General features: G+C 42.1%; 2 protein-coding genes and 1 long non-coding RNA gene across 3 annotated transcripts; 1 reads left to right on the top strand and 2 right to left on the bottom strand.

The window, feature by feature from the left end:
- Nucleotides 1–40,068: 40,068 nt before the first annotated feature.
- On the bottom strand, nucleotides 40,069–101,107 carry TGFB2 (transforming growth factor beta 2). The gene is made up of 7 exons (XM_032103012.1): nucleotides 100,184–101,107; nucleotides 63,168–63,331; nucleotides 48,313–48,445; nucleotides 48,084–48,194; nucleotides 46,165–46,339; nucleotides 45,452–45,605; nucleotides 40,069–43,617 (listed from the first exon to the last, which is right to left on the bottom strand). The coding sequence occupies exons 1-7, from the start codon at nucleotides 100,524–100,526 to the stop codon at nucleotides 43,459–43,461; spliced, it is 1,239 nt and encodes a 412-aa protein (XP_031958903.1). The 5' UTR covers nucleotides 100,527–101,107; the 3' UTR covers nucleotides 40,069–43,458.
- A 1,915-nt stretch (nucleotides 101,108–103,022) lies between these two features.
- LOC116441287 lies at nucleotides 103,023–110,411 on the top strand. Its single transcript, XR_004239005.1, has 2 exons — nucleotides 103,023–103,137; nucleotides 110,278–110,411. It is a non-coding gene; the product is annotated as an uncharacterized LOC116441287 (long non-coding RNA).
- Nucleotides 110,412–113,132: 2,721 nt separating this feature from the next.
- On the bottom strand, nucleotides 113,133–136,184 carry RRP15 (ribosomal RNA processing 15 homolog). The gene is made up of 5 exons (XM_032103011.1): nucleotides 136,079–136,184; nucleotides 132,526–132,800; nucleotides 130,598–130,695; nucleotides 129,552–129,753; nucleotides 113,133–114,325 (listed from the first exon to the last, which is right to left on the bottom strand). The coding sequence occupies exons 1-5, from the start codon at nucleotides 136,143–136,145 to the stop codon at nucleotides 114,173–114,175; spliced, it is 795 nt and encodes a 264-aa protein (XP_031958902.1). The 5' UTR covers nucleotides 136,146–136,184; the 3' UTR covers nucleotides 113,133–114,172.
- Between the last annotated feature and the right edge of the window lie 7,995 nt (nucleotides 136,185–144,179).

The following is a 144,179-nucleotide window of genomic DNA, read 5'->3' as shown; positions in this document are numbered from 1 at the left end:
TATACTAGGCATAATGATGAGAAAACCCAACATTCCAGCTTTTGTTTTGGAGACACACAAGGTCTAAACAAGAGGAGGAGGCTGAGCAGAGACCTCATTGCAGTCTTCAACATGCTCATGAGAGGAAGCGGAGGGGCAAGTACGGATCTCTTCACTCTCGTGACCAGTGACAGGACCCAAGAGAATGGCCTGGAGCTCAGTCAGGGGAGGTTTATGCTGGATATCAGGAAAAGGCTTTTCACCCAAAGGGTAGGCTGGGCACTGGAACAGGCTCCCAGGGCAGTGGTCACAACGCCAGGCAGCCTGACAGAGTTCAAGAAGCATTTGGACAACACTCTCAGGCACATGGTGTGACTCTTGCGTACTGTGCAGAGCTGGGAGCTAAACTCGATGATCCTTGTGGGCCCTTCTAACTCAGCTTATTCTATGATTCTACGATAAGTTATGTTCCATGAACCTAAAAAAAACCCTAATTTCTTTTGTTGTGTGGCCTTTCCAAATTCTACCCAAGAGTAAGCACAAGCCAGCATGGAGCTATTTCCAAATTACTTAATTGAGTAATTGCACAGTGCTTTCCTTTTTGAGTACTTATTTCTTAATTACTGGATCCGGAACAGCCTGGGAAAAAAGCCACCAATACATGGAGTAACATGGAATTGTGCTTACTTCTCTTGGGTCTGAGTTTAGCTCTCACACAGCAACAATAAGGAGTTCAAAATTTTGCTTATATGTTACCAAAAGATAACACATCAATGAATAGTAAAATACACTATCCCATCAATATGGGCACGTGAAAATAAGTAGAGAATGAGGAAGGCAATATTTTATGAGTACAGCAAATTCCAGAATTGTAAATACATATTGTATGAGCACCAGAAAAGCTGAGACCTAAACATTTTCCTTGTTGTTACTAAGAGATGGGAATTAGGCTGTGCACAGCCAAATAAATAAATAAATAAATATCTTTTCACTGTGGTTCCTGACAAAATTAATGGCTCCTCCTATGTGCTCTGACAATCTGGTGCAGTGCCTCTAATGAGTCACTGGTATTAGCCCCACATTTGGAGAGTATCCCCGCTGTCTGCACCAAGGGACCTGCTCTGCACATCTGGGAAGCGTAGCGTGCCTCCCATTAGCATGGTTTTAATTGGCAATTGAAAGCACACAGCTCCTCGCAGAACCAGACCCGAACAAGTGTTCATAATATAAAACATGGGAAAGCAATTTGCCTCCAAAGCACTAGTATGAATTGCTAAGTAATCTATTACAGCAAAAAACACAGAACATTAGCACATGTTGGGAGGAGCAAGCCAAGCACACCGTACCTTTTAAATCAAAGCGATAGGTTCCCGAGGAATGGTGTGCACATGCAACAAGGCTCATCACTTAGACCTGTCATCTCCCCAGACACATGGCTGTCCATGGAATGCATGGTTCAGGCTGTAACTTGTTATATAGTAGTATTTTTTGTGACTGCCTTTTTTTTTTTTCCAGGTTACTGGACATGTTAAGCCACTGGGGTGAAGCTGTAATGCAATAAGGGGTTAAAAGTTTGAGGGAAAATATGGTGTTCATAAACTGCTGACAGGCACTACAGATAGACCAGTCCATTTTTTGTGGTTGTTGTTATTGCTGCTTCTAACCATCAGCAAGGAAACAAAGTAGTGTTGGTCTAACACTGGCATGTGTTTGATGGGCTGGTGGCATTACTCCATCCCTGCTCCAGTCATGACCCTGAAGAAGAAAGGCTCAAATGTAAGGCTGGTCCTGGTCAAATTGTTAATGAGCAGTTCATACTTTCACTAGCTCCTCTTTCTCTCTTTTCTGGTCTGTATTTGAAAGCTTGGTACTGTATTCAGTGTATTGGATTTGTTTTTGTACAAGCCCCCAGGGGAGAAAATGTCAGGGTACATAATGAAAGAATATATACTGTCTGCTTTAAAAAACCTGAAAATTATGAGTCAAGCCCAAAAAAATCATGAGATCAGTGTGGAAATTACAAGGGCTTTTGTCAGTATGTCAATAATATGTTTGGGCTCATTGCTTGTGATACCTTATTTTTGACATTTTAAAATTACTTTTTCAGACAATTTCTCTCCCCATGCCTCCAACAAATGCTCAGCTCAACATGTTTTTCTGTCTCATTACATTCATGAAGCAGAGCTCCAAATGACAAGTATGTTGGTGAGGGGAAAAGGCTATTCTTGCAGTAAATCTTAACTGAAGGAGGCTGCTCCAGCATGCACTCCAGCACAGCAGCCTCTGCTTCCCACCCACGGATCCTGCAGCACTATTGCTGGAGATCAGACACCCATTGCACACAATTCTCCCCGGCAGGTACTGAGTTTGCTAGAATGCTGGGAAGTGGGATTTCAAAGCATGGATGAAAAGACAGATTCCTGTCTGCTTCAGCAGCTGGACAAGTGTTTAGAAGAGCTCCCAAAGAAGATGAGAGAAACTGAGGCTTATTCTACAAATGTTTATGTTGCAAGAGATGCTTCTAAAAGCCTGCCCTTGAGATACTTCATGTTTGTGATCCACACCCTCATTCAATGGCACAGTTCCTGGTACAGGCTATTCAAATGAATATGGCAAAGTGCTTGAAATGAAAGCAAAGGTCCTCACAATTCCTCCGTGATTCCAGAACCTGGAATGAGAGTCAGTATCATGAGACTCCAAAAAAACAAACCTGAGAGTAGGACACAAAGCAATACAGGTGGGGATTGATCTTCATCAATATTCAGACGGGGACAGAACAAGTCCTTTAGCACTACATCGTGACAGCTAAGACTGCAGCAATTGTGTTCTGCAGTCCCTAGGGATGAATGCAAAGGGTTTCTCTGAGGTGCCACAGGCATGTGCTCTTCTTTTCCTTCCCTCTAAGGGTGACCCTTTAAAATCAACACATACTGGTAGTTCTTGACCTTTCTAGGATTGGCCATGATGGCCAGACGCTGGGAGGGGGCCAAGCCTACACCCATACCCTGAACCTTGCACATCTGCTGTAAGGAGACGTCCTCTCCCAGCAATCAGTGTCCAAGGACTGTTTAGCACACACAGTGTAATAAGGACATTTCCTGATTTTTCTTACTCCTGCAGTCTTTCAATCCAAGTCACAATCGAGTCCCAAGAGTTATGTTATTAGAAACCTGAACTTATTACTGGCATTCCTTTCATTTTAAAAGTTTAATTCATATAGTCTCCTCTACAAAAGGTAGGTTTTCTCCCTTCAGTGTAAAAATGATATGATGTGCTGCAGAACAAATTTCACTAAATTAAACATAAGCAAAGACTCAACCATGTGACTTTTGCATAATCCTGTACATCAGCATCTCCTGATAAACTAAGCTGTGATCTCAGGTTTTAAACCCATTCATTTTAAAGACTAAGCATTTTATTCCTTCTCACTGAGCTCTGTGAAGAGATAACTGACATCAGTTTTCTTTGCATCTTTGCAGTTGCTGCAACCTCATTATTCTTTGAATTATCTTGGCATTTAGTCATTTTTTAGGTTTAGTTGGTGCCATCTCGTCTGTGGAGTACTACTGTGGGAAGTACAACACAAAGAAAAGTCACAGCATAAAAGCAAGTCAGTCTCCTTTTTCTAGCATTTGTAGGACTCCTTTTATTTCATAATTATTCATTTTCAACTACTTGCTTTTGTTCCTTGGCAGTTGCATGATTTCATCCTGCCCATGCAGCTCATGTGAATGTCCTGTGAATGCTAGAAAAGTCCCCTTTCTTCCTTCATGCTGCCTGTTTTTACCATTTCTGCTGGAGTTCTGTAATTGGGGTGAGGTAACCCACCCTCATGACTTAAAACAGCTAATCTCCAAAAGCACAATAACCAAGAAGCCTAGCATACATTGCCTTGTCTCTAGAAGCTGATATTCAGCAATGAACTATGAGAGGATTTAAGTAAAAGATTTTGCCCTCCTCCCCCCACCCTGTCTTCCTTTAGAAAATAAATGTCTGATTCATGCAAAAATAATGTATGAACCATTTGCACTGCATTAAAAAAAATCTGCTTGTTATTCTGAGACAATTCTGCCTTCTTCTGCCTGGAATCACACTGCTCTGCTTCAGATAACTCAGGGGTGAGCCAAAAATACATGGTGGTATTTGCCAAAATGTAGAAGCTAAAATTACACGAATGTCAGGATAAAAATGGGAAAACACAGTTTCTAACAGGCTTTAGAGCAACTGCAAGAGCAGGAGCAACATTCCTGCAACAACTGCTTCCCAGTGGCCAGTAGCACCTCTATACATGCACTAATTGTCATTAAACGCTACGCCAGCACTTGCCAGCAGCGTCTGCCGAGCGGTATCAGCGTGACCGCAGCATTCCACTGCACTTAAAATAGAAATCAGCAGCGGTGGGTTCATTCTTATGGCCTGAGGGTGGGTAGCAATTGCTGGCCATTGCAAGGTCATTGGATGTGAGATGGCTCCTTCGTTCCGTGTCCGCTGGAGCCGGAAAGAGGCGGCTGCACTTGGGCTCTTCTCGGAGATTTGCACCCCACTTGTCCTGTCCAAGCTCTGAGTCCTGTCGGATGGAAACTGCATTGGTTGGCCACCAATATTTGTGAAAAGCCTTTTTCTCATGAGATACAAGGATCTCCAGAAATATAAAGCATTAATAATGCAAACTACTGAGCGGACATGCTTGACCTCCTCTTGTTTTCTGTGTTTAATTTCCAGTTGAATTCAGTGGGTTTCCAACACGTGCTTAAAGTTCAACAGGCTTAAAGGCCATTTCTGAATTGTGATGCATTCTAAATTAGGAGCCCCATTAACTGCTCATCTTGTAGAATGAAATTTAATTTATTTGGCATATTCTAAATCACTTTCCAGGAACAAGTTAAATTCTGATTACATGCATTCCCAACTTCTATAAAACTCTTTTAGCACAGATTGCTTTCTTCTTTGCAAACCCATACTGGATTAATGAGCTCTTATTTCATTTCACTTCTCTTCATATATTTTTAAGCCTAAGTTCACTTCTGAAGTCAAATGGGTGAAATGCTGTTGACTTTCTGGCAATTCTGAAAGTGACAATTTTCTCTATCACATAAATTACCATATTTCCTGTTATTTATTTTATGATACTGGTATTTCACTCACATAATTTTTTCTGTACCCATAAAATTTTGCAGCTGGGATATAATTTTCTAATCCTTCTGTAAGCCCATGTATTTTGTTTCACCTCTTAAAGAAATTTAATATCGTCAATCTGCTGTATTCTCTCTTGGAGACAGATGATCTAAAGTTTTCTTCTTGGTAAAGAAATCATTGGCTTACAAGCCATTTGCACACATAACACCTGAGAATGAGGAAGGTGCTATGGTTTAAGTTATTTTCATATGAAATCATCATGTGTGAACTTCTTGTGGTTGAAAATAGAGTCTTCTTTTCCATGCAAGAAAGGAAAGTGTGGGTATCTCCAGGGCTCTTCTGCAGGGCTAGGAACAGAAGCCAGTCATGGTCTCACTGAGTGAAAAAAAAAAAAAAAAAGTCAAGAATTTTATTTTCTAATAGCTGAGAAAGTACAAAGTGCTTTTCCTCCCCATTTTTTCCCAGGGGAGCAGTGAAGTATATATAGTCAGAGGCCATGCAAGAACAAAACCAGAGGCATCATGTGGATAAGGTTACATGCTGATAGTAATTCATGTGATGCTATTTTACTATTGGCAGATCAAAATGAGAATCATTTCTCTTTGCTAGGTCAGTATTTCTCATGGCTTTATGATATAGGCCTTATTTGTTCATGAAACAACTTTGCAGTTCAATTTGTTCTGCATGGGGTAGGAGTTTATCTGAAATATTAATACTTTTTTCCACTAAGAAGAAATTCCTTAAATTCCTAAATTAATTTATCTTTATTTTTGCCTCAGAAAATACTAGCTATTTTGTCACTCATCCTCAAGGCTTTTATATAATCCTGAGAAAAGCTGGTTTGGAAAAGTCTCTTAGTTGTGGCAAACTTATTAGCCTGATACTATAAAATTATTTGAGAGCATTCAGCTAACAATGATCCAAACATGTTCTTGGTCAAGGCTACAACTCACTCAAATTGCTGAGGCAATGGAGAGGGAAGGCAGGGAGAGTCAGGATTACAGATGCTCTATTTTCTTGAAAGGGCTGCCTACCTCTGCTGCCTCCTGGCATATTATAATAGGGAGCTGTGACCGAAGCGCCAAGTGCTCCAGCAGGGATATATTTGCATTTCACCAAATAATATTAGATACATATGGTGCCCTTCCCTTTGAGACTTTACCCAAATGTTTCAGAAACCTTGGGACAGGTTTTTTTTTTCTCCCTCAGAGAAGACACTTCACACTAGTTTTACTGTATTAATTCAGGGGAAGAATCTCCAATTGTTCCAGGAGTAAGAGAAGAGGATTAGGTCTCAGCTTGCTCCTCAAATAATTTTGCTTGATGGATTATAGAGATACTCAAGGCTGCTTTAAATGAATTATTTCAGGTACCAGAAGCAATCTAGCCAGAACAACATGCAGTACAATACAGGCTAATTTACATTTGCAAGAAGCAAAAGTTATTCATTTTTCTTTAGCATTTTGTATCTAGCACTGTAGAACATTTTGCAATTCCAATTAAATGTAGCAGTTTAAGATTATAATAAACATTTTGTTCACTTAGAACCTTGAAAATGTGTTCCAGCTTTCAGCAGCTTATCTCAAGGCAGCAGTGTGCAAAACATAAAGGTAATAAAATATTCCGTTTCAGGGGATTGAAAATTCCCTTCAAGTTCATGTCCCTGTTGGTAAAAAATTTTAACAAAATAAACTGGGAGTGGAATTTTAAAGAAACAAAAACCACTTAATTCTGGATTGTTTTCTACTGATTATTTATTTATTTGTTTATCTATTTACGATTCATGTATCTGATCATTGACTGGGCCGCTGAATTTCAAGCTACATAAAGTATTTCCAATGGACTGAAAAGGCATTTCTTTGTCTTATTTTTGTGTGCGATTCACACATCATCAAAATACATCATCAGTAACACCGAGCTGCTATCGCGGAGCCGCCCAGCTCAATCCAAAGCCTCTCTCACCTCCAGCAGCTCCTCGAAGCCAAAAAAAGACTCAGAGGGATTTTACGGGAGCGTGGGAGGGAAGCTTGTGGGACAGCACAGGGTAGAGGTTTTGGAAGAGGAAGGTCAGGAAAAGCAGGACAGGGAGGGTGTTTCACCAGATGGAAATGGGGACCATCCTGCTGCTCTCACTAATTCCTTAACAGAAGTGCTACGTACACAGTACTGAACATAACAAATGAATAACCACAGACACTGCTCTCTTCAACGCCTCAGAAGAGTCACTGGGTCAGTGCCATGGCTTAGCATAGTTTGGGTTTTTAGTTAAAGAGGGCTCCATCAGCCACGGAAGTGGTTCTTTTGCAAAGGGGTGCTTACAGCTTCCTCGAGACCTGACAGAACCAATCAACTGGCTAGTTTGAATATTGGCAACTTTTTTAAGCCACTTAAGAATCTTGACACGCCTCTGTGATCCACATTTAAGAGTGAACAAACCCCAGGAAAGCTCTCTTGTTTCTGGCTTTTGGACATGTACCTGGGGGCTGCAGCGTGGCCCAGCGTGGCCGGGCCAGGCCCTGCTCGGTGCAGCCCGGCCAGGTTGGCCATGGTGCGGCTTGGCTGAGATCTCAGCCGCTTCTGCTGGCTGGACACCTGGCCCAGCCCCTCAGTGCAGCCTGGGCTGGCCAGGAGACAGCCATGCCAGAGCCATGTAGCCCTGTTCCATCCATGGCCCTGCTCCGTGTGGGCAGCCCCACGGCTCGGCCAGCCCCTCCCAGTGCGGCTGCTGAAATAAAATGCTACACTGAAACGAGCTCCGGCCGCCACCCAGCAGAAATTAGGGGACCAACAGCAAAAGGCGAATTCCAACTGCAAGGCCTGGGTGAGATTAACTCTCTTAGTGTTGTAAGTTTCCTCCAGAACAGATGAAGCCTGCAGACATCAATCCTCTCCCGAGTCAGAGGAAGAGGAAAGGTGAAGGCGCGTGAAGAAAACACCATGAAGACACCAAAGTCAGCGAAGAAGGGAGAGCTGAAACCCCAAGAGAGGAGAAAGAGGAGATGCTTCAAACCTAGAAGCTGAAATTCTGTTGTAAAGCTATGGTGATAGACTATGATACATCAGAGTACCCGCTGTAATTTCATGAAAGCATGGGGGGTGGAGTGTTCAAATTGTAGTTATGAGCAAAAGTACCTGTGCTGAAATGAGCAAATGTTGAAGTAGCTGTGATCTGGTGAGAAGCTCGAACAGAGAGAGACAAAAGTGATTAAGACCCTTTGCTCCCAGGGAAGAAGACCTGTGTTCCTAGAGATGAAGATGCTCCCAGAGATAGGTGAAGAGAACCTTTGTTTCTGAACAGCTCATCCTTAAAATGGTACCCCATTAGGTCAAGATTGAACCCTTGAAAGCAGTTGTGGGAGAAGCTGTAAGTCAAGGACGGAACTTTCACATGTGAGCAGAGAACCAACCCAGCTGGCTGTCTTGCCATGAAGCCATGGCAAGACATTCAAGCCATTGAAGCCATGAGAGAACTGTTTCTTGTCTCCATAGAGGGACATATGGAGATGTCTCCATAGCTTGAGCAAGAGAGACTCCTCTCCCTAAGTGAACTGAAAAAGAGATTATTATAGAGGTGGTAAACTGGTTGAAAATCTCAAGGGTTGTCTTTTATGTTGTCAGTGGGAGAAGGGAGAAAGGTGGGGGGAAGAGAAGTGTTCTGAAGGTTTAGTCTGATTTTTTTTTCTTTCTTTTAGGTCTGTTAATAAACTTCTTTATATTCTTTTAAGTTTTGTGCCTGCTTTGCTTTTTCCTAATTCTTATCTCACAGAAGGAAAATAAGTAAGTAATGAATATTTTGAACCAAGCCACTACAGTCCGTTCAGCTGAGAAATGAAAAAAGCCTTCTGAACCTGCAGCAAAGAAGCTAAATTCAGGAAATCTTCCCAAAATCTGTCCTTTATGGCATGACTGTAGAAATATACATTTTCTCCTCTGAGGCATTAAATTGTCCTCTGAAGAATACTGTTCACAGAAGGAAATCATCTGTTAAATGCCTTGTAACAAAGCAGTATTTGGCTTGTGCAGTATTCTCAAAGACATGTAGACTTTTTATTGTAGTCAGAATATTAATATATGAAATTGTAATAATGATTTATTAATTAACTCAGACTGTCATCACAATTTTCTGTGGCTAATTTAAATAGCAACCACACTGGAGTCTGTTTTGTCTCATGTTATCCCTTTCAGTAAAATCAAGCAGAGACACTTTGTTGGCCATCTGAGATACTTTTATCTTTGCCTTCAAGGGCCCTGGGGGAATGGAAGCAGGGAAAGAATATGGAAAGAGGATTTGTACCTCATGACTTTGAGACTTTCCTTCAAGCCCTGCATTTTTTCCCCCTCCCTTTTCCTGTTCAATAAGACATCAAGAGAGAAAGTGAGCAAGAGGGTGGAAGGGAGAGAGAGAGAGGAAGGAGCATTGATTTAGACATTTTCCAGTACCCAAAGACTCAAAATAATTATCTTCTAAGATTTTCTGAGCCAGGATTAGAGATGGATTTTTCAAACTATAAAATTAAGAAAGTGACTCAGGTTTTCATGCATTTATATCAATCATCTCCAATCAGTAATTAAAGTAAAACAGGGGAAGAAAGAAACTTCAGTACACAGGGAAGCAGTGTCCTTAAAAACATCCAACTGTATAGCAAAAAGTATTTGCAGAAACAGATGCTAAGTCAATTAATTCAATTTCCTTCAAAATACTTATCGTGCTTGCCAAGGCAGAAAACAAGGAGAGAACTTACAATGTCACAGTTCATACCTAAAATATATTCTTAAAATTTTCGAAGTTTTCCTTGGAGACCCAATAGTGACTCTTGCTCTTTAAAAGTTACTGAAGATATATAGAGGCAATGAATGCTGAATTATCAAATAGGATCTGCTGGTCTTTATAGTCTTCATTTAAGTCCAAGTTCTTCTTTACTTTAACTCTGACAAGGTTTAGCAGAGACCTGGAGAATGAAGCAGGTAGATGAGAGTAGATGAGTGGGCTGAGCAGGGAAAACACACATACACTCATGAGTTGCACCCATAGGCTCCTGCCAGCAAAGAAAGCAGCAGCTGGGCTACTGGAGCTTGTTTTCAGTGCTTCATCTAACCAAGGAGCAGAAAAGTCAAATATTCATTTTGGAAGAAGGTACCCAGTGTATTTTTCCCCACAGCATTCAAAGATATGTTTACTTAGGATTAAAACGAGAAACTCCACACAGTAAATGAGCTAACTAAAAGCATTCTTAAATATGTGTATAGTTACTTTGCATTAATGAAATATCCTGAAGTGTCAGGGAATTAATGGCACTGCACCATTCCATCTTTCCCCTTTAGGAGCTATGGTGCTCAAGATTGTCTCTTTTCTATTACATGGTCTAACAAACAAAATCATAGATGGTTAAAGCATCCCATAGATTTGTACTTTGTCCATAACCTCTTCCCACATTGTAACAATTTGTTACTCGAGTGTAAATCTGATACTTTTGGCTTGAAAACAAAGTGTTAGGCAATCTGCAAACATGAGCTCATTGCTTTGGGCAAGGTGAAAAGGGTCTCTGATGTGGTATACTCATTGTTGGCCCCCAGATATTAGTCAAAACTCTGAGAGGAAACCAGTGTTTAACATGGTTTCTATTTTCCTTTTTGTTAGCCTTTTTTCTATCTCTGACTCTTTCATACTTTGGTATGTGCCACTTTTTTTTTTTTTTTTTTTTTTTTGTGTGTGTGTGTGTGTCTTATGATTCAGACTTCTAGCAAATTTGAGTGAGAAGGGGTTTTATTTCACCATTTCCCATACTCTACCCTTGCCTTCCCCCATCTTGAGTAGTCTCCTCTAGGAGCAAACATTTACAGACACAATTCAAAAACCCCAAACCAACCAATAGGTAGAAGTGGGAAGAAGGTGGGCTGTACTGAATATCCTACACCTGTATGGAGGCAGGCTGAGAGCGCAGGGCACTCCTAGTCCTTGTGGCTGTCAAGTGCAGCTCTGGAGACGATAGGAAGACAACCCACAGTCCTTTTGTTTTTCAGGCTTTCCCTTTGGCAGGCACAAAATCTTAGCTCTTCATTATCCGTGTAGTCTGTGCAGCTCCTGCTCTCCGTATGGCTCCCATCAGTTAGCACAGAGCTCGCTGCCACTGGCAGGAGGGAGGGAGCTGCTATTTCAGTGCTTTGCTTTTGCTCTGCACGTTTTAACTCTGAAACAGTGGTGTTACTCACCAACAAACTTTTTCCTGAAAAAGGATGAAAAACTCACCAAAGCTAAAATTCATACCAGCTGCGAGAAAAATAACATTTCCTGAACACAAAAGTATTGGTGAAGCCTGTTCAAATTCTCCTCAGGTCACCTACTAGCACTCAAGGGGTTTTTTACATATCAGACAATGCAAAGCACAATATATTTTGAGGCACAGGCAGAGGTTGCCCAGAGAATTTGTGGATACCCCATCCCTGGCAGTGTTCAAGGCCAGTCTGGATGGGGCATTGAGAAACCTGGTCTAGTGGAAGGTGTCCCTGCCCATGGCACGGGGTTGGAACCAGATGATCTTGAAAGTGTCTTTCAATACAAAGCATTCTATGATTCATTCTATGATTCTATATTCCACCTCCAAATATAAATAGCACAAACTTTCTTAAATCCTCCCAAGGATACACACAGAGACACAAAATTCATGCATCCAGATTTAGCTTGAGGATATTGATCAAACTCCTGAAGCAAAGAAGTCTCTTCTTTATTCATGGTTTCACTTGGCTCTCAGTTCTGGTTTGGAGGTTTTTTGTTTGTGTTGTTGTTGTTTTAAGAAACAAGCGTGCAAACTAATGAAACCTTGACATGAACGTTGAGTTTATTTTTTTTAAGTTTAACTCATCTATTTAATTTTTCCCCTCTCTTGCAACTTTTTGCAACCAAGTCTAAAAACTAAGACACCTGAGGATATTCTTTTTTCCTCACAATATAAATGGGAGAACAAAGTCTAAACTCATTACTGGAATCCTGCTAAGCAGGACTACTGCCTCTGCAGACTTGTTACACACAGGTTCTTTCTCACGGGGTCCCAGGGTTATCAGATAGTGAGGACAGCTGGCCAGCCTTAGGTAAGCCAGTTAGCAAGACATCTTTTTGACTGACCTCCAAGTTCTTCAAGCTCAGAATGAAGTCATCATTCTGGCAAACTGGGAGAGAGAGGACCCCAGTGTCAAAATCGCTCAACTCTTACTATGATTGGAAAAGTCTGAGATGAACTGAAAGTCAGCAAAGCCTCAGATGTCTTCCATGGAGACCTCTCAGTGAGGGAGATTTCTGAGACAGAACTACTGCATGAGACATGACTTTTCCTAACTGGTTAACTGAGAGTCAGTGAACTTGGATCAGATGCTGGCAGTAGACACCCTCATACATTAATCATTTTCCAGCACCTTGAAGTACAAAAGCATGTCACTAATAGCACACATGTCCAATGTTTAGAATATTAAAAATAGGAAACACCTGTGGTAACTCTGTGGGACTTGGCTCCTGGATGTGGACTGCTGCAACCAAGAGCGTTGCAAGAGTATAGGGGCTCCTTTTGAAGCCTGTGGGTTCCAGAGGCCTGCCATCTCTCCTCTGACTATCTCCTGCTTAAAAGTGTATAGTCCTGGCGAGGATGGAAGGGTAAGATAAAAGAGGTAGGAGGACAGGAGCTTGAACTCTACAGCCCCCTATTAGAGGAATATTAAATAAATGGCCTTTGCTCTGGTAAAGGAGTGTCTGAGATACAGTGCAGACTATGACGAGTGGGAGTATTTCAAATCCAAGAACAGCTTCAAGAAGAGTGTGGAGACTCTGTGGCTATGCAGGTAGGAAATGGCCCAAGAGTTCAGGCTAGAAAGAGATTTGGAGAGAGGTCATTTCTGTCAGTCTCGGGTTCCAGATTGGGAATAGTTTGGACTCCTAAATACTGGGGAAACAAAGAGAAAAACAGAGTTTAAATGAAGGTCTAGACACAGGGAAAATACGGCAAATTATAGAAAGGAATAATCAAAGAAAGGGTATTTTTTTTTCTCCCAGTGAGACCTTTATGAAAGCACATTGTTTTACAGCTGCTGAATCTGCAGAGGAGCTGAGGGATGGTCGCAGTGCAGCACCACACCACAAGATGGCAAGAATCAGAAGCTGACCTCAAAACGGAATTCAGATAGAAAAATGCAATTACATTTAAACTTGAGGATCCAAGCTACCAAAAATGTAATGTTAATGAAACTTGGGGTTGCTACAGAAGTTGACTGTTTCAGGTTTTTCTTTGCTCTTTGGCCTGTGGTTCTTCAGATGAAATCTCACCCTTATGACACCTCATACACAGAAGTGACAAATACCTCCTGCAGTACAATTCCCTCTGTCCTCCTAATCATCTCTTCTTGTTTGAAGAAACATGAGGAAAATCGTTTTTCTGTCACTACTTGCCATCTTAGTTTCTTTCACTTACGATTTTCCTCTTTCTTTGTTTGTTTGTTTTCTTGTCATACCTTTTCTAGCACTCACCAGAAATATAAATTTAATAAATTCTCATCTTTTTTAACAGCCTTCTCAAGTCCCTGAACTTATTTACTTGCTCTGTCCCAACACCTTCCTTTTTCTCTCCAAACCCAAGTGAAAGACTCCTCCTTTGGTCTTTAGGGGGATGCTGAGTCCAAGCTAAGAGCAATCACTTGTCAGATTGATACCTGAGCTATGAAAGTTCCAGGGGATTTTATAAACATCCACAGCACATGGTTTCAGTTTAGGTCTTTGGGGACAAATGCCTACACTGCAAACACAGCAAGCCCACACAGCATTGAGATTCTTCGTCCTGCCTCCATACAGCAGTTGCATTAGATCATCTCTTGCAGTCTTCTTCCAGTGGTACAGTCGGTCCTCTGGTGATTAGCAACTGTGCTGACAGAGTCCACACAGAGCCCAGACACCACAGGGGAGCTGCTCTCCTCCCCAAGGGTTGGACTGGGGCTGAAATGAATTGACAGGTCCGTGTTAAACAGTTTGCACAGTTGTATGCGTTCTACAGTAAACAAAGACAGGAGATACTATGCAGCCAGCAGGTTTTGCCAGCCCCACATTTACATGCAAAATACTTTTCTTAATGAGGTTGGACTATATGGCCTCCCCAGGTGTTTTCCAGCCCCATTTATTCTATAAGTCTATGACAATTACATTAAAATTACATTAATAAAAACAAGGATTCCATAGACAGTTTTCATTTCATCCACACTACTTGATTTCTTCTTAATTACCTCACTGGGGAATTTCTGAAAACATTGGGAGCGAAACTTTCCCCACCTCTGCTTCCACAGGTGTCAACAACCCTCGAGTAGGACCAGGCTCCAGCAGTCCCTGAGCCTGACTTTGCAACCCTGAGCTCACGCTGGGCAGCGCAGGCTCCGCGGAGGCGTCCCGTGGGATGCAGCGCCAGTCCAAGGAACACTGCCCACGCTGCGGGTCGGGGCTGCGCGCTGTGTGTAAGGGCTGAGGAATCCGGCGCTCGGCGCACTCCGGCCGCCCCACGGCCGGTCCCCAGCCCAAAACAAATACAATTGGTGCACTTCAAACACCTCGCCCCTTTGTCAGCATCGAGCGACTGCAGGCTTTATTTGTGTGCCAGTCTTTTCACATCGCCTGAAAGTTTCAAACAACTTCACAGCCGTGGGAGTGCTAATTAAAACATTCAGCAGTTTTACTGTCTGAGCAGTGTAAATATGATGTAAAAAGAAAATTAAAGAGCATTTACACAGATGCATACTTGTTCATTGTAGCTATAAAATCTAGCTGCAGGGACCTGGCAAGAGCAGGAGTTTCTTATTCTTCAAAACAAGTTATTCAGCAAAAAATTAGACACCAGGCTTTAGCTTGGAAGAGTTATTCTTTGTTAGCTTCATTTTTTATTCATTCCACCAAAGCCACACTTCCCTACTTTTTTCTTGGTTTATAATACTGGTCACCCAATTTGCTGCTGAAATGGGTTAAGGAATGATTGGAAACAAAATATTTGTTTCACACTCCTGAGGTCACAATCCACACACAAAACTTTTTTCCCTTCTACTCATGCAACAGCCACTTTTAGACAGTGAATCCCAGTCAAAGGGAATAAAATCCCCTGAAACATCAGCCACAGGTTATGCGTAGGATAGGGAAGGCATTCTGGGGAATCTTATTTTCCAGCTTTTGTTGATGTTTCAGTCTGGGATTTCAAAAACACCAACTACAGTTGTTTACACTGCAAAGAAAGGAGCTTTTTGATCAGGGGAAGCTGAGTCACAACTCCCTGTTAGTTTTATCATTTTGCAGAGAGCGAGAGCTGATGCCTGATCTTTCTCTGACCTTTTATTCAAACTTTCTTTTCTACATTCCCAGGCTGTTATATTCTGTTTAATCATGTCTCTTTGATTTTCAGAAGAATCAGATACTTTTTCGTTTGGTGTTACATGATGTCATAGACAAAAGCAGCATTAATCCCATGAGGTTACCCTCCGGTCAGAAGGGTTCACTGAGAGGATGAAACTCAGTCCTAGAGCTTTTTTCTGGGTCCTGAGCTATTTTCAGGACTGGGGAGAGGGAAGGAGGGAGCAACTGGTTTTTGTTTTGTTTTGTTTTGTTTTCCCACAGACATCATAAGACAAACAGACCATGGGTCAGGTAATGTAAGCAACAGACTGCAAAACCATTGCCAAAAATTGTAACCACCCAATCATCTCTGAAGGAAAAAAATTCATTTAAGTGACACATGTTAATAGTATTGCATTCAAAACACTTGCTCTGACATCCAGATGTTGTAAAGTGCCATATCCTGATTAACAAAAATATTTTCTGGTCTTTCAGATCTTCCTTCCTTATTTTGATCACAAATCAAGTTTTGGAGAAAATTTTTCCCACTACTGTCCACTGATCACATCACTGAAGTATTTCAAAATTTTAGCTTGCTTCCTATAAGGAAAAAATGGGAAGCTTAACCACAAATATTTATGTTAGTGTCAGTGCTTATTATTGGAAGCCTAGTCCAGTCTTCTGCAGTGCCACTGTGAGAACATACCATCAGATATGGCATCCAGCTCCGCCAGGCGCTTCAGAACAACATCAGCACACACAATCTTTATAACCTGGAAAAGGCAGAGTATCCCAAAAGGGAAGGTGTGGGCGACATGCAGAAATGTCCCCACTTGCAATTGCTTCTGATGTGAAAGCTTTGGAAAGGCATGGCAGTATTAGCAACAGGCATGAGCTGGCTCTGGAGCACCTTGCTCATGGAAAAAACGAGAGCCCCAGATTTTGGTGTTAATTCCTTTGGAGCAGGCACTGCCACCACTGATGCTGTGCAGCATCTAGGTGTTTGCTTAACTGTCTGCTGTCTGATACTGTACCAGGACCCAGAATTTTCCTGTAAGATGGTGGGGAGGGAGAGGGCAATTTCAGGGAGAAGGGATTTAGGCCACCATACCATAAAGCCTGTTTGGCTTCCACTACTTTCTAAGGATAGAAGGGGCAGGTGGTGAAATTACCAAGTTTATAAAATTTTATTAACTGATAAGATGAGGGCTCTCTTTTTGGGGGGAAGGAGTCCACAGTGATCATGATACCAGTGCAGAGTTCCCTTTCCATTGCAGGCAACCTGTGTTTCCCTAGCTGAGTTCTGTGTGCTCTTCTTGTGGTTGTCCTTCCCTGTGGGGCTCACATTTCTCATAATAGTGATAAGAAATGAAAGGGTGCAACACTACTAAGTTCTACTAATAGATAGTAGATAATAATAATAGTTAGTACTAATGGGAAATGAAATTATCTAAGAGAAATAGGTTTGGGATAGAAGGCTCAGTAATGTTTCCACTAGCCTGCCCACTTTTTTCCTTTAAATATGTCAGCCTAGATCCTGATGCTATTTCTGTGACAAAAGATTCTCATTATAACTTTACTGCTGTCATTGTAGTCCCACTGCTAACTGTATTTAATAAATAAAGCCTTACAACAATAGCGAGGGTTTATTCACTGTCACAGGCTGCTTTATAACAAAGACACCCAGTATACAGGAAAGCCTCCCATTTCTCCTGCCCAGGTGGATAACCTCTTCTCAGCAGGGAAAATAAAAGCCCTTCTATTGTAAAAGTTTTTGAATTTAACAACAAAGGGAGCTAACTACCACAAAATTATTGAACTATACGGGCAATAACAACAACAAAGACAGACAGCATCACAGCCTAATCAAAAAGCCAAGTAAGTCTGAGGTGTGGTCAAGAAGAGGATTCAAGCCCTCCCCATTCCCAGATGAGAGCTGTAACCACAACTATATTCAAATTCCTTGTTTATTGTATTTTGCTACATTTTCACCTATCAATGAAGCAGCTTCATTTTCTGGAATTTTAAGGTTTATGACGCATTTCAGTTTCTTCCTTTATGGGAAAGACACATTGCAAACATTGGGCAACGTCTTGCAAAGTCTTGTCCTAACCTAACACGACTGAGCAGTGTGGGAGGAGGAAGTAATGACTTCCCCCTGACCTGAGTAGCTGACATGAAGTCTGCCAAGAATCACAGCCTCTTTGCTCCAGGGAACACAGGAGCAACTCTTCAGAGAGGAGGCAGGGAAGGGGGGGGACAAAAAGGGGGCTCAGAATTATATCTCTGCCCCCTCCTGTGCTCCATGTGGCAGAAGAGAGTGGCTACAACACTTAAAAAGAAGTAATAAATTCCTCCCCACCTTTTTCCCCCACCAGGAGTTTGCTTGAGAAGAGTTGGGCAGTGCAGCCTTCTTGGGTTAGTACCTTTTTGCAGTGCCCACAATGTGGGGTAGCATATAAAATGCAGAGTCCAGCCCATTTGGAAAAGAAAATGGGTTTCCTGTGTGGACAGAAAGACAGAGCTGTAAGGATGGAATTTCACAACAGAACAAAAATAAAGCATAGCACTGTTCCAGAATTTCTCGATTCTTATTCTAAACAGCAATAAACCCACCTCCCAAACCCCAGTCCGGACAAAATATTAGCATTCCCTCCACTCTGGTTACAGCTCACATCCCTCTTAATACCTCTTGCTCTGCCATGAACTATTTGTATAAGAAAGGCTTATGTTTGAACTGGAATTGGCACAAATAATTACCCATTGGATATTCCTTTTCTGCAGAAATCTGATCTCTTTCAGTGCTTCACAAATCACAGAATCCACCGAGGACAGAAGCCTGTGTTTTCTTCTTCTCCAAAGAGAATAAAAAATCGGCAGCAACCCTGACAGCTTCCTGTAGTGTGGCTCTCACAGCTTATTCCAGATGAGTTGAACATTAAACTTGCCATAAAAATGTTATGATGGGAGGATGTGTCTCCCACAGCACTCAGAAATTATGTAGTGAGTTTTACCATCATCACCCCCAGGTTGTAACCATTTCCCAGCTCTTCTGAAATGTGAAAACACTAAGAACAAACTTAAAAAACCCAGACCATAACGACGACAAGTAATAGCAATAATTATCATAGGCAGCCTAAATGACCTAAGCAGAGGCCAGAAACGGGCACTGCTTCTGTGTGCTTGGTGAACAACTTGACCTCAGGCACTGGGGCGCGGGGCAGCCGCGGCCAGCGGGTTGCAGGCGCTCCGCGGAGCCCGTGCGCCGGCCGGCAGGACGGAGCGGCGGCGGGGAGGCTGGCCCTGGGCTGCCCGCAGGAGGGAGGATGTGTGAGTGTTATCCCTGCCTGCACCACACGCTGCCTGTGCTGTGGGATCCCGGTGAGTCAGCTGGCCCCGAGCTCCTCTCCGCGTAAGGGGAGGTGCGCTCCCTCTGCCCGCTCCCGGTTCGCTTTGCAGCGGCGGGGACACAATGCCCAGCAGAAAAACCAGCCTTCACAGCCTTTATTGATCGCTGGGAACACTCAGCTGCCGACATCTGTCAGGCTGCCTCTAATTTCGCCAGCCATTGCCAGCAGAGGATCTGCCCCCTACGGTTTTCTTCTCACTGAGCAGCTGCTGCTCCTTTATAGTCGATTTGGTTATGTCATCATTAGTTTTTTAAATACGGGTAAGGAACCTTAAAAATGCTTTATGCTCTCAAGAGATCTGGAATTTCTCAAAAAAAGAAAAAAAAGATCTGATGTTTCTCAAGCCTCCCTCCCTTTCCCCTTCTGAAAAGGCTTAAAAATGTGGAATGTTGTGGGAAATTACTCAGAATGTAATAAAAAATGTACATGTAAAAAAAAAAAAAATCTAACTCACAGCTTCCTTGGCTGGAATGATGTCCCAGGGCTGGATCCAGCTCAGCAATGCTCTTTGGCCTTTCCCTAGTTTTCTCTTTCCAGGACCACATCCCTCATTTAGTTTCTGCTTCCAGGACCCTCTCTCTCACCCACACACACCACATAAATACACAGACACATACAGCTCTGACACACATTTCTTCCTATGGCACAGGATACCCCCAAAGCTTCTTTTCCCTTTTACAAAGTTCAAGCAGTCCCTGTGCAGAGCACCTCCCTTCTCTGCTCTTTGGTCTCCAGCGAGATACAAACTGTCCAAAACAGGGTTTATTTACTGGGTCTGCTTTTTTAGCCATTTGGACACTGCAACACTAATTTTTCCTCCAAGCATATCTTACAAAAAGTAACAAAAACACTTCTGGAAAGTACCTGCTGTTCAGGTTGTTTTGTATTTTACAATGTTATTTTATTACTGCTCATTTTGAGTACACATGCTTATAGCTCACCACAATTTTTCTGACAGACAACAATTGAAAATAACTTTACAAAAGGTCTTGCTGAGGATTTAAAACCATTAAAATATATAAAAGGGAGTTACTTCAAAGGTTTTCAATATAACACCGGCCCTGAATTTTATTGTTTTGGTAACAATTTTAACTTTCCTATCCAGAAGTCACTTTAAAAATTATGGTGCTCAGAGCTATACATACATGAGTCATTCCCTCCATCTCTTTTATACCCCTAAATATTTCTGCTGTTAATATTCACCAAATTGCATGCTGTTTACACCTTTCCATTAAAAAAGCAGAATATTTTTATAATTGAAAGGTCTATAGAAGATGATAATCACTATTCATATGAATATTACAGACTTAAGCTTGCTGACTTGAGGCTCGGGCTGTATTGAATGACTCACATGCGATTCAGCGGTGCAGAGATGGGCTTTTCAAAGCCAGTTAAAAGCATGAATTGAGGAATGCATTTGATTACGAGACTCAATGCTGGCCATGTAATAGGAAGTTGATTAGAGTGCTTGCATGCTTAAATACAGGCTTTAGTACCTTGCTTGATCATGCCATAAATGAGTATAGCTTAGATACATAAACAGTTTAGAAAACACTCTGTGCTTAAAATAACGTTTTACCCTTTAAGCGTTCTTGTCCATTTTCAAGTTTTCCATCTCAGATGGTATTGCCATTGAAGGACACAGAGCTGAGAACATTCTGTCCCTGGGCTGCCCAGCTGGGTCACTTCAGCTCCCGCAGTAACTCACCTCAAACCGGCCACCGTGCCCCTTCCCACCATGGCACATGGCCTGGGTTCGCTCTTGATGAGCCAGACTTTCACGCTGCTAAATTTCCACTCATCTGTGCTCTGGGTGATTTCAGGGCTGGTGAAGAGGGACTTCTGCAAAGATGGTTTGACCCACCATGTGCTTCTATTCTGCCATGGCTGCTGCAAAGGCCATCTTACTGTCCCACATGGCCTGAAGCCTGGGAAAGGGGCCACAGCCGAACACAGCAGGAAAGGCAGAAGTCTTGTAACTCTTATTTTTGCATCATTTATCCAAATTTTGAAGGTACTTCTTTAGATAACACACACACTTCTGGATGCCCCCATAAGGCTTCACAAGACTCCCATGCTGATAGGAATCCTGAAAAAGGATTGCAGTTTCTCTGTACTGAACTGTCTTTTCTGCGTCAATATCCTGGCACCATCCTGTTTTCCAGCATAGATGTTCAGATAAACATCTCCCCAGCAATGCTATGAAAAGAGTGGCAAGGAGAAAAAGCTACAGTATATCTCTGCTGTTCTATCTCTTTTTGCAATGGTATCTTTACAAAAGTATGGTGCTAGACACAAGCCCAAACTGCTATAGACATGCTACCAGCTTGGAATGAATTATCTGCACACAAAAGGGAGCCAGCACCTCCATGGCATGGTTTTGGCAGAAACCCTCTCCTTGACACATGGGAGCTGTGTGCAGTCCAGAGCCAGGGACAGCTTGGGGATGAGGTGATCCAGGGTGTCACGCTGTCAGTTCTGACTACAGAAGTACATGCCAGAGTTTGAAAGAGAGGGATGAAAATGGTATTTTCCAGTCCCCACTTCTTGAACCACTCTTCACAAACCTTGATCTGGGTAACTGCTGCAGCAGTAAAGGTCACCAAGGTAATTAGAAACCCTCTATTTTTGCACTTTCTTTCAAAAAATTCCTCCAGGAGAGGTGATCTTCCCAGAACCAGAGCCATATAGGCTATAGTAGAGGTAGAAAAAGCAAGAGAAAATCACAAAACCAGGTGTCCCAATATCAGAGGAGTCATTTCAGATCTACCCATACATCTGATAACAGAGTTTCACCCATGGCTTCCTGACTAAAAATACTTCCATCATCTCCTGGAAAGCTGCAGTTCCCTTAAAAGTTCCAGCCACAAAAGTCCTTTGCTCATTCTTGCTGCCAGAGCATTTGCAAAGCAGGTTTTAGGCACCCAGCTCCTACTGGCCTCTAGGGACCCTTGGAAGCCAAACTCCCTGAGATATTTCTTCTCTAAGACACCGAAGAGTTTCGATATTGAGTAGGAGTGGATCAAACTCTGACATCTCTGCTTGTTGTTGCAAGAGCCCCCTCCTGAGTGCTGATGGGCACTCTGACTTCTGGAGTACCAAACTACCAGTGCCATCTTCTAGGAAGGTGTCTTTTCTAAGAACTCTCTCTGAAGCTCCTTGCAGGCTGAGAATATTCACTAGAGCCGCATCTGCACCAGATGCAGTTGGCTGGTTATGCATATTAAAAACATAGGCTATTTCTGCCCCAAAACAGTTATGGTCTGAGTTGCTTACGAAACCTGTTTGCACTGATCAGCTTTTGTGTTTGTGCAGCAAAATGATTCTCCAGGAAATTGTGTCAGGTTTGACTGCACCTGATGATTTAAATTTAATTTAAATAATATTTGCAGATGAGAACACATGAAAGTATGCAAAGAGGTACCAACAGTCTGCTACAGAGAGTTCTCAGAGCAGTGGCCCAAACCTATCTTGGTTTGCTGGCAACACCAAGCACAGTTTTGTACTGCAAGTCTAAAAAGGATATTGATGGGCATTATTCATCTGCCACAGCTTGTCACAACCATGATACACTTAAATCAAAACAACAGCTCTGTATTAACATCCAAAAATCTCAGTGCTTTCTACAAATACCAGCTACATCTCAGCTATATAAAATCCTCAAGGTCTCCCTGAGAAGAGCCAGGAGTGGAGGACAGCTGTGCTTGCCTTTTTCAACATTCCAAGTTTGGGTTTTGGAGTTCATCTGAAGGAATGACAGTAAGCAATCAAAGAAAAAGATGGGTAATTCTATAGCTGATTGTACTGGAATGTCTTGGAAAAAGAAACTCGTGGAATCCCTGAAATGTCATTTTAGCGCCAGTGCGAAAATTACATCCAGATTACTCCGCTTCAACATTAATGACACTGGAGAGACAGGCAACATTAATTGCAGTTTGTGCTGTAACCTAAGAAATTAGTGATTGCACCTGCCTTTCATAAATGGCAGCACTCTGCCTGCTATGAAATTGCCTCTAAAACAAACACAGACAAAACTTACTGAGGCTGCTTGCATGTCAGAGAAAGCTGCTCCACATGGAGCAGGGAATTGAGCAGCACAGGGTGGCTAAATACTGCAGCATTTGAACTTTATAGTGGATGGCAGACAATCTAATGGGTAATTAAGCAAAGGGCTGTTCTACTACTCAGCTTTAACGAGAACCGTATTTCCAAAGTATGGAAAAGTATTTAGATACGATTTGCTGAAAGAATTACAAGGAATCTCAGTGCACACATGAGGACTGTGCTGAGATGGAAGAATAGCTGACCATTCCGTCTGAGTAAACTATTACATAACAGCTAAGCTATAATAAAACCCCAATTCCAAATCAAATAAGTCTCCCAGACTGCTTAAAATGAGTCACCAACAGCTTTATAAACATACAAAATACTTGACAAGGAAGTCTCTGATAATTTTTTAGTAATTATGTCTGTGAATTGTTCTCTGTTGACATCACTATTAGAAATGGTTTCCCATAAGCTTGCACTGCCTGTTAACATCTGCTCATTAATCACTGAAGCTTTGAATATTTCTTTCATTACAATTTTATTAGAGGGTTTACACCATTTGTTCAAAGAGATGTTTAATTAGCACACAAACAATAGCTGAAGACAATACAGTTTTGTTTTGTATGGAATTTCATGGTTTCAAAAGACTCTTAACAAGACATGATTTCACAAGATGATCACAGATGAAGAAATACCTGTGCATCTCAGAAATTTGCAAGGAATAGAAAATCATTTTTCAAGGGCCAAAAGGACACTTTCAAACCCTGTCTGTCATCTGAAGAAAACACTGAAGTATGATTTGGAAGCAAATGCAGAGCCAAGCAATATTTAAGACAGTACTGCAGGGCTGATACAGTGAACAGACAAAATTGGCCCAAAAATGACCATGAAAAAGGAAGGATATAATCAGGCCCCAAGGAAAGAAAATCATCCCCAGGAATATGATTTTTGATGAGAGAGGAGAGTCTGACAGTTACAATACAGTGTTTTGGAGGCAGGAAGGTCCTAAGTTCAGTGGCAGCTAAAGTATCACCACAGGCAGTTCTCTTGACCTCTGTGGTACCTCAGTCAGCTAAGCTGTAAGACTGGCTTCCATGGAAATCCAGATGTTGCCTCTGAATTAAACTGTCCTGAGTAAATAAGTTACCAGAAGAACTGCATATCTGAAAAATGCCTCAGCCAGAGGTTACTAAAGGGTATTACTAATGACAGACAAATGAGGAACATCAGAGAATGCCATATTTGTAGATACTTTAGCCAGGGGTGTTTTCTATGTAACACTTTGAGGAAAATAAATAATGAGTTTTTTACACTTTTAAGAATGAAAAAAAAAGTCACAGTACAAACACAGATGCTACTGTTTAATGAAAGCTAAAATGCTTTCAGGAGGAGCAAACCTACAGCAACAACTCTCAGTCATTTTAATAGGTTACTAAAGTACAAATGAAATCCCATGCAGTCTATCCTGCAAGACACAAACCTAGGGACACTCACGGGCAATGCTTATGGAAAAAAAAAAATTTCAGATGGCCAGTAAAATCTTGTTCTGCCCGGGGTGGGTGCCAGACTGCTCTCACACAGACAGAGAAAAGGAATCAGTGGAAGAGCCTGTGAGGGGCAGACTGGATATGGTGGTGGCTGTCCAAGGCCCTGACCCCAGCCTAGTGCAGCCAGGACAGGCTGTGTGCAGATCACCCCACTCAGTTTGCCTTTCATAGCCCACCTAGCATTTCAGCCTAGAAATTATTGGATGGCAGCAGCTATCTTTTGTCCAGTCCTGCAGAAAAACACATAGAAGGTTTCAAGCAAGCAGGAAATGGATGCTCTGTTTTCCTTCCTTACCTGTAACCTGCTGGGCGGAACCAAACATAGATTATGGCACAGGGGATGCACTGCTCTCCTCATTAGCACAAATAAATACCAAGCTGAAATAGATTCCTAAATAAACATAAGAAACACAAGCTGCAGGACAGCAATGAGGGCTGTCAGCAGGAAATGTTCCTAGTGGTGAGTTCTTTGTCCTGATGTGGACAAACTTGTTTGTGGCTCTGGTAATGGAATGGGGAAGGGGGCTACCTGCTGATTTGCTTCCTCTGAAGAACAGTTTTGGGGGAAAGAGTGGCAGTAGAGGGGAAGAGGTGATGCAAGGAATAACTGCTATGACAGTCACATTTATCCACAGCTGAGCACTCTATGTAATGTCATAGCACGGCCATATATGAGACCTGCATCCTGGACCAAACCACAGAAGGAAGAAACACAGTTCATGGTGATCATAATCTTTGGTTTCAAAGATCACTATGTTTTTCAAGTTCTCCTTCTTGCACAATTTTTATTCTCATTTTTACATTTTTTTTTTTCTTGTATCTCCTTCCTTCAAAAAGCAGAGCGGCAAGAGCTTCACCTAGGATGGGTTGCTATACTGAAGTGGGATGGACTTTGGTCTTTACACTTTTCTTTGATACAAGCAGCTTTGGTTTGAAAATAGTGTCTAGAAATGAACAGGGATTTTGCCATTTTTTTATTATGTGCAAAATGCTTGGAATGTTTAAAAGTAACAGTAACCAAAGTAACAGGGAATAGGAAATAGGAGAGACATTTATCCCCTTAGAAACAGCTTTATTCCCCTTGCATTTCTACAGGAGCATAGACGTTTTCTGTCTGCTTTGGCACCAAAAGCAACTTTTTCAAACATCAGGAATTTTTCTGTCTTTTACAAGGGCTGCATATACTGGATGTGAGAGTAAGAAAATGGACTTCAATTTTAAAACTCTTTATCACTGCTACCAGCAGGACAGTGTAACAAATACAACGTTCTCCTGAACAAGACAGGCTGTTGAAGAAACCTATGATTTCACAGCAGTCCAAAGTGATTTTTAAATTTTGTTTTGCAACTAGTTCCTGCTTGGTCAATCCACTCATAAAAGCAGCCGAAAAATGTGGAGTAAGTTAAGATGAATATATGTGTCACTTGTACTCCCCTGGCTGGAAGATAAGTACAGTTCAGCATGAGAAAAGAGGCCTTTTTATTGCAACAGCGATCCAGCAAAATCAGTCACAAAGGACCTGATCTAAAGTCCATTAACATCCAGTTTTTCCACTGATTTAATAGGCTTTTAATCCGACCTACTGCCTCTTCTACAATATCCATCTCCTCTGATCTTAGAGAAGATTAGTACAAAGCAAAAGATACGCACGCTGCCATGAAGGTCATGCGCACTGATCAGCTAAAGCATATGCCATAGGCAGGATTTCATGTACCTCGAGCTGACATCAGGAGCAATTTAGAGTTAGAGAAGAGTATTGAATAACAGCCTTTTAAATACAGTAATTATAAGGTCTTTGAAACAAATACTGGCGTTGTGATTTGGGGAGCCTGAGGAATTTAATCAGCCATTCTTGATCTAATTGCCAGTGTGATTTTCACTCTATCAGATGTGAGTTGTAATTGGTTTTGAAAAGTTTGACATATGATAGGCTTCTGTGTTCTCCTTACTTAAATGCTTTATTTATTTTATCAAACAACTTTCTAAGCAGAATATGTACCCTGGTCTGAAACTCTCACCCTTTTTTCTAGGACACAGAGAAGTAGATGCTGAAATGCCTGGAAGAATAGCTCTGGAAAGCTATCACAGCTAGTAAGGTCTGAGGTTTTGATGTTTAAAAAGAGCCAGAAACCACTTTCTGCTAGCATCCAGTATTTTAATTTTAATGGAAAGAAAAATGAATCTTTGTCTTAAATCCCACAGTAGAAGGACAACTTCAGGAAAATGAAAGGAAATGCTTCTTCCCAGAGTGGAATTCATTGCTGCAGGAAACAGTGGAGTCAAATACTATGTCTGGATTTCTGCAGAACTGCAGTGGCACTACTAATAACAACTGTAATTTCACTTTATGAGCTCAATCCTGCACCAGTCGAGTCCTTGCAGGATCTGGGCTTAGGTCTGCAGATTTGCTGAAGCAGGAACCTGTGTTCAGAATTATGTGCAGACAGTGAAAAGAGAAAAGGAAGGCTGAGCTGCCACAGGTGTTGTGGGAGGCTCCAGCAAAAGTTGGTGCCCTCCATTGAAATATCAATGGGTTTTGATACCTGTCTCATGTAAAAGTACTCCTTTTTGAGGTTCAGAAATTGCAAACAAAATTTTGATTCAGGGGTAATGCATCTTATGGTCTTCTCTTCCTCCTAAATTCAGCATGCTGCAGGGACTCTGGAAAGAGCAGCAAGCTGGTCCCATTATTTAGGTCTTATTATGGGGCTGAGCCTCTTCCTATATGGCAGAAAAAGGGCAAGTGCTTTCTGTCAACAGAGGAGTGCAGAGAGGGGAACGTAAGGAGGCTGTAAAGAAATGTGATGCAACACGACCTGGGCCTGATCCAGAGCTCAGCAGAGCCAATGGAAAGACTCGTAATGAGTCCTGGATCCCGCTCCAGAGGGATTGTAACAGTGCTCTGCCGAGAGCCCAGGACCCACCTTCACCGGCTGCACAGCAGGCCCTTGTCTTCACGCCAGGCAGAGCCGAACCCTGTCGAAAGGTTGTTTGTTATTGTTATTGTTATTGTTGTTGTTATTATTGAAAGAAGTATTTTCACAGCAGTGAAGGTCAGCTACAAATGATGACTCACTTGCACCGCAGATCTACACAAATAGCATGTGCTAAGATTACCATCTGGTATAACAATCTACATCACAAGACACCACATTTCCTGTTACCCAGGGTAAGTAAATTTCAAGCATGAGGGAAAATTTTAGCAAGTTTCCCCAAGTACCTTTGCAGAAAGAATAATGTGGCTTATACAGAGGGGGGAAGAGAAAAGGAAATTATGAGGTAAATGCTATTCCCCTCCCTCCTGCCCCCTCATCTCCCAAGAAGAAAAACATATTAAGTTTGCAGTTCTCATTTCTATCGTATTTAAAAAGTCAAATCTATGTAATGAATACCTGTCTGGAGGGAGTCCAGCGGGATGCTGACAGCCAGGCTTTCTGGACACTGTGTGAAATGGAGGGTATACGTTTCACTCTCTCTCGCTCCCTGTCTCTCTTTTTTTACTATTTATTTAATGTCAGGACAGTGCTGTGTGTGCAGCCGCAATGAAGGGCGTTGGGTCTCGGCGGTTCTGACAATGCCCTTCCCCTCACCCTGAGGCTCTGAGCCTGTGATGGGAGCACAGCCGGGCCTGAGCCGCCCCAGAAAGGGAGGAAGGGTCAGCTCCTTCCCCAGTGCAGTCTGACTGCCGGGCGTGTGCCAGCCATCAGCCCCTTTCCTTGGAGATGCCAGTTGGGCCCTTCCCAAGCAAGGCACAGGTGAAAATACAAAGATGAACCAAACTGGTGTGTTTCCATGGGTGACAGTGGTCTGGCTGTGACAGCAGCTGAGAGGCTTGTCCCAGCCAGAATGGTGCCCGCTGGCAAGGGCGAAAGCGGCTTTCTGTGGCAGTGCTAAGCCTACACAGCCCAGGTGCTAAGGGCCATATTCATAGCTTGGCAAACTTTGCCGGTGCCACTGAGCATCGCTTTTCCTCCTCTCTCCACCCTATTTGCCTTTCCCTGTGTGAGAGGGGGCTGTGTCCCTATTGGAAGCCCAGCCCAGGGCTAAAGCCAATCCCAGGGTGGTACTTCAGCCCCACAGCCTTTGCAGGTTGCCAAACACCACATCTCCTACCTGACACCTCTCCCTCCTGTTGTGGCACCACATCCCTCTCCTCGCAGGTCCTGGTCACCTCCCAGGAGCTGGCTGCTGGCCAGCCTAATAAGGGACGAGGGATGGCGCCTCCTCCAAAGAGGCTTGCAAAACACGTGGCCCTTGGATTTGGCAGGAGCTGAAAGAAAGACCTGAGCCACAGGAAGAGAAACAGATTAGTCTTTTCCAGACAAAACAGAAGTGAATAAAACAAATAAATAAATAAATCTGGGCAAGCCACTGGATGCCAGAGGCGCTGCACATGAGTGAGGTGGCTGGGAATCCCCTTTGTGATGCTGGCAAGTGTTTCTTTGGCTTCAGGGAGTTCAGGATGTCTTTTGCTGTGACTCAGTGCTGTTCAAAATCAGCTGCAGAGACAGGCCTCAGCAAGGATGAGGGAGATTTCATCTCCTGCATCTCCTGCTCACATTTCAGACAAAATCCAGGCACTTGGGCGGAGGCATCTTTCTTTCTGACTGTTTGTTTGCATGCTAAGGGCTGCAGCCTGTGCTGTGGTGGAAATACCAGGAGACAGGCAGACAACAGAGAAAAAAACCACAGAGATAAAGTGTCCATAAGTGCCCTTTTCTCCCAGCCATGGGCACCCTTCCTGCCTGCCCTGCCCTTCCCTTCCCTGCCCTACCCCAGCACATCCTTTCCAAATTTCCCATCCAAAACTCTTCTTTCTGTGACTCACACGTGTTTTAAGCCATCTCTGGGGTAGAGCTGATGCTTAGCCATGAGCACACCTCCAGACAGCAGAAACTGGTGCTGCTCTGTCAAAGAAGCCTGAGACCATAGTCATTTGGGAAGAAAATCCTTTAGAGTGATAAGATTTGTCTTGGTTTTCTCCACAGCTTTAGCTATCTATCCTCCAGTGAAAGGGCAAAGGTCAGGTCTTCCTCTTGCTCCGTGTAGGTCTAGGCCTGCTATCAATGCTGGCAATACAACTGCTGCTGTCTGAAATAAAAAAGCGGTAAGTAATGCAAAGATCGTAAGCTGAGACCTGCACATCCAACTAGCTCACCATTTTAATCATCAGCATAACTCTGACAAAATTGGGATCTATATATATGATGTAAACTGGCAGACCTTTGTGTAGTATACCACCTTCCGAATCTCCATGAAAACTGCTGCCCAGTGGTTCCAAAAGGAGAGATCTTCCATTCTGCACTGGCCACGTCATCTAAACAGCCTGAAAATGGAGGGACTGCATCTCAAACCATGTAAGAAATCAGCCAGCAAACCTGAGAAAAGATTCAACTGTTATAGCTGGATTAGAACAGGCCATGTTTTTTCCACCCTGTGATCTAAGGAACTTTTAGAGAAATTTCAGAGACCAAAATACTCTCATGAGCTGATAGAATACATAAAGCACAGTAGTGTTCCCTGTGATATGCAGCATCTATTGAATACACAATGAAATACTCTGGTGCCCCAAACCTACAACCAGCCAAAGTCAGGCCAACCGCACTTTTGCTTCTCTTTCTGTTTTATCAAGGCATGTGCTGACATAAATCAGACCTCCCTTGAAATCACTGGACTGAACTAATGCAGCAAATGGAGACCCAGCATGAAAGCTCAGTGTGCATCAGGACAGCTTGAGATGTGACACAGTTGTGTGCAATTTCACATCTTAGTGAAACAAAAGCTCTACAACCCCAATTAGTTTTGTAATGTCTCTTTAAAGGATGTTGCACTGGACACCACAAATGGGGAAAATTTTAAATCAGGACAACTGCAGGGACGTTACATTTGCCGTGAGGCCAAAAACTGGGGGTGGGGGCTGCATTTTTAAAGGTATTTTCTTAGTTTGTAAAAACTTTGCTTGAACCCATCTCTAATACCTCAGCACCAAGAGTACAGATTCCATTAGTAACCCTGCAAGGATAAAACTGTGACTTCAGCATTTCTGAGTTATCCTTAACATATGAGCCATTTTCTGGAGAATCCAAACCTTTGATCAACTTTATGAGAAATACCTGTGACAGAAAGAAAACATTTAATGAGCCAGAGATGTCAATTATAAGCTTTCAAGCAATTTTATACCCTATATAATGCATATAAACCAATACAGTTTAAAGTGTATTTTATCATTCTATAAATGTCCTAAACTATCCCTTTTAATGTTTCAACTTTTTTTTTTCATTTATTTGTTTCAAAGCATGAAAGATAAACCCTTTTCACATGTTCACAGTCTTTCATGGGATAAAGCAAAACAAATTGGGAACAAACCGGCAGAACAGCACAGAGATTGTAAATTTCAAACAAATGAAACACTTCTGCATTTTTTGTTTTAATCAAAATTTGTTCAGATGGATAAGTGGCTGATGTTGATTTTCTGGTTTTTATGATTTGCTTCTTTTTTAATACTCTCCTTTACTGACCATTATGTTCCAGGACCTGACCCTGAATCACCAATATTAAGGAGGAACTTACCTCTGACTTTAGAAAAAACATGTTTCTTTGCCAACATCTTTGAGAGATTTTAGACATCTTTATTGATTGTTGCTATCTGTTTTTAGGTGTCTTACAGTGCCTTGGTTTTTTTAAAGAATGCTGAATTTCAGTCTCCTGAACTGCACAACCATTATGTGACTCGAAGACAGACCTTCCAAATATCTGTTTGCTTTGGTAAATCTTGATCCTTAGACCTTGAGTTTTGCAAAACTGTTCCATCAGAATGCTAAGAATCTCTGATTATCAGTATAATAAGGAGTGGTAAAATAATGCTACTTTAGCCATTCAAAGCTCATGTAGACCAAATTCTACTTTTTATCATTATCAGTACACTTTGACTGAGAAAGAACAGGATGTTTCCCTTATGCAACTAGACAAATGTCCTGGACAGACAAAATGTTACAACTTCCAATTTAACTTAGGTACTCAAGCAGCAGACAGGCTAAATCCAGCTGCTTTAAAAGGGCTTTCATTCCTTTGCAGTCTCTGGGCCTATCTGTAATACCTTATGCTTCCATTTTGTGAGGTTTCTTGCAAAACATATTAGCCTCAGTAAGAAGTCTTCAATTCCCACGGAGAATTACATTTCAAAATGATGCTCCGTGCTAGTAAGTAATATTTTTCCTGGGCTTCCACATATGGCAATATTTATCTTCAAAGTTTTCCTCTTTGGCTCGTAGGCTGGTTTGCAAACCAGATGGTCTTGTGTGGCCTAATTGTAAGATGATTTGTTGTGTGATTCAGTAGCATTGTTTATTTGTACAGTGGTTTGATGGAATTTGTAAACTGCATAATATTGTTTTACTGTGTTTTCTTTTATGACAGAGCCACATCTTGCTCTGGCATTTGTGGCAGTGATTATAATTAAATGTAGTTCTCAATATACTTTGATCTCTGCTTGCTTGCTGCATTAAACCAGTAACATAAAAACACAGTATTTCTCATTTAAGCAGTTAAATAATGCTGGATTTGAAGGCTGAGTGAATGCACCAAATTTCATCTTGAGCCCCCCAAAAATACACTAATCTAACAAATAAAATGTTAATTGAATGCTGGAAATCCAGAGGCTATTCAGCAGTGTCAGCTTCATGATTTACTGGGAGCTAATCATAGAATCACAAAATGGCTTGGCTTGGCAGGAACCTTAAAGATTGTTGAACTCCAACCTCCCCACCATGGGCAGGGATGCCACCCACTAGATCAAGTTGCCTTGGGCCCATCCAGCCTGGCCTTGAACACCTCTAGGGACATCCCCATTTTAACCAGCCCTTTTCACTATGGGTTCTGCAGAGAAGTCTCCTTTGCTTTTTTGAGACAAGAAGAATTTGGCTGTACTTGATCATTGCATATGGTTAGTTGTACTCATGTAACTATTCCTTATTTAGGAATATATTTAGAATTCCAAGCCTACAAACAGATTTAAAGAGCTTTCTGGCCTTCCTGTTCTGTTTCGATCATGAAAGGTACCTTCAGTGGTCTGTTTAGTTTCTGGAAGCAGACTTGCAGAGGGATGACTGTGATCCCAAAAAACACTTCGGAGTACTGGCTCCAAGATTAGAAATTTGGGAGGTTTCTTTCACTTTTCACTTCAAGCCAACCCATTTTACTCAGTCCCATGTGTGTCTCCTAGCTATCAATGGTCTGTGTGGCAAACTGATGGACAAACTTCAATATCATACACTTTTTCAAGAGATGTCAACATCAGATACAAGAAAATCAACACCATGAGCTCATGGCATAGATACAGAGAAACTTCAGGACTCAGGCTGCAGAATGAAGAGACAGAAGAAACAGATTTGTCCTTTAGCCTCTGGAAGCAGTTCCCTTAAAGCAAATTGAAAATTTTTGGTATGGATTAAGAATTATTTTAGTACAAAGATGCTCAGCATGTAATCTCTAATTTACAACAGATTTGGAATAAATCAAAAGAAGCACAGTGTTCTAAACAAATCTCCTAATTATTCCAGCAGGAAGTATGGGTGTAATGATGATTCACATAAAGAGTGTCTGATTGACCTTTATTTTTCATGTGAATATTTGCTACTTTCATCCCTTTATACAAACACATTCTGTGGCAGATTATCCTTGAAAGGATTTCAAAGGAATAAATCAAGATTCAGAGACAGACACATACCACCAAACAACCCAAGTGCATGAGGAAGCTGAAACTAGACTGTGATGAAGCTACTCCCACGCAGTGCCTGGCCAGCCTAGGGATGTGTCATCATTTTTTGCAGTGCCTTGAGAGAAAGAGTCACTGCTCTCCCACTTTCCTAAGCAGGTCTTTGGTATAAAACCTTCTCCTTCTGCCTGTTTGTCTCCGGAGATGCAGCGTGTGATTCTGGTTCTTTGTGGTCATTTTTTGCTAAATGAGATTCCTTCACGCTTACATTTTCTCTTAGGTCAGACAGTGGTTGAACATCAAGACGTGTCTGAACACAGTTTGTCTTCTCTGCATCTACCTTATTTCAAAGGGCCATCACAGCTTTATTCTCTTGTCAATTGCCACTACTCAGCAGTGAATCAAGGCCCAACTGCAAGAGAGAAGTGCAACTAAAAGCAGTTTTAAGAGGGATCTGTCATCCCTTTCCATTAGCTGGTGGAGAGTATTGGCACTGAGGTGTTTGCCCTCTTCATACAGATAGGAATGGGCAGGGCTCTTTCTGGAGAGGCTTCTCATTAGGACACTTACACAGGTGGACCAATTCATGCTGCAAATTCTTTTATTTTTTTTTCTGGAAAGGATATTGTCAAGGCTGAAAACAGTTTAGATGATTAGCTATTTCTTTTGCCTCATTTTTTTTTCTCAACAAGAACCTGAAAGACATTTTCATTCTTGAATTCCAAAGAAAAAAGATGACAACTGTTTCACTTGTGAGATGTTGTTCCTGTATGCCAGAGGCATGGGGGAAAGAGCATTCCTCTGAAAAGAGCATATTCTCCATTGAAAAGCTACAAAGAGCAAAACTTCACTCCATGGTCTGCTTTGGTTATTCTGCAGACTCAAGTAGATGTTGCTGTCTTAATTCAACACAGCTCGTGGTTTCATGTATTTCTTTACAGTCAGGAACACTGGAAACCTGCTTTCATGTTTGAAATGAAGGCTGATATACTAATCTGACTGTGACCCCAACAAACTACAGTTCAAATGGCTGAATTCTGCTCTCAAGCCGAGCTGTGTGTGCATAGCCTTTCTGATCGAAAAGAGTAAGGCAAATATACTTACCTGTTCTCTGAGAAGTCAAAGATATCTCAGCAAAGTCTGATAAAACTGTGTAGACAAATTTATCTCTGGGCTGGATTCCAATATCAAAAGGTCAGCCTGAAAACTATTTGAGAGCACTATAAGCCACTGAAAAGGATAGTTTTCCCCAGGCTATAGTTATATATTACACCCATGCAATAAATACAGCCCAAGAATTGATTCCAGCATTAGAGAATGTTATTTTCAATACTGTTGGATGAGATAAAAACCTTGCAACACCTTGCAAAATATACCAATTAAAATGATAATAAGATCAATTTCCTTCTCTAGGATAGTGCCACGTTCATCATCTTTCTAGATTTCAAATATAAGCTCAAATGTGCAATAGAAATGACTTCTTGCAGGCTACTGTGGCAATCGTTGTTCAAACACTTCACAAACACACGTGTTTTGTGGGAAGGCTCTAGTAAAGTAGCAAACTGAGCTTGACATTCTTAGAAAAATTATTTTAAGCCTGTTTTGTCCCCTGTTGAAATAGTTGTGCTGTAGTAAAGTTGGAGTAAGAGACCTGGGAATAAGACCAGTCAGTTCAACTCTGTTGCCTCCAAAAGTAATTTCCTGAATCCAGCAATGCAAGTTACAAACCCAAACTGCTATCATGGAGTAACCCAGAAGCGAATCAGTCTCTGAAATTTCCTTTTTTTCCTCCCTGGGGCCATACAGTAAGACTGCTAAGAATACATGTAGTGAAACTGTCCAGAAAGTGCAAAGTTACTTAGCAAATAGAGGGAGAGGCTTATGAATACAGGAAAAAAAAATATAAACATTGCAACCCAATGTAAATTTTAAAGAGGCCTTTAAATTTATATTCACCACTTTAAACTATGTATCCACAGAAATGGATCAAGCATGACTTGATTCTTTCCTTTTTCTCTGTGTACATTCTTGCTAGCAAGTGTGTGGATGGGTGTTGTGGGTGTAAACCCAGCTGGAGATGAGGGACGACACGACTGCTCGCTCAACCCCCCTCGCCCTGGTGGAATGGGGAGGAGAATCCAAGTGACACTTGTATGTTGAGATGAGAACAGTTTAATGATTGAAAATAGAGTAAAATACAGTAATAATGGCAAATAATAATGCTGGCAATAAAAAGGGGAAAAAAGTGATGCATGATGCAATTGCTCATGACCTGCTGACCGATGCCAGAACCCCTTCCCAAACCCAGACTGGCAACTCCTCACAGTTTATATACTGGGAATTATGTTCTGTGGTGTGGAATATCCCTTTGGTCAGTTCAGGTTACCCGTCGCAGCTGTGCTCCCTCCTAGTTTCTTTCCTCACCTCCTCACTGGCAGAGCATGAGACAAGGGGGGAAAAGTCCTTGCCCTAGGATAAACACGACTTGTCAAAAAGCCCAAAGCATCAGTGAGTTATTAACACCATTCTCATTCTGAATCCAAAACACAGCACTGTAACAGCTACTGAGAAGAAATTTACTGTAGCTAAAACCCACGACAAGGGGGTTTTCCTCTCTGAAATCCATGACACATATTTTTGCATACACATATTAATCATCTCCTGAGGATAAATTTCCCCTGGCATGGGTGAGACTCACCAATTCCTCCTACACTGCTTACAGGGGGGGAGGAGGTCTGATCAGTGAGAGAGCAGTTTGAATGAGTCTGTGTGTATCTTGTGGAGATCAAAACAGAGTATTTTTGCATTTACATGGATAGCCTAGTGTTGAGAGAGCATTTGAGGTCCTGCTTTATGCACAGCCTGCAGATCATCTGGTGTGCTACAGCACTGCTTCAAGGGACCAGGAGCTAGAGAAACCCAGGAGTTTAATGCTTGAGATCTCCTCCTCACTCCTTGGGATACTTGCTGAGATTTCAACTATTTGATAGACACCATCTGTTACCACAAAGCTATGGAGGAACTTTAACACTAAAATAAGAGATAGGGGCCAGGAGAACAGCTAGGGGTGCTTAGCTACAGGAAAAGTTAACTAGGTCTTGTTAACAGTTCATTTAAATTATGTCTCCTGACTGATAATGATCTCAAAATTTATCTTTCTGTTATTCCTAGGTAAATTCCTACCTCCCTAAAGATGCCCCTTTTCTTAAAGCATGAGAAATGGGAATGGCCTGTTGTGCTGTGGAAGCAGTCCAAAGCAAAAAGTACAACAAAAACTAGTCCAGTTTTCCTGTGGAGTTATGTAGGGCCTATACTTATGCTGACAAAAACCTTCTGTTGCGTTCATCTTTCCTGCTCCTCTTTCTGTGACCCAACTTTGTGTACATCAGTTGGCTGTATCTGACACTCGAGATCTGCAGTGATTCACCTTCTGTGTTATACATCATAGCTGGGTAGCACAGTGAAAATGTCAGTTCATTTGCTTATTTGCAGTCTTCTGGCTTTTTTTTGCTTCTTTTTTTTTTTTCTTTGTAATTGAGGGTTTCGTAGAAGAAGAAGAGGAAACAATATATTTCAGAGTATCTCCAAATGCAGCTTTCCTTCCCAAATGTTCACAAATTGATCCAGACCACCTCTTTGAGAACAGGTTACACACTGCAGAGGAATGCATAACTTGCCCATGAACTGCTGCATATTTTGTCTTGTATTTACATTTTTCCAAAGGGGGGAAAAAAAAAAAAAGACCTTTTTTTCCAGATAAAGATATTTTCTGCTTTTGATGGATGAAATTAGTCTGCATATCCTTGGAGACTGCCAACAAGTTTACATTAGGAACTGGAATGAAGCCATCAATTCATTTCATGTGGGTTCCATCAGATGGCAAAAAACCATCACACAGTCCCATCATGTTGGTCCTTAAATCCCTGAAGAATGAGGTGACCCATAACACTCTGGGCTCTCTGGGAAGCACCTTGATGCACAGGGACATTCTGACTGTTTCCAACTGTCATTCTTACGAGTGGCAATTATATTTATGTGCCTTTGTGCTCGGGAGAAAAAACAGAAGACTTGGCTGTGAGAATTGCATCTGGCACGCTCAGAGCAGCTCAGGTGCAAGAACTTTGGACATATTAAACGCAAAGCCTTACAAGCCCCAGCAACAGCTTGGGTGATTAAGGTTTGGTTACAAACCAGTTGCAGAGATTGAACCTAACTGAATTTCATAAATTGGTTCAGGTTTGAACACTACTTCAGAGTCCCAACCACTTGATTTTTGACTTTAGTAAAATGTGTACTCTCATGTTAACATTTTGGTTGCATCCATCTCTAATTAGCTGGATCAAATGGTATGTGAGAGCTCATGGTGCACTTCACTGAACACAAAGAGACTCTGGTCCCCATTTGCCATTTTTGTCTTCCTTGTTCCCTTTCTTGTAGCAAATATTTCTGGAATGAGTTTGTGAATCATTAAATCAGGACCTGCCTATAGTATGCAAATATATGTGCAAATATATAGTATGCCTATAGTATGTGCAAACAAGTGCTGAGACCCAAAGATCCATGATCACTGACCCTTCCTCCTGCCATCATCTTGGTTTGGCACTAAAACACACCATTTATAGGAAATACTTGTTTCTTGGACCACCATATGGTTGGAGAAAGGTTTATACCCCAGGGGTTGTGTATTAGATTCCAGCAAGTTACTTCATTAAATGAGCATATCAAATTTGATTGGAAGTTCTCATCAGCTTTCTGTTCCATTTAATTTTATTTTTATACAGATGAAGAAATTACTGTTACACCCATACCCACTGACAAGCCAACTACATTACTTCACATCTACTTTATAACCACATATAATTACATAACCTCTTGGTTTATTTTCTTCCAGAACTCATGGCTCCTCATAGAATCTGTTCTGTCTGAACTAAGAGGCAGATTTTGGCCTAAAAAATGGTTTTCAAGACATTTACATGGTTTGGGTTTTTTCCTATATTGAATATTCCACATTTATTAATCACAGTTTGATTCAAGCAGAGCAAGGGCTTCACTGATACAGTCTGGAGAGGCTGTGTTAACAAAAGGAAGACAAGACCAGCATCAAAATACTCTGCATAAATCTCATTATCATGGGAGATCTTCCATCTTTTCAGCCCCATGCTATAAAGTGTCTTTTAGCACACTGTGTTCCCTCCACTTTGTTCCTCTTTAGTTACAGACACCATGACCACTTTCTCATCTAGAATGTCCAATCAGCATTCCCCCTCAAACCCTCCTGTTCTTCAGTGATTTCATGAATACAGCAGACAGGGCTGCAAAGTATTCTCACCTCAAGGCAGTGTGAGGGCTTCTTTGGGTAAGAAGGAGGCTGGCAGATTACATTCATGTCAAAGAACATAGCTGGGTAGCTAAAAATAGATAGAATAAAAATTGGCATCTGGAAAATTTTGAAGGGCCATAGTTTTTAAGCCTGTATAAACTCACTGAAATCAATTAAGGCTGGAGCATAACTGTGGTGAAATCGCCCCTCTTTTTAATGCTCATCCCAACTTACATTCTTAAACATATTGACAGACCACAGAGTCCATTTGTTATTATTTATCACAATAACCCTAAACAATCTGGCATAAACATGCTCTTTCATTCATGCCAAGAAATGCTATGCACTCCTTAGATGCCAGAGAAGGCACCAGGAAGAGCAGTCCCCAGTCTCCTCATCAGTCCCTGGTCTGGAAGCATTTTCATATATAATTTTATCAACTTTAAAAGGAATGATTCAATCCTGTAGTCCTTTCTCCCATCAGTTTTATTTATTTAAGAGCCTGATAAAGAAAAGCTGCAATTCCAAGCTCCTTAATTCTTATTTGCTTAGATAATGCAATTGCATATTGCAGAGTGCATAGAAATAGACAACAAACTAGGGAATCCTATTTTCTGTCGAAAAAACCGTTTCCATGTGCCACATGGCTGCTCCTGGTAAACTGATACAACTGAGGCAGTTGAGCACCAGTGCTTCTTGAGCTCCTTCAGCCCATGACAAAAACAGTGGTTGTGTTGGACCACAACTGTTTGTAGATACATGGGGGTGGGCAGGGGTCTATGAGGTCTCCAGCCCAACCTCCTGCTCAGAGCAGGCACAGTCGGAGGAGCAGGCTGCAACCTTGCCCAGTTTCAAGCATCTCCAAGGATAGAGATGTCATGGCCTCTCTGGACAACCCATTCCATGGCTTGGCCACCTCTACTGCAAAAATATTTTCCTTTTATGAAGCCAGAATTTGTCATGTTCCAACTTGTGTTCATTGCCTCTCACCCATCTCATCTCATTGTGGGCTGCTCTGTACAACACACAGACCCAACAGTCTCACTGTGCTCTCCTGGGATGCGGTGGTGTGGGATCACAGTGTACAGGCATCAGAAAACACATCACACAGAACACCTTCTCACCTCCCACAGCACTACAGAAATGAGGAAGAAACTAATTTGAGATCCTCGACCAGAGAGGACAGCCCCAAAAACTGGTGCCAGCAGTAACCAGCCTGACAGGATGGTTCTAGTGAAGGACAGAGCTCCTGCCCGGGGCAGTCCCTGTCCTGCACACACAGGGGACAGCGCTGCTGCCCAGAGCAGGTAACCAGAAGCTCCTTCTTGTCTACAGACCAAGACATCCACTACAGTGGCTGAGGAGAGAGCAATTCCCACAGCAGATGTGATCCACCCTCACCCTGGATGGATGTTCTTCACCTCAGCCTGTGCTGGACCACATCAAGGTCACACATGCCAAAATCCCACACCAAATCAGGCTTCACAGGAATTAAACTGCAAAGACTTTAACATTCCAGAGCTGAGGAATTGCCTGTGCCAGAACAACGCTGTCATATGAAAGCAACACCAGCATATAATTGAAATAATTTATTTACCACTAGAGCACCACAAAAACAGACATACAATGTGTTAAAATACAGAGTAATCAATCACCAAAGTACAACACAGCTGTCCTTTAAGTTCTTTTTTTTTTCTCCTTTAAACCATGCCAACCATACAGTTGTATTAATGCTAAACACATAAGAAGTGCTGTCCTACCCCACCCAGCTAAGTGCTGTGATTCCCCCTCAGCCCCAGTCAGCCCCTTGGGTCTGATCTTTCAAGATGCTGAACATTTCCCGTCAGTTCTCAGGTACTTTGCTCAGACAGTGGCAATCACCTCGCCAAAGTAAGGCCCTGTAGCACAAAGCACTTGACCTGTTGCAGACCCATCTAAAGATCATTTGAGGGGTTCTTACATCAGACCTGAGCGGTGCTTAGGACTCACTTTACCCCACTCTGTAGAGGGGAATTTCACCCATGAGTTCTGCATATTGTAGGATCTGGCCTAACACCCTTGGTAGTTGAAGGGAAATACATGCCTAATGAACAAGAAAAAAAAAAATTGTAGGAGCGTTATAATAGAGAATTTAAAATATTATCAGTGCATTTTGAGGAACACTAGAAGTTTACAAAAAAAAATCAATCTTGGGGCATGACTTACAGAAGTAGTGTTTTATGCTTAGAGAAAAACTCCAAATCCAAGTCCAAATTTTCAGCTGCATCCGGGGCACAGTGAGTATAGTTGGACAACTATGCTATCTCCTATTCCACTTTTTCAAAACTGGTTTTGAGCTGCATTCCTATATCAGAGAACTGCAAAAACATTTTTAAGTTTTGTAAAATGTGCTCACCCTTGTCTTCTCTCCCATCCAACAAAAATACAGCTCTCATACTGAGCCTGATAAAACTAATTTCGCTGTCATTATACAGCAAAATCCAGAGTATGTATTACCCTGAGGAGTTTCGCTGAGTTCAGTGCATCTTCTCACTGGAGTTAAGTCTGGCTCAAGCAAGTGTTAGCAGGACAGATTTTTCACCTGGTCCCCTCAGCTCACTAAATACATCAGAAGTCTAACATACCTCCTCCTCTGAGCTGAGCCAGTGGGTGGGATTAGATCATCTCTAGGGCTATGCTCCCATCTAGGCAGTAAGCACAGGCTCCACAGAAGCCCTGAGAAGCTGCAGGTGCGAGCCACCACGGCACCTCAGTTTTGCGTCAGCATTCTGCTGAAGCCAAAGAAACTGCACTTCTTAAAACTGGAGCTGACAACACCAAGCTCAGGAGTGTTCTCCCAACACCGCTCAGGACAATGGCAGAAAATGTCCTTCTCATCCAAGCAGAATGCTTGTATTGCAGGTTTCCAGCTTTGCTCTGCAGAAGCATCCATCATGTGAAAAGAAATGATTGTTGCTTCTTCATGATTTTTTTTTTTTTTTAATTTAGGTTGGGGCTTTTTTTTAAATGAAGTATGTGATGTGATTTTTTTCTTTTTACTCCCTCTATAATATGAAAACGTATAACAACAGCAACAAAACTTTAGGACCCCCATGCTCCTTGTTTTTTTAAAAGAAGCTTTAACACGAACTCAATTGAGAAAAGAATTGGTAAACTTGCAAAAACTCAAGGGTCTGATCCTGCCAATCCTTACACACACCCCAACAGCCTAAAGGGGCCTGCTGAGCCACTGCAGAAGTCAAAGGCAAACCTCTGTGAGCTGCAGCAGGAGCAGGAGCAGCCCCACAGAGGAGCTGCAGGACCGGGTTCCCGCGTGCCAGGCCGACACATCCGAGTGCGCTCCGATCCCGCTCCTGCCCCGTGCGGGGCATGGCGCGGCAGACGCTCCCTACAGCCTCCTGCACAGTGGTGAATGTCATTCTCTTCAAGGGTTTGCCTTGCCTCAGCCAGGCTGGGACATCTCTTCACTCAACACCTTGCTCCCTGCCCATCTGTTTGAATGTCTACAGCCGAAAAGAAAATCGGAAGGCCCAGAAATCCGAACCGCATCGCGATCCAAGTGTTATAAATGGGGACAACTGGAGAAGGAGGGGATGGGGGGGGGGGGGGGGAGAGATTGCTTTAATCCATCCCTTTTTATAAAACAGAAAAACAAATGGAGTCAGGTAGCTTATGTCATAATGATGAACAATATACAAAGCACATGTATAGCAATTATTATAAAACATGTATTTGTAGTGCAAGTCAAAATATAGGGACTCTACTCATACTGGCCAGCTAGAGGGAAACACATGATTCTGAGTGATCAAAAAGAGCCCCAAATTCAAATTCAAAGTCATGAGAGCTGACAGTATTACAGAGTACAAAAATATGGTGAAAATTTACACATTACGCATAAAGTACGTAATTTTTTAATAGTTTACAAATAGAGATCTACAGATATGTTTCCAATTAAGCTGGCTTCTACTACCCACCTATTGTAATGCTCTAGGTATGGTTACATATACCAAAAGAACAAAAAAATCCCATAGCATAGCTATACAGCAACATATTAAGGTCTGAAGATTAGACCAGTACATGTTAAATATTTCACTGGTTTACTAAACTGAAATTTTAAATCATTTACAGTAAAAAAAAAAAAAATCTTATAGACTTGTCTTTGAGACTGAAACAGAGTGTCCTTTATTAGTAAATTATTCAGTATTTAAAACAAGGATTTGAGACCTTACAAGAAGTCTCTCTAGGCAGCTGGCATGAAAAATAAGGTATTTTAAAGGCAGAGTTTGTCAATAATGTAATAACTGATTTCTATTTTAATCGAACTAAACTAACCATTACTTTTCTGATTCTTTTGAGCTTGTGTTCCTTTAGGCTTTATATGTATTTCTGGCAGCTTATTTGGTCTCCACTTTGTCCACATTGGCTTTCGTTTTCGTTTTTCCAATGGCGATACAGAAATGTTCATTTGATAGTTTTTACACACAAATAAATAACGCACTGTTAACTCTACAGCTAAGAGGAATGGGTAGGATGCTTATTGCGTAACAATACAGAGAGATCAAGTAAGGCATGGGACACATACAGCAACTCCACTTCATGGGATTTTCCTGTTTTTTTCCTTTCACATAGTAACACTAACAAATTTCTTCCAGTGTTTATTTTTTAAAAGGTTTCTTTTTTCTTTAACTTTGCTTCTTGTCTATCTCACACTATGTGTAGGTGAAATGTAGGAAAAAGCCTTCAATGTTTTGCTTCAGATGCCAGTTTAAAAAGAAAAAACAAAACAAACTTTCAAACAGTTCAGACTAGTACCGCTTTTTTTTTCTTCTTTTTTTTTTCTTTTAACACTGATGAACCTGGGTTTTTATTTTTCTTTCTTTCCTTCCCGCTCTCTCTTTCTTTTTTTCCTTGGTTATTTTTGTTTTTTTTAATAAACACACGTCATGCTGTTTCAGGGATATCCTCTAGCTGCACTTGCAAGACTTTACAATCATGTTGGACAGCTGTTCGATTTTGGGTGTTTTTCCAATGTAATAGAGGATGGTGAGGGGTTCCAAATCCTGGGACACACAGCATGGAGAGGCAGAAGCTTCTGGATTTATGGTGTTATACAAGCTGAGTACCTAGGAGGAGAAACAAAAATAGACAGATTAAAGCAGCTACCTCTAACAAACAAACTGCTTTCTGCATCACTTCCTCCCACAGCACCTGAGAGAATGCCCATTGAAAGCAGTATGAAGATTCCTGGATTTTAGGGGTTTTTTATGCTTTTCCTCTTCAGTCTGGCATTCACAATATGCCTGAATTTCCTAAGGTTTTGTCTATACAGTCTTAAACCTCAAAGCTGGTACATACCTGGAATCTGCCTCTAAACTGTTGCCATTTGAATCAACAGGCACATTTTATTTATGAATACAGAGCAAATGGAAAGCTTTTTATCTGTTTCTTCAGGTTGTCATTTCCTGTTTACAGGATTTTGGATTTACAAGGGACCAAAGAGAAAAGGGACCTCTTCAGAATAGGCACTCCCCTTCTTTTACCCTCTGGCTATGTTAATTAAGTCCATTAATGCCACCCTGCAAGCACCAGGACTCAAGGTGCAGGTACTCCTGGTGAGAACCAGCTGCAGAGAAGTTATCACCAATGCCACCTTGGATTCCTATGCATGGTTCTCTGCAAGGGAAGTATGTAGGGTTAGCCACTGATGATGCATAGGTGCTCCTGCAGATGCCATTAATGCCTTAGCCAAACACCAAGTGACCTTTTCCTAGAACTTCCACACAACATTTGCAGCTTAGAGAGACAGAAGATCTGTTCAGGACAGCAACACTAACTACTTTATTAGGCAACTTCTGGCTCCTTGGGCATTTATCCAAACCACATATTTGTGACCATGACAGTTACTCTTCCTCTTTCCTTTAAAAACAAGTGCTGTTCCAAAACGCGTACACTGTTACTCCACACCAGCACAGAAACATACTCACCTTATTTATACCTCTGCCTGCTGACATTGCTAACAGTACAATGCCACAGCCAGTGACAGCTACAAAGGGGTCTGTAAGCTCAGGAAGAACATGGTATCGTGGTTTCACCAACCAAAAGGAACTCAAGCTGTCCCTTGGACACAGAAGAGTTTTCCCTGCTGGCTGACATTGATCTGGTATTTTAAGGGAGGCTTGAAAAAGGGGAGACATCATTCTTAATATGGACCTGAGGGTGAAATTCTTACTTTATGACAACTATGATGCAAATGTCTGTCTCTTGCATTTACTGTCTAGACATCCTTATTGATAGTTGAGAGGAAATTAGCACTTCACAGCAGAATACTACTCATCCTAAGGCAGTTGGCTAAAATATCACATCTAATCCCTAAAATAAGAAGTCCCATCTCAGACAACTATGACTTGGTTCTTCAACGCCCCAGACACAAAGTCCCTCCTTCACATATAAATTTTCAAAGTGTAAGAAAGAATATATCTTTTGAAGTAAAAAAAGGACATTTATCAGTATATTTCCATGAAGTTCAGCATTGCAGGTGCTAACCTTGAAATGGCAGGTCATAAAAGTAGGTGATGACCAGGTGGTACCACACAGCCCTTTTGTTACTCTGAAAGTGCCTCCCTCAGTGCCTTTGCTGACCAAACTCATTGTGCCATCTTCCACTCATGCTCTACAATGAAAGCCTTTTCCAGGCCACTTCCAAAAGCTACATGCTCACAAAAAGAATTCAATCCAACCATGTGTTCATATCAATGAACACACAAAAAAAAGGGAAATCTCTGGGGTCAGTACATTTCTCCTGCCTCAATACTAGCCTGAGGCCATGTGTGACTTCCTCTATAGGCCCACATTTCATCCTTAAGAGTTTGAGACTGACTTTGGGCATTGGTGCTGATATCAGTCCCAGAAACATAGCTCAACCTGCAGTTGCTGAAAATGAGTGAATCCATTACTTACTCTGCTGTGCTGAGTATCTGAGCTCCATAAATAGGGGCAGGCTCCTGCACAGAAATTAGCATGGTATCCTTTAGGTTCATGAATCCATTTCCAGCCAAGATCCCTCTTGAAGTCAATATAAAGTGGACGCAGACAGCAATTATCCTGCACATTCCTGGGAAACAAAATACAAACACATCGGTCATAACAAAGACAACATAGGGAATAAAGATAATCCAGTTGCTTGCTCCCTGAATGATCCTTTACAGGCAGGCAAGTCTGAGTCACAAAAGTTCTCAACTAAATCCAATAAATTGTAGCTTGTGCTGTAACTGAAACTGGATGCTTAGACATGGCAGGACTTGCTCATACAAAGCTAACGGCTTCCCTGGAGGATTAGTCAAGTGTTTTTCTCCAGGTCCTACAGAGGAGACTCTGAGTAGGTGAGCAAAGTGAAGGTGTTAATTTGGCTCTAACTATGGGGCTAATGCATCTGGGAATCATCCCAGATGGAACTGAGCTTCTGCTGTCGAAGGTCACAGCAATCTGTCCCTGTCTCTGTGGGATTGGAGACCGCCAGGCAGAGACCTGCTGCACACAGACCCCCTGGGTCTGAGAATGAGGGTCTGTGTTCTGTATAAATGCCAACTGTAAAGAAACATGATAAACAACTGCATGACACCTCTCAGGCTGGCAGGACTGTGTAAGAGTATTGGATGTGGAGGCATAGTTACCTAAAACAATAGGCAGCATCTAGAGCACGCTTCTTCCGCCGACTGGGCTGTTGCGACTCAAGTCTGTAGGAGGGTAACAACATTAGCAGAAGATGTGGGGTCTTCCCACTGTATTTTTTCCTATTGGACTTTAAAGCTTTCACATCACCACTGGAATATGTGTAGTCATCAATACCTTCAAAAAATACATTTTGGTGATAAACATTGTGTTGCTTTTTCTTCACAAATTAAATAAACCATCTCTTAAAAAAAATCTCTCAGAAACTGGGCCATGATGGTGTCAGCTGGGCATGTTTACTGGGGAAGTGGGGGCAAATTTCAACCCAACATGCCTAAGACATTCACAGTTCTCATGTTATCTATTCTATCAGCCCTCCCACATTCACAGCTGTTTAATGGCATTTCAGCACATTCACTAGAAAGGTTTAAATTAGTAACAGAAAGGTAATTTCAGTCACTGCATCTGCACTGCTTAGTTTCCAATGCCCTAAGCAGTGATTCTTTTGCTGCTTCAGTTAGAGCAGTTTTCCCAACTTTTAACAGCTACCTACCGTTTAAAACCTCTTAACACACTTAAAGCTGCTCTGGATACTTCATCTTCATCTCCCACTCTTATTTCTATCCCATTAGTTTTCTCCATCACAGTCACTCTTTTCTAACACTTGTAAATTCTCTTTCATTGCCAGTTTATTTAAATCTCCTAATTTTCCCCAGAAAATCAGCTATTCTAGCCTCTTCCTTTAGATGGGCATGGCAAAGACACTGATCAAAGTATTTCTTCTTGAAATGTCAATCCATGGCCTCACATTTTGTATTCTCTTTGAACACTAACTGCCTTACTAGCTTCTTATCTTGGCAATAGCACAGGCAAGAGACTCAAGACACTGGCCTTTTATAGGAGTTGTGTTATGCCTTTTGTTAGGACCCTTTAGAAAATCACCCTCCCCAACCTGATACAACTATCTAAACAGTAAAATATACACTATTCTTTTTTTAACATATGCAATTACAGTGATCAAACATCATACTAACAGTTTTTTTTAAATGCACACAATGGCTTTAATCATATGTACAGTACATGTATTTACTTACAGGAAAAAATTCCAAAGCAGTGAAACAATGGTTAGAAAAACTTAATGCTTGACAAGGAATATAGCCAAATACTCGAACCACAAGTGAACCAAATCATGATACACTTCAATAAATGAGAACTTCATTAACAGAATTTAGGTTAAAATTGTATATAATACATATAATAATATAGTTATAGATTCATATGTACTGGTGGATGGTAACTATAGTACAGTCAATTAAATATAATTTCCCTTTGTAAAACTGGAAGTTTAATGACTTAAAAACACAAGAGAACTTATATGTCCTTGATATATTTACTCCATATCACCTTGCCTGATGTCCATAAAGAACACATATATCCATAACCCTCACTACACAGTTTTTTATTTTTTAATGCCCACTCATTCCAATCTTTCCTAATAAGTCTGACTCATTACAGTACTATGATGGAGAACAAAGGGTTTATTTTGAAACTACTGAGCTATTGTCTCACTACTATCCAGTAGTGGACGGCAAACTGTGCAACAGTCTTCACTAAATCCAAAATTGTGTGTATATCCTGTGTGCATGCTGCAAACTGTAACAGAGACTCTTAAAGAATCGAAGCTGCATGCGTGGAATGAGACAGCTTATTTATGACATCTGATTATAGAATTGTTCAGGTGATATAGTTCTACCCTTTGTGTCTCTAGTACCATTTCCTACCAGCTGAGAATCATGATTCTCAAATGAGCAAGTTTTCATCAGCTGAACGCCTTTTAGGAGGCAGAAACAGATTTTGTTTCCTTCCTCAATTAGTGGGTGCCACAACGTTTTTAAAAGTTGGGAGTTTTTTCTATCATTACCTGCAAATCTTGCTTCAAGCTCCTCACTTTTATTTGGGATGATATAATTATTGGAAGGCACGAAGGTACAGCACGGACAATGTAAGCTTATCTTAAATCCAAGATTCCTGTCTGCAAAACATAAAAGTGAGTGGAGTTGGTTTTTACGTGTGGAATGACTCCGAAATACTCCTGAGTTAATGGAGGAGCAGGTGGGGCAGGAGGGAAGGCAAAGAGCACTTTTTGTCACCTCTGTGATGGAGCCACTCGTGTACAGCCTCAGTGACATCAAAAGACAACCATTCTCCTTCAGCTCTTGTTTTAACTACTTTGCTGTCAATATAGCGCTGTCCTGGTGATGATAATTCTTTAGATTTTAAAACCTGCAAGAAACAACAAATAAGATTGCCTACAGGTTAATATTTACCTGGTTGCTTTTAAAATGGACCACTAACATTACAAAATAGCACAAAAAACTATTACAGCTGAAACCTCTGTGCAGCAGATGAACATTCATGCACATTTTCAGAAAGAATCTTCTTAAGGTGTGTAAGGAGAAGAACCATATACAAACACCCTAATGAAATCAGCTTGTGCTCCGAGTCAAAACACACCGTCACATATAGAAATATTTCTCATGAGAGAAACCACACAAAAAGAACTGCCCTGAAAACTTATCCTGTAATACAAGGGGTCAAGACATCACAGTAATCATCAGAAGCAGCTATTTGACCTTCTTCAGTAATACTTACACTGGCTAAAGCATAAGATGCCAAAGTCCAGGCTGTACAGTGTAGTCTGTACACCAAAGATACCACACTGCTCCCCTATAACTAACCTGTATGGTATTGCCTTATTCCCGCTTCCAGCCTTCCCTCTCACTACAGGTACTAATCACACATTAAACTGATGGCCACACAGAGATTTGTACAACAGGTGAGGCTGCTTCCATCCAGACTTTGATGCCAGCTGTATTTGTATTTGTGTTGAACGCTTCAGCAAAGCTTCTACTGACCAAGCAATAAAAAATACCTGTAGAAAGAAACCCAGGCCCTGCATGACTAGAATTTCAAGTGCCCACAGTCTTCCTCCCAGGCAAACAATTCAGTGAGTGCCTTCCCACATACAAGCATAGCCTGCTATTATTTAGCCTAACTCTAGGACAAAAAAAAATTGGGACTTTTGGCTGTTAACAGGTGTCTGGTTTTCTGGTTATTACTCTGCTGATAGTTTTGTGATGCAAGGATCTGGAATGCCATGCAACATTAAGTCAACTCCAATCAAGATACCACACAATAACATCACTTTGTAACTTTTGGCATGCCAGCTGTGCAACTTCATATATTGTTTTGGGTTTTTCCTTTCTTTAAGCATCCAAGTCCATCTCCAAATGAGTAACTGACAACACCTCATTGTTTCCTCCTATTTTCTCAGCCCAGAACAACCTGACATCTAGCAAGCACTGCTGTAATAAAATCATGAAAACGCATAATACATGTAAAGAAAAATATTTCAAAAGAGGTGTGAAACTATGTCATCATGATAAAATCAGGCTTTTTGTAATTAAACAGGCTTGGAAAGCTCAGATTCTGTCCAGCATGTGGAGTCAGCATGTAGATTCTCCCTATTTATTGCAAGGCAATTCTGGATCTCTCAAAGGCCAACACCGTGTCTCCTACAGTAACATTTGTCATATGAAAAGAACAGCAACACGACAAGCTCCTTGTCTTCTTTCTGATCAACACATTTAGCAAAAAGCTGTGAGAAGATGTTGGTTCAAGTCCAGAAGATTACTAAGGGCCCCTAGTAGGCGATGCTGAGTTCCCCAGTAGAAACTAAGGGCACTCAAACAGTGAACATTGGGACTCCTTTTTATGAGGTAACCTTCAAACAAAGTGTCTGAACAACTGTTTACAGAGAGTCTGGCAGCAGCAAGGGGACTACCATTGCTCAGAAGTGCCAGAGGGATGAGAGAATCAGTAATCGATGCTGGGAAAGTCCCAGAGAAGTACAAATATAACTTTGCCTTCCCTTTGGTCTTTATCAGGTCAAGTGTTTCTGAGGATGTAATGCAGCTGTCATTCTGCAAAGATGTGTTGGGGCTGGGGGGGGGGATGTGTGAGGCAAATGGGACACAAGAACTTGGCTCATTTGTCTTCCTTTCTGCACAGTCATATCTTTCCAAAGACTCCAGAAACTGCATACCTCAGTTTTGGCAGTGATGTAAGGACTAAAAGTAAGTGATGTGCCAAAAGCAATCTCCTGATGTTAACTATAATTGGTCTTAGACATATTCTGAATTCACAGCAGCGCCTTGGTATCAAAAATAACATGTATTTATCCCAGTCTTTACCTCATTTGCTACCAAAAGACACAGTCAAGGGCTGGCAGCGTGTACCTGGAATGAAAGGCATTTGTAAAAGTACCAGAAATCATCACTGCACATATCCAATGGTACAAGGAAAATCCATCCTCACTGTTGAGCTGAACGACAAGGAAAGTGTTGGCAGGTTTCAGAACTGTATGGCACTATGGGACAGGATGGATGCTGTGGATTGAAAGAGCTGGATATCATCCATCCTGTGGTACCTACAATATCTGAAAGTAAAGTTTCTCTCCATGTTGTTTATGCAGCATGTTCAGGAAGAAAATTATGAATAATGAGGTAAAAAGTCACAAACTAAGTATGAGATAATTTCCACAATTGACATCATGGGTTAAACAGGCACTGGCAGTTCTTAAGCAAAAGGCTGTTAAGTGAGATGAGCGTCACATTTAGTGAAATTAACTTCAATCTCCTTCTCTTGGGTTAAGTATCTTTATAGTGTGAGGGTGATGAATGATCTCAACAACCTGAGTACTTGTAAGGAAGAATGATCTTCTAGCCTCACCATTTCCATCTTCCCTGCTTTTTCTCTTACATTGTTGCAAGTGTGGAAAGCTAATGGAAGAGAAAATCTTAGGCTGGATCCTCAGAGTCCATTTTCTTCCACAAAATAATCTGATTTTTTTTCCTACACTGCATTCTATTTCCATCCACACTGAAGCAATTGCACTCTATACAGTGGTAAACAAAGCGGCCTTTTTGTAGGAATCTCTCAGAAATTTTTGCAGCTACAATATATTCTTAAAATGAGTCTTCCAGAAATTACTACATGAAATAAGCATTTTAGGTTCTCTCTGCCATTTCCCCCCTTTGGTTCACTTCTTTTTACTTTGCCCTGCATTTCTGGTTTTAACCTTTCCCATCAGCAACAAACCTTTTACTTCCAATACACCCTCAAGCCTGTATCCTCAATGCAAAGCTTCTCTTTCAGTGTTTCCAATCCTTTCTTCCTACTAGATCAACTAATTTAGTTTCAAAAAAGAATAAAAGCCTTTTCTGTGCCTTGCAGCTTTTGTGCTTGAGCTTGTCTACTTCTTCCAACCACACTGATTGGTCTTAGAAGAGATACTACCTTCACCTATAAACATTGCCTTGCCTTACCTATAAACACCACCTCACCTTCATGCTTGGCCCATCACAACCACATCAAACGCTGCTATCAGAACTGCTGCTGCACAGCTTGTACCTGCAGGAGCTAAACGAAAGCCTTTGTGCACAAGTTTTCAGTGCACTAAAAATATTAACAGAAGGCAAGGGGGGGAAAAGAAAATCCACAGAAGAGAAAGTCAACTGAGTTAAACTTCCCCTTTAATCCTTTCTTATTTCCTTCTGGCAGCTTACCCAAACACTCCCTCATAAAGAGGTAGAAGGAGTTTGGTCTGACTACAGGCCATGACGTGGAAGGCTAGGGTTTTCCGGTGGGGGAATCCTGTGCATCACCCACTGCATGCAGAGACACACATCCCATCATTTGCATGAGCAGGAGACAGAGTTTCCACACAGGCAGCCCCACCTCCCTCACTGAGGAGCGACGCATCCCAGCACCTGCACGCACAAGCAGCTGCTGATGCACGACGGCTGCGCTCGTGCGGGTGTGAGCATGCACACCTTCACATGTGCCCCAGAGAGAGCTCAAAGCCAACAAACCCAGGTTCTGGATGTGGGGATGCCTGCCCAGGGATAGCTGCTTACTTGGTCTTGCTTCCCTCAGAGTGATAATGTAGTGCTGCTGTTTCAGTAAGTGATTACACAGGGAACAAATGCATATGACCACATGCCATCAGGATGAGCTGAACAGGGAGAAGTGTTACCAAAAGGTGATCCACCAAACTTCTAGACCAGTATGCAGAGTCATTTTCATTCAGTAGCAATGCTCTAAATTCTAAGAACAATTTCAGGTTTTTTCTACCCCATTTTTGTACCTGATTCCTCCCTTCCACAGGAAAACAAACAACCAAAAATCTTGTTAATCTTCCCTCGACCAAGTGTCTCGCACACTGCCTTCTACCTACCATTTTCTATGCCTACTCCTAACCTACCCCTCATATACCTTTTTTCAATTCTGAGGCTTCTTGAAAACACCTGGGGAAAAAAAGTATCTTACAAATACCCATGAAGGGTCTCTAGATATCACATACATGCAGTTACTGCCAGCAGATCAAGGTGAAACATACACATGAACAAATGAATAAAGCAGTTAATTGCAGGAAATGGCTCATGAAGAAGCCAGATGCAAACAAAGCATTGCTCTTGTTTGTACAGCTCCATATGTTTAGGAAGCCCAGCTGGGGATCTTGGTGATGACAGCACTCACATGCCACCCTCATCAGGCCTGCCAGATTTCTGGTATTTTACAAATCCTGTTGAAATCTACTCTTTGTTCTGCTCAGTCTTCTGGGGGAGAACCTCTGCTTGGCCAGCAGGGACTTGTCTCTGCTCGTCTTCATCCATTAGAGGAGGCTGACCCATGATGTTATCTTGAAAGCATATCCCAAATCACCATGACCAGAGCATTCAGCAGTGAAAAATTTTAGTTTTGTCACAAACTGGTTTCAGAAGAATGAGGAGTTTCCAGAAAATACTGATTTCTAAATTACTTCTGTCACTTGCTATGCTTATTTTTCAGACTAACTGGAAAGCATTAACAGATATATTTTTAAAAAATTTAAGTATCAAGTAGCTGAAATCTTCATTAAAATACTGGAGGATGAAACTGTTTATTTATAGGCACAGATGTTTATACCCTCAAGAAACTATCACACAGTTCTGAGTGTAAAAATAAGGATAAGGATTATCCTCGTCTGTATTTTATAAACTGTAAAGTACACTGAGAACACTACATAATTCATGATAACAAATAAAGCAGAATGTTTGAAAAATTAGCAGAAACATGACTTCTTTAAGGAATGGGGCATATCAGAAGCTGACATGAGCAGAGCAGCAGCACTCAGCATCAGTGTAACTGAACTGGTTCAAAAATAAAACCAAGAAAACTCCTAACCCCAAGACTCTGTTAAAAGAAACATAATTATTTTGCTCAAAGTTTCCTTCACCTACTCCCCCGCTCATATATTTAGGCAGCTAAAGCAGGGGATAACTGAATCAACACATTAGTGTATGTATTCTAGACAATAACCACTGACACCAGACGCCAGAACAGCCTGTCTTCATGACTCATTACAGGGCTAAAAGGAAAAAATTTGACATGAAGATACACTGGTTCTTTCAAGTAACTACAGCTCCAGAACAGCAACTTGCTTAGTTCATTTAAGATTTGGTGTTCCAGCCAATAACTACTTCTAGTCTTCTACTGCCACCACAATCAGATGCAGAAGAATAGGAAAATTACAATTAAGTATAATTTACAGTGGAATAGTTTTGGCTAATAAATTCACCACCTCCTCAGCAAGCAAACAAAAAAAAGCCCTGAATGTGGTTCAGCAGTGATGATACACAGGCTGATGCATCAATGACATACATCTGCTGCAGCCAAGAAAACCCTGGGCACCCATCAGAGGCCAAGCTTCAGCAACAAGAGGAGCATTTGATAGCTGGGTTTGAGAATTATGGTCACCAGCTCTCTGGAAATATTTTTGGTGACTTACAGTTTCTTTAAACAAGTTGATGAACTTTCCAAACAGAGTCATATGGCCATTTAAAAAATATCTATCCTGTCTCCTGCATTGCCCTGGAACTTGAAATGGGCACTGCTGTCAGTGTGGGCTCTGCAGTCACTGAATAGCAGTAAATATGGCATTATCTTGTGAAAACCTGCTATTAATCTGTTTTTCCTCTCCATCCATTCTGGACTGTCTGATCTCCTACCTCCAGATGCTGTTGGCCCCCTGATAACTTCCTTCCTTCCCTTCCCTTCTCTGTCATTTCAGACTCATGTGATGTTCTTCTGTATTACAACATCTTGGCAGGCTCACTGCTCTTTCTCTTACTTATCAGTCATTATCCATGATTTCCATTGGAACTTCAGGGCCCTTTTACAAATAATGGAAATAACCTGACTTGTACTTGTAAGCTCAAAGTAAATAAGCCTGAACAATGAGATCCAGGGGTAAATTATGTGCTTATGCTGGTTAACATGAGAGCAGAGATAAGTTCAGCTATGCACACCATGGCTGAAAACTGTCATTTAGGATAACTTTTTCTGAACTAGAAGAAACTGCAGGGAACTCCAGCCTAACTCTCTACACTGGAATGATCAGATTCCCAAGGTCTGCATAGGCAGCTGCTTGTTGCTTCCAAATTCTTACATACTATTCACCCTACTGAAAGATTCACTCACTGTCTGGCTCCAGATTTCAAAGGTCTCCTCGAACAGCCCTCAGGGACTTCAGCCAGCTCTTTCTGAAACTTAAAAAATGACCATGCTAATTATCAATCCTTTCTCATTCCCTGGTTAAATCTGAGGCCTTTGATCCTATCTTGGACACAGGAAAAGCAAATCCTTGACTCTGTTGCGAACCTCTCCAGTTTCTTACTCATTATATGTGAAAACATATGGTGTAAAGTGCAAAGCTTCCATGTAGTACCTTTTGCCAGATAATTGGGAATCTACTGGCTATCAAAATCCTAGCTCCTTCTAAGTGCAAGAGACCAGCTGTGTATTTTTTAAAAAAATTGTCAGTGTGAGTTTTCAAGCTCTTCTTGTAGCCACTTGTGCAAGGGAGTGATTCAGACTCTGCCTTCAGTGCTATGGAGTTAAAAGGCCTTTACAGTCTCCCTGCATATCAATGAAGTCCTTCCATTACTTGCAGCGGTCTCCGAATCAGGCTCAAACTGAGGGCAGAATCTTCAAGAGACTAGTATATGAGATGCAGAGTTCCTGCCAAAATACAAAGAAAGGTATGGAATACTTGCCAAAGTTTGTAAAAAACCCATAGCTCTGATCCATCTGCTCAGAACTTGCCAGACACGTTCTTCATGCAAACTTGCAAATAAAAAGAACATATTGCACACATAACCCAACCTCTTTTATATCTGGATGGGCTACAGCTGCAGAAGGATTCTCTTACAGTGTTGGCTGCTGCTCACTTAAAGGTAAAAGAAGGTGAAGTGTGAGGGGGGTAAAGAGATAAGCACTTAAGCAGGTCAGAAAGGGAGGGGAAGTCAAGTATGTCATGGAATCACTGTGACTGACTCATTGCATCACCCTGCGGTAAGGGGATGATCTCTGGGAAGAGAATGGATCCTGGGAAGGGATTTCCTCTTCATTTGTTCCCCAAGCAGGGCCTTCCTCCTGATACTGAAGATACATGTGCAGTGTAAGTTGGGGACAGGGCCCCGAGGCCATCCAGCCTGATTTATGTTTAAGCAGGCAGGAAGACTGCATTGTATAAGCAATAAACAAGAACGGAGGGTCTGGGGTCCTTCTCCTGGAAGATTCTGAAATATTGAGGGCAATTTCCTGCCATTTGGGAGATTTTAAGATAGCTCCAAAGAAAGATTTTATATAAAATGAAGCAAAACAAAAAAATCCCGTAAACTTATCTAGCATTTAGCTTTAACTTGCCAAAGGCACGTTATGTTTTATTAAAATATCAACAAAGAGGAGCCAAAGTCAACAGAAACAGAGTGGGTTCTCCTGTCCTCTAGCCAAATCTCCTGGATCCTGCAGGGTACTCCTGTGTTCATCTCCCCTTAATACACAGGTCTCCTAAGCCCGTTTCTCTTCCTCGGTCCTGTCCCTGACAGTCACATCTCATCTTCACGTGCATTTTACTACAACATTTTGGCATGCAGCTTTCTTGGCTAAATGAATATTTGGACATACTACTTCTTCCAAGATGTTGTCTTCTTCTGCAAGTCCCTCCTCTTTCTTCCCTTCCTCTTGCCTGCATTGCTCCCCATAACTCACAATTCTCATTGTGGTTTTCTCTTCCCACCACCTACAGGCTTCCACCCAAACCACTCCCATCCTCCTCCATTTTCTCCCATCATCTATTCTTCTTCACGTAGGCTTCTCTTCAACAAAGCTTCACATTGTTTCCTACACCTGCCCACAACAGGAACACCACCCTTCCCTCTCCAACAGGCTCTCTAGCACACGGCCATCAAGCCAACCTGATGTTCCACAGCCCAGTAACTACCACGCTGAGCTGCTTGGTTCAAACTTGCTCGTGTCCCAGCATAACGTAGGCTTGGCTATCCCAACAAACCCTAGCCCAAAGAGCAGGAACCCAATCCTAGCAGTTGTTTTCTAACCCATGGCCTACACTGCCACGCCTCTGACTATGTACATACACCACAAATGGCAATACATCCATCCATGGCCCACATTTCTACATGTGGCAGAGTCCAGCTGGGAAGCACACACTGGCCCTTGCCAGGAGCTGATGGGGATATTATATATTTCTTCAAGTCATCTTCAGTAACTGCTCTGTTCCTGGCAAGAGGTGGCTGCATCCAAGATAGGGTCTCAAATTGCAGTGAAGTTGATGCAGCCATAAATACTTGCTCCTCATGCTCACAGAGTATTTTCTGAAGGTACTCTATACATGGTCTCCAATGTACTGACATCTTTTTGCAGGGCATACAGTATTTGGAACCAGAAAAAGGAATTCTGAAACAAGGAGAAAACAGCAATTCAACTGAAATGTACTGCAAATTAACTTCCTCTGACCCTGAGCAGTTTTCCCCCTTTGCTGAGGGAAAGAGAAGGAGGTTGGTAAAGTAGAAAGTTATTACATCCACGCTTTATACTGAGTTTGGCACTTCAAAGAACACCGTACATTTGCCATTCAACAAAACCTGGTAACCTTTCAGAATGCAGGAGAATGGTTTCAGGACAGCAATACATAAACTGTGAGATCCAAATGCCCTACTTTAGATGTGGGTCACAGTGATGGCAGGCAATTATAACCAAATGCCCCAGGTGACATCTGTAATACAGACATGCTGCGCCAGCTCACAGCCACAAATCCTGCTTCATGGTATTTTCTTCCGTGGCATTAGAGACAGCACTTTTTGGCAAGAAAAGAGAGCAAGGCCCCTCTGCTCCTGATTATACGGAGATCAGCCTGAAGGATCTTTGTTGCAGTCAGTGTAAATTGCCTCAGATTTGCACCACAGAGATTTGGCCCAAATCTATAGTAGCTCACTCTAAACGTATTCCCCAACTGAAAAACAAGACAAAACACTGTCTGAATTGAAAGTATTTGAACAACCGACTGTGGTTTAAATTTAAATCTGACTCATAATGGGGTAATATGTTCCACAGCATCTTCCTCCTCATACCTCCAAGCAGGGAGAGAGGCCCTGGAATAAGCAGGGGTTACCACTGCCTAGACCACAGACAGTTCTTTCTAGACCCCGAGCAAGCTCCACAGGAGCTCTTGACATGAACTGGAATCTCCATAACATGGAATGACCAAAGGTCTGCTCCTGTTTGCTTCAAATTCTTCACTGCAATCTGATGTGTCCCCCCCAGCTTTAACCTGGCACTGTTCATTTGCCCCAACCCTGTGCTCTGATACATCCTGTGGGACATCCCTCCCATCCAGTGTCTCTCAGGTACCCCCACCCAGAGCAGCCTCAGATAACAATGACAATAAAACACAGCACTTCAGCTGCATTTTTTGTGATGCTTTATGATGTGTTAACAAAACATGGCACTGCTTCCATAGGAAGTAATTATTACTTGTTATTGTTTGACTTCCTGTATGTAATAAAAATACCTTAAACCCAATACCACAATACTCTCTGAAGGGTGTCTTTTCACCCTGTAAGGGTTTCCACTAGTTCTGCTTTGCAGTGGTGCCTATTTATTTTTTGGAATGCTTATTCATAAAAGACAAGGGTTTTTTTTGAAGGGTGCAGGGACTTTATTCATAAATACAGAAGTACCTTAATAAAAGAAAGATGTGATGAAGTCTTCAAAGCAGGCAAGAAAACTGATGAACAAAGACATTCCCATAACAACTGAGCTTTATCTGATCAAATTCCAATAAAGCCTGCATTTGGCATAAATCTTTAAAAACATAGCAAGGGCCACCGGAGGATGCTTAAACTTGTTTATTTAATATTATTCCTCCTCCTTTCCCCAAAAGCACTTTATCCTCTTAATATTTTCTGAAGTCTTGGTGCACGTTGGGAAGCACATTGAGCGAGCATGGCGCAGTGGAAGGACGGGAGAAGCGCGGCTTGTCTGATGGTCACGCCGCTTCCTTCCTTCCCTCCGGCTTCCCACTCGCCAACGTGCTGATGATCAGCAGTATAACCATCAGATTAAGCCTCCCTTTCAGGCAGAAGAAACAACAGAAAAGATAGTGCCTTTAAAGAATTTAATTCTCTGCAGCTTCACTTAACCAGAGCCAAGAAGAGACAGGAGCTTTTATACCAGCCTTATAAAAGTAACTTAATTCCTACTTCGGTGAGTTTTATTATTTTCCATCCTAAGACTACTTAGTATGTGCACTGCACTTCCCATCTGTGCAGGAACACACAGATGTGGCTGACTAATCCTTAAATACCAAGAGAAGCATTCTGGGTGAAAACAGACTTTTTCTGCACACAGGGATTACTACTTGCCCACTGGCTTTGTGGATGCATCCAGGGCACCTCCATGAGGATTAATCTCTAGGACTCACTGCCTGGAGAAATCCAGATGGCAGAAAACCTGGCAAACAGATTCACAACCACTCACTCCCAGCATAAATACGATGGGGTGCTCTCTGCTCCAGCTCAGCCTGCGAGGTGGAACAGGGTCCTGCTGCTGCTGCTGCGCTAGGGGCCGGGAACAAGGGGCCACAGCCCTGGCTCACCATGCCAAGCAGCCCCAGACTGCCTTCCTGGAGTCAGTGCAAACAAGGGCTGTAGGAAAACACAAAGTCCCTTTCTGATGTGGTTTGGAAAAGGGAGCCAAGTACAGCCTGAGGAAAGCTTAGCTGAAAAGGTGCAGTTTTGCATTTCTTCTTTCATTTTTAAGGGGTAGATCTGTGAGGTCAGAGGACCACACAAAGAAAGAATCAGGCAGAGAAACAAAATATTTATATTCTGCTTGCTTATTTTTTCAATTTACCCTGCACATCTGTCTCTAGCTGTTCCTAAAATAGTCCTTTAGAGTACTGTTGTCCCTTCTGCTCCAGTGGTATATATGCTACTACTAAACTGCTGCTGGACTACATCAGAAAGCTCTCGGAGGGTAGTTAGGAGATGTTCAGGGACAGCTACCACCTCAGTGAACTGCAAGAGAGCTCCAATACTCTCCAGAAGACTTCTTCCCCTCTCCTCCTACTTGACTGAGAAAGACAAGGGGACAAAGGAATAACCATTCCTTGAAACTGCAGGTATGAGAGGAATTTCAAAAACCCGCATTAAGAAGAACTCCACAACAAAGCAAAAGACTAAGCAACCTGAAACTTGGTTGGAGGAGAAAAAAACCCCTAATAATTAAATGTTGCTTATGCAAGATGAAAAACCATACTGTTCCTTCTGGGCACAACAGCCCTGGCAAGCCCAGCATGTATGTCACAAGACAGGAAGCGAAGCTCATGCACAGAGGAGGAGCGGCAGCTGCTCGTGCCAACTCCACTAGCAATCTCCTCTGCAAGGCTCACTCTCCGTGCATGGCTTTTCATGCTGGAGTCAGATATCTGTCTAAGTCTTCAGCCCTTACAGAACATATTTGCCTCCCTCACTGAAAGGAGGATCTTCCTCTCCCCTTTTACCTCCCCTGTTCGTACCTTCATTCACCGCTAGACTACTCTATCTGCGTTCTCAATACATCAATACACAACTCTGAAGCTCCTCCAGCACCACTGTGGCACCAATGCCTCCCCCTCCCATCCTTCTTCACCTTCATCTGCATAGATTTTCATCTTTCTAATCTCCAGAATTCATATGTTAAGTTTTAGGATGCTTTCTATAGCACTGTTTTACAATACACCATAGAATCACAGAATATCTCAAGCTGGAAGGGACCCAAAAGCCTCTTCAGTCCCTTCTCTCCAGTTTTTCACTGCTTTTGCTTTTCCTGTTAAACACTGCATCCTAACCTCACGTGCTGTGATGGAGATCAGTTGCAGCAACATCTGGGGACTCTCATGCTCCTGCAGAAGAGCTGCTGCCAAGCAACCCATGCAGTTCAGACTGCCCACCACAGAGCTGTAATACCCCCGTACAAGGTTTTAGGAAGAGCTGCATACAAGATTGCAAGAAATAAACATGACCAAAGGGAAATGATCCAGAGACAGCTTGCCTCTCTACAAGCAAAGGAGCAAAGTAACATGCCTAAAATATACCTGGCACAAACACACAGGGCATGCTGCCTCTGGCTTGCCTCTTACTTGGTGGAGAAAAGATCTAATCCTACAATAACCTGCACTCACTACTCACCTAACACTTCACTTAGTATGCTCCACCCAGCCTAAAAAAGAAACTGCCTTACTCACCAGCCATATATTTATCCAGGGTCCCAAGTACCTGCCCTGGATGCAGGTGTCAGTCATTTCCATGGGCACAGGCTTGCTGGAGTCAGACTCTTTCAAGTAAACCCCAGCTGTTTCTCATCACAAGGCAAAATCCCAGCCAAGCAAAGGCCCTTTCTTCCCTACCTCTGCTGAACCCTTTATGCCCCATGTTCCTCAAACACGGAAAGGCAATGAACTGAGCTCAGGCAATCACAGCCATATTCTTTTCAGGTGGCTGACTAACAGCTCTCAAAAGTAGAACAACAGAAAGCCCAGAGATGCCATCAACTCCTTTTAGGATGTCTGAACAGTGAGGTCAAGCCAGAATATACAATTGTTTCCAGCAGGCTGCTGTGGCAGCATCACTGGGACTCACAGTGTATTTCTCTGGGATGGCTGTTCTATACAGGCAACACCAGTGATTCTCAACAGACATTCCTAGCTTTCCCTTTTAACAAATAACACGTTATTTACTCAACTTTTCTGCCATCCTGTTCCTGGAAAGGAAGGCAGTCAGGTCGCAGCCCCCAGTGACCACCTGTGGACCTGAACCACATTCAAATGGGAATTAAGCTTTCCCTATGTTTAAACAACATCTAAACAGACCAATGCACTTTTCCTGCTATCAGCCTCCATGACTGGCTTTTACTGTCACTTCAGCAAGCACGTGAACCCAAACTGCCCCCTCTCTCTGCAGCACATTTGGCTTCCACTGGGCCAGTCCAGGCAGGAAAAAGGTGAACATTCAACGTGAGGGAGAAATTTGCACCCACGCAAATTTGCACCCACTGGATCTGAGCAGGACTCTACAGTGCTGCAAGCCCAGGACAGTGCCCAAGCACAGCTAACGCAGGCAGCAAGGACAGAGCTAAAGAGGGGCTCCATACCCTTTTACAAGGTGGTATTCTATCCATCAGGGTTTTCAGCAGAGCATGTCACAGGTTGCTGGAACAACCACGAGTTTTACTCAGTATAAAACCGCTAATAGCTGGGCCCCTTTTAGTTGCTGTGTTTCTCAGTGAACTGAACGACGCTTTAGATGAAATATGCTCTAGACAGTATTTGCACAAACGCACAGACTCTGTGTTAAGTGAGGTTAAAGGCTCTAAAATACTTAAAGATTAAATGATATAAATCTTGTCAACACTCAAGAGTGAAAGAGTCATGGGGCATTTTCTTACTCACTCCACAATCCCTGAATTGTCCACTCCCTTGCCGCAACCCCTGGACTACTATACAGAAGCCAGGTTTGAAACTGCTAAGCTTTAAGTTATAATGTCATTGCTACAAGGAAAGCTACAAAAGCTTCTCCTGAACACGGGCGAGAGAGAGGAATTTGACTTCCATGTAAACTACAGTTCAGATCAGGTGTTGGGAGACAGACATCCTGGGGACAACTTTTTTGATGTCCTGTTCTCTCACAGTTTTTTTATATGCTGAAACATAAAATCACAGAATCACAGAATCACTAAGGTTGGAAAAGACCTCCAAGATCACGGAGTCCAACCCTTGACCAAACACCACCATGTCAACTGATCCAGGGCACCAAGTGCCAGGTCCAGTCATTTCTTGAACTCTTCCAGGGGTGGTGACTCTACCACTTCCCTGGGCAGCCTGTTCCGATACTTGACAATCCTTTCAGTGAAGGAATTCTTCCTGATGTCCAACCTGAACCTCCCATGGTGCAGCTTGAGACCATTTCCTCTTGTCCTGTTGCTGGTTGCACAGGAGGAGAGGCCAATCCCCACCCGGCTGCCCCCTCCTTTCAGGCAGTTGTAGAGAGCGAAAGGTCTGCCCTGAGCCTCCTTTTCTCCAGGTTAAACATCCTCAGCTCCCCCAGCTGCTCCTCATAGGACTCTCTCTCTAAACCCTTGCCCAGCTTTGCTGCCCTTCTCTGGACATGCTCCAGCACCTCAACTTTTTCCTTGCAGTGAGGGACTGGAATGGACTGAAAAACTGGACACAGGATTTGAGATGTGACCTCACCAGGGCTGAGTAGAGAGGGAAAATCACTGCCCTGGTCCTGCTGGCCACACTATTGCTGATACAAGCCAGCATGCCAGTGGCCCTCTTGGCCACCTGGGCACCGTGCTGGCTCAAAACCCTGGAGTCCTGAGGCTCAACTGCAAGAGAAAGTTTGCACATTTCAGCATCGTATGACTTTGAGTGAAGTCCTTTCTAGGGAAAGGCTGCTTTGGAGAGAGGGGACTCAGCTGCTTCTCCCCACCGTTGTGCTGCCTGCTGGATGGGTTGGCAGCAGCCAGGTGGGCAGCTGACAGGTCTGAGGTGCCGCCGTACCTGGTACAGCTCTATCCGCTGCTCCGAGACGCGCGCCTTGGAGTTCTGCAGGCGGAAGACCCTGAACTCAGCCTTCACCAAGTTGGAGGCGTTCTTCTCCATCGCTGAGACGTCAAATCTGACGATCCGGAAGTAAAGGCTGTAATAGCTCGGCGGGATGGCGTCTGCAAGAAAGCAGGGTGGTTTTATCACTTGTTTTGATGATAAAATGATGTTGTTCCTTCAAACATTTTAATACAAGGCAGCCTCAATCAGGAAAATATCTGAACCATGATTCAGTTTCCAGTGGTCAATTTAGTACTATTAACAATTTAATAAAAATTCAAAAAAATCAACCCCATGTGTTTTTTGTAAGACTGCCATATTAATAGAGATTAACAACTACTTTCAACTCTATTTCAGGTCATGCATTTAAACCTCCCCTCTTTTAGCCAACTGGTAGAAAATCATGAATATTTATGAACTGAGAGAAAAATATAGCAGTTGGTATAAGGTAAATGCCTTCAGGCTTGCAGAGAGTTCACAGGGATCTGCTAAGACAACACATAACAGCAGCTCATCTGATCTGTATGTTCTCTGAAACCCACTTCCCCCAGAATATGGAGCATGAATTAGCCAGCTTCAGATTTTGTTCCATACCTAGTTATTAAAGGATATTTTTGGAACAAAATAGGCATTCTGATTATAGTGATGAGGGCTGGAAGAGAAGAGGAAGGAAAAACAAAGGGAAAAGGCAAGCAGACAGTAGACATTATAAACAGGATTATATGAATTTTGACCATTTGGAAGCAGTAAAAGCCATAAACATAACCACCCCTTACTATATATTGGGGAAAAGCAGAAAAAAACCAGAAAAATGCACTCAAGTCTTCAATAGCAGTGTTAGATATCTCAGTTTAGGTTTCAAAACAATGTTTCTCCTTCTCGGCGGTAAACCCTGACTAAGCGTAAGCAGCAAGGCACTTTTACACAACCCAGGCAACCCTAAGGGCTTCAGTCATCACCTAAGGCCCTTCCACACTGTCCAGAGCAGCAGCACCAGGAGAAATTTGCCTGCAGCACCCCTGCCTGACACCCAAACTCCTTGGAGAGGAGATGAAATTACTTTAAGGCCTCATAAAAATCTTTGTTCAAACCAAGGGAACGGTTTCTTCTCTTACCATGTGAAAACTGAAGTGGATAAATTAAAAAAAAAAAAAAAGAGGAAAATTGTATTTGGGGGTTTGGGGAGGCATTTTCAGCTGAGGAAGCACAGGGGTTCTCACATTTACATATTTAATAACCCACCTGTAGCTCTTTGAGTAAGTTAAAACTGACTACTTAATAAAAATGAGAAAATCTTTGATGATAAAGAAATAATATCGGCCTCAACTGCAGAGGCATTGTAAGTGAGAGATGACAAGTTCTCAAAACACTTCAAAAAATCCTCTGAAAGAGTACTTCCCAAAGCAGACCCTCAGTATGATCAAACAGGTACAACTATGAACAGGAAGCCACAGACTTCCTTATGATTCCTTTTAATTAAGAAAACGAAAAAAAAGGTTCTCAGATTTTCACATCTGCAGCGCTTGAAAATAACCCCCCAGGCATCATCATCACCATTCTTGGCTAACATGCTTATTGACAGGAAACAGCTACAATCTCACAGTGAGAACTCAAAGGCAAACAGATGCAAATTACTCCTACACCAAAGCTCCTCCTCTCTCCCATCAGCAACACATCAGTGCTAGAGTCTCTCAAAATACCAAATGAAGGGCTTCTGAGAGACGCTTTACTGTATAGCAACTATGAGCTTGATACATTCTGCAAATTCTTATAAAAGCTACTTGGTTCAGAGATTATATCCTCCTCTAAGAGAAACAGTATCTTCAATTTATTTTTCCTGCTGTAGGAAACTCCGAGACTACTACTTGTTCTGCAGCCAAACCTAATCCTACTAGGAATATAATTTGGCATCATAATATGTATATATAAGATTGATGCTTCCAGGATGAGTTGTAAGTTGTCCTTCCCTGTCATTTGTTTGAGGCATCAACCTACCATTTTGTTCACTGTGGACAAGCCAAACCAGCAGCATTCACTTGCCCTGGCACAAACAAACCCTGTCCATCCTGACTTTATTTTAGATTGAAAAGTCCTATTTAACTGTCAGTTTGTTTTATATTTAGCTTCTTATTCCTAGAACTTTCTTGTGCTATATTTGTAGGCCTTCTCTCCAGTTTCTTTATTTTAGATACTGTATATTACAAATCTCTGCTTATGTATCTGAGTGGATATTCCCAAGCCATTCCTGCATTTACATTTTTTCTCTCTTTCATATATAAGGAAGACAGAGAATGAATACTCTTTCAGTGTGCCCATTTTTGTCTTTGCATATGTGTATTTGCACACACTGTAAACAAGTATTAGTTTTCCACTGGAAGGCAGGGATGGGACACCCTCTATGAGTAAGAAGAAATTCTTGTCTTACAGAAGCTTCGTCTCTCTTGTAAGATAGTTTTACATCTTTATATGCAAAAACCCACATAAGAAATTTGATTTCTTTACTCTATCATTCATGACAGTATCCACAGGAAGTCAACTGAGGAAAAGGCATTATTCATGGACAGATGAAAAAAAGAAGGAATGGCTGACTGCAGAATTGGGGTTTATGTGAAAATTAATCAACATTAAGACTGAGAAATGAGACTTGCAAGTCTCTTTAAAGGAATCGTAAGAACCCTATGGAGTCTACAAGGTTTTGGATTAGCCTTTAAGTGATCTCAGATGCTGCAATTCATCTTTCTTTGTGACTCCACCTTAACCTGACAGTTGTATCAATTCAGACTCAGCTGGATACCTCTGCACTTCCCTCTGGTTTTGGCCCCATGACTCCAGCAGACGCCAGGATGACTCTGACCAAGCTAGTCTGCAAACACAGTTACCCTGCTGCAGACTAGACTCCTGAAGTATTCTTTGAACTATTATCATTAATGAGTGGAATTAAATCAGTATGTTTCCTGGAGCTAGGAAAACACAGGTTTCTTTTGTTTTGGTGGGAGAGAGAATAGTAAATGCAATGAAAGGTTCCATTTTTATCATTTTTAAATTACTCATTAAATCAACCCTCCAAAAAAACCTGAAGACTTCCAGCTGTAATAATCACAATCACAATCATCACAGCTGAGACAAGAGTTACACAACACAGTTGGAGAAGGTGAAGGCAGCATCCATCCTCCTCCTCCCTTAAGGCTGCTAAACACTGAGCATCACAAGTTTACCCTTTTTTTTTTTTTTCTGCCTTGAACAAGCTGAAACTTCATCAGCTGCTTACACGGGGCAGTCTGAGCTGCCAGGTTCAAATGTACTCTGGTATGTGAGTGATTAAGTGCATAAGGACACTGTGGTTTCTCTGCCTCCTACTGACTTTGTTCGATGTCCAGCATCCTCCAGGCTTCTGTGCCAGCAATCTGGACAGAAAGCAGCCCTGCTCTGACAAAGCAGAAAAGCACCAATGGGAGTGGTGCAGGAGACCTATCCCACCACAGTCTTCAGCATTGCTCCAGGCTGGAACACTGTCAACGGGAGAGACTGAACATATTCTCTGACCAAGCATCCAAAACAGCACGCAGGCCCCTAGGAGCACCGGGGAGGAGAGCAAGATGTAGTCAAGCACCCTGAAACTGAAAGGGGGATAGAAAGTTTGTTTCATGCTGAAGATATTCCCCAAATTGGGAACAACCTGCATAGAAGGATGACACTTCTGCCTTGCGCAGTTGTGTTTGATGAACTAAGCCCTGCATTTCCACAGCTTTCCTCCCAAGTACTGCATGTACTGACATTTCAGAAGAAACAAAACACTCCGTTTGACACAGCTCTTCTGAGAGTTGTGCTTTCGTTCTGGCGAGGAAAAAGACCTAAATTCAATTGTATCCAAATGAGGCTTTTTTTCTCCTCTGAATTTTCATTTCTGCTATTGAAACAAAAAGAAATCAATTACATGCACAGCCCAAGTTAGGAAATGTAAACAACTTTTCTTTTCTCATTGGAAGAGGCCAGACAGGCCGCCTTCACACATACACCCACACTGGAAAGGCTGAGAGCTTCAATCTAATCCTTCCATCAAGGGCTTGTAATAAATGCTCCAAAGATTTATTTTTATTCCCTTTTGTGTTTATTAAACTTTGGAGGGTTTCTTTTCCTTTTTCTTTTCTTTCTGGTGCTTTGCCCATTCTTTATTATGGCAGCTACAAAACACGGAGTGCCCTTTTCTTCTCGCTCTCTTTTATTTTTTCCCTCCTCATCTTTCTAACTGCAGTACATGAATGACCGTGTAGTAGGCTTTGAAGCAGCACATGCAAATATTTATAAGAGTAGCTTGATTGTTATTAAATGCAGTTGTTATGATTTCCACACTCTGGCAAGCTTCCCTAACCTCTCTAACTATTAGGACCATTTAGGCTGTTTAGATTTCAGCTCACTGATAGCAAATTCTATGGGTTTTTTTCTAACAAGCAGCATAATGTGACATCGTTTCTCCCTCTGTGTGAATTTCTCTCCCTGCTCGGCTTTGGGGTCCCTGCCAGGAGCTGGGTCAGGCTGCCTCCAAGGACATGCAGACACGGTAAGTGAAGCAGCATGCGCTGGAAGGATGAACAGCTTGTCAGCTGTGACAGCACATCTTTCCAGCAGGATCCCATCCTTCCTGTCAGGCGCACTTGGGCCACAAATCCCCTCCTCTCTTCCAGGGAAAGTCTCTCCAATAAATTAAAAGCTTGTTTAATGCATCTGGGCTCCCAAAGCCCATAATAATCACTCTGCTCACCCCTCCTGACCCTGATGTGACTGCAAAATCCTGCTGGAAACAGCCTCTCTGCAATCAAAGGAGACCAAATAATGGAAGCCACAGGTCATATCCAGGAATTGGGACTGCCCCCTCAAGGATAAATCAGTCATACATCAGCTTGCCATTAGCTCTGAAACTCTGTCCACTATGACACTAAGCTATGAGCACAACCACTAGCTGCTCAGTGCTCTTGGACACAACACTTGTGCCGTTCTTCCCTCAGGCATTGCTTCCAGGCTCTTGCAGCAAGGCTTCAAAGTCAGACAGTGCAAAATTAGTGTAAGGGACTTGCTCCAATACTCCAGTTTTTATCTACAAAGCTGCCTCTGAGGTATTACCTTTTATCTGTCATCAACCATTTGCTACTGAGGAGGGACAGTGCACTGAAAGCCAGAAAAAACCCAGTGGGAACACAGTGGGTTTAGAAAACAGTAACTACCTAATTACCAGATTTTGTGACATGTTTTCCACTGTGGAACAACTTGCTATTCCCCTTCTGAAACACACTTAAGATGTATGACAATATATGAAAAGTAAACAACCCCAGGACACTCCAGATTGAAAAGACAGGCACAGTGAGGCAAAGAGGGAATTTTCAGAAGCCACGTTTGTGAAAGTATGTGTTCCTTACTTAAAACCTGACAAGAGCCTTCTGGTTCTGCTGCTACTTCCTCACTGCTTCACCAAGCCTGAATCAAAAGATGACTAGCCAAAGCAATGACCTCAACAGCAAAGTGATGTGGTAGTCTGGTTTCCAGTTACCCAAATAATTCATTCCCTCAAGGTATTCCTATTGCTCTGGAGTTTGAAGGACTCTGACAACACTCTTACATAATTGTCTTTTGTACTTTCAAATTCTGTAATGGTGAAAAACATCCTGCAGTCATCTTTGGGTCAAAATGCAGCTGGCACAGTAAGGATTCTGAGACACTGTAATTATCCCCTGGAGAATCACAGGATTAAGTTTAAATTTAAGTTTAGGTTTAAAGTTCTCAAAGACAAGTAGTAAAATAAAACTCAAGTAATTGTTAGCAGGGTAGCAAAGCTGCTGCATAGGACTCTTGTACAAAACAGGTTTAAGTCCTGGCTTTGTGGGTCACCACAGAGATGCAAAGAGAAGGGCATCTTACTACATGCCCCTAATTAGTGTCACTTCATCCCTATTGGCACATTGGAGCTGGATGTGAGTCTTACAGAGGGCAACAAACCTTGCCTAGAAGAGGTACCATTGCTGTTTTCAGGCTGTAACAATACAACTCATTTTAATGTGTTTTTTTTTTTTTTTTTTTTTGTAGTTGTCCTCCCTGGGCTGGGTGAAATCATGTTGCAAGTTTAATCTCAAGTGTGTTTAAACGCTGCAGCTGAAACTGACTGCTTTAGATGTTAATTTGGTATGCAGACCATTGTAAGAAGTGCTGTAATTTTCCTGTATCACTGAATTTCTGATTTAAGTGTTTCTTATCAGCCAGAAAGGCCTTATTGAGATCCTTTATTCCACTGGACTTTCTCTCTCTACCACCCTTTCACGATTATTTTCAAGCTACTAGTTTTTGTACACTCAGTCCAAAACAACATTTAGCATGAAAAAATCCATACTACTCACAGCAACCAGAAAGAAAGAAGAGAAAATATCTATCCTGAACAATCAGTGATGGCTTCTTCTCTCCTCCCTCTCTTACACGAAAATAAAAACCAGGCAAACATCACGTATGTTTGTTCACCTCCTATGAGGTGCAACACCAAGAGTCTGAGCAGATGCCCAAAATGAACCCCTTTTGAAAAAGTTTCCCAGCTATTCCATCACCCAAAAGGCAAAGGAGAGTCAAATTTATTACCAAAGAGAAAAGCTGCAGGAGCATTCTGCTTTATCTGAGAAGATGACCAAAAGCATTGAAGTCCCCAGGATCATTCTCCTGCGAATGACAGGGAGGCACTGCTGCCTCACACACTCCTGCTGCAAGGGGATGGAGATGTATGGTGAGGTAAATCAGCACAGAGACTGCAAAAACTTTTAACTACTTTACCACCACAGGGCAGACATGAGGCAACTCTGAGACACAATCCTGGTCCTTTACAAATTCCCCTGTTCTGAGAGTGTGTTCTGTTGAGTGAAAGTGCACTTTAGGAAACTGCACTTTTCTTCTGCAACTCTGAAGAAAGCAAAGGCTGCCCAGAAGACCACTTCTGCTATAAAACAAACTGAACATCAATGTATAGAAGAACCTGACTAAACACTGAGCCTCAAATAAACTGCCTGAATCCAAACTTCTGAAGCTGGAGGAGAATCACAAGCCTGTTGAAATCACTGAAACCTCTGGCTAAGACGAAAGGGGAAACTGCCCAGCCCCTTTCAAGAACACAAGACCAGACCTCCAACCCAGGCATACTTGGCGTCACCACTGCCAAATACTGTTTCTTTAAAAGGAGCACAGCGTCCCTGCCCTGGACAGACCCTCTAGAGACAAAGTAGCACACACAGTACCGCCCCACACCTGGTATTTCCTTTCCCTATTTGCAAAAGCTGGAGTAGATGGAAACAGGGCTAAACCTCACATGACAATACCTGCTCAACAGACACTTTCTGCCCCCGCCTTTATGACTGCTTGAATGTGAACTTCCTGAGGAAAAGTTCCACCATGTGAACTCACCAGACCCTCCTCCCTCTGCCTGCCTTCAAAGCTTTCCAGGCTGTTGGCTTGCTTTCCCTCGTCCACGCTGAAACACGGGCTGGGTAATGCGAACAGCACTGACGCATCACATGAGAGCTGGTCTCAGGTCTAAATTTTGAGCCATTTGAGCAACGCTTAATTGGGGTAACTTAATTATTTGGGATTATTCTGGAGAACAGCAAATGCTGAATTTTCCCTTCCAGACCATCTTTCACATACACAAATCTCCGGGCATTTTAGGAAGTCTGAAAGGTCTGACCTCAATTCTCCTCTTCTCAAAGTCCTCTTTAAACATCACCTGACATGCAGGGGAGCCAGAGAGGGAATGTAAACACAAACCCTACTGCTATCTTTGTTTCTCAACAAAGAAGTCTTAATCTTGTGGCAAGTTAAAACATATGGGGTAAAGGAACAGCACAACTGCTTGCTCTCTCACACATAAACCCCCTCTAATCTCACTGCCACATATACAACACTGCAATTTTAATAGTGAGAGAGAAAAACACATCTTCAGATGTGTCCCTCACTTCTGCACTGGATGCCATCACAGCAAGCCCATGACCGTGCATTCCCAAGAGAAGCTGACTGATCCTTTTCTGCAAGGAAGGTGTACGACAAGCTAATAGGAAAGCTGCTGTGTCTGTCAACAGGCATTAGAACAAATTACAAAGATATCAAAGCCTCTCCAAAACCTGAGTAAAGTTTTGGTCCCACTGAAGCCACCGACCAAACATTCCCAACACTTTCAAAAGGGCCAGGAATTTACCCCCACAATTGCAAGCACAGAGGGGATTTTCAGCACAGGGAAACTGTCTCCAGCCTCTCTGTGAATTTATCTGCCAACAAAAGGCCCTTCAGCTTTCAGCAGTTATTTTGTGAACATTCAGGGAAGAAGAACTCCTTTCAAATCCCCATCAGGATCCTTTGAATGAAATCCCAGGTTATCATGTATCACCACTGAAATCAAATATGTAAATAGATGTGTGTTGTGTTTGGAAACGTCTCAGGTATGTACTTCGCTATTCTACTTACACTGGAATGTAAGAAAAATACTCCTAGTGTCTTTCATCTCTCTCCATGAAAGGCTGCTCCTCTTTCAGCTAGCAATCATAAGGAAGAATTGCAAGTACAATTGCCTATCTCATCATAAAAAAAAAAAAAAAAAGGCAAAAAGAAAAAGAAAGGTGGGGCAAAAGAAAAAGCTCACCAGGGAACACAAACCTTTCTCACAGGCAAAGTAAGACTTGACTTGCTGGCACAGTTCAGCTGAGGTTTTATGGCTGCAATGACCTCAGCGAGTGAACACAGAGCAAACCAACCTTCCGCCGTTCACAGGACTGACCAACAGTCTTCCCTGTAACAAAGACCTTTTTTCTCTCCCATTTCCCAATCTCCTTCTGCTTGGATGCCACTGAAGTGATACCTCCAGAAGCAACCTGTACCAAGAGACTTCTCTGCTGGCAGGCTGAAGAGACAGACGCGATCACAAGCCCAGCTGCACTGCTGTGCATCCCCCTGCTTTACACAGACACGGGGATGCTGACTGCAGTGCCCGAAACCCCCTACACAGCTATCAATACTCCACCCTTCCCCCAAACCCAAGTCACCTTGAATAATTTTTATCTAAGAAAAACATTTTACCTTCTCAACAGCAGATTAGGTGTAAGGTTAGATTTATGTATGTGTTTGAGACAGTCTATATATGTTTATTATTTTTTTTAAATCCTTCCTCTTCCTGGCACCTTTCTGATGAATTTCACTTGCACTCACAGCCCAGCCAGTGGGATTAAAGCTGGCTTCACAGTGTTATCACAGTGCCATTTTACTAATGAGCTATATTTAAAAAATATGTTTTGTTTAGACATACTTTTATTGAATCCCTCAGATTCACACGAAAAATTACTTCTGTTATAAATCTATCTTCCCCGTCAGTCTACAAGAGGAGCTTGGCATGCCTGCACGCAGCTCTGCACGCTCTGCATCTCTCCCTCCTCCCAGCTCCAGGGTTTCCACAGGCACGAGGCCAAGGCAGCAGCATCCTGCTGCCCTGGGGGGACCTGCCATCCATGGTAAGGTAAGAAAGCTGCACTCCCACAGCAGTGCCCAAGGCAGAGAGGTCAACCAACCCACAGGGTCAGGCTGCTTGCAAGAGCCACAGGACACTGGTCCTGCAGGGCCAGCCCAGTCAGGCCCCCAGACCTGGGGACCAGGGTGGTCTTTTGGGGACCCCTGAAAGCAGCTCCAGTGAGGAGGGTTGTGGTTAAGCCTGATGCTTGGACAGAAGCACAGGCATATACTTTCAGTGCTAGAAACCAGGGTTTCCAAGACTAACCTCTCCAAGGAGATGGACTCAGTACTTCCTTTAAGGAGAGCTGTGGTTACCCAGTGTCTGTCTCTGTCTGTAAAATCAGGCTGCTGCACTCTGACAGCAAACACGCTCCTCACAGGCTCTGACCTGTGCCTTTAGTGCTGGATGACTTGAGCTGCCTTTTAAGCCTGTGAATGCCATCTCCATTTTAATCTTCGGTGTAGAAGGGCTTCTAATCAAACAAGCATTGTTACGAAATCCACGAGGATGGCTGGAAATCCCTTGGATATGTCCTAAGGATTATATTATGCCAGGGCAATGCAGCTATACAAAAATCTACTTTACAAAAAATGTACTGCTGCAGAACAAAGCTGCACTGGAGAGAAAAAAAACAGAACTGGAAAATATTCTGAATTATTTAAAGAACTAAGAAAACTTTCCCCAAATCCAATTTTCTCCAACAGTGTCACAACAACCACAAAGCCGTCATACATGACAAACTCAGTGGTGTTGAAATCAAGGAAATGGCAGCAAAAAGATATTCTCAGGCTATTTCACAATTCAGTTTAAGCTGCTGTGTTTATGTGCCTCTCTACCTTAGCACAGAATAATCCAAATATTGCTTCTCTTGTTCTCAAGTCCAGTGTTTTATTTGTCCTCATACATCTGTAGGGTGATTCAATCAGCTGGAATTGAATGTATGTGATAGAAGTGGTAAAACCAGTCTGAGTATTTAGCAGAGTAACAGGGCAAGAAGCCTACCACTCTGCTTCAGAGAAAGTACATAGGCATTGGCTCCCCTTTAAACACAGTCCTGTCAAAGTCATCCTATGAGTTTTTCACGCAGCCACGTGCTTAAAGGATTTCCTGCCTCAGAGCCCATAGCAGTGAGGGAGCACAGGGTGAACCCAGTCCTCGTGATGCTCTTCAGACTGAGGAGAGCCTACAGGACCAAATCCTCCATGCTGCTCACACCTGGAATGTGACTTTTGTTACTGCTTTCCCAACGTACCCAACCTGCGTTTTGGAAAGGCCTTCCCTCAGCAGGAGCAGGACCAGGACCAGGAGTAGGTGATAGCTTTCCTGCCTATGCTGTGGGTGGCCTTGCATTTCACACTCCTGGTGAGAGAGATGAAAATGAGCGTCAACCTTCTGCAGAGATTGCTCATTCCACTCTTCTCAAGCTGGCCTGTGGACAGTCACCTCCTGCTAACACTCTCCAGGCCTCTCTAGCCTGGGTTACATTCCAGGCTAGATAGTCATCCAGTCTCCCCACATTTTTTTTGGTTTTCTCATGGGAAGAGAGTACAGTTTCAACTGACAGAAGTTGGTCAAGGCAGAGAATGAATTGCACAGAGATTAAGTTAAACAGTGCATCCCACAGAACCCAGCAGGGCAGCAGTCTTTGCTCCAGCATGGATGACTACTGAGTAAGAATACACCATAAACCAAGCTGTCCTAAGCTGCTTTTCCTTTTAAGATGGACCTCGGAAGAGCAGTGTCCTACTGCCAAAGGTCTGGAGCACCAAGTCCTGCCTGCTACCTATGTCTGCAGGTTACTGCACGTAATGCAATGTACGTGCATTTGAACTTTGAACTGCTGTCTCCTGAACAAACTGTGAACTCTCCTTTTCCTCCTTCTATCCACGTATTTATGCAGCCCCACAACCACGGTTTTTAGGTGCACATCTGTCATTCATCACAACTGGTGGTAGTTTTTACTTCTGCTGCCTCATCTCACTTGGAGCTCTCCCACCATTTCATTCCTTTAAACCACTCAAGCATTTGCCCTCTTCAATTAGTCCCTTAAAACTTTCCTTCCTCTTTAATCTTCTGATTATTCTTTCATTAGTGCATTTTGGGGTGCTCTCAAAGGAGAGCAAAATGAAATAAACCTCTTTCTCTCCACAATTACATTGCCATGTTCTGGACAACTTGTAAGAAACCAAGCCAAGACACAGACTCATAATGAAGGTAACACCATCAGGTTTCACCCTCTTCTAAAAGGGGAAGAGAGTAAAACTGAATATACAGCCATAAACCATAGGAAATTAAATAGGTCTCTGCAAATGAAAGTTGTCTGTGAAAAATAGTTTCCAGGTTTATGGTTTTAATTACTACATAAATGAATGGAAAACAGGATTAAGGAATTTGCACAATTGTTACACATCATATTTGGAATCACAGCCTTTTACTTCAGCTACAATACCATGAAGGCATAATCCAATAAAGTCCAAGTGAACTAGATCCAAGTTCTCCTTGATACTTAATTTGGTAGACAAAAATCTGAACTCATTCTCCAGCAGCACTCCCGTGGGACTGAAACATGCAATATCAGGGTGATTTTGCAAAGCTTCCTCGCTTAGGCTTTGGATTTTATGATTTGCAGCCATTAAAAAACTCTATGACTTTCAGTTTTTAAGCTTTGCTCATTCACTAACTCTGTTTGTAAACAAGATTTCAGGCACCAAGTGAACCATGGACCATGATCTCCTCTACAGGAGAAGTGCTCTGAGTTGATAAAGCCATCTAAGAATCAATCAAAGCGTGCAGAGGAGCAGAAGTGTTGGGACCACTCTTGTGCCCTTTCAAGAATCCATTCATGCTTGCAAACACAAAAGCTTGGTGCTTTTCATTCACAGCTAGAGTAAGCCTTTCTTTTTTCCCCTCCTTCTTTTTCTCGTTTTCCTCTTACTGCAATGCATGTTGATTTTAGCCTCAGCAAACTGCCCATGAGTGACTGTTCTTTACATGCCTTCATGTAAGTCAATTACGCAGGTAGAATTTAGCCTGCTGTACCAGCTCAGTCAAGCTCTTCTTCTGCAAGCTTAAAATTCCCCTGACTCCCTTCTCCTTCACAGGCTTGCTCTTCATCTCCAGCTGAAATGATATTCAGTAAATATTACACTTGCAAGGTAACAGGTCTGGAATGTGAAGCATCTAGATCTCACTAGAGTCTCTTCTTGGCATCTCCTATGTACCCTGTTGCCTAGTGCCAAACAGTATTTGACTGGCTTTATTCAATTCAAATAAAGATACTGAATCCCAGGACTGTACAAACCTCTTAAAAATCAAAACCATAGTTAAGAGAAATGCATTCTAAAAAATGCCTTCTAAGAAGTGCCACTAAGAGAAGATACAAGTGCTACACTCCCTTTTAGAGTCCCCAAAAAGAGCAGCATCTCAAATAGACCTTTCAGTCTGGACTACACACTTACATTTTTGTTATCATCCTTCACAAATTAAAGCCAAGAGAAAGAATATAATGGATGGTTTCTCATGCTTTGTCCTGCTATAGGATCCTTGCCTGTCACATTTGGAACTGCACGACAGCAAGGACCAACACGGGCAAACTTCTGTTCATCTATGTTCAGAATAGCACTGAGAGCCAGCTGATATTGAAGAATAAGAACAGTCATAAAGCAACAACTAAGTTCAAATTCTCTTTATAATCAAGCATTATTGATTGGCACCATGCAGCATAGCTTGGCAAGGATAAACTCCAAGCATTTCTCACCTTCTAACCTAGGGCTGTGTCCATACAGGCTCAGTCTTGAGTAATGCTAATTTCCAAGTGCTCTGTTCAGAACTGCAAGAAGCCCTAAGGCTGGACAAGCTCTTCTGAATTTAACATTTGCTTCTACTAATTAACTGTATGGATTAGATGCTTTGTGTCAGCACAACAAGTCAGAAAGAGCATTCCCAGCTTCTCTCCCATGGGGATGCAATGGCTGGCCAACCCAAGAGGTACAAGCTCTGAAAGGTGTAACTTCACTGATTTACATACAGGCTACAGGTCTGTTTGACCTTGGGACAGAAAGTTATGCCTTGACAACCTAATCCTCAGAAGCCTTGGACCAAAATGCAGATTCTACCTGTCAAAATTCAAAGTAGAAGCAAGCAAAATGCCTTTGAATCTGAAAAGGCACCAATACTCATCACAGACCTTTATCCAAGAACCTCTTGCTAGTAGCAAGGTGTGGGAAGACCATGGCTTCTCAGACCCTGTTGCTCCAGCTTGAACTTTTCTTTTAATCCAGTGGTGGAAATGTTCTAGATACTTATGACTAAAAATGTTTTATTTCAACAGTCTACTTTTTACTCAAAACCACCTTTTTCCAGTCTGATCTAAACTGTGGCCTCCAGTCTTTACTGGTCCAAGCACAGTAAGAGTGAGTCAACACTGGCCATTCTAAGCAAGCAAGAGCCTCCCCAGATCACACCAGAACAGTGATACAATTTAAAAAATTCTAAAAAATTAAGAAAAATTATTGCCATAAAAACCTAGTCAAGAGTTTGAGCCTTTTGAGTTGTTGTATTTCTTGCTGCTATTACAAAAATTTGCTATTTCCAATGCACTTAAAAAAAAAAGAGAAAGAAAGGAGAAGGAAGAAAGAAGGAAGAAGAAGCAGAAAGAAGAAGCGAAAGAAGAAAACAAAGAGAAAAAAAGAAAAAAAGAAGGAAAAACAAGAAAAGAAATAAAAAAGAAGGAAAAATAAGGAGAAAAAAAAGAGATTGATTTTCTGAATAATTTCAAGTTAACATAGTAAGATGTCCTAGATGGTTTTCTGAGTCTTAAAACCATCCCATTTCAAATGTTGGTTTATGTAAATCTGGAAAGTTGCCTTGTCTGGAGTAAAATCATATACAGACTGAAAAAGGATTACGGTTTTTTTGTTACAATATATGCACTTTTTGTATTTTAACCTTCTAGTGTCTCAGGCAGAAGAGAATTGGGAGAGTTGGGAATAAGGAGAATGGGGAAGGCTCCGGTTCACTGCAAGGGCTGCTGCAGGTACGGACTCTCTTTTTGCATTGCACAAGGCGACTCGGGGCACTAGAGACACGAAAATGTCATTTTATAGCGTGGCCCCTCCTTGTGACAGGTTAACACACGAGGACATGGCAGAAGTTCGTATCATAGTGGGCACTCAGTTCTCCTCTGTGCTATTCATAGCTGAGTGTTCAGGTTTACAAGGCTAGACTAGCTTTCCTGTGTCCAAATAAAATAGCTGGATTGACCCAGCTGGATTTTCCAAAGGGCAAGATCAATATCTTTCCCCAAAATACTACAAATATCAATCACTCTGCGTGCTGCCACCTGCCTGAGATTCATCTGCAGGGAACTGGCTTTTAGACAGACATCACCAAGACTGAGTTCCTGATTCCTTTTTCCTTGGTGAGCTTTATCACACTCCCGAGGAGACACCGTGATAACAGAACTGTGGTGCAGGACAGTTGTGCACCAGAGGTACCTGAGTGACAGGTGTGTGGACACACACCTCGAGCAGGTCTGTGGTATCACCAGGACAATGGAACTACACCCCAGCTCAACAAGAGATTGCTTATTGCCTCCTATTTTAATGGCAGGTTTTGCTCAGTTCATTTCAACTCTTTGCCTCCACCTGAAGTTTCACCTATTTTGCTTTAAATTTTACAGTAATACCCCCCAAAATTGGTTTTATATTGGCAAGCAACTTTACTTTCTGCTTTTTTAGGCACGCGTAAATGTTTGAGACAAAATTCTCTAAGAAAAGAAGCGTGCATACAAACAGACGCACTTACATGCACACGAAGAAACAAAAAATATAAAAGAATATGTTTCAGACTAACAAAATGACATCCAACTAAATATTAGAAAAAGATGTTCTGACCATTTATGATTCAGAAGAATCCAAAACTAGCGCAGACTCCAGACAGAGATCACATTCAGTGAAAGAGCTCCACAAATTGCATCATACAACACCATGACTCCGATAATGAATATGGATAGCAATTACAGGGTCAATGTCTGCATTTCTTAAAGATCAAAACAGACTAGGAATGCCTCAGTAGCTTCTTGGAATAAGCTAAAGAATGATTTGAAAACATGTTAGTTCAAAGGAGCATGAAAACCACGGTGGCTCTTCACAGCAAGTTTTAAGTTTTCTGCTCTACATGCATTATTAGTCATACTTCCTACTGGTGCGGCTCTGCAGGTATTCAGCTGTCCTGTGCCTGCAGAAGCAGGGCTCCAGGAACATCTTCACTGCTCCAGTCATATGACACTGACACGAATTACACAGGATACTTAAGCTTAAGGACCATTTTCAGAGGAAACATGGTGGTGGAAAGCGGCTGTGAAACAGGGAACTGTGCAAAAAGTTTGTTGCTGAGTTGGGTGTTTTGTTTGAAGTACTGGTTGCATACCCTGGAGGCAGAGTCCTCCTCCACAGTGATACAACAGAACAGGTGACAGTGAAATATCACACCTATTTATACAAAGCATAGAATGCTTCAGGACTATTCAAGCTCTCCTCAACCCAAGGCTGACCCTCCACCAAAAGGAAAAGCTCCACATTTCAGAGGTGAAACTTCAGAACGAATTTGTCTTCAAAATGCACACGTGAATTACATACGAGGGGACATCTTTGTCCTGGCTCTGTATCCCTGACACACAGGTACTACCAGCACCTCAGGATCACAGACACAAATGATAAGTATGGGACACCAGCTAGCCACCCTACAGTCATACCAAATAACAAAGAACAGTTTTTTGCCATTTTCAAATTTACACAACAATAGGTTATTTTATATACACAAAAGTATTACTAGAAGGCACAAAACCATAGGAAGAAGCATTCATAAATATTAAAATTACTGTGAAAAATAATTTTAAGAAATGATTCAACTGCAAGGACACAGCAAGACCAGGGTTGATGGTATATAGCAGATAAATGAATTCGAGCCACTGAGACTTGAAGCAAAAAAGAAAACAGGAAACGTAAAAAAAGGATAAGCTCATGGGCAAAGTAACATAATCCATGGCATCAAATACAGGCCACTGGAAAAAAATAACGCTTGGAAGTCTCTAACAATCAGAGGAGATGAAACACCACTGTCCTGGAGACCTGGGCAGGGTACTGTGCTAGCATGAAACTTGAGCAGTCCCCATCCAAAGAACAAAAGCCCAAAGAATGTAGAAAATTATGTTTCTCATAAAGATCAATTGTATGCTCTGGGATAGCAAACCTAGCCAACATTGTACACTCAGTCAGAAAGATGATACAGCTTTATTTCGATTTCTTGAAAAGAGTATGGAAAAGTTACTTCTTAATTCATTCAGATATTTCAAAAGAGGCCTGAGAGAAAATGCTTAGAAGTTATTTTCTCCATTCTTTTCATAGCTTCCATTTTTTTGAAAGGGCATCAAATCTGAATTCCATCTGAAAAAGGAACCAAAATAATAATGAGAGAGTCACAGCTGAGCTTTGTTCTTCTCAACTGATAGCCTGCTGTAGGGAGTTGAGTAAAAGATACTACAGAGTACTACTGTACATACTACAGGTACTACTCATCATTCCTCAGATTGATTTTGAAAACAAAAAAAGGTATGATCATGACACTGCTTAAATTTGACAAGTGACTTTAAGATACAACCAGCAACTCAGTTGGCTGTTTGCAATATATTTCAGTAGGATTCCCAAACTTTGTCCCACTTCTCCGAGTACAGAGCAAGCTACAAACCAATTAAAAAATCCAGCTGGTGAACCAGGGCCACAGCACAGTGTGTAAAAAACCCCAGACACAGACCACGATCAGAGGCAGAGATCCAGGCACAGTCTCTCTGATGCAGACCTTCAATCCCTCCTTCTTCTACCTTTCTTACACAAGCAGTGCAGCTCTCGTGCACGGCCTTGCGTGCAAGGGACTATGGACACCTGCACATTTTTCTACAGTTACCTAACCTTCTGAAAATACCTGCCACAAATTAATGCACTACTCTTACAATTAAGAAAAGATAATTTTAATTACAGTGTCAAGCACTAGAAGATTGGAATGAAGCAATCTATGCTATCTATTAAAAAAATAAAATAAAAGGGGAGGTGAGGGAAGTAAGGGGTAGCGAGAGATAAAAAGACGGAACGAGAGTGGAAAAATATTCAAACAAACAATTTTTTAGCACCTGGAAGAAAACAAGGAGTTGAGTAACTGCTCACATGGCCTTGTCAGAAGCAATTAGTGTCCAAACAACCTGAAGTGCCTTCAGGACTGGATAACAAACTTTACAAATAGAGGAGAAACCACAGATGACATTTATCTTGACTTCAGTAAGTTTGGACACCGAGAAGCCCGTTAGCAAATGAGAGAAATGGGATCTAGACAAAAACAGACAGTGGGTAGGCTGCAAGACTGGAAATTGCCCTGAGCCAGCAAGTATCAGTGGTTCCTAGTTAAAACAGAAGCTCTACCCACCTAGGTGCTGCAGGGGAATGAGATTACTACTGAGCTATCGAACACAGACTAATAAATTGGGTTGCTCAGCCAAAAAGAGACTACTGAGGGTGTTATGTAAAAACAGCCCCCAGGTATCTAAACAGCTGCCACAGAAAGCAGGGGAATGATCCATTTTCCACATCCATGAGGGATAAATCCTGAGTAGCTCTGAGCTGCGGCAAGGAAGGTTTATTCTAGGCATCATCAAAACCTTTAGGCAACATGATGCATAAGGCTGCACAGGGAAGCTGTGGTGGCAACTGGAAGCCTTTGAGGGAAAGGTTACACAAATACCTATCTGGAGTATCATGGCTACAGTCTACATCCTCTAGTAATGCAGGACCAGTGGAGCAGCTTCTTCAAGTCCCTCCAGCTCTTTGTTTCTCCTGTGATAACTGTTGGCTGAGATAAGAGCTGGCAAACAGCTCACGTTCTGGAACAAGCTTTAGGAATACACCTGCTGATACCTCCGTGTGTCAGACATACTTATGCAAAGTAATTCCAGAATGTATGTCATCAGGTCAGGCCCCAGAGGGTGCAAATCAATACAGGAACTCTACTGACCAACACACTCCTCTCCAGCTGTGCCCAGTATGCTACAAGGTAAGAACAGCTGGGAGCACCGGGCTGCAGCCACCATGCACAGAAAGCTCCCACTGCAGTCAGAGTGAGTGCCAGGCTTCTAAGACCCTTCCTGCGGGAATGATTTTTACGGGATACTAATTACACACATACAGACCAGCTAAGTTAAAAATTTAACAATGTTTCTTCGAAGCATTCTGTTTCCTGGGTAATGCACTTGGAAGTCCACTGCAACTATCCTGGAAATAACCGATAAATCATAACAGCTCCTTAAGTTAAAGAGATAAGCCTTGTGCTAAAGGAATTTATACCAGGATACTTGACATGTATAATAATGCAAGTATAATGAGTAAATTCTCTGCGGTATTAAAACCGAGTTAGTGCTTAAAACAGTAAAAAAGTTAGTGCTTAAATGCAGTAAATAATTATAACTGATACTCCGATCCCTGGTTGCGAATTCCCCAAACTAGGACACTGTGCTGTATGACACTTTCCTCCACTAGTGATTCATTGTCTTGGGATTGCTTGTTATATTGCTTGAAAAGTTATATTCAGTGTGAAGAGTGATGGCAAATTTTTGTAAAATTACTATTATATGCTTTTTTTTCCCCTTAGTCTTTGGCATTATTTCATGCTAAACTTTGAACTTGCTCCTTTCATTGATGTGCATTTGAAGTTTAAGGCAAAACAGTCCAATAGCTGAAGCCAAAAGTTTGACCTCCATTATAACTGCTGTAATCTTCTGGGAAAATATCCTCTTGACTCTAATTTCTCTTTTCAGACTCACCATGCTGCTGATGAGAAATAATAGTTATTGGGGCTGTAAGGCCAAGATTAATGTCTGGCCCTGAATAAAAAAACCAACCCCAAACCAAAACAAAAAACCGACCAGTAGCACTGAATGAACACATGAAGTTTCTCCATTTCTCATGTACGATCACTTCCTAGATAAGCAATCTGGATGAGATGATGAACACTCTCACATGAAGAAATATTTAAGATCACATGAAAATCTCTGGTTTCAAGCACACATGCCTTTTGCAGTGTAACTGATAATACCACAGAGCATCATTATCTGACTTGTCAGCTTAAATGGGAAGGTCTGTAGGTCTGGGAAAAGTACTATGAGATCAACAGTGCCTCACGCACCAGGGCCCTGATCTCTCACTGGGACTTCAGCAACTACTGTAATACAAGTATTACAGCATTCTCCGCTTTGCCTCAGTTGGATAGTGTTGTTAGATGGATGCAGCATGTTTCTATCAAGAAATACTTGGCTGCGCTTCTAGAGGAGTGAAATGATCCCTGTAAATACATGGACAAATTGTGGTTGGCCCTTGGCTCCACACATCAGAAAACCTCTCTGTCAGCAGCTGCAATATGGGGTGAAAGTTGGCTGATGCACTAGAAGGACCAGAATGGGAGCAAAGAAAAGGATCTCTGTTACAGGAGCTGTGGAGAGCCCTGACTCACTAAACATGGGCAGTTACAGCCTCCCCAGCTGGACTGTTCCTACCCATAGATGTTTTACTTAGCACCTCTCAATAACACGAAAGAGGGAAAAAAAAGTAGTATCCATAGCGAACTTCTTTCTCTATTTTTCACTTTTTCCGGCATAGAAGAACAAGACTGCTTTCACACAGATTTTTTTCGTTTGGTGGCTTCAATAAAAGTTTAAAGCTCCTTGTCAAAAGCAATGAAAATGTTACAAACAACATAGAATAGATGCTAATGCCCTTGAACTAGGAGTGCTCATGCCCACCTGCTTAGCTGTCAGTACCCAAAAACACTACCACTGCTTCATAATGCTGAAAGTAAGATGGGTATTTTTGTATGTACTTGAGGTTAACAAAATCTCTAAGGCAGAAGGATCCCAGGCTCTCATTGCATTTCCAAATTCCAGTCAGGGACAGAAATTTTTACCAGAAAGATTTTGGCAGAGCAAATGCCATTTGCGCAGCACACAAGATGTATTTGCTCTTGATGGCATTGGCTGCTTTTTGTCAAGTCAGCCATCAGCAGTTTCTGCATCCAACTGCAGGATCATGAACTGCAACAATCCAAACTAGAAGTTTGTAAAGCTCATCTCACCACACCTAGACTTTCACAAAAGTGGATAAAACAAAGCCTCAGACAAATTGTTTCTTCCACCTTTGAAAACAGGTGGGAGCATGAGCAAAGTTTCCTCATGACACTGGGGCTTTGTACAGATTTGAGATTTCCCGTCACTGTTGGTGCAAGTGCAGGAATCAGCTCCTCAGGTGAGGAGCTTTGTCACCAGTGGTAAGTCAGTCATGACTTCAAGCCAAGCCATGAACCTCCTACCATTTGCTGACTTCACTTAAGGATCATAGTAACCAGTACAGATACAGAGGAATGTATCACTTAAAAAGGTGGCATGAGAACCCCATGGCATCTCCAGGTATCACTGAAGTGCCTTAGGAAGAAGGCAAGCAACAGTTACAGATTTAGGCAAGTCAGACTTGGAGGCAAATAAAAGAAAGGCTTCTCCACAGGAGTAATTTTCACACTGGGACCTCTTCTGAAACATGTCAGTGATGAAACCATAAAAGGGGATAGATACTTCCAAACTTTTTCCCAGAGGTTGAAAAGAGAAGCCTTCTCTCTTGTATATTTCTGATAAAGGCCCCAGCAATGAAGACCAAGGAATTAAGTTTAATTAGATTTTACCAAGAAACTTGCAACATTTCACTTCAGAGAATACTCCAAGAAGTAAAGCATTTGCAGTGTTGCTGACAGCAACTTGTCTGCAGGAGCCCAAAGCCAGAATGCAATGCACTCCTCCTGCCCAATACTTTATCTCTGCAACAGGGCTCAGGTGCTGTGCAACACTCCAAACATACCAAGAAAGTTGGAGGGGGAAAAAAAAAAGGAATCAGAACATTCCAGCACATCCAAACCTAAATATGCTAAATAAAATGGAATAGGATAAACCATAGACTTAGACCCTATTTTTAACAGAAGAAACATATGTGGATGATTATACAAAAAGGACACTCACACCAGGTGAATAGTGATGGTGACCAGACACATGGGAGCACCCATCTTGCCTTACTGGGTATTCAAAATTGCACACAGAAACTTGTGCTGGGGTGCCCAGCACAGATTAGTATTTTTAACCTATTGCTGTTTATAAGAGCAAGCTGCATTTTCTTCCTTTATAGCTTTTTTTCTATACAAGTGGGCCTCACTAGTTAGCTATTCTAACTGGAAGACCTAGCAGTGGTCAGGAAATTTCAGGACTGCCTTGCAGAGAGTGGAGGAGATGAAAGCAAGTCCCACGGCACAGGCTCCATTCCTCTCGCCCCACCTCTGCCAGGAAGCGCTCCTGTTCCCCTGGCAAGCAGCACAGCTGGCTGCCTGCTCCTGCTCAGCCAAGGGTCCAGGGAATAGCCTTTCCAAACTATTCCCTGGCTGAAGGAGGAAATGAAAGCAAGTTATTTTCAAGAAAAGCGGATTGGATTGTCCAACCCTTTCACTCTGGGGAGAAAAAATAAAGAAGAAAAAAGAATTATACAAGAAGTAAAAGTGTAATGAAGAAGGAAAAGCAGAAGAAAACTACATTGGTTTTTTCAAGATTCACAGACTCAAAGCACAGGCAACACCATCTTTAAATGATTAAGATAAAGACAGCAGACAACAGATGAATGCAAGAGAGAGAGGGAAGTGAAAGTTTTAAACCACATTAAAATTGTTCAATCTTTCTTGTTTTGTAGCAGTAATTACAATTAAAATGATTTACACCCTGGTGCAGTGCAAATCAGGAACAGAGAAGCACAGAGATTTGAAGCCTCTCTTAGAAAATCTCTGCAGCCATTAGAAGTGCCACTAGCTGCCTGCATGCAGGGAACACACACCTGCCTAGGCGCCCATGTAAAGGTGCGCAGCTTTCAACTCCTGCCTCTACTTTTCACTGCAGCTAGCCCAGGAAGCTCCCAGGCCACTTCTGAAGATCCCTAAAATGCTTTGTGTACTCCTTGGGAAACATGTCTGCTAGCTGAGCCCAGAAACTACTATAGAGATGGACGTGGAAGGATTAGAAGGTGCAGCACAGACAGGACAGGACAGTACAACAAAACCTGGAGAAGCTCATCTGCATGTCTTCATGTACAGGTAGCCACAAATCCTCCTATCATGGAATCATGAGAGCATAGAGAGGATTAATGCAGAGTATCTGGTCATTCTCTTTTAGACGTTAACATGTCAAAAAAAAAAACCCAGATTGCTCCATGAAGACACTTGCTAGAGTTAGCTCCAATTTAGTGCTAAGAAGATGGATTCAATGAGAGTATCAACTCTTGTTATTTAAGTACAGATAACCCTAATGCCCACGTCCTTTTACCGAGTCACAATTACTAGGATGACTTACGATCATTGTGCCCTCTACACTACTTTTAGCACAGGTGAAATTTCTTAAGGGCTAGTGAAATTTCTTGAGGTTAAGGGCTCAGACCTCTGGGTGGGGTAGAAGAACACATCCACTAACTACTTTGCACATGGAGTCACCAACTGAGTCAGTGACTTGGAGGTCTCCCATGTCTTGTGCTATTGAACATGGAAAAGAAACCCAAAAATATTATTTGCCTTCCAAAATTATGGTTTCTGGCAAGAGAACTAACTTCACAGCTGGAGTGTCTGGCCCTTTGCTTCTCCGAGGGAAGAGCTGCCAATGGTGCAAGCCCCAGATAACCCATCACCACCCACTCTGCAGTCTGGAGCAGTGGGTGGCACTGCTTTTGCCAGCACGAGGGCCACCACACTCTGCCAGGCCACATCTTTACATCTGGTTCCTGAGGAGATATGGTGACTCTCTGATGAGCTGGTTTCTACAGAACCCTGGTTTTAGGTTGCTGGCACTTCAACAGCTAGGCAACTTCAAAGGGCCAGATATAAGTACTGATTTATTTTTAAGACAGAAGTGAGGTGCTTGACACGCAAGATTCAAAGCTTAGGTAGAAGTGATCACCTCGTGGTGATCACTTCAGGAATCAGGAAGTCCCAAAGAACTGAATACATATGGGTTTAGTATTATGCAGGAGACACTCATACAAAGACGATACAATGATGAGCTGAATCAACTGAACAGAAGTATTCACAGAGAAAAATGGACAGGATAATGGACTGACACTTAGCTTGCTGGACAAGTAGAAATATACACAATCAACAGATGAGACCACGCAGGTTAGAAAACTGCCTGTGAACCATAATGAAACCATAAGAATGCCCTAAAGTAAAAAAATGCAACTATATATTACCAAAAAAAAGTAAAACTAAAACTAACAGCTGCTGAGAACTACTATAACATCAGAAAATAAAAACTGCAGATAACAGATGAGAAAAAACAAACAGGCGCACCAGTGACATGGCCAAGATACTTAGAGATGAGATTTACTTAAGTGTCTGCAAGGAAGCTTAACAGTGATATTCCTCCATTACATAAAAACTGTTGAAATAGTAGTACAGAAATATGAAACATATTTCTGTAGATAAAAAGCCAGGCAAGTACAAGATGAACAGATTTTTTTCTTTTTTTTTATTCCAGCAGCAACTCATAAGGTCTTAAAATAACATTGTAAAATAAGTAAGACTGGATAACTTGCATAAGAACTTTTTAAAGAGCTGTCCAAGGAAGAATGTAAATTATTAAAACTAGCTTTCAATAAATCCTAAACAGTGAAAAATACCATAAAGATTTGAAGCAGAATATAACTGTTCATACACCAACCTAAACAGGCAATCTGTGATATTGTACTTACAGAGTCACCCTTGTACTGATCTCAGAAAAAATATGTGAAGTGTGGGAATGAGAATGAGCTCAGAGGAACTAAGGGAGTATAACCCACACCCTCTCCAGGAAAACAGATCCCACTGGTCTGTACCATAGTGAGTGACATGGGTAGTAAGAAAACTGTTTTAATATCATGTACTTGGGTAGCTGCAAGACACTTAAGCTGGTGCTACATTATGGCTCCATTAGGAAACAGAACAACAGGATACCAACGGGGCCAGGCAGTAAATGAATCAAAGCCTTACATTTTCATGAGACTTAAAATACAATGGTAGACAGCAAACCATTATTGAGAGGAAAGCATCCACAAAGGTCCCATTTTACTGTACTCTACTATCTAATATTTTTATCCATTATCTGGAAAGAAACTAAACCATTACTAACCAAGTGCAGATTTAATAATGATATGGATGTGCCAAATAATGAAGAAGATGCACCAAAAATACAGTGACTTGAATCCTGCATTACCAAGATGTAAATGTTTTTCAGTATGGAAATGCAGCCGTAGGACAGAGGAACTGGACTATACTTACAAAGTAAGTGGCTCCATCCTGATAGTCAACACCTCTGAAAAGAACTTGGGAGACACCCTGGTGGATAATTACTCAAGCATGAATTTTAACTTCTCCTTGTAGAGCTCCTGGCAAAGTTACTGCCCAAGTTAGCTGCATAAACTGTGTAGTATTGAATTAAAGGAGAGTTTGCAACATGCATGGAGCTTGATAATGACACAGCCACTCTTGAAATATTGCGTCCAATACTGTTGTCCACAGTCTCAGCAGAACATGAATAAAGCAGAGGAGTTTCAGAGGAGAACCATGAGAATAACTGAAAAGGCTAGGAAGTTATCTCGTGGAGCACAGCACACTTAACTTTAAAGAGATGTGGCTTGATCACAGTCTACAGATCTGAAAGACACTTGAGATTGGATAAAGCAGACCATGCAAAGCTCCTGGCTGCTAATTGCAGGGTCTTCCAGCAGCCACACCAGCTTACTCTTAGTCAGATCAGCTCCCCTCTCCAAAACTTCCATTTCCTGTAGGTACCTACAGAAAGCCCACAGATCTGACACTGGGTCTTCAAAATAGCAAGTGAAAGTTTAATAAACAAGATTCAAATCCTAGAACTTGAATCTAAACAACTTAAACCACAAAGATACCCATTTCTAGTCCGTGTAATTAATCACTGGAATAATTTACCAAGCCTGCTGTGAACTCCCTTTCAAAAAGCAATTAATTCAAAACACAATGGCCTGGAATATGCAGGTAGAGAGACCAGAAGACCATAATGAGGGCTTCCATCTTTTTTAACCTGTCCATTCTACCACAACTCAAAGCTTCCTAGAGCAAAATCAGTCTCATCCTTTCTAAAGCATGACATCAACTATTGATCAGCCATGAGTGTGAACAAACCGGGAACGTTATACCCTGAGAAGAACACCTCACCCTTGCTGAGATGAGCACCTCCTCCAGTTGCCAGGCAACATACAAGCTCAATAAGAAAGCTGCCGGCAGGTTTGGCTGTCCTTACATTAAGGCACTTTATATCCTGTGACATTAAAATATTGCCTTATATTAAACAAGAACCAAACCGTTTGGTTTCATACCCTGAATCAAATGAAATCTCACCCCACCAGGACACAGGAAGTACCACATAGATAGAATACAAACCAAGCTTTTTTCTTTGCTTTAAAAACAAACACACAAAATTCCAACAACGTGTGGTGGATGTTGAGTCCTTTCAGGCTTTGAGAAGTATACGATAGTAGTACAAACATGATACAAAACAGCATTCAGGACATTTCTTATCAGCAAAGCAGATTTAACTGGCTCAGTCTTCATCTGAACAAAAGGCTGGGATTCTCAAAGGCTACAAAGGAACCACTCCTTTAGGTGCTGCTTAAAATCCTGGCCACAATGACTCTTCTGCTTGCCTAAACAATGGCTGCACAGAATCCAGGTTCAACACCGCAGGAAAAAATCTGGAGTGGCTTTACTGACTCAAATTCAATTGCTCCAGCTCTTCATCCATGCAAAAAAAAAAAGTATCTCAAAAGTTAACTCATTATTTTGTGAGCCACTTAGAGACATTTCAAGTCAGAGAGGCTTTATGTAAAACCACATGCACCTTCATGCTATAAGCACGGCTCCTGTTCCCAAAATACTTGGCTTTCCAGCTTGTAAACTCAGCATATATCATGTAGCAAACTGACTTTCAGAATGGTCCTCTCCTGGCTCCAGCTCTATGCAGAACTGACTTTTAAGATTTTATTGATAACATAAAAACACCTTGTTGGCTTAGCCCTGATGTTTCTTTACAGTCCACTGCACAGAGATTTGCCACATTCTTATTCAAAGCCTTTAGATTCTTCCCTGCTCTGGGCGCTGAGGTCTGATTTTGCACATGTTTGTAAGAAGCCTCTGGATGTGGAGCGATGAACTTCTAGACAAAAACTTGCTGTAGGGATGATAAAGATATATTATGGCATGTTTATTTGCCAAGACCTTTGCAGTCAGATGGTCATTTATTTTAGACAGGGGAAGATGTGGAATACCTAAGAATTACAGGACTTTAACTCATTCCTCCTTCTCTGCATTCTGCAGTTCTTGCCATATTGCCACCATATGCTGATCCCAGATGACATCTGCCAACAAACGATTCCATCAATAAAGCAAACTAAGGTGTTTATTTTCAAACGTGGTCTTTGTTTTTCAGGGCCTTATGCAGAAGAATGTCTCCAGTGGCAACTCAATAAAGGGGAAAGCACCACATTATGGTAATACACCCCAATATGTCTTGGAGATGTGGCCATTCCCTGAACCAAAGGAATGACACTTAATACCTGACCAAGACTTCTGCAGCCAGTGGAAAGACTTCCAGCATTTTCAGCAGGTTTTGGACCAGGGCCCTTAATCTGGGGAACATACTCTCAAAAGGCAGAAAAATGGAAAGGTTTGGCTGTATCACATGTATAGCTGGCCCAGTGGCAAGTGTGCATGAGGCAGATTCCTTTCCAGACTCTACCTCAACAAATACACTTCCAGCCAGAGAAAATTAGGTCTCCCAATAAAGTGGGTAAATAATGGGACTGCAGCTTGGAAGGAGGCAAGTTCCTTCAGACACATGATATTGTTGTAACTCAGACTATGGCCACCTTCATAAAGATCTCTTTTTCTAGATTCTTTTGGGGCTCTTTTCTTCCCTGATTAGCAATGGGAATGTGAAACTTCCAAATACATGGCTCCTAGCACCAGGGAGAAATGCAAGCTGGAATGGGGGAATCCAGATTCAAAGAGGGAGAGAAAGGTCAGGCCCCCAACAATCTGTTCTGAGTCCATCCAAACCGGGCCAAAGCTGCTCACTTAGCTCCCTTGCTCTGCAAACTGTGTATCCTGGCAGGGAGCCTCTCAGTTCCTATCACACCACCAGATCAGAACAGCAGATTGATTTTCAAGAAAGCTGGAACTTGTTCCCCACTCACAGACCTAGAGATGTGTGTCTGCCATTGTAGGCTGGATAAACACGCAACGAGCACAACAAGCGAGACATACAGACATCTTTCAGCAAACCTCAATGTTGAAATGGGGCTACTTCACTTCCAAAGCCTGCATCAAGAAAAATCTTAGCATAAAGCAGTGATTGGCACAATACATACACAGCCCTTACTCTGCCAGGGAGGCCTGGAGCCAGCTGCAACAGCCAAGAAAACTGGGTTGGATCTCTTGGAGATTGGGCGCGAATGAGAACATCAAGGACCTGCATAGATCCAACATTATCTCCAGACAGTTTACAATGTCCTATCATGTTGGAAAATGCAATGTATCATTTATCCTTCCCTGAAGGCAAATATCCCTCATACCCCCTGCAGGCATTTGAAGGAAGAAATGAACTGCACGTGTCAGTGGACCTGAACCTTGGCATCCATAAATCTTGCTTACTAGGCATTCATTAAGTGCTCTGTTTAACTTTCTCCAGTCAGCTGGATCAATTCCTGCACCAAAGCCTCAAAGCACAAAGTCCAGGAACTGTGATGCAAAGGGCAGAGCTGCCCCTCCATAGCCAGGGAGAGCAGAGATGCCTCTCAGCTTTGCTAGTCTGGGCCACCCATGAGACCAAGCAGAGGTGGGACAAGGAGCAGCAGCCTGTCCCAGGCTCTGGTGAACACCAGGCCCTGATGGCCACTTGTGCCACTGTTTCAAACCACTGCTGCATCTGAAGAGCCTGAATTTGCAGCATTATTTTTACATGCCATCTGGAAGATGAAAAGTTTTGCAGGTGGTCTATTTCCAAGTGTACATCCTGGCAGTCCTAGAGATCTTTATGACTGTTTGCCCAAAGCCTGAAAGAAGTCATCTTATTCATACTGGACAATGCCCACTCAAATAAGCAAGGACCACTCTCTCAGTTCAGGGTACCAGAGATCAGCTGTAAACACAACAGCAGGCTCAGGATTAGTAAGTATTATTGTACAGAAGCCTTCATCAAATATGTGATTGTGAGGTGCTCTCTGACCACTTCAAAAGAATCAGTGCTGCTAACACCTATTAGTTTTTCAGCCTTCTGAGTACAAAGTTCATGCACAGGGTTGGGGGATTTTGTGGATTGTTTTTTTTTCCACCCCAAGGAATGAAAACCAACATGTTCTGATTCCTATCTTTCAATCATCACTATGGTAAAGATATATTACCATCACTATTTCAGCTGAGCTAGCTGCTGAATTTCAAATGCTGTAAGTAAACAAAAACAAGTAAGAGAAGGAACTTCAACAGGCTTAGCTTGCCTTTTAAAATTCAAAGCAGGGGTTTAAAAGAGATGAAGCCAGGGAAAACACTGTATATTAACACCAGCCAAACAGGGAAAAATAACGAAGTTGTAAGCCTGAAAAACTGAAATGGAAAGAATGACAGATTTACTGCTGCATTTGATGCACATAACCACTGATAGACTCTCCCCAGGAAGTGTTGAAATTACCATCACTGAAATGAATCCAGAAGCTAAAAATTAAATTATCTTTCCCAGAACATTCCAATTTGGGCTTTGGCAACAACAGCTGTTTCAATACTCTGAAATGTATGCACGCGCGTGTGTGCACGCATGCACACATGCAACACACCCTCAAGTACAGTATCCTCTTTCACACAAGACCTCCCTCTTCGTTTTCACAAAGTCAGACTGAACTCACGGTCATTCTACAAAGTCTTTGCTTCAAAGTCCCTGCTCAAATGCACAACTGTCAGATTAAGCAACCCATAAGGAGTCTTACAGCAGCTCCAAGTTATGAATGAATGGTTATTTGTGAACTTGCCTGTCAAGACAGATACAGTATTTGTCAGTGCAGTGTGGGTTAGATACGATGGGAAGGAGCCAGACAAGCAAAGTGAAAGGTCAGTATCACAACATTTTCCTTCTCTGCCCCTCCTCAGTTTGCCTAAAACTATGCCACAGCTTTTGCTGAAGTCCAATACAGTAGCCTATTTTCATGCAACTTACCATGCTTATTTGAAAAGCAACATTCAAGCTAGAAAAGCAAAATAAAACCGTGTGCAGAGGGAAAGAAGAACAGGAACATTTTGATGCAAGAAAGCTACAGCAGAGGGACAAATCCAAGACTGGCAGAAGACAGCACATCTTTAGAAATGTGGTGATACTTGAATCAAGACCACCCTGTAGAAGCTGAAATACAATGCATTATTTTCCTTGCATTAAAATGTAGTATTGCAAGGATTACAGGATAAATCATGTTGGAAGTCTAACCTCCAGCTCAAAGCAGGGTCAGCTTTAAAACTTATATTTTATAATTTATACAGTTATTTTTAATAACCTGAAATTAGCATTACACTGTACTAAGTATTATGTAACAACAAAAAGAGGTTTCCTCCCTAAGAGGGATTCAGAGGGGAAAAGCTCAGTTCTACAAAGAAGATCCCGAATATGTCAATGAGCATCACACATGGAATGAGAAGCACTCCTCACTCGTTGTCCAAATTAAAACCTGAACAAGGGAGAGATGTTCTGAAGAATCCTCTCCACACTCTCTACCACAAATCTGCTGCAGGGATGCCTGTGAGGTCCAGCATCTCCTGGAAACAGAATGTGGATGCCAGAGAGCCCAAACAACACCACAAGATGTATTTCAGTGGAGCCTGTCTCTTCACAATGAGCGAGCAGTCTCTCTGCACAGCTGCCTAAACTCATCCAACACAACCTCCAACACAAGGAGCCAGAAGCTCTCCAAGTGGCATGAACTGCCATGTTCCCTTTGGAAAACCAGGTTGTTTTAAAGAATGCTATTTTACCCAAAGAAGCAACTTCTCTACTGTGGATCAACTTGCAGAGCACCAAAAACATGTAAAAATCTATAAAGACCAGACAGGTGTAACAAAGCCAGGTCTGGCACTTCATTTCTGCAAAGCCAATCCTGTGCCGTTTGAGTGAAGGGAACCACAGCACGGAACTGCCTCACGAGTCATCCATAAATTCAAACACAACTGGTCACACTGGAAGGAGATAAAACACAACCCTTGACACTAAGGGTTTTTTTCCAACATTTTATTGTCTTGTTACAGACAGATCTTTGAGTTTGTCTTGTAACAGACAAATCTTTGAGTTTCTCCTCTATACCTTGCAGCCATATGTCCTGTACAGTCGGGTGCCCAGCTGCAATCACTTAACACAGCACAGACAGCAAGGACAAGCACGGGGGAGATGTTTTAAGAAGAAACATTGCTGCTTCAGATTGACTACTACAGGAAGCCAGCTGATAGTGATGCTGGAGCTAGGCACCAACTATCCACAGCACAGACTGAAGGGGAAGCAAGCAACAGCCTGCGGTGGAAGGCAGGGTGCAAGCTTTCCCTAAACAAATGACCAAACCAATCCTTTTTATCTAAACAAATCAGCAGAAACATCCGTAACACATTATTACATTAAATAATACCTGGGGAGCATATCATCCTCAAGCTAAAAACTGCTTGCTTGAAAATGTGCTGCGTGTGGTTTCACAACAGGAATGGAAACATTTGTGTGTCTTCACTCATGACTCGTTCTGTCACCACACCCTGGGGTTCCTCTCTTTATCTGTAATACAGGAGCAGTCTAGCCCATCAGTGCAAAGGCAAAAGAAGCCAGCTGCCCAACAGGGTCAGCCTTCTTCAGGATCACTGAAGAGTTTCTTCTTTCCTCTCTAAAACATGCTGTAAAGCATTTCCTTTTCACTGGGCTCCCATGCCCAAATGACAGATTTCACCACAGTGAGAGGGATTTGAACTGTCTGGCTTTGTTCATCCCTGCAAGTGCACCATAAACCGGGCCCCAACTCAGGAAGCTAATTAGGCATACACAGAGCCTTAATGCTAATGAGTCTGTTCATGTGTGTGAAGCTCTGTGCATGTTTCAGGGCTGTGCTGAAGAAGTTCACTGAGAATGACAGCCAGTTCTCTCAGTCACCCTTTTGCTCAGCTCTGGTGCAGGCAGGAATCTCAAGCTGACAGTGAAATGCTGGAAGTAGTAACTTCAAAGTAATCCAGCCTTCCTACAGTTCTCATGCAGAGCACCAAAGAGGAGCAAGGCTAAAACCAGTATCTAATGAAGATGATGCTCTGCTTTCTTCACTCAATCACCTATTCACACTAGACCTGCAAGTAGAGCCAGCAAGAGCAGCACAAGCTCCGGGCACTCCCTGCACATCTCCAGCCACGAGCAAAAGACAAGGGCACAATTCCAGAAAGGTCTCTGGGACTATAAAACATTCACACTGTCAGTGGCTGGAGGGTGGGGAGCAGCAGGGGCACTGCTGCATATTCACCAAAAGGGCTTTCAAGCACTGGAACAGGCTGCCCAGGGAAGTGGTTGAGTCACCATCCCTGGAGGTACTTAGAAGTATAGATGTGGCACTTAGGGACAAGGCTTAGTGGTGAACTTCACAGAGCTAGGTTAACAGTTGTACTCAGATGATGTTAAAAGTCTTTTCCAACCTAAATGATTCCATGATTCTGTCAAACCTACTCAGTCACCAAACTACAGTGAAAAATGCCTCTTTAAAACAGACACAAGAGAGAAATTCCAGGAGGGCTATGGAAAGGACTTGGGAATATAGCCCTGTATTTCTGTCTTTTAGCTCATCTGACCTTGCAGTGTTAAAGACGGGGGGTCATGGGTATTTAGCTTTTCTGTAGCCTTCATCCTCTGGAAGAAACTCAAGGACCATGTATCATTCCATACCGGCTCTTGGACCTTCCCCCCTGCTTCCCAGCTTGGCACCCTGCTTACAGTAGAAGTGGCTGGTGATTCAGAAGCCAGGCAGGAAACACATGTGGTGCTGCCCTTCATTAGTGCACCAGAGCATGTTATTTTATTATCCCTCGCAGTATGTAGAGGACTACTGTCTAGAAAATCACCCTGTGCTTTTCTAAAGCCATTTGCAATTTCCTGGGGTTTTCCACCTACAAAGATTGCATTAAGTGTCATTCATGAACAAGGAACAAAGAACTGTTCCCCCCATGCCTCTCCTCAGGAAAGCCTTCACACTGCTTCAGGTCCTCTCTGTACTGCAGAGAGTATGCCTGGCAAACACCTCCTCCTCCAAGAGGTGCTCCAGAGCACAACCATAGGTCCAGCATAGCTAGAAAGTTTTAAAATAACCTGTTCCTCCTGAGCCCGTTTCCATATCATTAATAACATGGGAAAACCTGACAGATTAAGCTCTGTGTTATGCTAAATGCAAACACACGTGAGCTGTTAACACTGTGGTAATGATGCAGTCAGTGCTGGGAGCCCCCGCAGGAGCTTCTGGTGCCCTGAAGACAAGGAACCCACATACCTGTAATTGCTGGTAAATTGAGTCCTTGTTGATAAAGTAGAAGCATGTCATTGTGCCCTGACAGCTTATAATGTTGTCTTTCATGGGGCAAATATTCAGCAGAACCATGGCCTATGTAAAGCAATATTCATGGGACAGAGTTCCTGAGAAGACTAATCCTAACAACCAGTGCAGGATGGAACCTCTGCAGGCTCCTTCACACTAAGCTTAAAACTCATGAAAAACCAGGCCCAAACCCAGAAGAACTGTGTTTTCTTAGGCTAATGAGTACTTATAAACCTATCTTCAAGAATGCAGAAAACTTAAGTTTACCTGCACTGGCCTTAAGCAATCATTACGAACCAGTTCACTGTCTGTGGTAAAAATGGCTTTGAATGAAGAATGGGCCCCTGCCTCCAGATACATGTGTTGCCTGTTTTTCTCAAGTATGCCAGGTATTCACCAGCATTACAATTTATAATCCTTAACTGTGTTGGCATTAAATTTCTGTTTACTCTCAGTGCAATGGCAATCATCACCTAGCTTAAGTATCAGGCCCTAGATATTCAAGGAAGAACTGGTAAGTAATAAGCTTTTATAAGCTTCTAATGTGATCCAGCATTCACAGTCACCAGTTTTAAGCATTTACTCAGGTAACTTTGCCTAGGCACAAAATTCCCAAGAACTCTCTGGTTTTGTGCTCAGAGAGCACCATACCCAACTTTCCTCTTTAGACTGCTCTGAAAAACCTCAAATTTTGACTGCCACCTGGACTTCGGTGAGATTCAGGCTCATACAGATGCACACAGTCCTGAGTGCAAGGCATGCTTGACAGACAAAAGCTTTCTGTTTTCTCCAAACGTCTTTGTAGCATTCTTTTGTGCCATTTCTTTCACATCTGTTGCTTTTGGGTCAGGCAGTCCCTGACTTGCTGAATTTCCACCTATATCCCGATGTGTCCTTAACCTCAAGTGGACTCTCAAGCCAGATGCCCCCTCACTTCCTCAGTGCAAACTATCAGTAAACCTTAGCACAACTTTAGTTTGAGCCTTAAACTAACAGCATGTGAAAAGATTAATATGAATAATTTCAAAACTAATCAGATCCCTTCTTTAAATGTTGACACAGTATTATTTATATCCCATAAATACCTTCTTGACTAAAATTCATCCCAGGAGATTGGCAACTTGCCAGTTCTGTTCATATTTACTGTATTTATACAGTACAGTTGGCCAAGGATAATATTTAAGACAAAATATGCCTTAGGGTATATACAATATCTCTTATAGTTTTCCTTTTAAATCTCCTCATTGCTAAAAATATTTAGTCTGAACTCTACAAAATGCCCCACGAAGACCTATCAGCGATCTGTAGTGATATATTGCTGACTATGAGTATAATTAGAGCATACTTGTAATACTTGGGTTGTAGTCAGTTACTGAATGCTAACAACTTGTGGTAAAAACTGAACCACTGATCTTTCCCATGCCTGCCATCCAAGCAGCTTTTGACCTCCAGTGCATTCACACTGATCCCCTTCTCCCTCCTGCCTCTCTCCAACACAGCAGACACTGTAGAGTTAAAAAAATCCGCTCTGAAATGCCTAGGAGAAAGTGCCTGTGGCTCCCAGAGCTGCGCTTTCAATTTCTTCCTTTAAAATATGGTGGAGTGATTTCTTCCTTACTGTCTTTTTTGGAAAGGTTCGCTCCATCCAGCATAACTAGAGAGCAGTGGAAAAACAGTTAACCTACTTACTCTGATGTTAGCGACAGCCCTCGCACAGTAGTGCTGGATCTGCTGCTAGCTGGCCCTCGGATCCCAAACGTCTGATGCACTCTGTTGGTAGATACCTGCAATCTCCTTCGCTCTTCCAAAGCCTCTATCGATACTTCAGAACAAATCTGGCCCCTGACAATGTTTCAAAAATAGATCCTCTTTTGTCAATACCATCCAAGTCACACACCACAGATATTTTAATTTTCTGGAAAGTATGCAGCTGCATTTTGGACTATTGGTTCTCTGTAGTTTGCTGAAGCAAGGAGAGAGGACAGATGTGCTCAGGACGGATGCGCTTTACAATTCTCAGAGACTCTCTATTACAGGGTCAGCTCTCCAAGCCAAGGCACTGCTATAGGTCTTCCCAGCCTTGGCCCAGAGGTGCTCCTCTGCCCTGGGTATGATCTAATAGGTCTCAAAAAGAAGTGCTGACTTCTACCAAAACCACCAGCAAAATAATACAGTACATCAACGTGGAAAACAAGCAGGACTTCTGTGTTCTTGCCACGGCTATGAATTGCACTGAACCACTCTGCTCATACCCACTTGGCTCCAAATATGTGGGTTTTTTTAAAAAAAAGAAAGTATTTCTTCCCCAAGGGTAACAAGGGTGGAGTGTATTTATCATGGCTATTAAGGATGGTGCCATAATTACAATAAAAAAATGGCTCTGACTGCCAGGATGTCCTGTACCTGATGTTGTCATTTAAGACTAAAGGAAGAAAGGGAGGCAGCTGCACAGAGCGTGGGGTTCAGCTACCTTGGCTGGCATCCTAGGACTATCACATGCAAGACAGAGCAAGCCCCAAAGCTACAACTTGCTAAACTAAAAATAAATAAGAGGAAAATGCAATTAGAAACTCTAGGATAAAGTTACCAAGATGGCTGAATTATCTATTTAAGCAAGAGCTATGTGCTTTTGAGAAACAGACAGCAAGTATATAGGGCATCAAGTGGTGGGGGAGGGAAGCGAGCTAAATGAAACGACTAGGGACTAGGGTTTGGTTATGTGAACGGTGAAGTTATTTTCTGCTTCTGGTATTTCACTTTCCTCGGTATGATGATGATCTAGATTCTTTTAAGGCAGTGCGGTGCTTTTTCTTTCTTTTTTTTTTTTTTTTTTCCTATGCACATAAGCATCTCTACCAAAACAAAAAGGCACGTCGTTATGATTATTAATCACTCTAAGTGGATTTGGTCAGCACAAAGCATTAGTACCCTTTCTTTTTTTTTGTGCAAAACGTGGCATGGATCACCAGAAGGTCGTTAAAAACAGCAAAAGGCAGACGGGCTGAGACAGGTTCCAAGAACCGAGGCTACCCAGAAGGGAAAAGTTTTTCTGTACCTGAAATGAAAAGTGCCCACGAACCGAAGGGGGAGGCTAGCTAAAGTGGGAAGAGGAGGGAGGAGGTCTCTGTCCTCTCTGAGCACCAATGTGCATAGCAGTCTGCGGGACAATGTTCTGCAGGGGCACAGACAAGACGAGCTGGCGACTTTTTTTTTTTTTTTTTAAAAGACCTCCTTTTCTTTTCAGTTATGGAGAGATGGAAACCTGCCCGTTCCAGACACTCCAAGGGAAACAAGAGCAGTGGAAAGATATTGGCTCTTTCTGGAGGCTGTACACGGGGCTGCCGGGGAGCTAAACCCGGTGCTGGGGAGGGAGTGGGATCCCGGGAGGAGGGAGCTCTGCTCAGGTACGTGGTGGTGGGCGCCAGAGGCACCCTGGGGGATTCCTGGGTGACTTCAAAGGGGTCTGGAAACCTCGCGAGTCTGGGGCAACAGGTGACCCCCCCAACAAGTCCCATCCAGTCATATGCATACCCCGTCACCTAAATTAAACCCTAAGAGCCTCCACCTAAGCGATGCTGAGGATGACAAGCAAGCCAAGCAAAGAAGGCAGATTACGATGCTTGGGGGTGCTATTTAAAGGTGCTGAGCACCGCTACGCCTCGGGGGCGAAATTACGCACACATGCACAAACACAGAGGACTTACTTTCGGGGTAAAAAGGCTGCATGTCTATTTTGTAAACTTCTTTGGCATAATACTCCTCGTCGCTCCTCTCTCTCTCGCAAGTGGCGGCTCTGTGGTTGGCTTTCTCCTGCAGCAGGTCCCTGGTGCTGTTGTAGATGGAGATGACCTCCGGGGGCACCTCCTCGGGCTCGGGGTACTCGTCCGGGGGGCTGGTGAGCTTCAGTTTGCTCAAGATCTGCCCCCGGATTGCCTCGATCCTCTTGCGCATAAACTGATCCATGTCGAGGGTGCTGCAGGTAGACAGGCTGAGAGCCACGGTGGCCAGATCCACGGTGAGGAGCACGCTCAGGAGATAGCAGTGCATTTTAAGTGTTTAAATACAGCGCCCCCCCCTCCCGGAAAAAAAAAAAAAAAAGTGACTTTAACAACGAACGACAACAAGGAAAAAATAATCAAAAAATAAAAAGGGGATCTGTGCAAACAAAGGGGAGATCTGCAGACAAAATGCTCTTAAAAACCGGGCTGCGAGGGCGGCTCTCAATCGGAAAACGCACGGGAGGCGCCAGTGAAAAAAACACCAGTAATAATAATAAGGGAAAAAAAAAAAAAAAAAAAAAAAGCAGCAAGTTGCTACAACTAGATAAAATTCGGGGGTGGAGTGAGCCGGACAGCAAAAAAGGAGGAGGAAAAAAGCACCCAAATAGATACTACAAACCTGCAGGTCAGGTAAATGGCAGAGAGGCTGCTCTCAGCGCGCTGTAAAACAAAAATCTGAAGGGGGGGAAAAAAAAAAAAAAGGGGGGGAAGAAAAAAAAAAAAAAAGAAGGAGGGCGAGAAGGCGCAGTGATGGGTATCACAGGGCGCTGCCGCAGCCGGCAGAGAGAGGGTGCCGGCGCGGCGCTGAGCCCCGCCGTGCGCCCGCGGCGCCCGACGGCTCCCGGCGGGCAGCGGCACCGCCCCGCGCCCGGCGGCGCTCAGCCCCCGCGGCGGCGCGGGCACGGAGAGCCGCGCACGTGTGCGCCCCGCGGCGCCGAGCCCCGGCCCCCGCGCCCGGCCCGGGCGCAGCGGCAGCGGCAGGCGGTGGCCCCGGCCCCGCGGCGGCGCCCGGCGCCCGCGGCGAGCGGCGATCCCCCGTTCGGCCGCGTCCCGCAGGCTGCTGCGTGCGCCCCGCGCCGCATGCACCGACCCACCCCCGCCCGGGCCGCTGCGCGCCGCACAGCTCTTTCCAGCTCCCTCCTCTTCCTCCTCCTTCTGAAACGCCAACCCCGCGCCGCAGTCAGCGAGGCAGCGCCGCCGCGCCCCGGCAGTCTCCCGCGGGTCGCAGGCGCGGAGCCGGCCGCCCGGGGCTGGCCGCAGCGCAGCGCCGCTCTCCCCCCCCCGCCGGCCTCCCTCGCGGGGCTGGGGCTGGCCCCGTCCCCGGCGGCTCTAGCGCTCCGCCCGGCGCCCCCCGCCTGCCGCCCCCGGCCCCTCGGCTCTCCCTGCGCGGAGGGGACGGGTGCCAGCAGATAACATCACGGCCGCGCAGGGAGAGGGAGATTTATACGATCTCCCCGCCCCACGTGCTCGCCTCGCTGCGAAGTGACGTGGAGGGGCTGCGGGAGCGGAGGGCTCCGCGCCGCCGCCCGGCTATTTATTCCCCTCCGCGCCACCGGCGAGGGACTCGCCACAGCCCGGCCGCTGCCGAGGTGCCTCACCCCGGGGCGAGGAGAGGGGAGGCAGCCCGGAGCCGAGAAGAAAAACCAAGTCCTGTCAGGCTTTTGTTTTATTTCTTTTTTAAATAAAGGCTTTAGTGCTTCTTGCACCTATTATTAAAGTAATTGGGCCAAATAGCACTCTGGCGGTAGAGGAAGAATAATACGCCTCTTGGACACCGCTCAGACGCGTTCCTGTTCAAGGTTGCGGGGCAGCTCTGCCCGCTGCTCTGGCACAGTACGCTCCTTGGCACTGCCCCTCAGTTTCACTTCAATTCTCGCTGCTCCCCGGACACCTTGGTAATCGGTACTACCGGCCAAGGAAGGAGAGACGACAGATGAGGAGGATTTGCTCCTTCGCCGAGGTCTCCTCTCCTGTCAGAAGCGTGCAAATACATCCTCATCTGCACTTGACAGAAACTCTCAAGCCCCAAATGCTTTGGCTATGCCTGTAATTCAATTTTTCCGCTGCCTCTTTTGGCCACAACAAACATCACAGGCTCCATCCATACCCTACTCTGCCCTAGGGAAATCACTCTACAGTCTACTAGGCATCCCTCAACCTAATGCCATAAAGCTTTTCCTTTACAGTTCATTTATCACCGCTGTACATTAACTTTAAAAAGTGATCAAGTAGCCTTTTTCTTTACTCCCACCCATTTTAGCCCTACATTCCCTTCTGAATTAAATTATCACAGATTTTACTTGCCAGAAGTTTCCAATAACATCATCCTAAGTGGGGCAAGTGTTTTTGAAGAAACTCTAGTTTATTTTCAGAGATGAAGAAGGATGTAGAAGAGGTAGTCAAAGGACCATGGGTGTTCCCAAGAACACCTTGGCCATTGCCAGTGGTATTATGGGTAAACACCCACAAGAGAAAGGAGGCAGCATGACTGGGACCTGGAAGCACACAGAGAATCATGTAAGACACAAACCAGCCAAACACCACCAAAGACTTCCTCCAGCTAACCACACCTCAGGAACCATCTTCTTTTTGCAAAATTTTTGACTGTTTTCCAAAGCTGGAGAATGCCAGTCCCCAAATTCAATGCGAGTTTTTCCTTCCCAGCAAGGAAAAGTGCTTCCTGTGAGCAGCTGTGGCTGTGTGCTGGGGTGATGGAGGCACCCAGCAGCACGGAGCTGCCACATGCTGTTTGCCTTGGCAGGGTCTGCTGCAGGGGAATCTTGCACCAACACGGCCAGCTAACCTCGGACTGCTGTGGGTACCAGGAATGATGATGCTGTCTGAGAGATGGAGGAGCTAAGAAAACATATTTTTGACAGGTATGTGTACACACAGAGACTGTGAAAGTAAACTTACTCTTCATTCTTTACCAGCATGTGGGTATGTACAGCCCTGCACACACAACCAAGATTGCATCCTCATGATGCAAGAGTTAATAGTGCTTTCCACTTAAATCCATGAATTCCTGCAAGGCCAGATTAAACGTCTCTGCCACAACATCACTCTTCTATGCCGTACATGTCAATGTCCTGCTCCTACTGACCTCAAAAACACAGCTGCAGTGTCAGGAATGGCAATGTTTCCAAAATTACTCAAATAAACAAGCAAGCTCAACATGTAGACTCAGCTGGTTTCACTTCTGCAGCACACCTGTACAAAACCAAGGGGACAGTTCCTCGAGCTGTTACATCTCACAGCTCCACTGCTAGCCAGCTGAGGAATCAGCTCTGTTACATGAGGTACCTCAACCACAAATACTTCTAAAGAAAAGGGTTATTAAATTATTTCCTCCAAGAGCTACAGCTGAAACCATGAAGAAATTCCTTATACAGCAACTACAGCCCTGTAACACTTGGCTCTGCATGCCACTCACCTCGAGGTTTTCAGAGCAGTGACTGGGACAGTGCTGGACACCCTCCTCATGCAGGGAACTTCCCACCATCTCTCAGGATCCCTCTGCAGATACAACCCTCCAGGTTACAAAGTGTTTTGATCCTTGAAAGTTTATTATTGGTGGGGAAAAAAACCAAAAAACCAACCAACCCAAACTTTGCAGTGTCTTTCACAAACCCTGAAGCCTTAGGGATGCTCTGCTGGAGGCCATCAATCCCCATGTGTGTAGTGCTCAGCTGGCCAGGCTGCCCACAGATCTGCAGGAGGTCCAAGCTCCAGAGAAGCCCTCCATGTGAGCTGCCAGAGATCCAGCCAGGCTGACAGCAAACCAGTCCGATGAGATTTTGAAAGTTTCTGGGATTCCTTCCGATTTGGCAATGATTCCTCAGTGTCTTTTAGACCATCTAGGGAAAAAAAAAAAAAAAAAGAATTAAGATAAATCTTGGGTTTGTTGTCATCTGGGAAAAACCCTTTGCTTCTCTTCTGACCCTTTTAGTGTGGACATAGGGTGTCAGGCTTACCCAGGTGCATGTCTCCATTTTGCCTTAAGACTGCAGCAAAGCTGGATTCCCCTTAAACTTCCGGATGTCACCATGGTGATGTTTTTGCCATGCAGAACTTCCCAGGCATGCATACTCCATTCCAAAAGCCCTGGCCACTTGGGCTAAATCCCCAGCAGCTGCAGGAGCCCACCACACATGCCTGAGCTGCTCCAGTTTGCTCCAGGAAGGGACACCTACCTGCTAGCCACATCATTCAAATACACATCCACATTCATAAACATCAACTTTCCATTATGTAATCGAACCGGAAAATACCTGGAATATACACATCATGATAGACCTGATCTTATTTCTAAAATCTCCCCCCTGCACATTTAAGGAGGCTTTTTTTTGCCATAGAAATCCTGCAAACTAGACTCAAACAGGTGTCATCTTTACCTTGCTAAAGTGACGAACACACAGAAGAGGAAATCAAAAATTGTCAGAAATGACAAAACCAAACTGCAGGATAAAGTGTTATATCATCAGAATGCAATTATAGTATGACCTTTTACACAGCTTCTACATTCTACTGTTAATTTTTGTGACTGATGTATTATCCCAATTATGGCTCTGTATTTTATCTTGCAAAGCTTAATGGTTTTTATTCATTCCAAAATAGCTTTTATTGATGACTACCTGTTAGTTTCAAAAGCTGCTGGGATTATCACACTGAGGGTCAACTCACACTTATCTCTTCCCTGTGCCTCTATGAAATGGCCTTGTCCTGTGAGGCTGCTGTTAGTGGAGGCTTTGTAAGTCAAGAAGTGGGAGTAGGTCCTTAGCATGCATATGGGGAAGGAACAGAACTTATCTGTTTTGGAGCTTTTAATTCAATACAATACTGTCTTTTTTATATATTCATTTTTTCTAATAAACAGTAACTATTTATTAGAAAAACAGGGACACCTGGAAAGTTACTTCACTAAACGTAAAGGTTTCATGTTTCCTATTAAGTTAGAAATTACGTGGTCAGGATTTTACAATTTGTGGTTTCTTTTTAGATTGTTTTGGTTATACGCAAATGTGCTGTGCAAAATACAAAGGCAATAATCTTTCTGAAACTGCTGACGACCAGGTCATTAAGTAAGGTGGCTGGTCACATTTCATAAACTAAAGAACATTATTGGAAGAGGAATAACTTTTAAAAGTTAAGAGGTGACTTTTGTAAATTCTCACACTGATGACGAGTGTAGGATGATTGCACAATTAATTCTTTGTGGCACGCAAAGAAATCTGCAGCCATAACTGCGGTCGTGTAGAATCTCAGTCATTCTGATGCAGGGTGCTCGGGAAAAAAACTTTTGAATTCTCCTTTTTATAAAAATACACGTATAAAGGTTCAACTCGGAGAGCCAAGGTGGCACCTAATAAAGGTGAGGCAAAGAGGAGATGACAAATAATGGAAAATTGTAATATATACTATAATAAAACCTTAGATTTTACTGTTTATTATCCTTAGCGAAGTAGAAGTCCGTACCTCTGTGCTGCACATTTCATTAGTGTGCGCTGTAACGCCTGGGTGAATTTGAGAGCAAACCCTGCTGACCTTACTAACACAAGCAGTCCCACTGCCCCAGGATTGCATTTCACACAACCACAGCCCATTCCTGCAGCACTCATGTTCCAGAAGATAAAGGCTACTTTATAGAACATGCTGTTTGACACGCAAGACTGCTACCCATATATACATATGTAACTACTTGTCAACTTGCAAACCAAAGGTATGTTTCTGATATATATAAAAGGAGAGAATTTATTTGTGTGAACCAGAACTTATTTTATATATATATAGAACAAATGTAAAATATATAACAGGAATAAGAACTTTTATTTTTATATGTATTTATAGACACACACATTTTTGTTATTTATAAATATATGTATTCATACATACATATCTATATATATATAAAAAATCCTCATTCCTACAAATAGATTTAATAATTTCAGGGGAAACAGTCACAAGAGCAGTCAACAGGATCTGATCCAAAAAGCCATTTGGGTGTGATCTCTGTGAACTTATGGAATGGCATCATCACCATCAAGTAAGAACACAAAGCTGTAATGTCCACACAGCAGTGTATAGTCTGTGTTTAAAACTGCACCTTAATAAAAGACATCTAGAATGCAATTAACCCCCCAAAAACTGTACCAAAGACCACCAAAAAAAAACCCAAAACAACAACACTGGAACTTTAGACAGGACACCTCAAGCCAGAATGACTAAAATCTGAAAGAAAGGGGAATGTTCAGGAAGTGCTGAGATATTACAGTTGACCCTCAGAATAATTCCCCACTCTCCAAAAAAAAAAAAAAAAAAAAAGTCTTGTGGATAAGAGGGAAAGGGGACAGAAAGGAACATCACAATTTTACATGGCTTGGATTGTAGAACTCCTAAAATAGCTTCTCGCCAGTAAAGTTGCACCCTGCCTCCACAGAGTACAGCCAGACATTAGGGGGTCTAGGGAAGCATCAGTAGCCTAAACCCACTATTCTACAAACATACACATTTTCTATAAAGGCTGCACACATTAGCGCTGCATCCAAAGAGGTTTCTGCTTCCAACAGCCAATTTCCAGCTTTGAATCAGTTAAGATTCAAGTCTTCATAAAAACTTTGCCAGAAAAGTTGCCCCATGGTTACACCTCTTGGAGTTTGATTCCCTCAAGTGCTTTCTCAAACCTGCTTGTCAGCCTTGAGGATGCCACACTAATCTTCTCTGTATCATTCCAGTTTTAGTCTATGTGTCACTGAAAAAAAGGCCTTCCTTAATCCTAGCACCTGTGGTTTTAATCACCACAGGAAATCCTGTTTCCACTTAAGTCAGTAAGACTTAAATATCAGCAGAGGAAAATGATCAGATTCACTAACTAAAAATAAAAATAATTAAAATAAGACAAGAGAAATATAAGCTCAGTGGTTTATAAACCAGAGGGCCTTGACATCTACTTATAGCAAGCATGACAAAGTAAAGACAGTAGGGTAAAAGTCATCCCTTTAATCTCAAGGTTTGAACTAGTGACCTGCATCTCCTTCTCAGTATTACAGCTGTTGCCTTCTATTTCTGAACTGCATGGTGATGACTTGGGTTATACCTCATTAAGTAACACACAAATGATATCTGTAAATATTGTATTCCTAACAGAGCATCTACTGGAGTTTATTCAACAAATTAAAACCATGTAACTCAAGTTAGAATGTGCACCCAGGTTGCACTGTTGAAGTTTTAAGAAAATTACGTGTATAGCAAATTAATTGGCAGCAACTTCAAAAATGGGCCAGCCAGTAATGCCATATTTAAATCATATTCTGCAGCTACAGAAAACAAATAGGTCTGGGTCTGGCATCCTGACTTCTTCACAAGCTGCCTGTGCAGTCTGCACAGATGAAAAGCTCTAATAAGCTAACATGGCTTCAAAATGTTTTTTTCCTAATGGTTTGAAAGCAACATATGTTCAAGAATGTCCTAGAAAGCTTACAGAAAGCAATGCATTGTTTCATATTACCTCATGAAACAAAACCAAACCCACAACCAAACCAAACCAAACCTCATGCAGTACCAAGCTTTTGTGCTGAACTCACCAGATTAGTGCAGAGGTCTTTGCCTCTCAGCCTTACACATTTTAAAACCCATTTTCTATGCCTGGCTACTGAAATCAATGAATGCAGTATTCCTGACTGGCAGATCAAACTACATCCTCCCAGCCTGGTGACTCCATCTAGAATTAGAACAGAAAGATCCATTTCTGTGCTAGAATTTTGGTCCATACCCAGATTATTTTAGAGCTGGATCTTGAATAGGCCACCTCTGTGGAGTGGCAAAGGTGTTCAGTATCTGCTTCTCCTGAATCCACGATCTTTTAGATGGGACTGCAGTTAAAGTAACCTACTCCCCTGGTTTTAGCTGGGCTCTGAGGACAAGTCTCTAAACTTCCCCATCATGGATATAGACCGAGAGCTGAAATGTCTCCTCTCACAGATTCTAGTGTCATTTGAACATCCACCTCATCAACAATTAAATCAGAGTGTAAAAATGCCTACACATTGGCTGAAAATGCGCATCAGACCCAGTAGTGTCTCACATAAAGGACCTGAGTCCACAAACCCATAACTGCAGTCTTACAAAATTAAAAGCAATTAATTAATCATGAGGCAGACAGTCCAGCAATGCGCTTCAGCAGCAACTGAAGTGAATGAGAATCTAAGACAATGGTCTGTGTCTGGGAGGCACAATATTGACATAGAAAGACATACATTTCCCTGCTTGAACTATCCTCTTCACATAAAATGTGTTCCACTTTAATTCTAGGCAATGACAACAACATTTAAAATAAAAGAACACTCCAGCAGTTTAAAAAAAAGAAAAGGCAAAACATAGCAGATGTCGAGAACAGCACTGGCAATCCTGGTCTGACCTGCTGGTTGCAGTGCTACAATATCAGAAAGGTGTTCAGCATCTTGCAAGGCCTGACCAGTCCCTTTCTAACACAATCCACAAGAATGAATATCAATATATCATCCTCCCAGGCTGCATTTGTTTGATCAATGTTCATACTGGAAGTGTATTTATACTTGGGTCCAATACATTGTTTTGGCTGAGTAATGCATCCTTAAACTGAGGATCTTGTCTGAAGGTTCTGAGAATCTTCAGTCTTTTTCTGCTAATCATGAAGAGACACTCACTTGAGAATCTTATGAAGTCCTTCTTAATTAATGAGTATTTCTTTCATAAGCATGTACCAAATTTCAGCAGGTACTGTCAAATACTTCACTGCTCTAAAATAACACCATATACAAAACCATACAGCTGTTACCTCTTGTACAAAACTACACTACTGCAGCAATATTGCACTACTGTGCAATATGAACCTCTTTTGAAACTCATTGGAGCTATAAGTGAGGATGAAGAGGTACCCAGTGGTGGAAAGGCTGACAATGTGTGTTTGATTGCCCTTAGCCTCCAAGCAGCCCTGCGAGGTGTGACTGTGAAGTTCGGATGGGCAGAACTCAATTACCAACAGCTCGGCTACTCAGCTCTCCAGTGACAGTTTTCATTCAGCTGCCTGACCTCAGGCACCCTTCCTGAAATGGACACAGGCCAGTTCTTGTCCCTGGACATAGGGTACCCTAAGTACCCTAAGTAAAGGGCTGTTCCATTGCCCACAAAACTTGCAATTTATGGATCACTTAAAAACCAAAGAAAATCCTCTTGAGATAAACTGTACTCAACCTGAAAGTCAATGCAAAATCTGCATAATCAAGAAAGCTTTTCACTATCTTGTTGCTTGAATCAAAAAACACTTGCAGGTTTTTCTGTTCTGAACAAGATGGGAATGCCCTCCTTTATCAGGATAGAAAAGCAAAGTTCAAAGCAAGAGAGTGATTGAATAGCCAAGGGCCTTAAGTCACAATCTCCAAGATGATATTCATAATGCACTTTACAAAGGGCTCATAAATGGCTGGTGGAATCTTTAAGTACTTCAGATTTTAAAACGACAGCAAACAACCCTCTGTTACCTTCTACTTATGATCACACATGCCTGCAACAGATGATTTAAAGAACTATTAACATAACATCAGCAGGTTTTATGTTTAACCATTTCTAAATTACGCATGAAGTTTCTGATAAGAAGTGTAACCAGTTTATCTTGTAAGTGAACTGTTTCTATTAATTATTCAGCTACTTCTGAGAACACTATGTCTGTAAGAAATCCTAGTGGTATCAAAACCTCAATGCAAGTCTGATCCTGGTTAGCAGTTTACAATTAACACCACCACATATACTGAAAACAGAGTTAAGAAACACTCAGAAAATGTAAAATAACGCTTCAAAGTTCATGCACTGGCACGAGAGAATGGGCTATTGAATCAACAGAGGCACTGTGAAGAAATAATGCATTTTATGAGTATTCCTAAAATCACCTTCCAAAGTACCTCTGGGAAGCCACTTATGCTCATGAGTTCACATCCAACAGCTTGATGAAACTGCCCCAATTCATTTAACAATTTTGTATCCAACAGGTTAAACACATGAATTTAAACAAAAAGAAGTCATTCCAAGGGATGAAGCGTTACACAAAGACAAGGATCTTTCATGTTGAAGGTATTCAGTTTGACTGGAGTTTCATTTTCAACATGTCCCCTAAGACAGAAAAGCAACTGAAAAGCAACAAAATGCTTTGTCTAAGAAGTATCAGCCATTGCTACAAGTCTGAAAAAGAATGATTAAGAAAAAGCCCTTATCTGCTAGATCACTTACAGAGGTGAAACATTTGAGGTTTACATGCTGCAAGAGGTTAGAAGCCACGACTTTACAACAGCACTAAATGAAATCTACAGTCTTCTACCATCTGTTAATCAAGAACTTTTTCAGTCTCCAGTGTCTGAGGTCTTAGACTCCCGAGTTTAACATCTTACTTAGCACAGGGACCCCATCTGTGTAACATGATCCTGAGTCTCCACTACCTCAAGCCTTCTCCTGGCCCTCTCACTCCTTACCTCAGCAAGTCTTGAAGAAATCATTGAGCAATTTGCAGGGATTGGAAGTGAACAACACTGATGACTGCTCTGTGTGTATATTAACTGTGCCAGGACTCATTTCATAAGAATGAGAAGTTTGTCATTTTCAGTTGTGCAGAGTGTTTTGTGCCAGATGACTTCTGCCTTCCTCCCCAGAGACAGCTACTGAGCCAGCTCCGAACAGATGCAGCTCTACAGACCACCTTCTTCTGGAAGCATCAGATAGTCAAAATACTTTTATGGCCTCCAAACAATTAATTTCTCCCTTTAAAACAAATCAGACAAAAAAGCCCTATCTTCATGAGGAAGCAGCTTCCAGCTCTTTTGTTCTGCTCAACCTGTGAACCCAGAACCTGCCTCACAGCTGCAGAAGTGGGAGCTCTTCCCTCCAGGTTTTAGCAGCGAAGATGCTGCGGTACAGTGGCATCAGGCACAACAAGAATATTCCATCACCACTCCCAAAGTGTTTCCCTAACAGGAGGCTGAAGAAAAGCAGGGACAAGACAGTTATTTTTTCCATAGGCCAACTCATGCTTTCCTTGATGAAAAAAAGTTAGCACAATTAATGTGAAGAAAAATTAGACCAGGGGACAAGAGACACGGGGAAGAGCTGACCCTGTGCCTTCTCTTATTAAACAAAACTCTTTTCTTTGCGTGCAATCCATAGAATATTAAACTTTACATACTCTGGAATTGGCCTGAAGCCTAACAAAACTGGAACCACCCCATCTTTATTGGCTTTATATAGATAGGTACAGAAATATACAAAGTTGAGATGATTCATGCTCTCTGGAATGAAGGGCAGCAGCACAGCTTTGCTTGAGCAGAGATATTCATGGGAGCAGGAAAAACAGAGCGAGCACTCTGACTGCTGGGAAAAGCTGCTGAAGGTTGTTCTTGGTAGCTATTGAAGAGGAAGAACATTACTGAAAACGGGGGTAGGGCAGCTCAGAGAAGAGACTGGAAGGTGCCTAGGCCAAACAAGATCTTTTGAACTGCTAGTCAACAAAAACAAAACTTGTGAAATAAAGCAGCCTAAAATCAAAATACATAGTTAGCAATTTTTGTAATTCTCTGAGCTTCTTGGCATATGGCACAAAAAAAGGACAAGGCAAAGACAAGGTACAGTATAAAATTTAAATAACTACTCCATATACATAAAAATATAAGTATTATGCTTCTTTAAAAGGCAAGAAATGCTCTCACATATAGGCTATGCACTCTAAATGAAAAGGAAGCTCAAAATACCTTTAGCAATATGGATAGAGTCCACATTTTTCTGAAACACACAAGAGACACTTCAGTGCTTTAATCAAAACACTACTCCAAAAATGCACAAATAAACACCCAAGTATTCTAAAAGTATTTGGAAAGCATTCTGAAATTTTTAATAATCACCTCAGGATGCCGCAGTCTCTAAGAAAAACTCAGATTGTTTTCCAGAACTTTGATTATGGAAAGAAACCGCTGATACGAAACTAGAGAACAACTGTAGATTTAAGGGTGCTGATGTAATTTTTCCACAGAAAGCAGCTGAACTCTGTAGAAAGAGAGCAGTGTCAGGTTAGAATGTTATGCTGCTTCACAGACTCAGACCCCATTGCAGCACGTTTTTGCACGGCACTAATGAGACGGTGACTCTCACTGCACAGCTGTACAGATGTTGAGCCTGCCGAAGCTGGGATAGTCATATGTCAAACTTCTGTGGTTTTGCCACTTGGTATTTTGGGTGTATGCCTTCATTTGTGATAATAAATATCAGACCACAAACTAATGTCTCCTCAGATATCTAATATGTTCAACACTCAAAACAGCTTGAAAATCTAAACATTTCTGCTGTTCGCTTTGAGTTCTCTTCAAAGAATTATGCTACAATATATACCAGATGAATAGGCTAGGGATAAGACAATGATTGCCAGTTGTTGGGATGGGTTTCTCTGCCATTTTGTACCTATATTTTTTATCCTGCAGTACACACAAAGTTCAAACAATGCCTTCATTAGGAAAATCTAAATCCTACTGCATGTTTCCATGCTGAAGACTGAAAATTTCAAAGTTGCTCCTAATCATATCTTGCCTCTAAGCAGGTACAAAGAAAGGTTTGTATGTAAGGCATCTGTAGAAATGGATAGAACAGTACTATGTATTTTAAGTATCAATTAATAGGCCCCAAGGCTTTTCTTCACATAGCAAATGGGGAAATGTGATAGCAAAGTTAAACAAATGACACAGCATCAGTCAGTCAGTCTGGAACAGCAAAGGCAGCAGAATTCAACCCCAGTCTCTCATTTAGAACACCTTAATCACCACACAGTTCCTTCTGTATGCATATGCTTACAGAAAATATATTATTATTATGTGTGTTAGCTTCTGCACCTCTGCAACCAACAACTACTGAGGAGAAATTGCTGTAGCTTAAACAAAGCCAGTTGTGTTACCCTGACAGATGACTTCCACATTTGTTACTGTTAGGGCACACACCTAGGAGGAAGGGCTCGTTTGACCCTTTGCAAACCTGAGGAATTAGCATTAGAGCTGGCTAAACCCACAGGATGAATCTCGGAGCTCCAGCTCTTCACTGAAAAAGGCGAGAGCAACACAGCTGCAAATGAAGCAACACTGAACACAATTTTATGTGGTATTGCTAGAAAAGCTCTCCCTCCCCAATGAAACCAATAGCAATGACTGTCCTTTCCTCTCCTACCAGACTCTTAGCTTACACAATCTCAGACTCGCAATGGAAAAACCATATATATATATATACACACACATATATAAATACTAAACCCAGTCAGTAGAGTTGAGTCTCTCCTTTTATAATTACATTTCCAGAGTTGTCTCCAATCAAACTAATGCTCCAAGACCAGAACTATCACATTAATGGTTACTTTCCTTTATTATCTACAGAACCTTTTCTGGCCAAAATAGTAAAGACTCTATAGGAGTCCGATAACTTTACAAGGTGACGGTATTTCTGTGTTTATTGTAAGTCATTTCTGTTGCAAATTGCAACAACTTTTCAAAGTGCAACAGTGATTTGGACATGCAGGCACACTAATACATCAATTGCCATGACTAATGTATAAACTTTTAATGACCTTGGCAAAATCTATCTTTCATTGGGCAAGTGCCACTATTTTGACTGTACAAAATGTTTTGGAAATATGTTGAAAATTATACTTGTTTTGGAAAATATTTCAAGATTTCAGTATAGCAAATGGAGCTATATTAAATAAAAGTTTGACATGGAGGAGAAAACACTCCAAGGTTGTGTAAGTCTTTTTTTTTTCTTTTAAAAGAGGTATCCTCCAAGTGTTGTACATTCACAGAATGCTGACTTTTTATCCAAACAAACTTAAGAAGATAAAACATTATCTTGAATGGTTTTCAGTTTCATTCAGTCACTGTCATCTTCTTGTTTCAGACCACCTCCTTCTTCACTGTTGCCCTCTCCATCACTTTCCTTGTCCCAGTCCTTCATAGATGCTCCCATCATGAAGTCATCACGCAGTATATTCCATTCTGGCCCTTCTTCAGACTTCACTTTACCCTAAATGTTTGAGGGGAGGAGAAGAAAAAACAGAGCAACATGAGATAAATGTGAGAGGCAGTAAAAGATGGAAGGTCTTCATGCAATCAAAATAACACCTCCCACAATCGGCAGACTGAGGGCCAGCTCTTTCTGCAAATGGTACAGAAACACACAGAACAACCAAAAATGACTTGATGCTAAAAAGCAAACTTGTTTTAACCAACCAATAAAAGAAATATGGAAACAAAACAATTATTCCTCATGGATGAAACAGTCAACCCTGGGCATGGCTCGCTTTATTAAAATCTTTCTTGGCAATCAGAATGGATTCATGATATCATTTATTAACCCCCAGGTGCTGCTTCATTAGAACACTTCTTGGCACACTTCTAAAACACAAATATGGATTTAATAAAAGCTTAGCCCCCCCCCCCACCCCCCCCCCAATTTAATATTTAACATATTCGGTGATACGTGAACCAAATCCCCTTTATGTGAATTATTACCTCACTACCTGGGCTTGTCATATGGTACAAAGCTGCCTCTAAAAGAAACAAAGTTGATCTACTCTTAGCAAGCCAACAACACCTTACTCCAAATTTCCTACCTCTTGGAAGTGGATACACTCGAGGCCCACTACACGGACTGGTGAATAATAAGGAAAAGGGGCGGGAGCGTTGTTTCAGGTTAGCACTGAAAACAGCGCCTGGTCGCAGTTCTTGGCGGTGACAGATCCCGTTTGGGCAGTGCAACAGCCCCATCCTGTGGCAACATTTCCAAACAACAGCTTGACGCTACACCTACATCCTTACCGGAGGAAAATACCAAAAGCTGCTCAAGGTACTGACGAAGGATTTATTTCAGTGGTTTATGCCTTAGCAGCAAAACACTTCTGAGCAACAACACGGCTCAGTGTCCAGCAGGAAAGCAGAAAATTGTCCTACCAAAGTGGAATTAGGGGCAGCGAAAACACTCATTTAGTTCTGCAGGGTCTTTGAAACAAAGTTAACACTGGCACCCCAGGTAGGCTTTCCCCACTCCCCTGCTCCAAAGAAAGGACCTCAGCTGACTCACCCAGGTTTAGGTGACAACCACCTCCTGACAGGGTGCACTGGGTGGGGTCACCTCTTACAGCATCCTCTGCAGACAAGATTTGCCTACTGGATGCAAAACCTGCAGGAAATGTATGATCACTGTAGGCATCTGTCCATGCCTCTTCTCTGTCACGCATCTAGGAATGTGATACCACTGCATATTTAAGCTGAAGCCTGTGGGAATCAATCTTTGGGATAGAGCAGCATACAGAATTTGATAGCAGGAGGAAAGAGAAATGAAGAATGCGGGTCCATCACTGTAAATAAAACGTCCTTATCACACCATCAGAAGCTACCTGAGTGCAACAAGTCTGCCAAACAAGGCATGTATTTTTAATAGGTAATCAAAGCAGAAATGCTGCATGTGACTTCTCCTGCAGTTCTTTCTGAAACACTGCCCTCACAAAAATAGGGTAACAAGTCTTAACACTTTCCTTCCCAGAAGGAATTTCCCAGGGCCCAGCTCAAAAAAAAAAGAGAAGCTCCACAGCTTTTCCTCAAGATGTTTGCACTGGGTTTTGTTTTGGGGCTTGCTTTTGTGTCTTCACAGCTGCTCTCACTAATGGCTACTCCCATCCAACAATTCCCCTTTTCCCCAGGGTAGTGCCTCCTAACCAGTTTCCACTCTTGCAGCAATTCGCTTCCAGTGCTACACCCAGTAAACCTAAAATCGTCTCAGACAGGGCAATCGACTGCATGGAATTAAAGAGCTACAGATAAGGTAGGTCCCTAGGCAGACCTTAAAATACTCACATGGGAATAATCTGTATTATTACAATAGTGCAAACACTGGTACTCTGTTCTGGGATGCAAGGAGAGGGTAACTTTTTTTCCCTCCTTTTTAACTGTATTGCAGTTGTTTTGTATGTTTACCTTAGCAGAGTAGAGAACAGTCTAAAAAATCACCAAGCTCTTTCTTTCTTAACCCCAAATCTTTGATAAATCACTATTTGAACCGTGAAATTTAAGAGAGGTAAATCTGAAATACCTAAATTGAAACATCCCGTATTTCTTACAAAACAATCTACATTTTTTTGTTCTCAATAATAAACCAACCAGAATTCTTTCTTTCCCCAGATGTGCAGAACAGGGTTTTTTTCTTATTTTGTTTTGGTATTTAAACAGCACAGAGCAGTACATTATTATCAGCAATGACAGTGGCAGGCTCAGGGTTTGAAAAGCCCAATCCTCAAATTCATCACAAGCTGCTATTCAGCAACCATTAGCCCTTCTTTCTGGCTATGTCAAGTGAACAACAGGACAAAAGCAGGACCTTAACAAAAGAGGGGTGCTGATTCTCCATAGCATTACCCATTATGTAAGGCACCACAAAGGCCTGAATAGAGTTTTACAACAAGCCCAAAGGAGAAAGACAGAGGTAGCATGTTCGTGCCTCAAAGATGAAGATTAAATGCTTGAAAGCAAATATTTAATCAATTTTAAGCATGCTTCCAAGTGAAAAAAATGCCTTGTTTAGTATTTTCATTCCTAACTCATTTACTACTCTCTTTTCCTCTCAGAATAAAAACTCTCCAAGTCTATGGCATCACAGAACATTCCCAAAGCCTTAAGAAAATATGCAGCAAGACTATTTGTATAATTAACAATTAGTTCAACTGTAACATCACTTCCCAACTTGCTTTATGTAAGAATGTTAATACAGTTGGGTTTTCAATGCCATAATCTAGCTTCATCTAAATAAAACAAAACTGATTCTTGGCACGTGGAAAATAAACCAGCTTTCAATCTACACAAATGCTTTTGAACTCTCAGTCAGCTGTTCATGCACATCTCACTACAACACTGAAGTCCCCTTTGAATATCCCCAAATGAAAACAAAGCAGGCTACATAAACAACAGACTGTAACGCCACATAATGTGAATCCTTCAGTAACGCAAGGAGCGAAAAATTCTCGTGTTGTTTTTTTTCCTCTCCTCTTTTATACACACATTGGAATTGGGTTTTCTTTGCCAGAAGGGTGTGGCAACCTATTTCAAAAGGTCTGAGTGGCAGCAATTAGTAGAATACCTCGAGACTCACTGGTGTTTTACTAATTGCTGGTGATGGACTTGTTATCACGAGCTGAAATAAGGCATACCAAAGCACCAACTGTGGTTACTCAAGTGCTGATATTTACTTGTTGTGATGGACTCATGGTCCAGGTGAAATGAGTTCATGTAAATAAAAAAAACCAACCCAACACCTTGCCTACTTGCTAAGCTATCACAGCACTAGCTAAAGTCTCACACAAGTAGGGCTTTGTAGTGGGGACATACTTCCTGAACTAACTGTGATTTGAAGACATACCCTCTAAAATCTGCACCAGGACAAGATGAACTGAAATTCTTGGCCAAGTCCTAATAAAACCACCAAACAAAGCTCCAAACTAAGCTCCAACAAAGCTTAGTTCTGTCACTTAGAACAAGCAGCTCTCCTTTGCAGGATCCAGGCTCCTGGATGCTTTTAAAGGAATTGGTCTATGAAAGCCTTGTGGTAGCAGCAGCAGCTATATGATCAAGTTAGAAATCTCCCCGTTTTTGTCCATTTCTTTACCACCACAAAAAACCACAGCTATAAAATTTGCTTTTGGTAAATCAACCAAAAGTATCTTCAACTGAGACCTGCCAAACTCAGCACTGGAGCTGTGGCAGACAGCGCTGACACCGAGGTGCGGGATCAATACTCTCTGCCCCTTCTGAAGCAGGATACCTGCCAGAGCTTTTCAGAACCTTATGCTGAAGCAAACCAAAGTCCATAGTGCTTACTGGTAACTAATGGCATTAAAAGATATGCCTTGAAATCAGGGCACACAGACAAAAGACAGCATTTCACTCCACTGTCCACCAGCTCATGTCACTTGAACACACTCCAGCTTCTGCCTCTGCAAAGCAGCGAACAAACCTACAGCACCATGGAGATTCCCCAAGAGCCTGTGTCCAGAAGAGAGGAATTCCAGGGCATTAACAAAGGAACGTTTTTCAGACCTGGGAATTCCAATCAGCACACTGGACCCCCATGCTTTTGCTCTGTGTAAAAGACGAAATGCCAGAGCTTGCAGGGGCATCTCTCTTTACCATCACCCACAATAAACGTTTATTTGTACCTGTCAGGGAAGGAATGTCTAACATAAATATCTCTCAAGCAACAACTTTTAGCATTGAGAAAACAATTCTAACGTGCCTAATTAATCTGAACTGCCTCCCCAGGTTCCTCTGTTTTGCTCAAGACAAACATTTAAGACCTTGAGACACAGCAAAGCTTTTGTCATGACAGAGAAGTTAAAAAACGTAACTGCCAGAACACATTCTCACATACATCTGACAATTACCTGCCCTGTCAGCCTGCATCTTGCTCTGAATGACTGCTGCTACTCTGGTTCTCATCCCCAAGCAAGTCGGTTTAAACTGAGCTCAAAAAACTCCAAACAAACAGCACAGGCATACACTGAAGTATATTAAATCTCAATTTAAAACAATAGTAATAATACAACCCCCACTTGGCAGAAGAGGGGGAGGGAATGAAAAACAAAGAACACCAGCATAATCATTTCTCGTAAGTTCATTTTCAGCAATATTTGAGCTCACAGGCTAAGAAAATAAATTTCCCTCAGGCTGAGAAGAAATAAAAAAAAACTGCAGCCAAAGTATCTAAAGCAGAAATAGAAGCAGAAAACAAAATTTAATGATTTTTAACAGGAAAATGATACTTGGGCTTGATCATTAGTGCTGCTTGCAACTTGATCTGATTTGAATTGCAGCAAGATCTTAACTCTAAGAAAGGTTCCTATGTAAGCCTGATCCCAAGCAGCCAAAACCCCACAAAACTGCAAACTGAGAATACAACCTGCACCACTATTATCTTGAACTTCTGAGCTGAATTATCACAGCAACTCATTCTGGGAAGCATTTTCAAGCTTGCAGAACATGTGAGCTGCACAACAGAGATCTATTCTTCTGCAATATAATTCTGCACAACTGTTTATTCCTTAGGGTGAGAGTTATTCAATACCCATTTGCATCCTCTCTCTGAATGAGAAATTACAGCGACTGAACTAAACTGCCCTGGTTTACTTGAAGTGACACCACACTGTGGGTATCAACAGTGGCACAGGGGATTTACTCAGATCACAAAGTCTCTCATACAGACCAGAATCTGCTCTGGCAATTCTAGTAAATAAATCTAAGAATGAATTTTTTTTACAGTGTGTTTTGAGACCTGCTGTTCCTGTTCAAACTTCTCTGAAAGTAACACACTGGAATTGTTACTACAAGCACAACAAATACTGATTTTCCTTTTGAGCACAGCCAGAAGACCACCCAGAGCTTAACGACCTGCACGAGGAATCTCCCCATCCTCACATCCTCCTCTAGGGTTTACTACAACTGGGGATGTGTGAATGAGAAGGAATGCTTTGGGTTGGCTTGCAGAGACTTAAACATGCCCCAACTTTAGAGGGGTCAGAAGTCAATTACAGAATTTCTAAAAACAAGCATTAATCTGGGCCTAAGCAAAGAAGAAAAATCATAAGCACCGTTATTAAATGCTCAGTTGCAAAGAAGAATCTTAGAAAAAACTAATGAGAGAACAGATTTCCTCAGCCAGAAACCTCATAAATTATTATTTCTGTCAGAAAAAGCAAAACTATTTTAAGAATTCAAGCTTAACACAGGGCCCTTCTGCATACAGGACGCTCTGGAACTCCTCAGCCTGCGCTCTACTCCAGCCATCGACAGCAGCCATCTCAGAAACCCTTGTGCTGGCACAAGGAATTCCACCACATGTTGCTGCAAGACATGTTTGGCCATACTGGCATCAAGACTCCCTTCCCATGTTTTAATGAGCATGATGAGTAGCATGGGCATGCTACACCAGGAGCTGCTCACAGACAATAAAAACTCACCTGAAAACAAGACTCACCCAATGAAACAATCCTATAGTTAAGTTACAACACAGGCATGACCTGTTACCTCTACCCATACCAGCAGTTCCCCTTGGGGAATACACTCTCTAATTTGTAACTTATGCTCTCTGAAATACAAGGCAAAATGACAATGTTGCAAATATGAAGTAATCACACTATCTTTCCAACTGCCAGGCCAAAACACTCCACTGACATAAGGAAGAAAGAAAAGGTCCACAAATAAGCATTTTTAAGTAGGCACCAAGTAAACATTAGTTCAGAATAGATTGCAAGTTCTTAGAGAAGGTACCTGGAAAGATAGGAATAGATTAGCACATTCCCTGTATGAGGCTGCCATGCAACATACCAGAGCAGAAAGTTCATAGACTCTTTCAATATGCCATTGCTCCTCATTTTCAGTCCTGCTGGTTTTTGTTTCCTGTAAGAACAAAACTCTTCATCATCCCCATCTATATGCTTCACACATATATCTTCACATCTGCAATGCCTGTTTATCAGCAGTCACACTACTGACAGTGAAATTCCTGCCTACCAGACTGGCCATTCCTATGCCTGTATTCACCTGTTGCTCCCACCATTTATTCACCTGTAAATCTCTACACAGCTTCCATGCTTCATGTACTTGGCACTGCACAGCATCAGCATCAATTAATGCTTGATATAAAGACCCACTGAGTACTGTGGTTGAAAATAACTCATGATCAAGACTTCTGTATTTAAAGCAATGTGTTACGCTTTCATTGCTTATCAGACAAGAATCTGTACGGCAAATTATGGTAACCAAACCAGTTGAATCATAGTCCTGACTTGGAAAAGACAGTGCTGTCCATCAGAAAAAACAACTTTTCTTGCTAGCTAGTCATGAGTCTTGGGTCTGAGGCAAAATATTATTCACTTTATACCAAAAGCATACTGGTTAATTACAAAGAACAATCTTACAAGGACAACTCCTTACCAGCGTCCATAGTTATTACTAAAAGGAAGATAATGAGAATTCTTCTGTTTGGATGGGATTCAAAATGAAGAAATAAAGAACTTTTCTAGATATGCAGCATTTCAACCCTGAAATAAATGCCCCACAACTTCTCACAAGTAATAAAAAAACTCTCCATCAGCTGGTCCTACATTTCTTAATGTGCATTTCCTGCAGTAATGAAGACATGGCAGAGTTTAAAGATGAACCTAAACATCACCTCAGATCCACAACATCGTTGTTACAAGTTGCTCAGTTCCTGAACCACCAAGCTGTATCTGGAAAGTACACAGATACAGCAAGAGTGCATAGTAAAAAACATTCAGTCGAGATTAAAGCCTTCACTGTGCTATCCCTCAGAAGTCACATCCTCAAGTTTTTTAAGTCTACTTTAGACTAACATTTTCCAGTCACAACAGATCTTTCTCAGATGTCACCCATTTATGAAAGACACTTATGCACTATCTCAACTGGGTACCTAAAATTTTCGGCACGTTTTACAAAAGCTTGCCTGTTTGCCCAGTAAGGAAACATGCAGACCTGCAGCTGTTTGGAGTATTTCTGACTTTTTTTTCTTTTAATAAATTATCAGCTTGAAAATTTTTGAATAATACAAATATCACTCAAATCATTTTCAACAAATGATGCTAAAATCATCCACTGTTTTTCATTATGATTCAGCCAGAGGCATAATGGAGTGAGTCCCAAAAGGCTGTAACAAACAATAAAGGCTAAAGTAATGACCATGTCCATCACTTCCAGCACTTGAGAAATCATCTCACAAAACAGCTGATGAGAAAGAAGTGGGGCTAGTAAAAAGCCTCCTCTTCCTGACTCAGGATTTCCACTTATATTTGAGTGCCAGAAGAAGTATAAGGATCCAAAAAACTTTGAGGTAGGAGGGTGACAAAAAAAAAAAAAAAACAACAGACCCCCACAAGGAACTAACTTCTGTGCAATTTTATTGCTAAATATAAAATAACGATGTTTTCATGTCTGCTAAGCAGCTTGTCTGATATAACCTCCCAACAGTCATTGCCCTTGCTTTTACTTAACTGGCTTTTGTGACATATCGTAGAGGTCTCCAAATCCAAATTTCTCTGATTTTATATTCCTGTAATTTCCCCTCACACTGTCATTCGTGAGAGGCAAGCTCATTAAGGAACAGACCACACCCCTCAACACTCCTGGCTGCTTTCTAAAAACAGTTTAAACCTGATGAAGGAAATGTAAACTGCCCATGATCCCAATCCCTTATCCTAAACATCTGGCTACCCTTTCTCTGCATTTCTGACCTTTCCATCTCCTTCTACGTTTCTGTATGGGCTTTCCCAACAGCTGCAGGTGGAGAAGAAATGACACAGACCACCTGCAGAACATTGACCAAAGTTCAGCAGCAAACCAAAGAGAGGTCAGACTTTTCCAAGAGGCAGTTTTAGTATAATTTGTAATACTACCAGTTTTTTGGATATTTTTTAAAAGTACATTTTATAATATTTCAGTAAATTTCAGAAACACTCATTAAAAACTGGCCAGGATTTCCCATAGTACTGAAAAACAATGTACTGAACTCAGCCATTGCTGACCCTCTAACCATTGCAAGCTGGAAGCAGCTTGACCCACCACTCCTGAAGTCTATCTACCAAGATAAATAGATGAGTAGGTACCCACAGAGGTCATTTATAACACACATCTGATAGGTCAACACTCTGGAAATCAGAACACTTTATACCTTAATAAAACTTCAAAGTAAAGGAATCACTTTTCAAGATAATTTCCAATAGCAAATGCTTACATGGGGGGAAACAAACTTATTCAGATAGACAAGCTCCACCCAAACCTTCTTACTTCCAGAGAACATTTTTCTATAAAACTTTATGAAATGTTTAGAGGTATTTTTCTCTAAGTACACTGCCCTGCCTTTAAGAGTTACGAACAAAGCCAAAAGTGGAGAGCTGCTTTTATAAGGCTTCCAACTTGATTTACCAGATAAAAGTCTAATAGGATTTGACTCTGTGCTTTGTATACTCACAGGAAGATCAAAAGACGATGTATGCCACAAGTTTTTCAAATGTGGTTGTTTTAGACATAGTTTTACTGAAAAAAAAGCCTTGCAACATCTTCTGGGAAAATAGAACACCATCATAGTATCCTGTGCACTAATAAACAAATAGCAAGGCAAGTTACTCTCAAATATGACAGATGGAGCTGTCTCAGTATTGCCTGACATTTCAATCACAAGTCCCTGTTTATATTCACTTAGAAATTTGCCAAACTTCAACCACTTCATGCTGAAGGATTTTGCAATGTTTCAAATAGAACCACTTCATTCCTTTTCACAGAAAGACAAACTTAAAATATTTTGTCTTCAGCTCTAAGGAACAAAGAGACATTTTCTACAGGAACCCATTAAAACCTTGCATCATTCATTCTTTTTAAACTTAAAAATCAGTTAAGAATGTGTTTTGGAGCTGGCAACATATCTTTTGCTATCTCCATGAACATTTGCCTGGATCTGGACAAGTTATAAACATCTGGAAGACTGCCCTCCCCCAACCTCAGGTCATCACCTCAGTAGATGCAATAGGCATTTAGCATCCAAATTCTCTGAAGATATCTGTCCTCACTGATTACACACTATCTGCATCTTAGCAGACAGCACTAAGCTGAACCGTGAGTGGCTCGTGATGACACACAGGGAACTGGCCTTTCTGTGTGAACAGCTGTCAGGGCTGCTCCTGCATTAGGCACAGGATGCTGGGCTGCATGCTTGGCCCTCAGGTGCAGGGGGAAAGAACCTGTCAGGAACATAGAACAGGAAGAGGAGAAAAAAAGAGGTAGATGGGAACAAAGTGAAAAATCACAGCCTTTTCCCTTCCTGATTTGTGATCAAATATCTGAAAAAGAGGACAGAAAGGGATATCTCAGTATAAAACCACAGGAAAAAGAGGTAAAATACTGCCCATCACATGACCCTTAATTGTTTTATCTGGAGTTGAATTTACAGTGTCAAGTTCTTGACATCTATCAATCAAATTTAAATATTTAAACACTGACAAATTTAAATTGACATTTAAATATTGACAAAGTCCTACATTCCCATGTTAACACATATGCATTACCTGCTATGACAACAATCAGGGAGCTGAGCTTACACATCTTAAAAACCCAATCCTGTTGATGACCTAAACTCTCTAAGTTAATATAACTTCTAAACAAATTTAAAGTAAAAATGTCACCATCAAACAACTTCTAACACTGCACAACAACCCCCTACCTTAAAGAACATAAGGAATATAGGATATAGCAAACTGGTGGCAGGCTGTGCTGCATTTATCCCTAAGGATATTCCTAAGAATACAGCATACAATTAGGTAGTCAGCAACTTTCTGGTACAAAACCAAAAAACTTCATTAAAAGCATCAGCTCCAAACATATATGGGTGCCCTTCAAGAAAATGTACACACAGTTGGGAAAAACAGATACAAATGCAGTATCTAAAGGAATCCAAATTAAAAGTTTTTGTGCACGTGATGGGAAGACATTTATTAAAACTGGGAGAATACATCTACTCTGGCTACAGCTGAACTAAATTAATACTTGGCTGCCCCCTCAAATCTGCTGGAATACATGCATGCCTGGTTACTCCTTCAGTTAGGTCTGTAAAACCAGCACACAACAGCTGTAGTAATAAACTTCTGCTACTCTGCAATGCCATTATCACCTAAGGAAGTTTCCTTATAAGATTAAAAGAGGTGCTGATACACCTTACAAATTTCCAGAAGTCATCTCTGCCTTCATCCATACTTCAGAAACAATTTCCTAACGCAGGCTGAAGCAACTGTTCAGACTATTGTCACTCCAAACAGGTACATGAATGAAAACAACTTTTTTTTCACCCTCCCTATTTCTACACTGTGGAAACTGGAAAAAAAGCAGACCATGCTGATGGCCAGTACTCATGAAGCTGCAAGAAAAAGAAGGCAGTCACTCTCACAGTTTTTAAACTGATCTGACTTTTAAGCTGAAAAGCACAATTTATACCCCCATTTTGCTTAAAAAATGAAAGCCCCCCATGCCACTCCTTGTATCCCAGTAAGAACAGCAAAGTCGGAAGTGTAGTACTCCTCCTGCCCTTGAACAATCTTCAAACTACTGCTTAAAATTCAAGTCTTATGAACAAAGAAAAATCTATAGTAAGCCTGACTCTAATCACTGTCCTTACAAATTACTTACCAGATACTTGGAGCATTTATAAAATATGCTTGAGGTCGAAGGAACTTTTCTGGAAAAGCACTTTATTTTAAGTCCCATATGAGCAATAGCTGCTATGAAATAGCACTTGTATTCTTCTCCACTCATCTTCCTTCCCGTCAATAAATTATTTTAGAATAGGTACTATTTTGAGACCAATACACCAATTTTTTCCAGATGCCATCACAACACAGGAAGCAAATTGTACCTCCAGGTCATGTAGCCAGCCTAGCTTACAGAAAGATTACCTTGCAGAATTTGGATCATGGTTACTGAAGTAGACCAGGAAATCCTGCTCTTACTTCCATCACTGAAATGCTCTGTAACAGATATGGTATAAGAACACTTAAAGCAAAATCATGCTGCAAAGGCCTAATTAAAAATGAAAGGTTCATGAGTGCAGGTTATGCTTGTCATAAAGAGCATCTGTAACTTTCATGCTAGTTGTTTATGTGTCACTAAAAAATGTTTTACCACAGAGTAATGCTTTACAGGGAGCAGCACCAATGACAAAAGAAAAGTGAAGATGAAACTCACTGACACACAGCAAGGGAGGAGAGTTGAGGCTGCTCTGAGAATGCTAACTCTGAACTGCCTTGTTTTCTTACAGTTAAGACTTCAAGACCTCATGTAGTTCACTACATCAGCCAGCATGTCCGTGCAACTCTAAGAGAACAGAAACTTCACTCAACCCTGGAAGCAAAGGTACTTCCTAAGAGCACCCAGAAATCTCTTATGGACCTAAAGAACACAAAAGATTCCTGCAAGGAATCCTTTACTGCCACTACCTACTTTTGTATTTATTCCATAGACATAAAAATGACTTCAGCCTCCAGGCCTGAAAAAACAGCATCTCTGATATGTACCCTTTCTAAACCTGTAGTTTATGTTTCCTATAGTGTCCAGTGGGAAGCTGGAAGATGCAACCAACATATCCTGAAATGAAAAGCTGGTCTGTAAGGATTGTGTTGAACAAGATTGAAATCCCTCATATCTGCCAGTAGAAGATTCCTAGAAAAACCCACCCCAAAACTTAAAAAAAAGCCCACGCGAACACAAACAAGTGGGATTTTTATTATTTCTTTTTAGATTACTACATTTTCCTGCCACATTGCAAGGCTTCAGACAAAGTGGTAAGAGGAGAGAAATTAGTTGATCTTACCCAGAGGCAAGCATCATGCACAGTAACTTAGAAAAAAAACAGGAAAAAATATTACACAAGTCAGCTGGCTCAGCAAGGATTAAGAAATACCTTGATAAACAGCAAATGATATGAAAGGCAAAGCTTTTGGCTCCAGCTCAGAAAAGTAATTACTCCCAGCTGGGCACACAAAACTCCAAGAAAGGCTACAGTTTCACAAGAAGGGCACAGGAAAACCTTCACAGCCTTAGTCTTTTCTTCATAGTTATGTTGGTAGGTATGTGCCAAGTAACATTTAGGCCAATGGCTAAAAGTAAACAAGACTATGGACAATGTTCTAGTGGGGCACAGGTTACCTGTCCTTCCCAGGAATGCATGAAGCTGATGGAAATAAAGAGCAAAATTTGGAAAGTGGTCATGCTACTTTGAAACCATACTGTTGCAAATGGGCCTCTGGAGCATTTAATTTCTTTTTTTCACACATAAATATACTCAGCTAAATAGTCAATCACAACAGAGCTTTATAAGGGCTTTCTTCAACAACCCCTGACACTTGAAAAAAATCACCAAACTTTCAAAAATACAAAGCAAATTTTGCATTCAGAAACTCCTGCAGAGCAAGAAAATGCCTTCACCCATTCTCTCAAATATAGTCAAGTCTCATGTCACAGCACAAGGCTCAAGTCAAGAAAGGTTTGCTTCCACTGGTAAAATTTTTTCTGCTATTTTTCCTGCTGACTGCTTGTTTTATGTGGGTGGGGTAGTGTTTTTATTGTTCTGGACTGCCTTTTAATTGATGGCAGAGTGCCTGGATTTTGGGATTGGCATCTCTTCCGTTGTTTTTGCTGAGATAAATTAATGTATTTCCCCCCCTTTTTTAAAAATGAAATACACTCTATACTCTCGACTGTTAAAAACAAACCCACAAAAGAAACAAACAACAGCTTTCGGATGGCACAAACAGTCTGCTGAACTCCTGCAAGAAATTTACGACCAAAAAGCCTCATCCAGGCTTCCTACCCCCTGAAACACCCTCAAAGACCAAGAAGCAGAGATACAACAGTGGAGGCCAGCAGAACTGTTCAGTGGCTAAATATTTGTGTAATTCTGAGAAGGAGACTGAAGAGCAGATTTTGGCCTGAACCTCAAGCATCAACAACTACCAGGAGGGGAGCCTGCTCAATGAGTAAGATATGTTCTCAAGAGAAAATAAGGCAGATTAAGAACAGCTTGAAAAGGAGTTATTAAAGAGTTTCGTTCAGTATTAAATTGAATGGAGAATCACTGAAGCAAAGGCAAGAAGGGAGGGAGGAAGGGGGGGTGGTCTATCTAGGCAGACATGGAATTAAAAAACCCAACCAAAAATGCCGGTCCCCACCCCAGCTTTTGTGCACAAGCAATGTGAAAGCAGCACCTACATTAATTCTCAAACCCAACACTAACCAGCCAGCATCCAAAGCATCTCCAGAGGACGTGAATGGAAATATGCTGTTACTGATGCTGCCAAAATAAAACTTTTTTTTTTTTTAAGTATAGAAACATTTGCAATCTGTGTTTTCTGACCTTGTAATTAAAACATTGCCCTGCTACAATGTGTCACAAAAAAAAGGTCCTAGTTCTTGCCCAGCTATTGATTCAACGCTGACTACAATAGTAGCTGGCACTGCCATTGTTCCAATATTCTGCTATTCTGAGGGGGGAAAAACAAACAAACAAACCAAAAAAGTAGAACCACACACAGGCACATGCCCCCCCCACAAACAGGCAAGCTGGAATCATTTACAGAGAAATAAAGTGTCAGCACCAAGCTAAATTGTTCTCATTATCCGAAGAATTTAAAAAATACTTCAATATTGCACTTGCATGAAAATTGTATGAGCACTCCATGCCAGGCAGTGTTTCAGCATGTTCCCCAAGCGCACACAAACAAAAAACATATGACAAACTGTTGTCTCCTAACTGATTAAAGTATTTCTTCCTGGCATGGAAAAGCACTTAGTTAACTGCAGTGTGTCTGGGCCAATTGCAGTATTCCACCCACTACCAAGCACAGAGTTCAAACCTGAGCACAAATACGCTTCAGAAAAGTGCAGCTTCTGAAATACGAGAAAGAGTGTGTCTGAGCAACTTGTTTTCAACCCTGAGCTACTTGGTGAGCTGAAAGAACTGATGAAGAGTTGGATGAGTCCAACTACACTGTGTCTCAAACACATTTGGAAAAAGTGGAATGTATTTCTTTCCAAAACATCACAAGAGCAAGGAAGCCACACCAGCCCAACACACACAGAGAATCAGGGAAAGAAAAGCCTACATATAAGGTTTAATACATCTCTGTTTCTTTCTGTTGTGGTATTCATTTTGTCTGGCAAATCCTTCAGTTTCAGACACCACAATCACCCAAAGGAAGCGAGTTTGACATGACCAAACTGTGGGGACACGCAGGTAGTACAGTCTAATACACCGTGTAACATGGACAGCCTCCAGGTCTTCAACAATTTCAAGGAGCTAACAAGTATTGGCCAAATTCCAAATGTCACAACCCACCATAATCTAGCAGTTTGTTCCATGCCTGGTGCAAAATCCAAGATAAAATCCAGTGTTTCATAGTCTTTTTTTAAACACACAGCTAAACCAAGTTATTTGCATAAAAGGCTTGATGTCTTACCAGAAGAGCTTCCAGCGTTTTGTACTTTGATAGTCAAAAGACAGGGAAAACAGGCTAAGAGCTGCTTGTTCCCTTCCAGAAGCCTCAAAACAACCCAGCCATTTGGATCACAGGTTTATGAAGAGCAGGCACATTAACAGTCATTATAATAAGAAGGGACCTTGTACGCATTTTTTTCTCACAGATGAAGCCTACCTGTTTACTTTTTGTGGCCTTTCCAGCAGGATTCTTGCCTCCCTTAGCACCCTCCATGTTTCTTAAAACATCGATGAAATCTCTCTTTGAAACAGAAGACATCAGTTTAGCACGCTTCCTCTCAGAGCTCCCAGCTTTCTTCACCTGCTCTTCAATTTTCTTCTGGTGCATCCTGACAGCATTGAATAATTGTACAACTCCTCTGGGATAGGGAAAAAGACAAGAAAGCAAAATTTTAAACTCAAGTTCCTTTTACAGGAATGAACCCCCTACTAAAGCTAATCGGTACAGATGCTGGATGACTTCTAGCTCCCCAAAACGGTTACCTGGAACCTCAGTTCGGTTAAGAAGTAACATTTACTACAACATACAAGACTTTAAATTTTCACTCCTCCTTCATACTTATTGCTAGGAACCAGTAACAAACAAATCCACAAATAACTATTCAGACTCTGAAGTAAGCTTGGTAACATGGCACTGAGATCAGTTTCATCCCTGAGCATGTTTCATCCTTGGGAGCATGTTATTTGTCCTAAAATCAGTTATTAAATTACTCAGGCAAGTTTCTTAATGGCAGCTGAAGTAGGAGGATAAGGCACAGGAATGAGTAAGGAGACAGATACAGGCAGCACATCAATGTCCAACCAGTTCTGTGACACCAAACCACCACAATGTGGAACAAGCAGCTGAACTTCACAGCCGTGGATCTGGGGAATCCTCTGCAGAGAAGCAAAAAACCAGAGCAGTAGAAACAAGTGTTCTGCATTTTTAAAGCATTAAATTAACAAAATGAGGGGATCCAACAAAGCACTTCTGTTAAGCAAACATTAGATTCCCATCTAAATTTTTACTCTTTCATAAAGCTTCTGAAATCTCTTGTTGAACTTGATACTGTACAATGCAGACCTGTCTATAAATCTCTCGGCTCCTGCTAGTCACTTCTTAAAAGGAGTTCAATCTGATTGGAAACAGATTACCTGCACAGGCCTCTTCCTCCTCTTTTTGATATACATATATTTAAGGAAAGCATTCAGAAAAACTTTTACCTCGTGGCAATTCTCTGAAGATTTCTTTCTTTCTCTCGGTCTTTGACAACATCTGGCTTCACTCGGCACATCATTTCCCATTCCCGCTTTTTATCGAGCTGCATTATAAATATTGTTATGTGAAACAACATGGACATTTGAGAATGCAGCATGCTCTGATAGAGTATGCAGCAGGAGGAAAAAAATGTATCTGCAAAGTTCACTTTGGTTGAAAGTAAAGGGAGCTCCGGTATAGGGCTGGACAATAGGTCTGAGCACGTCTCCTACATTGACACAACAGGGGCCACACTCAAGTTTCAGAGTCATCTGCTTTCAGTAACAAAAGTCTAGGAGAACGATGCTTTCACACTGACAGCCATGAGCAAGGAAATTATTCAAAGACAGCCTTCAAATCGCAGACTTCACAAGCTGATCAGAGAAATTTATACATAATGAATCCCTGGGTCCATCAAGACAGGCATGTCAGATTTTGAGCCTTGGGAATTTGACATCCCCCCACAGGATTGATCCCGGTATAGCTTTGTGACCAAAGTGACGCTCAGCAAAGAGTGCAACAGGCAGAACTCTAACACAGGGAGAGCACCAAGTGTCCACCAGACAACAAGTCATGTGGACAATACTGGGTTTTGTCTTTTTTTTTGGAGGCTCTGTTTCAAAAGCAAACTGATCCACTTTTCCATTACCAGCAGACACAATACCACCAGCTTTGTTTCTGCTGCAATAGCAGACCACTGTATTTCATGACCTCTGCTTCAGGAGTAAAGTAGTGACATTTTTTCTTCCCCTCTGAACAATTTAACAGTGTTTTAGTCCTGGTGATGTTCCATTAAATCTGTTTTATGCAAGAAGTCTCTAATAGAATTTCAGAGTCCTTATCTTTATAACTCCAGGCAGACTACTATGAATTTCTGAGTTTATGACCATGTTTTGGCCTTTGATCAAAATAACTGTCTTATCCTACCTTTCATCAGCAAGAAATCAATAAAAGGCAAATTACTTTCAAGTTTTTCTAAAGCAAACAAGTCAGTTTGGGGACCTGTGGCCCATCTCTGTTTTGCGGTATTCTCAAATATTGACTGGATGAGAGCAGGTATTTAGGACAACCATAACTGGGCAGACACTGTACTGAAGCTCTCTGTATTTAAAAGGCAAGCCATGGCCCAGCCACAGCATGTCCCAAACTGTCAGGTGAATAACCTGGTTATCCCACTGAAACAGAACTGGTAGGATGAGCCATTAGAACTATTAATGTATTTCTAGCCTGAAGGTAAATCAATCAGAGCCTGGAATTAAAAGTTCCACTGAAGGCACAAACAAATTACTTACTTGCCAACATGGTTTTGCTTTCTGCATACCAGTTTCAGAACCAGAAGCAATTTAGGGCACTGACACCGTAACAGAAAACTTCAATCAGGAAAATGATTGAGAGGAGCAAACAACAATCACAACCACATCAGTGATTACTGCAATCTCAACCCAGAGGCCTTGATTTTGGAAGTCACAGCACAATTTAAATGAAAGCAGTTTGCTTCTCTTTCTCCCTCTCACTTTCTGTGGTAGAGAACTATTTCAATTTGTAATGCCAGCAAAGTGAATTTCACCCCAAATTAACAACAACAATTAGAAAACCAAGCTTAAAGCAGCTGCTTTCACCCTCTCAACAATAAAAACACCTTAAGCTGACAGACTGGAACAGACCTGCTGCCAAAGTTCAGCCTGCCTGATGACCCAGAATAAGCAGTAAGGGAAAAAACCCTACACAGCATGACTGGAAAGTAAAAAAAAATTAAGCTACTCAAGATCATTGGGAAGGAGAGATTCCAAAACTGAGACAGCCTCAGCAGAGATTTGGGAGAGTGCTCTGAGACTATTTTGCATGTAGCCCATCTGACAGTCACTGCACATGGAATACTGCATTTTTTTCTCACCCTCATCTTCTTTTCTTGCCTTTCTTGTTTTTTTCTCTCTCTCTCCTTCTCCAGGCTTTTATTCTTGGCCAAGATGGTGGACTTATTCTGTGGAATCTTTTTGTTGAGCACTTTTGCCATGGCATCTGCCCAGCCTGAACTTGGGCCATCTTTGGAGCTCGTTGCCTCTTCAGCCACATTGCCAGGGGCAGCTGCTTCATCTTCATCATCACCATCCAGGGCTTCACCTCCCGAGGAGTAGCTGTCTTCTGGAAGTTCTGAGCTTAACTCAGAACCTAAGGATAAAAAAAAAAAAAAAAAAAAAAAAAGAAAAGAAGCAAAAAAACCAATCAGGAATTGTTTCTAGTAGGAATCATTCACTAGTGCCATTGGCTCCTTATGTAAATATTATCCAAGTTCAGGGCCATGTATTACTGTACATGTACTGTTACAATTAATTCCTCAAGAAGGCACACACTGTTACAATTTATTTATTAGAAACTATGCAGTGCAAGTGCTTGCTCATCTCAGTGATGATTTAAACTAACAGAAAGAGGCTGGACCAAAGGGAAAAGGCAGCCCCGGATATTCATTATTAGATTATTGAATACTTTTATGTTTAGGGCTGGTAACTGTGGGGGGAAAACCCATCTATTCTGCAGTTAAAAAAGTGTAACTTATAAATGCCTATACACACAAATATGTATGTATATATGTACACACAGACAAACTGCAACAGTGACATCTGGTGTTTGAGTGCAAACAGCCACAGGGATTACACTGAAGCTGGGGGGCATTTCTTACATGAAAGCAAAACCTGCTCAGAGAGAACACCGCCAGCAAAAATACAATTACCCAAGCATAATGAACCCAGGGGAGACTGCTTTGTGAAATACAGAATCAAAACAGTCGTCAAGCAGCTCAAAAAGAAACCAGAGGCACTGAGCTTTTCTGGAATAAGTAACTAACTGCTCAAGTTACACAAATAAAACACCCCCAAAGTCAAGTTTCCTTACCCCTATGAGCCCTTCAAAATAAAAAAACAAGGAACTGAAGTTACCAAAGTTTGGAATAAAGCAACACTGAGATGGCTGGAAACAGCCAAACTGATGGCACAACAAACACATGAAGAATCAGTCCTCATTACTCTGTTCAGTGGGCCAAACTGCAACAATAAAAGTCTGTAACAGTGCAGATGATTAACTAGAATGAAATGGGCTGCAGTTTTAGGGTGGGCTTAAACATGTTTGGCTATTTCACTTCACCACATAATCAAGAGCAGAGCATACACCAGTCCTGCCAGCATTAACTACTATTCCACTAGTATTTGTGCCACTTGAAATTTTAAATTAATTATCTTATATACAACTGTCAAGGCTGCAAAATCAAGTGCTGGACAGAAGGAGGCTGGTTTCTGACCCAGTCCCACCAGCAAGGGACTGATTCCCCAGCAGATGACTCACTTTCATCCATCTACCACTCTCACACTACTGAAAAAAGAAAATTTAAATTTAAAATCACAGTACTGCTGAGCCAAGTGCTTTACTGTGCAAGCACTCCTATATCCCATGAACTACCTTTATCAACCAAACCATTAAGAGAATGAAGCCAGGAGTGCTTCACAAGATCTGTTCTCCATAAAATCATTTATGGAGCCATTAATGATATTCCTCATTAATCAACTGTCTATTTAATTACTTAGCAAACATAAACATACACTCTGTTGCCACACTAATTCATTACTCTGCCTTCTCCATGTGCCTGTTTAAACCAGAAAAAAACCTACCAAACAACACAGCAGCAAAACAGTGGCACTGACCAATTTAAAACAAAGCCTCTAATGCCCAGGCATGTTTAGAAGCTTGGAGAGCATTTAGCTATCCTGATGGAAAGAAGTGAGAGTCTATGGTTACAAAACAAATGTGGGAAAGAAATAATCACTGAATAACTGGTCATTATCTCTATCAGTATGACTTTTAATACCAGCAAGGTGAACACTGTCTTGTGTCATACTCCAGCCAAGACAAACTATGGGGTTTTTTTCCAACGGTCCTTACTATAAATTGGAAATTTAGAAGTGGCAAATTCTCTCAACACAGTCAGTAACTCCTTAAAGGCATCCTTTTAGATATTTGTATCCATATGCTGAGTTTCAAATAAAAAATAAATTCAAACCATTGCCTGCAAAGAAGTAACTGCATCACCACATCCTAGTTCCTACACGTAAAACAAAGTCAAGTTTTCACCCCTGGGCCTTGTCCATGCTAGGATATTGCTACTTAGCTTTTAAACAAGGAATTAACCCCTGCTTGTGACTTTTTTTTACACACACAGAAGCTAGCAACTACCAAAAGTCTGAACCTGAATCTCCCACACTGCTTAGGACCAAGTTTTGCAGTTAGCCACAAAAAACAAGATCAGACTTATAGAAAGGAAATTTGCAAAAGCGTGTATTAATTTCCTATACATAATATTTTCTGCCAATAAAATAGGACAGTGCTGGATAATACCAGCAACATTTTACTTTCAACAATTACAGAAAAATTAACAAGTTTTCCACTACCAGCCAAAACGTAATCTATAATACATCAGAGTATCAGTCAACAACATGAGATAAAGCTGAAGTATTTCAAAGTAATTTAAACTAGATTAACTCCATCAGAAGTAGGACCTGGGGCTCCACTCTGAATTGGAAAGACTGATGTCTGGAATTGATTTAATCTAAGTTCTAGTCGGTTTTGTGTGTGTGTGAAACACACATATCTGTACTTTACTCTTTTAAACCTGCTCAGTGATCGAGGCGTAGACACACAGTTAAAATACAGCAAACATTCAGCAATGAGCTCTGAAAGAAGCTGCCACACAACGCTTCCCCTCGGGCTCAGTTTTGACGCTCAAACCAAACAGAACCAATGCGAGCTACAGCTCCAAACGGCTCCAACCTTGATTCCTCCCAGAATAAAGAAAAAAAAAAGAAAACCAATTACAGGATATAATTAAGAAGTGGTCACAATTAGTTAGGTACACCCTCACAACACGCCAGGAGGCGAGAACGAGTGGAGAACCGTGCGTTAAGGGTAAATCACTGTAACGAGAGTGTCCCAGAGGTTTCCTTCGAAGAGAAGCAGATCCCGGTCTCGCACACACACGGAACTCGTGCAGCTCTGCACTGTCGTTCCCCCCTTTCCCAAGAGAGAGGGCAGCGAAAGCTATTTTGGTGGGCCTAGGGAACTAACGAGCTGCCGTCGGTACCCCGGGGCTGAGCGAGGAAAAGCCCAAGGGCCAGCGCAGGGCCAACCACAGCACCAGGGACGGCGGGAATGCCAGCCACGGGACACGCCGCTGGGAAGGGGCTTCAGCAGGTGCCCGGGCCGGGGCCTGAGCTCCCGTTCCCCGCGCCGACCGGCGCCAGCCCTCGGCCCAGGGTCCGAAGCGGGGGAGATGAAGGGCCACGGACCCACCGGCGGGCTCGGACGGGGCAGAGAGGAAAGGCCTCGAAAGCCAAAGACGCCCGCAGCGGCGGCCGAAGAGGCTTCAGAAGAAGAGAGCCGCCCCCCGTTCCCGCTCCCGTTACCGCTATCCGTGTCCGTGTCCGTGTCCGCAGCCCCGCGCCCACGTGGGCTCGCCACGGCCGCCGCCATGTTTCCCCAGGGTCCACCCAGTGCAGCGCTCCGGCCCGGCCCCCGCGCCGCCAACCTTCGTTCCGGCTCCCAAGGTTCCGGGCAGGCGAGCGGCGCTTCCGGGGCGGGGGTGGCGCGGCGGGGCTGGGGGAGCTGCGGGCTCAGGGGGCTCCGGCCGCGCTGACATGGGCCCGTAAATAAGGCAAACTGGGCTATCCGGGCCCCTCCTGTCCCCCAGGCCCTGGCTGCTGCTCCGTCTAGCTGTGGGCAGAGCCTTCGGCCGCTTTAGCTTGCGAAGGCACCGTCGCGGGGTTACCAACACCCAGGCCCCGATCGTGGCCTCCCTATGCCGGAAAAGCTGCACGAAAAGTACCCTGAGAAGAGCTCCAACACCGCAAAGCTCAGGCTGGGTGTTCCCTTCCATCTTGGGGAGCTGCTGAGGATGGACGTGGCAACGAGAAAAATAAATTAATGCTGTATTTATGTAGGGTGCCTGGTGGGAAGAGGAATTTCCACAGCTCCTCAGTGCTGGTGTCCCGAGAAAACTTAGCCACGCTTTCAGACACTGCTTTAAGGCCCAAAAGGAGGGGCTGGAAGTGTTTGCAAAGTCCAGTTGATGTACTGAAATCCCTTTCTCTAGTGGTGGTATTTGTTGTTAGCATTGGCTGGTCAGAAGAGCAGACCATCCACCACGTGTAGGAATACATTTCTCCTACCTTAGGTGAGAGAAATCTTAGTAACACTAATTTTCTATCACTTCACAACCAGTAAACAGATGCACAGATTTTAAGACCAGATTGTAACACTACCAGTCATCCAATTACTCAATTTGATGCATCTGTAAGAAGCACACCCTGAAAACAGCACTACCTAGAACACCAGAACTGTAAAAGAAGCAAATCTTTGGCAACTTCTTACACAGAAGCAGTCTTAACTAAGCAAATAAAAATTACTTATAAAGAACTGCTGTTCTTGTAGCAATAAAATGTGCTGGGAGGCAGAAGCTCCAGTATTCCTTTGAGCCCCAAAGTAGTGCAGCAGAAATAACCACAGACATTGCCAAGTACGTCTGTAGATAGGAGTATAGGTAGTAAAAGGGGGAAAATGTAGCATGTCGTGTAGTCTTGAGTATTTTGCAGGTTTTAAAGTCTTTAAAAGGCTGTTTAATTTCTACACCCTATATTTTTTGGAAATATTTCTTTTGTTGTCGCAACCCTGCACAATAAGTGACCTATGTCTTTGCACTTCTGTCATTCCACAATTTTCCTCAGTGATGTGAATTGCAGCCAAGATAGCAAATTTCTTTTCCTGCCTCGGTATCAGGTGGGAAAATTAGAAGTTGGAGAGAGGTCAGAAAGTGGAGACAGATATTCTTACATGACTGAGGAAACTGTTTCCCAAGGAAAGATTAAAAAGCCTAAGTAAGGGTGTCTTTGTTAAGTGCTGGCTAAGGGCAAACAGGATTTGACTTCTTGTTTCTGTCATAATCTGTGCTCCTGAGCAGAGTTATCTCGGACAAATTTCAGTCTAACTCACTGCTACAAGCAAAGAGAAAACTTGTGCTGAAAATCTTGGGCCAGTGCTGTGATTTGCAGAGTAACAAGAAAACTGTAAACACTCCCATGATGTTTAATGAAGAGGCCCAAGCATTACAGGAGATGCAATTCCTAATGTTTTACTCTGTGGGGCTCAAATCCTACGGTATCTGCCAATAATAAGCGGTAACCATTTGGTCAAGTCTGCTGTGTGATGATAAAGACCCTTTCCATGTGCTTGGCATGATTAATCTCTGAATCACGTTGTGTCAGAAGGGACACTGCTAGGAGAAGGTCATTAAATTGCATAGACAACAAGCTCTCTCAGCATGGCAATTACAGTCCTCATTTCCTAGAACACCCACCTTATTGAACATGTCTCACTCTTGGTAGCCTATTTGTCTCGGAAGTATGTCAAAATCTTCAGATTAAGTCTTGTAATAGGTTCCAATAAAGGACGGCTCTGAATCTTCTTCCCTCAGATTGAATTAACAAGTCACGTCTCCGAGAGCACACTTCTCTCCATGAGCATTATGCCAGAGCATTTGTCAGAAAATTTGTTGCCAAACCTCATTTCAAATGGCTGTCATTGTCTCCCATCACTCTGGTGTGAATGTTTTCTCTGTTGGAATTGTGGTCTGAGGAATGCTGGAGATATGACCAGCCTGCAGAATCTTTCCAAACCAGACAAAGCAGCACTTACATCCCAGTTTATCATTAGGAACAGTGGCTGAAGAGCAGCAGAGGCACAAGCTGGCATTCTGCGTGTACGAGTCTATAGTTAAACCTTGGCTAATGAAACAGTGCACAAAACTTGGATCTATGGGTGCACCAGGGCCAACATTGGGGAAAAAAAGCCCCGAAAGTGTAAAAAGGATGGTGCAGGAATTTGCAATCCTAATCTTTTTTTCTAAGATTTTAAATGTGTTAGGGTTTGTTTTTTTTTGTTTGTTTGTTTGTTTGTTTGTTTTGGGGGGGGTTGGTGTTTTTTTGGCTGAAAGTTTAAACATCAACAGTTCTGGGATACAGCTCAGTTGAAGCAGTTACTGTGTATTCCTCATTACATAAATAGCAGCAGCAAATTCACAGAATTGTAGAATGGTTTGGTTTGGAAGGCACCTTAAAGGTCATCCAGTTCCAGACCTCTGCCATGGGCAGGGACACCTTCCACTACACCAGATTGCTGAGAGCCTTGTCAAACCTGGCCTTGAACACTCCCAGGGATGGGGCATCCACAGCTTCTCAGCTTCTCTGGGCAACCTGTGCCAGTGCCTCACCACCCTCACAGCAGAGAATTTCTTCCTAATAGCTCATCTAAACCTGCCCAGTGTCAGTTTGAAGCCACTATCCCTTGCCTTATCACTACCTGCCCTTGTGAAAAATCCCTCTCCAACTTTCTTCTAACCCCTTTTAGGTACTGAGAGGTCCTATAAGGTCTCCCCAGAGCGTTCTCTTTTCCAGGCTGAATAACCCCAGCTCTCTTGGTCTGCCTTTCTAAGAGAGAAAAAATGAAGACAAAACTTCCCTTTGGTTTCTCTTTGGAGTTGTACAACTCCTCTGTCCTGGTGGGTTCTAGAGTTAAAATGAATTTGTAGATCCCAGCAAGAAAGTGACCAATGTCTGCACAAGCCTGTTGTCAGTTTGTCTCTAGGAAAGAAGTTTGCAGGATGTTCTTCCAACACAAATGCACAGACTCACAGGGAAATGTGCAGTGGGTTTATATAAAGGGAAACAAGGTCAGAGTAGTGTACCTTGTGCTTAAGCAAGGCAGTAAAAGTTTTGTGCTACCCTTAGCTCTTGTGGGAAAGTACTCCACAGACTTGTCTCGTCCTGTGCAAAGGAACTCTTGCCTAGGCAGACAGGATTACCCTTCCTGAAAAAGTGCAGTCATGCTGTAGTTCTCAGCTGCGATCTTCATCCCAGAGTGGAGCCTCTCAATACCCTGGGTGCAGGCCACCAAAAGCCTTTAAAGACAGGACTCCAGTTTTGACTTCATTGGATGGGTGTAGAAGTAAATGTAGGCACCTGCTGCCTCCTGCAGTGGCCTTTGGATCAAGTTCTTCATGCTTAAATTTCAACAGAATAGAAATGAAAAAGTAATATAATGATGGTAATTACTAATGTAGCCCCTTGTTCTGTGCTAGAAATTCTTACTGGCATCTGTGAGAATGGAGCATTGTAGCGTCCCTCACATGTTGGTGTGCCATTATCCTCAGCTTCCCAAGTGCTGAGCCTGTATTATCCCAAATAAACAGCTTAATGTTTGTGATCTTTCTAGCTGTGTTTTCTTATCCAGCTTTCTCCCATGGCTGCTACCATTCTCTTCCTAACCACATTGTGAACAAATTGCCTTGACTCACACATATCCCCCAAATAACTGCCCTTTCTGTTCCAATGAAGACTGAATTCCAAGCCAGTATAATAAAGTTTAAAATCTTTGCGACTTTTGTAGGTCATATTCATAGCCTGATTCCTGCACCAAGAGAGATCAATAACACCAAGATAGGAGATGAGCGTGATAAAGCTCTCCAGTGCCCCGAGATTTAAGCATGTTTATTCTCATTTCCATTTCTTTGGTTTAGCTGACGCCATGTTTTCCCCTCAGCTCTGCAGGGTATTTGCAGATGAAGAAAAAAAGAGCAGTTCACGAGTAAATCACAGAATACTGTGCTGTCATATAATAACTACTGCTCTAATCTCATATTCAATAAAACTCATATAAACTGACATTTAATAAATCATAATAAAGTACTACCTGGTCCTCTGCAAATGTTTTACCTCATGAAAGTTCTAGTCCAGCTCCCAGCAAGGTCAGGTGGAAACTTTCTATTTCTTTCCATGTGAATTCATTTGATCCCTGAGCCTCACAAACACCAGTGCAGTAAACCTGAATGTTTTTAGGAGGGAGACACAGAGTGGTAAATATAACATTTGCAAACCTTTATGCCTGTGGTTTTAAGCATAAACTTGTTTGTAGACTTAGCTGAATGTTTGTGCAACTATTAGCTACCTCAGCAATGAAAAACATAGAAAAGACAAGAACTCTTGTGTACAAAAAAAAACCCCAACAAACCAAGGTCAGAAACAGGGACTGGAAAATAATTCTAAAAAGAAATTGTGAAATCTTGCCCATTGGATGCAACAGGTTTGCACGCTGTGTATGCATGAAGTGATGCTGGCTAATCTTAAATCTGTGTTTTCCAAACTTTAAGTGCTTGAGTTTGCACTATCCGTATTATTTGACACAATTTATTCTGCATGTGGTCATTGATTATTATATATCAGCTTTCAACCAATACCATGGTGCCATTTGAAAAGGAGCTTCCTGGTTTAAGAGATATGTAAGTTTATGTGTTATGTTGAGGAGCAATTATTATTTTGTCCCTCATCAATATGAGAAAATTAAAAAGAGATAAAAGGACTTAATTTAGCTAATATGTACCTAAATCTTAAATTCTTCCATGTTTCTTCTTCCCTAACTCCATTCATTCATTTATTCATGCTCAATAATCATTCTTATTCCTATATTTCACAGGAATTAATTATGGTAGTGATGTATTACCTGACACAATCAGGTTCAAAACACAAACCAGTGACTGGAATTTTAGGAATTCATGTCAGATTTTCTTCATTTTATCAATACCTGCATCACAGGAGTTGGCTGGAGCTACAATGAACAAATAAGAAAGAGAGCTTGTGCCGGAAAAAGTGGGTTTATGTCCTGAGTAGATTTTAAATGTTTAAGAACTTGTCAAGGAAGGCAGGTGGGAGAACAAGATGGTCAATGAATATGGTATCCAAATCTTTAAGGCTTTAGGAATGGGGTTTTTTACATTTAAATTATTGTTAGCTATGTTCATCACAGCTGATAATTTTAAAGAATTCTCAGTAATCATTAGTAAAGAGAAGAACAAACTTGCATACATGAAAAATCAGAAAAGCTTAGGTAAGCTCAGAAAGTTGTCTCCTGCTCTCTGGGAATCACAGAAGAGATTGTGGCTTGAGCCTGCCTGTCTGTAGTAGAAAAAAATCCAAATGCCTAACACCCAAGTCACAATTAAACCTCCAAGGGGGACAAAGGGGCCAGAATAGTGACTTAGCTTGTATGCACTGAGGGTTGTGCAGGGACACAACTTATAAAGCAACAAAATGCAGAGAAAGATAATTCAGTAAGGTGACTAATTGTGAGTCATTTCCTGCAGAATAGTCTCAGGGAATTTTATATATATATTTAGTTGAAAGGTTTATATATTTGTTACCTAAATATTTTTATATTATGCTTAATTATTACCTCAAATAGTAAAATTTTCCAGACCTACTTTGTTCATTATTATAACAGTCTTCACAAAACCACTTGAAGCCTCACTGCAGTGATTTCACACTGGCCATAAAAGTCATTACAAAATAGAGATGCAGAAGGGTTAGCCAAAAACAGTATTGTAACTACAAAGCAAAATCTGCACTGGGATAATTGAAGAGGATGAGATAATACCCTTGTGGAATGGGGTAAGAGCTAAAGAAAGATCATGTTAAACTAGCTTAAAATTTTCATAATATATTTTTTTAAACCCTAAGACAGGAAAATTCTGGTTTTTACCTGGACTAGACCTTTACTTTAAACTTGTTTGCACAAGATCAGGAGTGCATGAATTCTTGCCCTTCATTTAATACCAGATTTTGATACACCTCCCTTCGATACCACCTGACACATAAGTTATCCTACACCAATCATAAAAATAAACCCCAAACAACCGAATAAAATCCAGCTTCAAAAAGCTTCTAAACCCTTCTTCATAAAGACTTCTATGCCTATAACCTCTCAGCATATGAAATCTCTCCATGAGTTCTTGAAACATGCTCACTAAGCCTATGTGTAATTACTTTGATGAAGCCTGAATACACGAGGTTGCAGGCACACGAGTTGTTACTGGGGAGGGGCTACTTGCACCCAATTGCTGATGAAAAGCCTTAATTCTCGTATCAGCAAGTATTCCATAAAATGATTTTCTTTTTTTTTTTCCTCCTGACAACTGAAGCACAATGGGAATTGGTTTACAACTGGTCTCCTGTCATACTCTCAGATTTTCAAGTAATGGTATGTATTTAGGAACCTGAACTTTGCTAGTAGTAAGGTGACAAGAACACTTTAAACATAGGAAACTAAACTTTGCATTCAGATGTATTGCTGCAAAGTAATTTATTCCTAAAAATCAATTCCTCCTCCCCCTCCACTCCCTTCTCCTCACAGTGAAAATCATCTACAAATCAGTGAATTCAGTTAATACTCCTTCAGCTGAATGAGAACTTGGCCAACAACCGTAGTTAAGACTCATTTAAACAAGGTGAGATCTATCAAGAGTCTTACCAGGCCTGGGATGTATTTAGAGGGACCTAAACTCTTCAGTGATAAGTGAGTTAGTTTTATGTATATTTAGGGATTTTGAATTAAAGTTAAAGGAAGAGGTGGCTCTATCAAACCAGAAGCCCAGTTGGAAGAGATTCATCATCCAATCTGTCTTCATCAAGTTTTCCTTTATTCTAGCAACAGGCACCCTCCCAATTAACATTGGGATTATTTTTCAAAGTGTTTTAGGAGTCTTTCATCTTTAATTAAAGACAAGTAAATAAATTCCTGGTTCCCCCAAAGTCAGTAGCAGATCCTTCACTGTGTTCAGGGAAAATAGAATTGCATACCATATTTTTGTTCCCTGTGCAAAACCATAATTACTAGTCGTTGTTTGTTAATATACACTTCTAGTGATTTACCTTGATGATGGAATTGCTAATGGACAAACCTGTTATAAAAGTACTCTTGCAGCTTTCATCTGAATGCTGACATTGACTAAACCCACGCCACTTTTTTTCTGTAGCCCCAACAGAAATAATTATTGCAAATGGATTTTTTTTTTTTTTTTGGATGCAATGAGTTTAGCTGTTTGGAATGGATCTTAGGAAATTATTGATAGAACATGAAGTCAGAGAAATGAGCCTTACTGTTGATTTCAAAAGCAGTTAGTTCTGTAAATGTTCTTGGGTTTGTTGTGAGAGTAAGTCCTATGGAGTAAGTCAGGCTCATGGCGCTGTTCAGCCTCCTTGCCTGAGTGAACCTCCCCGTGCTGGCAGGACCTTCATTTGTTCTGCAGGAATGTGGCCACCTGGGATCCCATGGTAGCAGCAGGAAGAACAAGTTGCCTTTCTAAATAGGGACAAAAATATTTACCTAAATCTAGGATTTGTGAAGAGCCAGAGCAGAGGATTCGTGGTGATCTTAACCAATAATTGGACAGACTGCAGAGTTTTGTATAAGAGTAACTCTTCAAGTTGCCTGTCTTCGTTTCTGGATTTCATTTCTGATTTTCATTTCTGTCTCTTTAAAAAGAAAAAGGTGGTGGTGGTGTGATCTGATGAGAAAGGCTAGAAGTCTAGCAGAAGGATATATATTATTTGGGGTTGTTTTTGTGGGTTTTTTGGGGGGCTTGGTTTGGGATTTTTTTGTTGAGTTTGGTGGGATTTTTTGCAT

This window comes from Corvus moneduloides, chromosome 3 (assembly GCF_009650955.1).
Source record: "Corvus moneduloides isolate bCorMon1 chromosome 3, bCorMon1.pri, whole genome shotgun sequence".
NCBI lineage: Eukaryota > Metazoa > Chordata > Aves > Passeriformes > Corvidae > Corvus > Corvus moneduloides.
This window is presented reverse-complemented; position numbering and strand designations above follow the sequence as displayed.

Bases quoted from the DNA above. Each gene is read 5' to 3' on its own strand.
- TGFB2 (XM_032103012.1), bottom strand. From the start codon at position 100,526: ATGCACTGCTATCTCCTGAGCGTGCTCCTCACCGTGGATCTGGCCACC. The intron at 48,195-48,312 runs GTGACAAAAAGT...TATGTTTTGCAG, and splicing joins CGAGTGGCTCCATCACAGAG to ACAGGAATCTTGGATTTAAG. The intron at 46,340-48,083 runs GTAATGATAGAA...TATTTTTTGAAG, and splicing joins GCTTGAAGCAAGATTTGCAG to GTATTGATGACTACACATAT.
- RRP15 (XM_032103011.1), bottom strand. From the start codon at position 136,145: ATGGCGGCGGCCGTGGCGAGCCCACGTGGGCGCGGGGCTGCGGACACG. The intron at 130,696-132,525 runs GTGAGAAAAAAA...TTTATAATGCAG, and splicing joins GGCAAGAAAAGAAGATGAGG to CTCGATAAAAAGCGGGAATG. The intron at 114,326-129,551 runs GTAGGCTTCATC...TCAAACATTTAG, and splicing joins AGGCCACAAAAAGTAAACAG to GGTAAAGTGAAGTCTGAAGA.